Raw genomic sequence first — 144,179 nt, forward strand, 5'->3', positions numbered from 1 at the left:
AAAAAATTCTTTTTATATCAACTGATATGACTGAGGATAGAGAAATTTTTTTTTCATATTATAACTATATACTACCGAAAATACATAAAATAAAAAAATTAAAAAGACACAACTTACATCTTTTTAAAGCATAAATAATTTTTCCATGATAATAATATCAACCTACTCTATTACTTAAAAGTTGAGGCTAATAAGGAAAATTGATATATATATCTTGTCTCGTATTTTTCGAATATTTTAATATTTTCTTTTAAATCATTTATCAAAACTCATCGTTTTCATATGTATGGTGGTCAATGGCAGACCTGTTTGCAGTGACGGAGCTAACAAGGCATTTTAGTCAGTACTAAAAAATTTAGCCGGTATCAAAATAGCTACGGTTATATAGCTACGACCAAAATGTGGTCAATTTTCAAAAAACTTCAAACATGATTTGCTACATTTCAAGCGTAACTAAATTAGCCAGTATCAAAGTACCTGTTGGCACCAACGTAGCTCTGCCACTGCCTGTTTGGGCGCCTCTGTCCACAAGCACGGACATAAACTCCTTAAAAAAAAAATTAAGCGTAATAGTAAAGCATGATGTTGATTAGATTAGGCTTTACTTAGATATATAATAAGGGGTGGAATGAAAATAAATACAATACAGTGGTATGGAATGGATGCCATATATTTTATTGGATATTTATGATGTCATACAACAAATAAGTTTGATTAAAAAAAAATTAAAAAAAGAATGTTGAGAATAATTTTTTACGTTAAGTTGAAGTTTTTTTTTTTTTTTTCTTATTTATATTTTTTAGTTTTTAATGCATTTAAAATTTTAAAAAAAAAAAAATCACGGCCAACACCTCCGTCACTAAATATACGAATATAAATAATATTTTTTGAATCCGTTACTTTTTAACTCATGTCTCGTAGTATGTGAAAATTATAAAAAAAAAAATGGAAATAACTAAAATCACACAAGAAAGTGTGTTGGTCAGGTGGTACGTTGGTGCTGATGAACCTGGTCAGGCATCAATGAGGGTGCCCTTCATGTGCCAGAGTAAAAGGACAGTAACCCACCTTCCCAAATTTAATCTTTGTACTATTAAGTTATCTGTATTGTTTCTTCTCCTATGGTGGGGTTGGCATATTCGGACTCCTATCACAAAGTTTGCATAAATTTGTGAGGGACAAATCCGAGTTAAATCTGCAGGTTTTTTTTTATAAGGGTAAGACAATACAACCAACTCTACTTAGATTGCTCAAAAAACCCTGAAGACCTTGTTTCTTTTTTACATAATTTTATGTATGAACACCATGTTTGCTTCTTTTGATCGATCAATTTAACCAGTATCCACCATGCTATTTGCAGAGAGAATCCTCCCACAATATATTTGTTCAGAAATTAAGTAATTAATTAATTAGAAATATACTGTATAGAATTAGAGTTGTGAATAATCTGCACTCCGGATTAGTCTCATAGCCGGTTCAAAGAGTCGAAGCTCGTGGGGATACCGGAGGGAGCCAACTCGTCTCAAAGAGATAATTAGGATTGGGTAACTCCAAAAAAAAGAGTTGTGAATAATCATGTAATTTATTATTCATCTTTCGGACTTAGCCTAATCTAAAAAAAAAAGGTTTTTTTTAGTTATATTTATAAATTTTTTATTTACAAATTAAACTAGGATTTTATTAGTGTTATGTTACATGATTTAAGTGTTGTTTTCAACACACACAAAACAATGGAGAGAGAAAGTGAAATGATGAAAGAGAAAAAAAAAACATGTGGACCCCACCTCTTTAATGTGTGTGTAGGAAAGTGATGTTATATCATGTTACATGATAAACATAAAATCCATTAAACTATGTACCGAAAATAATACATGAGTTGATTTATGTACTACCTTTAGTACATGGTTAAATTTGTAAATAAAAAAATTATAAATATAATTTTTTTCTTGTGAAAAAAATGGTGGGAAGCCTATATGGTCACGATTGCAACGTCTACACGTTCAAAGTTAGCAATCATGTGCAACCATCTCAATGTACGGTCATCGACAGCATGTCAGCATCTCTTCTTTTATTTGTTGGTTACGCAAAAAGATAAACAGATATATAGAAATATTAATTGAAGTTGAGGAGAATTATACTTATATGGGATAAGATCAACTTACACCGGTGTAAGAATAATAAATCTTACATCAAATCTTAACCGTTGATTTTCGCGCATCCAATAGTTGAGATTTATTGGGAATTAAAAATTAATTAATGAGTGAGACCTAATAAATCTTAACTGTTAGATGTAGAAAATCAATGATTAAGATTTGGTGTAAGATTTATTATTCTTACACCGGTGTAAGATGATCCTGCCCCTACTTATATTATTATTATTAAAATCAAAATCAACAATTCTAAATTATAAGAGATTACAAAAATAAATAGATTATAAGTATAACCTGCGTAGTTAAAGTTACATAAATTTTGTTAATCTCATAAGTTCTATCCTGTTTAACATTTCTGTATCTTTTTCACTTCACGTTCCTGTAAAAAATTTAGATCAGAAGATCAAATTATTCCCTTTTCTAGCTCTAATCATTGGCTGAGGGTAGTTTATCTGTACAAACTCAATGCCCAATCATGGATACCGAAAAAAATGAGAGTAAGACTAGAGAGAAGAAAGTAACTTGGGGCTGTTTGAATAAAATAGAATAAAATATGTCTTAAAAAAACTTGTTTATTAAACTGTTTTGTAAAAATAATTCTAAAAATTATAATTATTTTATAATTTTTATAATCAAATTTAAAGAATATAACTGAGTTGTTTTTAGGGAAAAGTATTTCTCTGGTCACTTGAGATAAAGTTATTTTCAGTGAGTTCAAAACGACGTCATTTTGGGTTATGAGATTAAAAAATTATAATGATAAAGACTAAAATAATCTTACAATATATTATAATTATAAAAACACCTTAATTTTTGCCTCAAAACAACGTCATTTTAGATTCATCATAGATAACTTATCTCCATTGACTGAAGAAATCTTTTACCTTTCTTTTAATTATATGTTTTGATTTTTAACTTTTAAAATAATATAAACAAAAAACATCAATTTATAAAACAGTTTAAAAAAAAAGTACTTGGATTTTGTAAGTCAACCTTCTTTTTATAGGGCACAAGAGAATATTTCCAATAGGAGAAAGCCAAGTGTCCCATATTATAAGATAAATGATATTGAGAATCTTTATGCTGACGTGGATCGGGTATTGGTCCATATCCTAACCGGACTCCTTATGGGTCAAGTTTTTGCCCTTTAGCCGTTGCCCTTGCCCCTTGACCCGGAAGCCCGGTATAATGCAAATATATTACTACAATCAGTAACAGCGTTGAGACTTAAAAAAAATGCTTAGAACTTGAAAAACACGTACAAGTTCACTGGCAAATTTCCTTTCAGATGATAAGTATGTGTTTGGATTAAGTGTGTAAAAAATAATATTTTAATAATTGATTATATTTATAATTAATTTTTAAAATCAATTATGTTAAAGTTAATTTGATATTTGGATATGACAAATAAAGATTGTTTTTAAAACGATATGTTTTGTTTAGATTGTGTAAAAAAAATAATTTTACATAATAAATTGTAAAAAAAAGGTTATGAATTGATTTATTTAGATATATAATAAATCAGGTCTACTAATTAATCAATTTAATCAAAATGTTGAAAAAGAAGCATTTCAAATAAGCACTTTTTCACCGAATAATAATGTTAGTTCAGTTGGTACATGAAAGCTAAACAGGTGGAGATGATTCTTCTCATTATTATTTTTTAGAGGAGTTTAAAGTTTTAATCCTTAACCCGTCCAAAAAGATTGTCTCCTGCGAAAGTGTGGAGGATATCTGTTATCTATCCAAAAAAATAAATATTTTTTTTATATACAGTAAATAATCTATTATTATAATCAATTTTACACACTTTTACGAAATACTCCATAATTTACACAGAACTGTTTTTTTTTTTTTTTGTGTACGGAGGAAAAATCTTTCGCAAACATGCAATAATTCAAAGGATTTAATTTCTTACATGAAAACTCTTGAGAAAAAGCTTTAGTTTGAGGGGAAGAATATACTTGTCACCACAAAAGTTTATCACCCTTACAATCAATCTAATTATCGTTGATTTTTGTCATTCAAGTAGTTATAATTTATTGAGTTTATTGAGAATTAATTAATAAGAGCGACCCAATAATTCTCAATAAATTATAACTGATTGACGGAAATATAATTAAATTAGTTGTAAGAATGATAAATTTTTGCGGGGTAAGTATATCCTTGCTGAAAGTGATTTAAATTCTCTTTGACTTCTTTCTGTATATTGCTATGGTTCATCAACTCCTACTATCGAATTTGCATGGAACTGAGCCACTCATGTGGTGCATAATGTATTCACGCCTGAGGTAGTTCAACTGATTGAGTGCAGATGAACCAGTGTGCAGGCATTTTGGGAATCTTTCATATGATACCTGTCCAGACTGGCTATCAAGTTGCTTTTGATTTTTTGTTGCCCTATTGGAGACTCTGCTGAGGTTAATCATTTAGATTTATAGCTAAGGGGGGTAATATAATTCTATTTTACTCATTAAAAGTACCAAGTACGATTGAGGTGTTCATTTATAAGTTTTTACAAGCAGTTAACAAAATATTACTTTTTGATTTATATAAGAGGAGGTTATATTGGGAATTATAATTAGTTAGTAATTAGTTTGTTAGTTAATTCTGATATCAATAACTGATATAAATATATCAGTATTCATTGTAAATTGATTAATTCATTCAGTAATCAATTTGATAAAGTCTTCTTTTATGAGTCTTGTTTCTTCGCAACTGATATGGTATCAGAGCTCTTCTTGAGTTCTGGTATTCTATAGCTGATTCCTTCTTTTCAATTTCATTCTTTCTTTTTTTTTCAAGATTCTCATCATGGATTCAGCAAACCAGAGCTCACGTCAATTACCAGAATATTTGACAAATCCATCTCATTCATATTACTTTCATCCCAATGAAAATACATAATTGGTTCTTGTATTATTCATATCTTAACCGTTGATTTCCGTCAATCAACGGTTATCATTTATTGCGAATTAATAATTAACTAATAAATTTTATTTGTGAAAATCTTAACCGTTGATTGACAGAAATCAACAGTTAAGATATGTGTTGTAAGAGGTTGTAAACGAAAATAGGTTGTAAGTATAACCTTATCTTTTATATAATAGCAAAAGAGGAAGACTATAGTTACAACTTATTTTCGTTTACAACCATATCTTAACCGTTGATTTTTCTCAATCAATGATTATTATTTATTGCGAATTAATAATTAATTAATGAATTTGATTTGCGAAAATAATAACCGTTGATTGGCGGAAATCAACAGCTAAAAAATGATTGTAAGAGATTATAAATGAAAATAAGTTGTAAGTATAACCTCCACAATTTAAGATACATTATTATGCAACAAAGTATCATTTTTTATAATTAATATATGAGTGTATTTAAATTTATTAATGCCCGCGAGCTTGAATATTATAGTAAATAACATCACTCTTTTTCGTAGCAATAACATAACTCATTCATCAAAATTGAACTTTAGTGATTTAAATTTACTTTTTTCGGGTAAATAAATTTTCTTTTTTTCTATCTTTATCCTGCCTTGTTGCGCAAAATCGGCAAGTGCACCGATCGTTCCAAGTAATAAAATAATGAGTAGAGTATCGTCTCCACGAGGATTGAGGCACCGAAGTTATTATAATTATTCCTCTCTTGTTGGATTAATAAAAATGGTTTGAGAACAATTGTGGATTGTGAAATAATTGAGAACTATTCAAGAAATTGTAAATAATTTCAAAGGTTCTTTTAAAGCTCAAGAACAAAGGAATAAAGGTTCAGAAAATAATTGAGAAAATATTGCGGTAAAGAGAATCAAACACATTTATGATCCCCACCTTGCAACTTGAATTACATTTACGTTTACTTATTCAATTGATCAAACGATTCATCATCTTTTATATGATTAGTTAAACCATAATTCTTTAGTGACTTTAACCTTCTTAACTCTATTAGAATCCTAATCCCTTAGAAATTCCCTTTCAAGTTAAACATTAGAATCAATGAATCTTTAACGTTTGCTATTCATGTAGCCTATCCCTAGTGCATACATGAACAGTTATCTTACCCTCTGTCAGTAATTAAAATTCCAATATTCCTATTGAAAACCCTAACTCTCGCAATCCTAATAGAGTGATCAGTTTCAAAAGAATTATGGAATGAAGAACAAGGCAAAATAAATTCAATATAAATAAATAAACATAAATCAACCAAACTACAAGGGGTTCACATCAAGGGTTGTGACCCTTACCACAATAATAAAAAGACTAGACAGGCATATTCATGTCTGACAAAATCAATACAAAAGAAAATAAAATTCAGAACCTAAAGAAGAGAAAGAAGATGAAGATCTTCCGTTTTGATCGTTCGATTCTCTGAAACTCCAAGAAGCTCCCAAGAATTCTCCCTCCCTTTGTTGTCCTTCTTCTCCGTCTTGTCAAAAAGTGCCTTCTCCTTGTGTTTCTGATCCTTTTATTAGGTTTTAGGAAAACCTCCTTTCAATTGCTCTCCAATTGGGCCTCCTTTTTGAGTAATTCGCATCATATTAAAATTAAAAAGTATCGCTCGCGCACTTTGCACCAGCTCCCGCGCAATTTGCACGGAAAAACAGACCTGAAGCTGTCAAATGGCGCGATTTGCACCAAGTCCCGGCAAATTGCGCCAACCTCGCGCAAAATGCGCCTCCTCCCGCGCACTTTGCGCCAAGAAACAGAGATCATATAGACCAAATGGCGCGATTTGCGCCAGACTCCGCGCAAATTGCGCCAGCTGAAAAACTGCACTTCTCTCATTCACTTCTTTTTGGTGTTTCCTGCTATTAAAACACATAAAATTGAGTGAGAGAATGATTGAAAAGGAATAATCAATATTTCTTGCATTTATGACTTATTTTTACACATTTATGATTAATTTCTTGCTTCTTTTAAGTTAGAAAGCATCATATGCTAGACGCATATCATGCCTCTCTCTAATTAAACGTTAACAACTTAATAAAAATCTGTTAATGAGAAGTTACTACTAATTAAGAAATAGAAGGATTACAAAAAAAAAATAAAAAAATAGAAGGATTACCAAAAAAAATAAAAAATAAATAGAAAAATAAATTATTTTAAAAAAATATTTGATTTCTTAATCTTGATGACCACATATATATATATATATATATATATATATATATATATATATATATATATATATATTGTTTGGACAGGCTTTTGGAAAGAAAATCTTTTTATGCATTTTTTTTAAAGACTTTTAAGTAAAAAATAATATTTATTTTTATTTAAATTTTATTTCTTTACATAGTTTTATCCAGACAAACATAAAGTGAAAGGCAACTTCTTGAAGAAAAAAATTCATCCAAACATTTCTAAATAAGTTAAAGTAAGATTTAAATTCAGAATCAGAAAATAATCTTCGAAAAAGAATGTTAATGTTAATTGAGTTAAAACTCTTGACCATCTCAGTAATAGTATTTTATTATCTTTTGGCCACATGTCATCATATATATCGAAACTTTTAATATACTACCGTTGTACCTATACTTTTTTAATAAAAAAAAAAAATCTGTACTGATATATTTTCCAGGACAGGAAAAAATTATACTTATATATTTCATAAAACAATTTATAATTTTATTTTAAACGGAAAGGGTAAGTTAATAATAAAGATGTTCTCCATATATACATTAATAGATTGTCTTATTCGCTGGCAAACCGTTGAGAAGATGACACGTGTCTTGCATGTTACGTTACTTTTCAAATAACTTGTTCAGTGGTTCAGCAATTGCATGATTATATAAGTGTCACTTCTCACATATTTTAAAAAGAAAAACTTTTTGTCTTTTTATAAAGGACACAAGTGTGCCTTTTTAGTTACTTATAATTATATATTTTAGAGAATATATAATTATAATATTAAAATTATATTTTTTATACTCTTTATATTAGTTGACAGTTTTTGAAGAGAGAAAAAAAAGTAAAATTTTAATATTATAATTATATATTCTTGTAAGCAAGTAAAATGACATAACTTACATATTTTAAAATGATAAACTATTTCCCCATTTTAAAAAGGCATAAAAGGCACAGCAGTGAGACCGCCCCATATGGCCTAAATATAATGGCATGGTAATGGTATTGAATAGAACTAAAGAATCAACAAAAGAAGAAACCATAAAGTAGAGTATAAACAAGGATTAGAAGAATCAGAAGGAGAGTATAAACAAGGATTAAAGAATCACATAACAATGTCTTACGGGAAATTTTTAATGCATTCCCAAAGACTCAACCAGAGAATAACCTTAATCTGGCACTGAGTATATATGCACCTTTCCCTCAAATGTCTTATCACACACCAACCCATTCTTCAGAGGGAGCAGTGAATGAGTGGCCTAAGCCCTTTCGGGAGTGAATGGAGTAGGCTGTGGTCTGTGGCCATTGTGGCCACTTGCCATGCATGCTTTTAGCCTTTTTCCATAAGAAGGTGGAAATGTTTTGGTGTCAAAACCTCAAGCCCTATATATGGAGATTTTATTATTATTCTTCAATGCCGAAAGACACTTTCTTTCCTTTTATCTTTCTTTGGTATCTCTCTATGTTATAAAACAATACTATATATATAATAATATTTTTTTAAAAGGATGATAAAATAGACACATTTACGTGTAAAGATGATAAATAACACGTGACTTTATCTAAGAATATTAATATAATTCTATACACGTTTGGGGTTAATTAGTAATTTCTTTTTTTTTATTGAAATACATACGTACGGTACAAATGTTATGCATACATTTAACTAGTTTTATACTCAAAATTATAAATTTTTTTCTTTGAAAGAAAAAAGAAAAGGTAGATATTAGAAATTTTGTTAATATTTTTTCCCCTTAAAAAAAAAAGGAATGGAAATTCGATGTAAAATAATAAAAAGCAAATTCATGTGTGTTAACTTGCACATGAGGTGTTAGTGACAATGTCTGACATGGCCCTCACTAAAGCAAGTCCAACATTCACGCCAATGTGCGGCAAAGCTCCCAACCCAAAGTCTTCGTTTCCGGCCCTAAGATTCGTAGGAGGCTAGTGAATGCATGTTATCGTACAGCACAGAGATACATTCATGCATCATTCCTTCTTGCCTTCCATTTTTTCCGCACATTCTATAGGGATTTGACTTGCTAATTGCTAGGTGTCTTGTCTAGCTAGGAGAACTCGAAGATATAGAGCATTCATTGCCCAATGTTCACCGCCAATGGAGAACTACACTAAATCATTATGAATAGATTCACATTAATTAACATAACATTCTACTACTACGAGTCCTACTATTTTATTGTTCGAATGGCACTTTTATGCGATGTAATGAATCTCTTGTTTACAAATGTTAAATGTTGTTTTAATTTAAATGTATTTGTAAGGTCTTGTGCGCACGATGATTAGAAGTATTTATTAATGACATTATATGTACACGTGGCTTTTGGGGGAATGAATGAGAGTATGACCAGGCTAGTGTGCCGTGTTGACCAGTAAAATGAATGAAATGTTCAAGTCAATGACGAAGAAAGACGAGCACACTGACAATAGAATAGAATAGGTTATGTGCTAGTCCTATTCAACTTTGAAGAGATGTCAATCGCGTGGTATTGCATAGTTGCTCTTGCGTAGCATAGATCACTAGATGTGTTAATTAAAGATGGTCCTGATTACCAAAAAAAAAAGATGGTCCACTGAGGCCTAAGTAAATTTCGGGCCAAATTTTTGTAGTCCAACTCTACGTAAGTTACCGATCGATAGGTTAGCCCATGACCCGAATCATTTATTTTATTTTCATTTTTTAACATGTCAAAAAAATGATAGGTTATTCTAATCTACCTTTTTTCTGCCCACCTATGTTTACCTAGAGGTGGCAATATGAGTTGAACCTAACAGGTCAACCCGCCAAAACGAAGCAAGTTGGGTTATAACTACCAACCCGCCTGAACCCGTCCCGTTTAGTTGTGGGTCAAAATGGATTGGTGGCGGGTTGAGGCGGGTTAACCCGCATGTCAGCTTTTTTTTCTTAACTATTAGGTAGTATTTTATTTGTTATCAAGCTTTTGTGATAATTTTTTTTTATTTTAGTACTTCCCTAGAAAAATAAAGAAGAAAAACTTTATTTAAGACAAAGGTTATCCATATAAAGAGGCAAAAATAAGTTCATAAAAAATATCTGACTGAATATTAGCTTATATTTAGGTTTGAGATTGAAAAAAAATTAAGGGGGTGTGAAATAAAAATAAGTAATATTATAAAATTAATAAAATATAATTTATTATTATTTTTTGTTTTTTACGCGGGTTGACCCGCCAACCCACCTCAAAACAGGGTGGGTTGTTATTTCCAACTCACCATCAAATGGCGGGTCAACCCGCCCCACCCCGCTTTTGGCGGGTTGAAGGCGGGTCGGGATGGTTCGTTTTGTCAGCTCTATGTCTACCATTTTTCAATATCCTTAAATCAGAATATCAATAGGAGAGAGAAATGATAAAAATAGTTGAGATTCTAATCTAATGATGTTGAATAATAGGCAAAAAAATAGGTAAGTAGAATAACCTATCTCGTTAAAAGAATTCTTAAATTTGTGTAAAGAACCATTTCAAGTGGGCCAACATGCCAACACCATAAATGAGGATGTATTAGAGAGATATAAAATTATTAATATAATCTCACCCAACTAAGGGTGTAAATGAGCTGAGCGGCTTGTCAAGGGCCAAAGGCTTGGCTTACTTTAAGCTTGACTTGGTTTGACTTGTTTAATAAATAGAAAGGGCTCAAGCTTTAAAAAAAGTTTGTTTAGCAAAAACAAGGCCAAACCTAATTTAATGAGACTTGGCTTGAAAGCTCGTGAACTGACTCGATATATTATTATAACAAAATAATATATGTTTATATCACTAAATTATTAACCTTATTTTTTATATCAAATTGCTCATATAAAGGCGCTGATGGACTTTGGGGTAAGTGTTAAGTTTCCCTGGTATAGCATGTGTTCTAGTAATAGTGCTAATAGGTATTTTTTTTCTTTGGTTAGGTGTTGTCAGTAAATATTAATTGTTAACCTCTTTATTTCAATTTGAGGATGAGAATGATGGTGACATGAGATAAGATTCAATTGTTTGTTGGGTTTGTTTGGTTATTTTAATAAAGGTCATAGTAACTATAATTTTTTTTAATATTACAAACTATTATCACTAAAAAAATTTAAAAGTTAGTGTATATTACACACTTTTCTTAAAATATTCTTCCCCCATATTCTCTATTTCATGAGCTGGATCAATGTTTAAGAAGAAATTACGGAACTCATTATTCGATCTTAAAATATACGTGAGCTGTGTGGGTTCTATGATTGTTTTTTCTCTAACGAAGAAATACAAAATTTGATGCATTTATAGTCTCAACATTTGGATGTATGTGAATTTGAAAAAAAATACATTTTATAATTATAAATGAGCCAAGCCAAACCAAACTTTTAATTTTTTATAAACAAGCCAAGACAAGCCTAGAATTTAGCTCGTATTAAGCTAATAAGCCAAGCCAAGCTTAATATATTTTTCATAGGCTTGACTCGGCTCAACTCATTTACACCCCTACAGCCAACGTCATGAGATTTTGGGTTGAATTTGTTCTTTATATGGTATCATAATTTCGATGACCATGAGGTCACGAGTTCGATACTCATTTCCCCTTACACTCTAGTAAAATTAAGTAAAGCACGTGCTAAATAAAAAATTGGGTCTCTACAATATTCATGTTTAAAGCTCAAAGGGTTCTTGCATGATGAGATGTGTTAGAGAATAATATAAATCATAAAAACAGTCCTAGAAAATAATATAAATCATTAAAAAAATTCTACCTAATAACTTAAATTTATGGGTTAAATTGGTTATTTACAAGTTCATCACTTTCTTTTTCATTTATGTAATTTAAATTTAATTTTTGTGCTATAAATATTAATTTAGATTAAAGAACTTAAACTTTCACATATTATATAAATAATTGATAGAGAAAATGTTTACTGTATCTCTGGCAGAAATTTTTTATTTGCCACAGAAAAAAAAGGAGAAAAATAAACATATTAAGAGAGAGAACATGATAACTAATGGACTCCGTCCCTTTTTTTTCTTTCTCTGTTGCAAATAAAAAATTTATGCCACATACGGAGAAAACATTTTCCCTAATTGATAATGCTATAATAAAAAGGGATTGCAAATTCTCATGTTACATGAGAAGATAAAACTTTCCTACTAAAAGAGAAATGAGTGGGGCTTATCTTAAAAAAAATAAAAATAAAAATAGTTAACATAGACATCAAAATAAAAATGGTAAAAAAATAGACTTCTCATATAATATGAGAAGTTTTTTCCATAATAAGAAACATCGAATCATCAAGTGACTGGATTAACAACCTCCATCAAGCCAAATCCAAATATTTTCGGATGACATTCAATATCACACGATGAGTTGTGGCAGTGCCACGATGGCTTTCGATCCAATGAGATTTCTTTCCATGGTCCGGAACTACTTGATCCTCGTTTTATATAGGGGTAAAATAAGGATTTTAATAAAAAAGCAAGGATAAAATAATTATCTGGTGCGGGAGAGACCATGATTTATTTAAAAAATTCCACGGTCGAAAATGAGTTCCCTTTACTCTTTTTTATTTTTTTTGGTGGCTGTCGAGTTCCCTTTAGTTACTTGAATGGGTGTGGTGCTGTTGGACCATTTTCATGACAATTTTTTTTTATGTTACCAATGCATTGAATTTTTTATATATCTTTTACTAATAATATGACACATATTTTATTTTTTGTCAAATTATTCTCTCACTTATTATTAAAATAAATTATTTATCAATAATTTGACAAAAATAAAATACATATTATATTATAAGTAAAAGATATATCGTAAACTTAATATATATTTAAGGGGTTTGTTTTTTCTATAGTCTATGTAGATAAGTTATTTATATTGAGCTCAAAATAATGTTATTTTGGGACAGAAATCAATGTATTTTTGTAATTATAATTTATTTCAGGGTTATAATAATATTTCTCATAATAATTTTTTAATTTTTCAATCCAAAACAACTTCATTTCGAAGTAAATGAAAATAACTTATCTGCATTCACTATAAAAACTTTAAAGCCATATTTAAGACTAAATTTTTTCTCATTTTCATCGGTTCTGACACAAGAATATAGGAATGGTTTGGTAGGAGATTATTTTAGAAATCTTGGAAAAGTGGGGTCAGACAAATTTTTTTTCAACGTTTGGTATAAAAAAAACTGAAAACATTTTCGGAAACTTTTTTTTTCATCATTTCAGTTTTAATTACAAAATCTCAAATGAAAATATCATTTAATATATGGTATTTTTATTTTTTTTATAGTATCAGTATAATTAATCCAGTATTTTTTAAAAAAGATTGGACTTATCACTGCAACACAAATTGCGACACATAGATTAATTTTCCTTCTGACACATCCACTAACATAGCTATAGGGAAATGTAACTTTGAGGGAGAATTGCTAATTGCTATAGGGGAATGTAACTTTGAGGGAGAATTGCTCTGACTACCGTGTATATTTTATCGGGAGCAGTGGTCATTTGTCTGGTATAGGATGTGAGCTTTTAGGTTATGTTTGGTAGAGAAGAAATTTTTTTTATCCGAAAATCTCAATTTTTAAAAATATATTTTTTACATTCAGTTTATGATAATATCTGAAAATGTAAAATTTAAAAAAATTCAGTTTCTCGAAAATCCTAAAAAAATTTGCATACCAAACACCCCTAAGGCTTTGTAAAACATAGCTGTGTAGAATAAAGATGATTTTTTATTTTAAAATAATAATGACATTCAAATTTGAACCTATAACCCAAATATAAACCATCAAATTACATTCTCAGTTTTAATTTTGATTGTTTTGCAATGATGGTTTCTCACTATGTTTTCATTTCACTCGAATAATGAAAGCTGGCCCTCCGTTTGATTTTGGCATATCCTCTAGAGGAACCTCCAAGCTATTGTTTATTAAGAATAAGGGATTATTCTAGTTTTAAGCCACTACTTCGAGCCACCTCCTCCTTTGTTTTTTTGGTTTTCTTTTTCAGTTATTTGCCTATTAAAACTTTTTTTTTAATTAAAAAATAGCTAGAATCGCATAGTCAAAATTCAAAGCCGTGATAGGAACAAATCATGACACACGAAATCATGACACACGATAGTATAAATCACACACTTGAGCCACTACCTTAGGACAAGAGAGAAAAAGGGGCCGGGGCTGCTATACTTTGTTTACTAGTTTTACACAAATCTTTTTATTCTCATTTAAGTTTTGGATAACAACTTGGTATAATGACACAAGTAAGTCTATTTTAAAATCTGTTCAGAATTTGTGAGAATAAACCTTTATCTAAGTATTATATTAGTTTATTGGGAGATGGATCAGCAGCACACAAATTTTATGCAAAACACATGGATATATATAAAAAGGGCTATAAAATTAGGGTTTAATGTTTTTCATGTTATAAAAGATAAAATTATCTCCTACACATATATAAAAATATGTAAATCTATATGAAGTCATATGAAGAGAAAAGAGAATGAAAAAAAATATGTCCCACATATTTTTATGTGTGTATCAGATAATTTAATCTTTTACAACTCATATTCCATAAAATTATGTGGGGGCGGGAGAAGACTAAGTTCTAAAACGTGCATGATTGCTTTGCTGATATAATTTTGTTTTAATTGAAGTGAAAGAAACCAAAGCTAAGAGAATATGCCAATTAATTGGCACCGCCTCCCCAACTTGGTCGTGGTCGTTTGAGATTTCATATGTTTTTGTGGCATTTGAACAGTTTCCATTTGTTGACTATCTGTCTGGCTTGGGTCGGATGGTCACCTTTTGAAGCATGAGCATAATTAATTCCTTCATTTCATATTGGATAACCGATTAACAATGAGTGCGCAACAATGAAAAGGAAATCCAACAAGCTATTAACACCAGTCAATTTAATGCTAAAGATACTCAAACTAGACAATTGTCTTAATGAGTGGGGTTTGCAAAGTGCAAAAGGCCAAGTCATCAGACTAACTATACTAAAATAATTCATTTCATTTTTTATTTTTTTTTGGTACATTGCCAGGAGGTATCCCCATTCAACCTTCTCCGGGCAACATGCCTTCGGGGTACGGCCCGTTTGGGCTAGCCTCTCATTGTAACAGTGAGTGCACTAAACTTCGCAACCGGAGAAAGGACGAGACTAATCCCCCAACCGAAGATTTTTTGGCTTATCCTCTGGCCTCCAAAGATTTTCCAAGAAACTGCTTGAGGCAGGGTTTGATCCCTGCACCAACAATTTTCAGCTACACATATGAATGATAATGACCTCGAAGCTTTGATAGTCAAACGAGCAATGCTTATATATTTTTGAAACGCTAACAAGAAAAGTGATATTCTTGAGACTGAAATACCTACAATTGAATTGCCCCAGAAGAGATTACATGTTTTTTTGTGTCCTGTCCTATTTGAACGCTCTGCACGCCTAAAAAATTGGGATACGGAAGCTCAATATATCGTTGCCAATTGCCATGCCATCACTAGGCATTGCAAGACAACCAAAATTCAAGCTCGAATGGTAAAAGCCAAAGAGCATAGAAGTTATCCGGTTGAATGTCCAACAACAACACAAAATAACTGAAATGGATAATTCTCAGCTACAGAAAGAGATCGATATATCTTTTTGTGACTTATAAGTAATACATTTTGACTTGGATTTCGGCTAAGTTATGCGGTTCATGCGTAATGTGCATTATTCTTGGCATTGAGTAATACGGAAGCATACATAACTATGGTCATAAATACCACCATTACCTACTCCATGCGCATCAACTAGTCAAACTTGTATCTTAGAAGCCAAGACAACATTCAAGAGTAAGACAAGAACTAACCGTAAAATTAAAAGGCAAACAATTTATTTACTTTCCATAGGTAATTAGATTGTAGGTTTAAACAAACTGATAACGACCAACAAATTCCAGCACAGTTGATAGATAGTTGGGTTCTTTAAGCATGCTGACAGGGTTCGAACCATACCCACGATCGCGTGATCTCTCTGCCTTGAAAGAATTAGTCCTTGACTTTCGGCTAGAGAATACTCTTGGAACAATTTCAAAAAAAAAAAACAAAAACTGATAACATACAGTTGCAAAAGGCTATTAACTATATTACTAATATGTACACTACAGACTATTATTTATTTTTACGAAGGTTTAGAATCTAAAAGATAGCTCACCTTTGGCTACAATTATTGCAAGAATATAAATCCAATTATATATAGAGATATAGGTTATTTTTACATCGGTATAATAATAAAAAAGTGTTACATTAAATCTTAACAATTGATTTACTTACATTTTCCATGTATGTTAGGTTTTAGAGTTGATTGAATTGAGTAAGTTGCCCTGTTTATTCATTTTGCGAAGCAGTAAAAGAAACTAGTCTTGCCTATTACCACAAATTTCAACATTGAGATAATAAAAGTTATTTTAAGTATTCAACAGTTAAATAAGAAATTTATCTAAAATGGGGGGGAAAATTATAACACTAACAATGTAATAAACTGTAAATTAACGTTTTTCTTATTAGGCCTGCTATCCTGGTCCATGGACTATCTTGGTTGGGCTAAAAAAGTTACTTACAAAATGGACTATCCACGTTTAAATTCAATATATGAGTAGGCCCATCACTTTTTTTTCTCTCAGGAAAAAACAATAGTAAATATTTTCATACTTTTTTTATTTATTTTTTAATTCTTTTCAAGACACTGCAGTCGGTGAAAATTGGATGAATATAATTCAAACGGAAGAAGATAAATTAAAGTATAAAAAAATAACATAATCTGTTTAATTGTCACGTATTGAAATCTTTAAGACTCTGGGTGTGATTTTAATTTAAAATTTCATTCTCCACAAAGTAGTAATATTCTCGAAGCTTTCACTTCCAATATTTAAAAAAAGAAATGCAAAGAACATGGAGGAACATTAGAAAACTACAAGAACCTGCAGACACTGGAGCGGAACATGGAGTATATGCAGAGATATTTAGAAGAGCACGTGACGAATAGGATCCAAGCCATTCTCCCATCGGATAGAAATGATGAAGCTGACAAGTTGAGATAGAAGAAGGACATAGGCCAACACTACTCAATAGTCAAAACAGCGTTCCACATGATTAGGGGAGTAGATGATATACTTAAAGACCCCGGAAATATTTAATATGTTCCAGGATCACTTAATGATTTGTTGTTTTCTCTCACAACATTAATTTTTCTTTTCCATTTTACTCCTGTTATTTTTTCTTTTTTTTCAATTTTACTCTTCCATTTACACTAAGAACATGGAGGAATGGTCCATTTTACTCTTCCATTTTACCACCTACAAAATGGTGTTCTCGGATCACAATAAATTCTCTCCCATTTGGCATTGGAATGGTCCTCAGCAGATAAAAACTCACATGTGGATGATGGGAGTGGATCCTCTCATGTGTTAATTAACATGATCATGTCATGTGAGACAATCATAACCACACACGAGTGAGTTAATGGTGATAAAGGAGGAGAGAAAAAAAATATAAAGATAAAAAGTTACACACTCATCACTGTTGATTTAATTATTAATGGTTAAGATCTTCCCACATGATATGATCATGTTAAATTACACGAGAGAATCTATTTCCGTGGATGATAGTCCATGACCGATTGCCAACCAAATATCGCACGAGTAGGTGGTACGTTGCAAGAGGACCCATTGTGTGACAAATGCAGAACGAAAGAAGAGACACAATTGCAACATAGCCAAAGGTGGAAAATAAACACGGATGGGGCTTGCTCCATTAGATGTCGAGCATTCCAAACTTGATGTCTCTTGGTGTAATATTTCAAGCTTAAGAAACCCTATATATAATGCAAGTTATTGAGCTCCAACTCATATAAATTCAAATAATTATGCTTTCACCTATTGAGCTTATAAGTAAACATACTATTGAATTATATTATTAATATACTTAACACTAGAGACAGATCCGCAACCTGTGGTGGCTTGATTCGAGATAGTAATCGTTGAATGAAGGTATGTATGAGAATATAATTATTCATAAATTTCATCCAACATTCACCACCCAAATCTTTTATCTTCCTTATACTAGTTCTAACTGAAGTTGAATGAAGGCATGGCTCAAAGTGGAAGACAAACATGATTTAATACCCCCTTAAGGAAATACGTAGCTCCTATAGACTAAAAATCATAATGAAAAATCAACAAAGCGTAGACTAACTTAGTTGATAAAATTTTTTATAGTAAGTGTAATGGTTTCCTTCTATTATTGTAATTTTGTTGTTGTGGTCAATTAATGTATGAGTCAGATTCTTTACATCTCAACTAATAACAGTTAGTATCATTAAGATTTAAACTTGTGATCGTGTGCAACGGGGCATGTGCTTATTCATACATTGCATTCCCCTCGATTACTTAAGTAACCCTTGAAATTGTTAACTTCCATTATGTAATTTTTATCAATAAGCGAGAAAAAAGGCAGAGTGTTTCAGTGACATAAAACATGAGGTTTGAACCAAACTAGGAAACCCTTTAATTTTTGTGGTACACAACTTGGAGCATCCTGGCTATTTAATATTGATAATTGAATGATAGGCTGGGTATTTGTTTGAGGTAAATCTTATACATGGATTTCGAATTGAAGCTTTCATTTTTGTACAGAGAACAATTAACAAAGATTCAAAAATCTTGTTAAAAGGTTGGGGGGCCCAGCCTCATTATATTTGGACATGTCTTTCAGTTGAGATGGAGAGAGGTTGGGCTAAATGGCCCATATATGGTTAATGCATAGTTTTGTATCTTCTAAGGAAAATTCAAAATTCGAGGACGAGGCCCCTACTTCAATTGTTAATCTCATGCCTCAGGAAAAATGGGAAGAATTTGATCCAAAAAACAAATTCAAATGCTTGGTTAAAAATACATTAACAATTACCAGAAACACAGTCATCACCCAAAACCGGCCACGAATTCTGAGAACATGTTAAGCTTTCCAAATCTGAATGCATTCTTAATAAGATAATAATGGCTTTCGAATGCATTTATAGTAGAATAATGACTTGCTTTTTATGTAAATAATGTAATTTATAAATTTAATTCATATTCTTCGGTACTTGCAAGATTAATTTATAAAGTATACTTACTGTTTCTATATCAGAAAGACAAATTCCCACAGCCAAAAAAAAAAATACAAATTCGGTGTAAACCGACTTTTAAACGGGGAATTCTATATTATTTCGACATAATGTCATGAGAAGTCGGTTTTTTATAAATTGACTTCTAAAAATTATGGATATTTAAAAAAAAAACTGTTAAAAAGAAAGATTTTTAAAGGGAAAAGGGGATGTCTTTAAAGTTTAAAGGATACAAACTTATATTTTTTTAACAATTTTTAATTATAAAAATTATACTTTTTTTTTTCTCTTTTAAGAAGTTGTCCGTTAGAAAGTGAAAAAAATAAAATTTTATATTATATTTATACATTCCTGAAAATGCGTAATTAAAACTGTTAAAATGAGATAAATTGCGTTCTTTAAAAAGATAATCACTGAACCCATTTTTTAAAATTGGCTCCTAAAAAATTAATTTACTTTTTTTTTCTTAGTTTTATAATAAGCTGTTGAGAAGTCTATTCATGAGACAACGACTTTTCGAGGGGTTAAAAAAAAAACCTGATTGATTTATTTATTTTTTTGAATAAATAACTTTTAAACATTCTGTCAAAATTGAAATACAAAATTTTGTTTTGAGAAGTGGGTTTACATCAAACCGATTTTTTAGTGTTAAAAAAATTATTACATTTTGAAAATTAATTTTGTAGTTATTAAAGTTTGAAACCGTATTATTCAAGTAAAAAAAGTCATAATGCCTTTCGGATGTGTCTTTAATAGAATAATAACGAAAGAATTGATTATAATTTCTTATGATGCACTACTGAAGAAAAAGCATAGATATACTCATTTATAATGATATTTTGTTTAAAAAATTGAAACTTGAATTTTATTGCTTAACTAGGTTAGCGCTTGTGCATCCGACGTAGTTATAGAATAAAATAAAAAATAATATTATTATAAGAAAATTTGAGATTATTTGTATTACTTTTTTATCTGGGGATTATTTTTAACCTTATTGGGATAATTATTAGCAGAAAAATATTTGAAGTGGAAGAAAAATACAAGACATGGATTTTAAATTTCAAAACAAATAAACACGTGTTCATATGAAGAGAGATATTAAATGTGATATAACTTACGACCGAAACTAATATTTTGGAGAAAAAAATTGATTTTAAAGATGACACGTGTACTCATGGTGGTACATAGATGTGTCCCATGAATAGTGAAGTATGTTGATATAGAGGCTGCTCATAGTGGCAATGATAAAAACCAAAGCACTAGTGAAGCTTCCCATGGTGTGCACAAAGGGGGAGTGTGAGAGTGGCTAAGATGTCTCTCCATAGTCACAGCAGTTGAAGCTGAGTGGAGGAGAAGAAGTCTCTTCCTCAACGTGAGAGGGGGTATTTAGAGTTGAAGTCTGATCAACTTAGCCAGCCTAACCTTTTCAGGCTAGGCTGGCTGAACCCCTGCCAGTGTGCAGGGGCAGCAAGGTGCATGGGGATGAAGGGGCATCCTATGATATCTTCTAGAAGTGGGTCTTTTAAATTGGACCCAGTACTGAGTCTAAGCATATGGGTTATCTAGAACAGAAACCCCCCAGCTTAGTAGCTTTGCGAAGCAAGGGTGCCAAGATGTATGGCAGCTTAGGCCAGTTATTCGTAGTGTGCGGTGTTCCAAGCAGGATATAATGTAACCGATAGATAATACGTCGGCCTTCATGTCTTGTTTATTTGTTGTTACTGAGTATGAATTGTCTGATACGAGTTATGTATGCAAAACATTACTTTATACATTAATATTAAATTAGATTAGATTAGAAGTTTAAAAGTTCATAACTTCTGTACACAAGATAAACTTTTATCAAAGAGTAAGGTTGAATAATTTTCATAAGTTTCTTGTTTAAAAAATATATTAAACTATAAGCAGTAAGAATATTAAAAAAAAAAATCAAAATTGTTTAATAAATACTGTAAATGAATTATTCTGTATATTCTCATTATTTAAAATAAATAAACGGTTCAATACGTCTAGAATTCAATATGAATTTGACTTTTTAACAACATTAATTCATTTTTAAATTATGTTTATCTGCATTTTCTTATTAGGCCAACAGTAGTGCATTGTGATAGAGGTGAGCGAAAAAATGAGTAAAATTATAGATTTTGAGTTATACTAATAATTTTTTATTATAAAAATCTTTTAATAGCTGTGAAAAATACTTGGTTTATTTAGATAAATTAGAAAATATCTTTCCAAATAATTGATCTCAATATGTATCACCTACTCGTGATGACATAATAACATTGATAAGAAAGAGTCAATGAAGGTGGGTGAATCACCCGGAGCTATTTTATCTTGCTATGCATTGTATTCCTTCGTTAATGTTGGCATGCACTCTAATTTATTGTGTACAGGGCTCTAGATAGCCTAACTACCTCAACCACCTCATCATTGAAGAACATTCTCGAAAAAGGTGGAGGATTTCCCTCACTTTATATAAATCTCTTGAATTCATTTGTAATAAGTTACCAGAAATTTGGATACCTTTAGAGAAAAATTTGAGTGAGACATATTTAGGGAAGTTCGAATACCACAATTATTGGTGAAGTTTGATTGTACCTCTAGGGAAACTTGACTCTTGTAATCTTTCTTTGAAATAGTTAAAGATTTTATGGACTAGTGTCTCGTGATTTTTACTTCTTCACATTGAAGAAGGTTTTCCACGATAAAAATCGGATTGTGTTCTTCTCTATCTCTCTCCTCTTCACATTTTTCATTTTCGTTGCACAAGGTCGACCTGGTGACTTAGGTCGACCTCCTTTGACTGCCGAGCTTCGATTTGTAAACGCTTTCGTGCCGACTTTGAGGGACCGACTTGTCCCAACAGTGGTAACAAAGCTCAAGTTTAAAGGGTTCTGAGGAGATGAGATGAAGATCAGTGGCGTTACTCACAACGGAGATATGTTCATGCTGACTGCAGACAACTTCACTTACTGAAGACCGACAATGGAAGTCCATTTGTACTGCAAAGACATGTATGAGCCCATCGTTCATGAAGAGATGCCTGAAGGCAAAACCGAGAAGGAGTGAGAAATCTTGAATTGAAAGGCGGTGGCCATGATCAGCATAGATAAAAGCCTCTTTGAGCACGTTGCTGAGTTCACGAATGCGTACGAGTTATCGACGAAGCTGGAGTTTATGATTCAGAAGAAGAATCCCAGGAACAAGGCATACCTAGTTCGCCGACTTGTTAAGCTTGAATACAAGGACGACGTGAGCATGATTGAACATCTCAACACTTACAAAGGTATTGTGAATCAGCTTTCCAAAGCCAGGATGAAGGTCAATGACGAGATGCAGGTTTTGCTGCTATTGAGTTTGCTTCCATAAAGCTGGGATACTATGGTAGCGACTTTGAGTAACTCGGCTCTTGATGGAAAATTAATGATGGACGCTGTGACCGACAGCCTCCTAAATGAAGAATCTAGGAGAAGAGTGTTAATATATGGATGTCCTAGAGACAATCTTTTGATTAGATTAGGACATATGTGGACCTTTTTATATTGTCGCAAATAAATAATAAGCTCTCTTTATCCTGTTTCATATTTTGTCTCAATATTATTGTTAATATATTATATGAGTAACTGGATAAACCCCTTGGAATAAAATAGGTATCTCTTAAGTATCTGTGATGAGATCACGATCATGAGGATTTAAGGATACCAGATGTTTATTCCTAATTTTATGTTCCTAGTCTAGAGACACTGAGAATGGGGATCAGTAATCTCGGGTAAGACTAGCACGACTTATCTACTTGTATTCGGATACAAGGTAAAAACCTCATGAGCTACAGATATGGAGATGTCTTAGCTAAAGTCATGGGTGGACCTATAAGGGTATAGCTCGCACTGAACAGACCCACAAAGAGACTCTATGAGGAAATCCTACAAAAATATCATTAGAGCAGTCTCTTAATATTTAGGTATGTCTTTCTTTAGACCATAAGTTGTCACCTGGACTGTGTTCTAGAAGGCATGTTTTGATTGTATACCTCGTCTGCGTGAAACATGGAGACTCATAGGTATACTTTTGGACATGTCCTGAAAGAGCACAGGCCTAGGGTGATAAGCTGAAGGAATTCGTCAAATCTCTGTAAGGGATTAGGTTATCTGTAAACCGGAGAAATCGGGATGAGATTTACAGGACTCGGGAATCTATGCATAGTAAAAGAGATCATGAGATGATCTGCCTTTAGAGTCAGTAAATTGAAGATTCCCTATTTCGAATTAAAGCTTACCCTAAACTGCAAGGGTTGATACATTTCCTCACCCTAGGTTTAAATGGAAGGTAACCGAGACGAAAGGAAATATATACGGTAACCAAATATATGTAATAGGATGATCATGTCATTAACCTAACTAGCTCTGGGGCAACAAAGGATTGCTAGGGGTGTGCAAAAAAACTGGTTCACTTGCCCTGCCCTTGATCCGACCTTGACCCGACCCATAAATACCCATATTTTTTGAACTGGTTTAAATACTGACCCACTTTTATTTAGGTCAGTTTTAGACCTGTCTCGTTTTAATATTGACACACTGACCCAAAACTTGACCCATACCGATTATGTGAAAAAAAAATCACAATTACATTAAAAGAAAAATTTTAACGTAAAACAATTACGTCAAAATTTTTTATGGAAAATATTTTCATAAAAATTTTCGCAAACATTTTTGACGAAAAATATTTTCATCAAAATTTGTGACTAAAAACATATCGGTAAAAAAATTTGACGAAATATTTTTTTTGTCAATTTTTTTTACGGAATCTAAATTTCGTCAAAATATTTCACAAAAAATATATTCATAAAAACTTTCGACGAAACACATTTTCATCGAAATTCTTTGACGGAAAAAAATTTCATCAAAATTCTTTACAGATTTCAAATTTCGGCGAAAGTTTTCGACGGAAACATTTTCGTTAAACTTTTTGAAAAAAAAAAATTTCGTCGAAATTTTTAGCGAAACACATTTCTATCAAAAAATTTCGACTAAATATTTTCGTCAAGTTTTTTGATAAAGAATATATCCATCAAAATTTTCAACGGAACACATTTCTGTAAAAAAAATTCGTAAAATTTTTTGACAAAAATATTTCGATAAGAAATTTTGACAGAAAAAATATTTTGTCTAAATTCTTTAGAAAATCTAAATTTCAACGAAAGTTTCAAATGAAACATTTTCCTCAAAACAATTTCCATTGAAAATTTCGACGGCAAAAAATTTCATTGAAATTCTTTACACATTTCAAATTTCGGCGAAATTTTTCGACGGAAATATTTTCGTCATCAAAATATTTTCACGGCAAAAAATTTCGACAAAATTCTTTACAGATTTCAAATTTTGGCGAAAGTTTTCGACGGAAACATTTTTGTGATCAAAAAATTTTGACGGCAAAAAATATCGACGGCAAAAAATTTCATCAAAATTCTTTACAGATTTCAAATTTTGGCGAAAGTTTTCGACGGAAACATTTTCGTCATCAAAAAAATTTGACGGCAAAAAATTTCATCAAAATTCTTTACATATTTCAAATTTTGGCGAAAGTTTTCGACGGAAATGTTTTCGTCATCAAAAAATTTTTACAGCAAAAAAATTTCATTAAAATTCTTTACAGATTTCAAATTTTGGCGAAAGTTTTCGACGGAAACATTTTCGTCATCAAAAAATTTTGACGGCAAAAAATTTAGACGGCAAAAAAATTCATCAAAATTCTTTACAGATTTCAAATTTCGGCGAAAGTTTCGGAATTTTTAGCGAAACAAATTTCCATCGAAAATTTTAAACTAAATATTTTCGTCAAGTTTGTCAAAACATTTTGACGAAAAAAATATTCTGTCAAAATTTTTTAGAGAATCTAAATTTCGTCGAAAGTTTCAAATGAAACATTTCACTCGAAATAATTTTCGTCAAAATTTTCGTCAGAACACATTCCCATCGAAATTTTGAATGAAAAACATTCCGTCAAATTTTTTGACAAAATTCTTTTTTCGTGTAAAACATTTGATGGAAGAAATCATTTTCGTCAAAACTGTTGACAGAAACTAAATTTCAATAGAAATTTTTTTTTTGTAAAAATTTCGACGAAAAAATAATTTTGTAACGAAATTTTCGTCTTTTGCAACGTAAAAATTTCGACAAAATTTTGTGAGAAAACCAAGTCAAAAACGGGTCAAGTCAGATTTGACCCAGTTCAGAAACCAAGTCGGACCCACTTCAGAAACCAAGTCAGGTCAGATCCAAACTGGTTCTGAACTAGTTCAACAAAATCCAATTCAAGTCAGACCTGACTTGGATCAAATTAAAGCGGGTCGGGTCAAAATACCTGACCTATAAAAACCAAGTTGGGTCGAGTCGGACAAAAACCTGACCCGACCTGACCCATGCACAGCCCTAAGGATTGCTAGTGCTCTGTGTTGTCATTAAATGGGTTGTGGGCTTGTTGGGCCCAAGCACATTTATGTCAGTGGCTATGTTGGGCCTAATGGGTCACTCACTAACACCTTATTATCTTGATGAATATAGCATTAAAGGTATTGGGCCTAATAAAGGTTGTTAGCCCAAGAAGAAGTTTGGAAGCCCACCTAAGAGGGAAAGGGCGCATGGTACATGTAATGGGCTTGGATGGTCCAAGACATTATTAATTAATTTAATTAGTTAAATTAATTATTAAATATTTAAATTTAGAATTTTAATTTAGAATTTTAATTTTGAATTTAAATGTATGAATTCGAATTTGAATTGGCTATGAAAAGTTGTTTTATAACAAAAGGATAAGATAAGATTTTGTTGGAATAAATCCCAAGTATCAAGAGAAGATATTTGGGCATCATCCAAGGCTGATTTGGGGCGCTAATTTTGGGGTCTTATGATGGTCATATGATCAACCAAATAAGCTCCAATCAGATTTGGTTGGTTGAGAGAATAAGTGAGTGAGTTGGTTCAAATTTGAATGCAACTACTCAATGTATTTGGACTCTTTTTGGGCTGAATAAGGGCGCACCATATGGCTGGCCATATGATGGTTATTAAGTCAGATTTTTGACTAGGTATAGACTTAGTCTCATAAGGATATGATAGGAGGTTGTTGGCTAGATTTGAATTGCAACAACTCCACTTATTCCTCCATCATTGGGCGCTACATAGGTCAGATTTTTGGGAGAAAAATCTGATTCAATTCAATCATTCTCTCATCTCCAAGTGTGCTTCCTTTTGTGAGGTTCTCTTTAGGGTTTTTCGAAAATTACCTAGCCTTTTCTCATAGAATCCATGCGCCACTTTGTGAGTTTTTCATGCTGAAAATTCACTCATCTAAATACATTAACCTTGCCTCCTTCTTCTCCTATTGGGACGCCTAAAGTGCCTTCCTTGTGGTGTTCGTTTGGTGGCTTTTCAAAAAGGGTTCTTGCATCTTGACGTAGGGTGGTGTGGATCAACGTTAGAGGGTTTGAACCTTCAAACCTAACACTGATCATCTTGGAGTTTTGAATCACGAACAAGGTATATCATACTGTCTTAAAGCATGTATCTTGATTAACATGTGTGATTCCGCTTTGAAAAAATGTTGTTTTCATCCTCACACGCCATCGGCCTTCAAGGACATTTTCTTTCAAAGAGAACGAGGTGTAACCAGCATGTCAAAGGCAAACATGGCTGAGAATAGAGGAAGGTCTGACGCCCAGGGTTGTGGCAAGAGCCGGGGTCATGTCAGACGAGATAAGTCCAGAGGCCGATCTAGGCCAAGATATGAACTGAAATGTTTCTATTATGGGAAGCCTAGCCACAAGAAGCCAGACTGCGGGACTCTATATAAAGACAAAACCAAACGGTACTGTGAAGTCATATCAGATTGTGCCAAAGAAGAAAGAAGATAAGAGCACCACTGCGGTGGTTGCCAATGCTGATGTCGAGATCTTCCTTGGTATAATAGTCCATCTTAATCAATTAGTAAATCTAGTGTAATTAATTAATTAAGCATGTTTTGCTGAGTAAAATTAAGTATAATGCTTAATTAAATGAATCTGAGTCACTTTGGAGTTAAAAAGTGTACTCAATGAAAATTAAGGGGTATAAATGGGTACTGGCGAAAGTGCCCAAAATATAAAAATAAAAATAGTAATATTCCTAGAATAATATTCCAGACTTTTGGGTAAAGTTTGGTAATTAATGGAGTTGAATAGATAGATGAACCAATACCCGCTTAAAGCCACTTAACCTATGTTAAGTGACTAAAAGCCAAAAGAGAACCCATTTCCCACCCATCCCTCGTCGACGCCAGAAGAGAAGAAAAGAAGAAGAAGGAGAAGGAGGAGAAAGGGAGAGAGAAGAAGAGAGAGAGAGAGAGCAAATCTCAACCAAATCCATCCGTTCAAAAGCCTAAATCGCTTAGAATCTCGCCCTCTTTCATAATCCTTGCTTAGTTCTTAGTGGGGAGCTTTGTGGAGAGAGATTTTGGCTCTCAAAAATTCGGCCTTTGATGAAAGTTGGGGTTTTGAGGGCTTCAACCTCCATGGGAGCTTGAGGAACACTCCATGCTTGGTTGTGTGACCATTGGTGGTAAGATTCTAACCCTTGAACCTCATGATTCCTTGAAAATTGCATGAGTTAGGGTTTATGAATAGTGTTTTAGGGATTTTGATGAAATGTTGTTAAATTAGCTATGTTCTAGGAAGAATGGAGCTTAGAGCATGTTGTGAAAAATGCTAGGAGCGACATTTAATCGGTGATAATGAGCTTAGATAGCTAAATGCTTATATTTGGAAAATTGCAAGAATATGACACTTGGTTATGAGTTTTCTTGCATTGTTGAACCATTGTTTGGTTGGTCATTGATTGTATCCTTGTGTTATATAGGATTGAGGCAATTGGATCAACCTTAATTGACCAACCTTTGGAGCAAGCAATGGAGATGGATTAGTCCTTGAAATAGGTAAGTTCATCCTTGTGTTGTGGTATGAATAGGATAGCTTGGATTGATGATGATGAGTTATCCTTGAATGCAATATGTTAATTGCATTACCCTTGTATAGGTGTATGTTTGTAAAAGTTGATTACTGAAACTGTTGGTGAAGAACAAAGGTCGACTGAAGCATTGAGGTAAGCCTTCGGACCTTGGGTGTAATTCCCTTGACTGTTCCACCAAGCCCTGAAAGGGTAGAGGTTGTGATTGTGTATATAAATGCAATGAAATAGTGTAATGCTTTGTTATACATATGTGTATGCATTTGGTGTGGCATAGGATGGTGTTTCCCTATGTTGGTATGTTGCATGACGATGCGTAAATCATACTTGGTAGTTAGCTGGCCAGTAGGACTATTTGCATCTGAGTTTCCTTAGGACAGCTTGAGAGCTCGAGGGACTTCTCCTGGAGATGTATTGCACTTTGCATAGATATGTATTTACTGCATTATTATTGTTATTGCTATTACACTGATATGGAACTGTGGGGTGGAGAGATGCTCCAAGGACCCCTGGTTTACTGGATATATCCGTATATCTCACCCCGTGTTGTGGGGACCCCCTTTCAGGTAAGGATGCTGCAGGAGCCACCAGTGGCAAGTGGCCATATCTGGATTGTGCATGAAATGTGGCATTTCTTTTGAGATTGTACATGTTGTTTTATAGCTCACATGTATAGGATTGTAATTCATAGACCATTGATAGATGTATGAATTGTATATTGGAATGGACTTAGCCTATGCTCATGCCTTTGGTCATCTCTTTTGTTGATGAGAGCCAAGGGAATGATCATAGTGTTTTGTAAGCTAAGTTCCATGAATTGTAATGAACATGATGTGTAATTGATGAGTACTTTGAGTTTAATATATGTATGTTCATTAAGTATTGGATTGTTGAACTGGAAACTAAATTAGGTACCTAGTGCTAAATTGGGAAATGTTGAGAAAACAAATACATCCTGTCCGTTTGACCAATTTTCATACCCAATGTGATGGAATTGGACTTTGATGTCTCTATTTACTCACTTGAAATTGAGTATCCGCCCCCCCCAATCCTGCTAGGATTGGAAATCCTGTATTTTACATATCCATACGATTGAGTCCTTGGGTTTCTGAAATAGTGTAAAGTGCTTCAAACGGAACGAACAGAGATAGAATCAGAGCGATTCCCTAAATGCCGTTCTGGATATTCCTCAATGTGCCGACTATTCATGGAACGTGAGAAGCAGATGATTAGAAGTGGTAGACATTCCTCTTAGCTTTCCATAGAGACCAAAATGGTGTAATTTGAGTGAGTATAGCTCAAATTATGAGTGGAAAACCATAGGTAGGCTAAATGACCTTGTTTTGGGTCACCCAGCCCTGTGGATGGCGCCTGGGGCGCCAAATTCACGCTTGGGGCGCCAAATTACGAGATCAGACAGTAGCATCCACGCTTGGGGCGCCAGATTCACGCTTGGGGCGCCAACTTTCTGTTTTCCCACGCTCTGAGCGTGGATCTCACGCTGCGGGCGCGGGGGTTCTGGAGGTTTCGCACCCTTTTCTTAAAAAGTGCATAACTTTGGGTACGGTGCTCCGATTTGAGCGCGGTTTGAACCCACGCGTAGCTAATGAAAAATAATATAAAATAGTAGAAGATGGGAATCATAAAGGAGTTTAGAATTAATTTGATAATTAAAGTGATGAAGACATTTCACGACGTATTGTCAAGTATAATGGGAATATAATCTTAAGTTTTGTCCCACTATTCCGCGAAGTATATATAGTTATGATCACGCACTTGGTTATTTGAATCCGGCTTGTATAAAAAGGAAAAATTTATCCGGTTTTCTAATTGAACCAATGTGATTGTAACTGCGCTTAATGCCGTACGCAATGATAACAATCCGGTTCTAGAACGGGGTGTTACACTTGGTGAGGATAATTTTTTTAATGTAGCTTATGGTGATTGCACCTGTATTATGGATTTTGGTGCCTCGTTCTATGTCACCCCACACAAAGGCTTATTCTCTTCTTACAGTGGCAGTGAGTTCAGAGTGATGAAAAAGGAAAATCAAGTGATAAGCAAAATTGTTGGAGTCAGTGATGTAACTCTGACCACCGATGTCGAGTGCCTACTTGTACTGAAAGAAGTAAGTCGTATTCCAGACATACGTCTGAACCTAACCTCGGTAGGCAAGCTTGATGACGTCGGGTTAGTGAATTGCTTTGGAGGAAATAGATGAAAATTGACCAAGGAAAACTTAGTGGTGGCTCGAGGTAAAAAGGAAGGCCTTTTGTACGCGATGCAAGGAAAGATAAATGGTGGATAAGTCAACTTTGTCCGAGGTGGACCTAGCATGGAGTTATGACACAAACGCCTCTGCCACATGAGCAAAAAAGGAATTCAAGTGCTGGAAAGTTGCACTCATTGCCTAGCTGGAAAGTAACAACAGGTTTCGTTTGTGAGACCGGATCAACCTAGACAAAGTAAGTATATTCTTGACCTCGTCCATACTGATGTATGCTTCATATCGGAGAAATCTCTTGGAGGAGCTCAATATTTTGTTTCTTTAATTGATGATCATTCTCACAAAGTGTGGGTATATTTGTTGAATTTAAAGACCAGATACACCAAGCCTTCAAAGAATTTCATGCTATAGTGGAGAGGGAGACTGACAAAAAGCTGAAAGTGATCCGATATGACAATGGTGGTGAGTTATGTGGCTCGTTTGATGCCTATCACACAGAGGTCGGGATACGACTCGAGAAGACGCCCACTAAAACTTCTCAGCTGAATGGAGTTGCTGAAATAATAAACCGGACTATTAAGGAAATGGTCTGAAGCATGCTATCCCATGCCGAATTGCCTAAATTATTTTGGGGAGAGTGGCTCAAACTGCAGTTGACTTGACAAATCTCTCACCATCACGGCCGTTTGAAGGAGAAATTCCAGAAAAAGTTTGGACAGGCTGGAAATCGACCTATGATCACTTAAAGGTATTTGGATGCAGAGCCCTAAAGATGAAAGGGAGAAGCTCAATGTGAAGACTAAATAATGTATTTACCTATGTTTGTCGATATGTGAGTTCAAATTTCAACTTTGGGATCCAATTTACAAGAAAATAGTAAGAAGCCGAGATGTGGTCTTTCATGAAGATGAGGCCATCAAAGACATCTCGAAGCCCAAAGTTTGGGTTGCTGTCTGAAGTGAAGAACCTCTCCCTCCTGTCCGAGCTGAAGCAAAGTGAGAAAACAACCAAGAAAATGATGACTAGCAACAAGAACCGACTGTAGAAGAACATGAAGAAAGAGAAACTGATACTGAGGTCCGAGATGAAAATGTTGAGCTGAACTCTCAACCTGAACCACAAACTAGACACTCTACACGAGTGAGACTACCTTTCACAAGGTACCCACCTGACGAGTACACTGTCGTTACTGAAGATAGAAAACCCCAAATCTATAATAAGGCCATGACGAGCTCAAACAAAAAAGAACAGGGTAAGGCCATGCAAGATGAGATGAAGTCCTTACATAAAAATCAAACTTATGAATTGATCGAGCTGCCTTAAAGAATACGAGCTCTGAAAAATAAGTGGATTTACAAAATCAAGCATGAGGAAAGGTACAAGACCATAATTGTTGTAAAAGGCTGTAATCAGAAGAAATGAGTATCCTTTGAAGAAATATTATCTCTTTTTGTGAAAATGACTTCAGTCCGAACCGTGTTATCCATGACGACATCAATAGACCTTGAAGTAGAGCAGATGTATGTGAAGACGTCATTCCTTCATGAAGACCTTGATGAGGAGATCTATATGGAGCAACCTGAAGGGTTCAGAGCCCTGGGACAATAAGACTTGGTCTGCCGTTTGAAGAAAAACTTGTACGGCTTGAAGCAAGCACCTCGGCAGTGGTACAAGAAGTTTGAATCTTTTATGACTGATCACAAGTTTATGAAGACAGAGGCCAACCACTGCTTATTTGTTAAGAGGTATAATGTCAGGGACTTTCTGGTTCTTCTTTTATATGTTGATTACATGCTTATTGTAGGGCAAGGAAAGACGAGGATAGATGCCCTAAATAAGGCGTTAAGCTCGTCCTTCGCAATGAATGACCTCCGGCCTTACAAAGTAAATACTTGGAATCAAAATTACCAGAAATCGACCTAGAAAGCTACTGTGGCTGAGTCAAGATAAATATATTGAGAAGATTTTGAAGAAATTTAGAACAAAGCCAAAACAGTGAGCACCCCTTTAGCTAGACACATAAAGCTGAGCCAAAAGCAATGTCCGAGATTTGATGAAGAAAAGGATGAGATGCTGAAGATCTCGTACCAGTACGCCGTCAAAAGTTTGATGTATGCAATGATTTATATGAGACCCGACTTGCATATACTGTAGGAATTGTAAGCCGATATCTGTCTAACCTAGTCAAAGAGCATTAGGAATCCGTCAAGTGGATCTTCAAGTATCTCAGATGAGCAAATAATTTATGCCTCTTCTTTGGAGAAGGTAAAGTCGAGCTTCAAGGCTACACAAATGCTGATTTAGGGGGAATACTGACTCTAGGAAGTCGACTATTGGATACTTGATGACTTTTGCAGGATAAGTTGTCTCTTGGCAATCAAAATTGCAAAAATGTGTGCTTTTGATGACTGAAGCCGAGTATATAACCATGACCGAGGCTTGCAAAGAATTGTTGTGGATAAAGAAGTTTTTCTCTGAACTCGGCAATGAACAAGACAAGTACGAGCTGAAGTGTGACAACCAAAATGTTATTCATATGGCAAAGAAATTGACCTATCACTCCTGCACGAAACACATTGATGTAATGTATCATTGGATCTGAGATGTGGTGGAGGATGGACAATTTGAATCACCAAAGTGCACACCGACCTGAATTGGTCCGACATAATGACTAAGTCGGTACCAGTAAGAAAATTTGAAGACTACTGTGAAGGTGCATGGTTGATGCTGAACCCGATGCATTAAAGTCCGAAAGGGGAGATTTGTTGGGTAATGTTCCTTCATTAATGTTGGCATGCACTCTCATTTATTGGGTACAGGGCTTTAGACAACCCAACCACCTCATCATCGAAGAACATTCTAGAAGAAGGTAGAGGGTTTCCTCACCTTATTTAAATCCCTTGAATTCATTTGTAATGGGTTATCAAAAATTTGAATACCTCTAGAGAGAAGTTTGAGTGAGACCTCTTTAAGAAATTTCAAGTACCATCATTGTTGGTGAAGTTTGATTATATCTCTAGTGAAAGACTAGGCAAACTTGACTTTTGTAATCTTTCTTTGACATATTGAAAGATTTTCTAGACTAGTGTCCCGTAGTTTTTACTTCTTCATATTGAATAAGGTTTTCCACGTTAAAATTATTCTGTGTTCTTCTCTGTCTCTCTCCTCTGCACATTTTTCATTTTCGTTACGCAAGGTCGACTTGGTGACTTAGGCTGACCTCCTCTGATTGCCGAGCTTCGCGCTTCGATTTACAAACGCTTTCGCACCAACTTTGAGGGATCGACTTGTCCTAACACACCATAACTCCAACCCAGGATAAGATAAATGGACAATCGTTTTAATTATAAATTGGATTTTACTCTGTATAATTGTTCATGTTTTAAAAATCCTTAATTTCTTCAAGCCTCGAGGATATGCATAGGCTATCATCTACGACCACGAATATGCTGCTATTAAAACAAAGTAGCAATTCCGACACACATTGAAAAGAGAGATTTAATATCAACTCAACTTGACTTGATGTGAGGATTTACTCTTGGTACAATTTTAATTAAATAACTAATTTCACCACTTGAGCATGTTAGGGGTGAGAACTATGTGTAATCCTTGAGGGGCCATGGCCCAAAGCTAACACGTTGTTCACAGTTTGATATCAACAAAGATAAATGCTTACATCTTTATTATAAAAGCACTGACTGTATGACATCCTGAATTTTTTAATTTCCATTTGTCTTTGTTGGAATAAGATGAGTCGGTCCATAACAAAGCAATAACTACATCTAATAAAACACCACACAAAAAACTAAATCTAATAAAAGGTTGAATGCATTGTTCAAAAAAAGGAATTACGAAAAAACATAATTTATTTTTTTAGATAAACCACATGTATCCTTCACATGAGGCAATCTTGTTCGGGGCGGTCCAATATTAAGACTTTAAACCCCTCCCAAAGATGGTACTGGGAAGGATCAAATACATGCTCTCACCCTTGCCTGCTCAGAAAAAACATACGTTATACTAATTCACAATGTTCCATTTATCAGCAATAATGAACTTAAATTATTCTTCTACATTCTTCCATGTTCAAATATGACATTGCTCTTAAAATAGGTGGCAATTCGAACCTAATATTAAAGAAGCCCAAAAATGATAGAGTTGATGAATAATAAAAGGGTTTTATATTTATTACGTTACATGACCTAATTTCATTTTTCTACACACACAACAAAAAGGAGAGAGAAAGTAGAATGATGAAAGAGAGAAAAAATATGTGGACCCCACCTCTTTGATGTGTGTATAGGAAAGTGAAATTGGATCATGTAACATAACAAATATATAACCCATAATAAAAAAAGAAATTTATATCTTCCTTCAACAACTTACATTTTAATAGTATATCCTACTCATCACCCCCTTAAAATAAAAGCAACACAGAGAAAGAAAAATTATAAATTAATGTTCAATAGAAATGACTCCATAGACATAAATTTAAGCAAGAGATGTGTTATATATATACAGTGTTAGGAGAATTAATGAAGGGTATTTTGGTATTTTTGTTTGTTTATTTATTATATAAATTTTATCAAAACACTCTTCATTAATTCTCCTAACACCCAAAGCGTCGTAGTTTTGGGGTGACTAAAGATAAGGTTATCTCAAATGACTTGAAAATGATAAACCCTATATATATATATATATATATATATATATATATATATATATATATATATATATATATATATATATATATCATAAAATTTGTTATACTTTTATGTTTTTAAGATATAAAAAAATATTAAATATACTTTTTTTCAAAAATTCTTTCAAAGAATAAAATAAATAGAATTATTTTTCTTTAAAAACAATATCAGAGAACTTGAATAATTTTCAAAGACTTGTGCGGATCTATCCACTGTTCAAAGAAATAACTAGAACTTCTAGCATGGCTGATGTTCCAAGACTTTGCTCTCATGGCTAATGACTTGAAGTTTGTTGCTTCCCAATTTCGACGTCTTCACAGTAAACGGCTCCACCACACTTTCAGGTAAGGCTTAATATCAATGCTAGTTTCTTCTTCTTATTTTTTATCTTTGATGATGCATCATTACATTTTGTGGAAACAAGGTGCAGATATAATTCAAAACCATAAATTTTGTTTAGGTTCTTATTCTGAGAGTAACTTGCTTATATAGTCCCATCAAACTCATTTTAATTATAAACTTATATTAGCAAATAAAAGCATTATAAAAACTATATGAGGACCAATCTTATAGTAATAGTCATTGTTCATAAAAGCAGTATAGAGCGTGTCACAAATACATGGGGTTATGATAAAGATCTTAAAATCAATTGTCTCTTAAAATTAGAAGAAAAAAAAAGTTTATTCATAACATCATTCGACAATTTGTTTATTCAAGTTCTATTCCTCTCAATGGGAGACATAGGCTGCATGTTTCATACAAGCAGCTTGGCGTCGATACTGGAAAAAGAAGATTGAGAGATCGTTACGTGAAGCAGAAGACAAGATAGCTTGCGCCAGAATGATTACTAGAATGCGCAGCAGAGCTTGAGCTTTGGAATACCTAGCTTAAAAATTGCATTGATTTACTCTCCTTACATTTTAAATTTAAGTGATTGTTTTAGTGATGTACAACTCAAATTGTGGTAGGAGAGATGAACAAATATTTGATTTTTCGCCTCCCACAAGAAAAAATTCTTGGTCCGCCAATGATTAAGTATCTTTTATATTTTAAATGTATTTTTTATTTACTATTTTTTATTAAAATAAAATGCTCTATTAAAAGAATATATATATATATATGTGAGAATAACATCTGTCATTTTAAAGGATATAAGCTTATATCATTTTAGATCCTAACCGTTGATTTTCGTCCATCAACGGTTATAATTTATTGGATCAAAATTATTAATTAATTAATAATAAATTTGGCCAATTAAGTTTGACCCAATAGATTATAACCGTTGATGGACGGAAATCAACGGTTAAGATCTAAAATAATATAAGTTTATATCCTTTAAAAATATAGATGTTTTTCCGAATATATATATATATATATATATATATATATATATATATTAAAAGAATATTTTAAGAAAGATATATATTGTACTACCTATTAAATTTGGGTTGAGTTAGCGTATGGAAATTAAGAAGATAGCTTTATTTATACCCAGCATCATACCCGACAAATTAAGAAATCATTTACGACATATTTGACCGACCTGAATTAATTATGCAAACAACAATATCATGAAGCTCCTTTTATACCCTTATAATTTATGCATTTGATCATGTTTATCTTCTTTCATTACTTTTTAACTATTTTGATTCGAGTCATATAATAAGAAATAAGTTGTCTATTTTTTTTTTTCATAACCTTAAAAATACATGACACTGGGTTTCCTTATAAAATATCAAACACTAAATTTGATTCGTAGAATCTCAATAATAATACTTCATCAATTCTTAGTTTCTTACCCATTTTTTAATACTTTTAAAATAAAAACTACAAAAATCTTGAGATATTCCTCACTTTAAAGCGTGAAACTGTTTTTCATTGTACATGTTGTTTTCATTAGTTTTTAAATACTTGGGTTATAAGTAAAGTTCGCACAGTTGGAATTTAACTCGACGATTAAGTTACACTACTAGAAAATATTTTTTTTTCGACGGAAAAATTCCGTCGAAAATGATGTTTTCGACGGAAATGAAGCCGTCGAAAATATCTTCGTGGATAACATTTTTTCGACGTAGTTACAGATTCCGTCGAAAAATTTCGACGGAAATTTCGACAAAATAATTTCTGTGGAAAGTTTCGACGGAAAAATAATTCCGTCGAAAATTTTTGACGGAAAATAAATAAAATTCTGTCGAAAAATCTTGTATTAATTTTCGACAGAAAATGAATTCCGTTGAAAAATTTTATATTAATATTTGACGAAAAATAAATTCCGTCGAAGATTTTCGACAGAAAATGAATAAAATTCCGTAAAAAAATACTGTAATAATTTTCAACGGAAAATAAATTCCGTCAAAAATTTTCAACGGAAAAAGAATAAAATTTTGTCGAAAAAATTTGTAATAAATAAATTTATTTTTATAATTTGAATTTAAATTTTTTATATAAATCTTTATTTTCAAATACGATAAATATTTAATCATATAATTTAAATATTAAAAATCTTTCATATGTAATTTTCATTTGCAAATTTGATTCCTTAATTTAAATATTAATATATTTATTTAAAACTTTCATTTGCTAATCTCTTTCAATTATTTCAGAGATCAAAACACAGGTTATAATTGACATATATTTAACCATAAGAATATGACCAAAATTTTGCATTATATATCAAAAGCATAAATAAAATTCATAGAATGAAGGCCATGAACATGAACGCATTCACAAAGCAAGCAGTAGTTGCCTTAGGCTGCTAACATATAATAAACGAAGGAAATAGGTCGGTACATGGAATATATAATTAAGCTAGTTGTAGTTACAGAGAATGAAATTTTGTGATTTTAAGGCCCTATGATGTCAGTCCAAACTGTACACAGCTTCCTGCTTGCTACAGAGGATAGGAAACAAAACAAGGCAAACTGAGATAGAGGCAGCAATAAAGGTTGGCCGGACAGTCACTTCCTTCTACTAATTTCTGATTCTTAATCACAATATTGAGCAGGCATTTTGTGCTTTGGTGGTTGAAGAACCTATCTGATGGCAGCATCAAAGACAACTTTCACATTCTGTCAGATAAAAAACAGCTAGTTGTTTTGCTTTCCTAAACAACTGAACATTTCGTCATGAAATATAAAATGTTCACAAACTATAATTTCTTTTTCTTTTATTTTTTTTCAAAAGTTTTCGACGAAATTCTTTTTCCGTCAAAAATCTTCGACGGATTCGAAATTCCATCGAAAAGTCCACAAAATATAATCTTTTTTTTTTTTTCAAAAATTTTCGACGGAATTCCTTTTCCGTCCAAAAATTTCGACGGAATTGAAATTCTGTCGATAAGTCCACAAAATATAATTTCTTTTTCTTTTATTTTTTCTCAAAAGTTTTCGACGGAATTTCTTTTCCGTCGAAAATCTTCGACGGAATCGAAATTCCGTCGAAAAGTCCACAAAATATAATTCTTTTTCCTTTTATTTTTTTCAAAAGTTTTCGATGGAATTCCTTTTCCGTCAAAAATCTTCGATGGAATCGAAATTCTGTCGAAAAGTCCACAAAATATAATTTTTTTTCTTTTATTTTTTCAAAAATTTTCTACGGAATTCCTTTTCCGTCGAAAATCTTCGACGGAATCGAAATTCTGTCGAAAGTCCACAAATTATAATTTGTTTTTCTTTTATTGTTTTTCAAAAGTTTTCAACGGAATTCTTTTTCCGTCGAAAATCTTCGACGGAATCGAATTTTTGTCGAAAAATCCACAAAATATAATTTATTTTTCTTTTATTTTTTTCAAAAGTTTTCGACGGAATTCCTTTTCCGTCGAAAATCTTCGACGGAATCGAAATTTCGTCGAAAGTCCACAAAATATAATTTCTTTTTCTTTTATTTTTTTCAAAAGTTTTCTACGAAATTCCTTTTCCGTCGAAAATCTTCGACTGAATCGAAATTCCGTCGAAAAGTCCACAAAATATAATTCCTTTTTCTTTTATTTTTTTCAAAAGTTTTCGACGGAATTTCTTTTCTATCGAAAATCTTCGTTGGAAAAGAAATTCCGTCGAAATTTTAGACGAAAAATAGATTCCGTGGAAAATTCCGTCAATAATTTCAACGGAATTTTTTTCCGTCGAAAAATTCCGTCGATAATAATGACTTTTCTAGTAGTGTTAGATTTCGTGGTCAAAAATTATAAACCTTAATATTTAACCTAAAGGTAGTCATATATAATCATATCGGGTTGATTTAAACATAAAAATGAAAATTAAATAGATAAAAATTAATTGATCGAATTTAAAGAATTTTTTAATCAACTTTAACTAACCTAATTTAATCATAACGCAAAAAGGTTTGCATTGGATGGTAGGATTGGCATTTTTAATTAAGAAGGATTACTAAAACAATGTTGTGTCATATTACAAATTTAAATTAATGAAAGAATATATATATATATATATATATATATATATATATATATATATATATATATATATAGATGTTAAAATATTTCAAAAATATGTAAAATTAAGGTAATTTGGTTAGTTTAGATTTTAATACTAACCATTGAAGTCATATTAAGTCAAGTTTAACTAAAACCAAATCAAATGCACAGCTTCACACTTTATGAATTAGTTTAAGTTATATTAACTGGATTATTGAATGAAACAAGACATATATTTACTATATTTTTGAGGCATGAAATGCACGAGTATTATTATTATTATTCTTGACAGTTGTTAAATGGCTTGATGTTGAATCTAATGTTTTTGGTTTGGATTTCATTTGCGAAATAGGATATTTAAGTTGAATCACATGCATACAACTTCAGCTTTATTTATTTTGTCAATCAATTTTGTTATTTTAAAAGAAAAGATTGTTAGTGCACATTATTTTTATATCTACTATTTACATGGGCTTGAGATGAAAATAAGCTGTGAATATAAATAGAAGTATTTTAAAGAAAGGAACAGTAACCCAGCTCTTCTACTACCAACTCACTACCTATCTAATTACCATTGAATCAACATTTTCTCTTTTTTCAAAAACTTTTTAGCATTCTCTCTTTTTGATTCAATAGTAATTAGATAGATAGTAAATTAGTAGTAAAAAATTGTAATAGTAAGAATATCATTCCTTTTTAAGTTAATAGTGTAATAATAGGCACATGTGCTTAATGAAGAGGTCCCAATAGAATGGAGGGAGAAAATTTATAAAGATTGACCTCTTCATTTCTTAGTTGCCCATGTGCTTTTCCTTGGAGGCGAAGCGGATCTTACACCCGTACCCGAACCCGACCCATACCAGACCCACAGATAGCACTCTTTAGTCTTTAGTTTACTTTCTCTCATGAATGCTGAATGCGGGAAATAGGAAGTAACGCACTCCAGGAATAGATCTCTCTCATCTTTCTTCCTTCTTTGATTCCAATTTCTACAAATTCTCTCTCTCTCATTTTTGATTTTCAAACTTTCTCTACTTTTATTGAGTTTTGGATCTTGTTTTTCAATCTATTGTTGTTCTTTTCCCACTCTCGCATGTGGTAAATTAATGGCGTCATTCCGACGGACTCTGTCGCCGGCGTATCACGATCGCCAATACCTAAACGGCGCGTTTTCAGTTTCTTCTCCTTCTCACAAGCTTCCAACCTCAAACGCCAAGTACTCGTCGCCGCTGCCGGCGCTCGCCTCGGCGTTAAGGAGGTTGGTTGGCGGCGTTTTCTTGCGGCGGTACGGTCGGAAGGGGCAGTGGAGAAGGGCGGTGTACAGGTGCGTGATTTGTTTCTTCGTAGGGTTCTTGTTAGGCATGTTCCCTTTCGATCACGTGGTGGACGACATGCGCCCCAACGATATCTCTTTCGAGGTCAAGCAGCCGCCGCACGCGAACGCGCAATTGCTTCCCGAGAATCGCGTTCTGAAGAATCGCAGCGGCGAAGACAACGACGAGGGTTTCATGATCGATCCCGTTAGTTTGAGTGGCGAGAAGCGGAGTCTGGTGGATTTTGTGCCGAGGAAGCAGCTGATTGTGGTGACTCCCACCTACAATCGCGATTTTCAGTCGTATTTCTTGAATAGGTTGGGTCAGGTGCTGCGTTTGGTGCCTCCTCCGATTCTGTGGGTTGTGGTGGAAATGAATTCGGCTTCCATGGAGACTGCTGAGATGCTGAGGAAAACGGGTGTGATGTATAGGCATTTAGTGTGCACTAAGAACTCCACGGATGTTAAGGACAGAGGGGTTCATCAGAGGAATACGGCGTTGGAGCACATTGAGCACCATAGACTTGATGGCATTGTTTACTTTGCGGACGATGATAATATATATTCTCTCGAGTTGTTTGAGACCTTGAGAGACATAAGGTATTGTTATTACTATTATTATTAATATTACCATTATTTTTATTTGGAGTTTCTATTCTTTTTTTTCCTTGATAGAAGGTTTTTTTTAACTTTAGTCTCTACTTATTTCCTTCCTTCAAATTTCTTGTGTGAATTTCATAATGACATGTTTGTAGCTAATTTGTAAAGCAAACCCCCAAATTCACCCATGATAAATTTGGCGGTGGACATATTAGTCTTTAAGAAAGCAAAATAACACCACCCTTGTCGCTAAGGAATGACACATGGTTGTCATATTAGTCCTTAGGCATTGGACACATTAGTGCCTGAGAAAGACTAATATGGTTGACATTTGTGGTTCCTTAGCGACCAAAGTGGGGTTTTTGCATTCTCAGGACTAATTTGTTTTCCGTCAAACTTCTCAAGAATAAATTTGGGAGTAAATCTGTATATTTTCATTTTGGGTATTATTTAGCATCTTCTCTTGGTAATAAAGTAGTTGCATCTCTTGTACTAAAAAAAAAAAAAAGTAGTTGCATCTGTCCTTTTGCTACATTAGCTTGTTGATTGCTAGTTCCTTTTACCTTTGAAAATATATAGTTGACATATTTTGATTATATTTGTATGTGTTGAAATTATAGGATTTAGGTATTGAGGAAGAAAAAAGAATAAAGACTATAATGTGATATGCTGTGGTACAAAACACAAAACACTAATCCCCATTTATACTAATAGTAAACTCCTAAAATAAGGAATAAAAAACCATGAAATATAAGGAAATATGGTAATTAGTCGTAAGTGATTTTCATAATATTATATGATATCTTCTAACACTTCCCCTCAAGCTAACGTTGACTAAGCTTTAAGCTTTACAAATAAACCCTTTAAAAAGGAAAAACAACCAAATGCATTTGGGACCAGGACCGGCGAGGCCAGATTGCATCTGGGACAAAGACTGACAGGGATAGTTTGCATCTGGGAGACTGGGACATAGACTGGTGGGGCCAGACTACACAAAGAAGCTGCGGACGATGGGCAGAAGATGCTGGACTGCTGCCGTAATGACTGCACGCTAGTAGGCAATAGCGGACAACTAAGAGAATGTTGTTGAAACGACATGACAAAGAGACGGCAACCAGAAGATGTCGGATTGTTGCTAGGATGAAAACACATCAGTGGACAAAGACCACTGGGCCAGACTTCATGGAGAAGCTGCAGACGGCGTCCGGAAGACACTAGAATGCTATCGTAATGATGGCACAATACTGGGCAATAGCGCATGATCAAGAGAAGGTTATCGGAAAGACAACATGACAAGGAGTCGGCAGCCAAAAGACGTTGGACTGCTGTCAGAGTGACAACATGGCAGTGGATAGTAATGGATGGTAGAGAGAAAGTTGCTGGAAAAGAGGAGACTGAAAAAGTTGACGTAGAGCTCTGGATTTTAGGGAACTTAGTAGTAAAATAGTGACGGGACATGTCGCAAAGCATGGTACTGCCCTTATACCATGTTGAAATTATAGAGGTTTAGGTATAGAGGGAAAAAAGGGAATAAAGACTATAATGTGATATGATGTCGTTACAAAAGACAAACCACTAATCCCTAACCTATTTATAATAGTAGTAGACATTTAAAAATAAGGAAACAAATAATGAAATACGAAGAAATTTGGAAACTAATCCTAAGAGATCCTCTAAAGTACTCTAAACTATTTTAAGATATAATCATATAATATATATGATACCTTCTAGATACTAACTATATGTTTTTCCCTTTATATAATTGCGCAGTTTTTAATATACTTCTTAAGTTGTTTGATTGTATTCTTGCACAGATTCCTCTATGTCCCAGTTTTTCAATAGAGCAGAAAACAATTTGAAATTCTATTTGGTTTGTGGTTTCTAGAAGGCATGAGCTATATATTTGTTAGCTTTTACAGTTTTACTAGCATTTTGAAGCACGTTCTCAAGAGTTCTGGCTTCTACTTGTGCTAAGACTATGAAAAGATTCTTTATAATTTTGTTTGTGCTTCCTTTTGGTTATGAAGAATTACATTTTCCCTTTTTTGTTTTGGGTAAATTAAAGTTTAGGGGGAGGGGAGGTCAATCCATTCAAGGTCAAGGCATGCCAAAAGCCTCGACAAGGGCTTACAATGGTACTGATAGATGGCGTACCAATAAAGGATCATCAATATGAATTAAACCTAAGACCTTTTTGTCAATGCTATTTGATTTTACTAGTTGAGCCAACCATCCTTGGCAATTACATTTTCCATTTGATTGTTATGTCATGACTATGTTTTTTAAAAAACTTACATAATCATTTCCACTAAATAAATATGGCTCTGTTTAGTTGCTGACAGCCTTTGGTTCAGTAATAAGATATGATCAAAATTGACTTGGCAAATACCTCTTTCATGATGTTTTCATGTCAACCACACAGTTTGTCTGCAATTCTGTACATCATCAAACTTTTGATAAATTTTGGATTTATGAATTTTGTCTTTACACTTTTATATTTATATTCCTATGTTCTAATGTTGAACTGGTTTTATAGTCGCTTTGGCACTTGGCCTGTTGCCATGCTTGCACCAAGCAAGAATAAAGCTGTTTTGGAGGGTCCAGTTTGCAATGCAAGCCAAGTGATTGGATGGCATACAAATGAGAAAAGTAAAAGACTTCGTAGGTTTCATGTTGATATGTCTGGATTTGCATTTAACAGCACAATATTGTGGGATCCAAAGCGATGGCGACGGCCTACTTCAAATCCTATTCGACAGTTAGACACAGTGAAGGAGGGTTTTCAAGTATGCCTCCTATCATTACTCTTTAATCTTCCCTGCCCTATTAATATGCTCGGATGTCCTTCCCATTTCATATTATTTTGTTGCTTAATATCATCTGCAATTCTTATAATCAGTAAACTGATATTATCTTGGGTTTGACAGGAGACCACCTTTATAGAACAATTGGTAGAAGATGAGAGTCAAATGGAAGGTTCACCTCCTGGTTGTTCGAAAATAATGAATTGGCATCTCCATTTAGATCCTCATAATATAGTTTATCCCAAGGGTTGGATGCTTCAGAAAAACCTAGATGCTGTCATACCCGTCAAGTAATCGTCTACCAATTCTATTGTGAGTGTGTGATAGGTATGAATTGATCTGATTGTAACGTGGTATATAGAATCTTGTAATTCTCAAGCAACTGCAGAATGCCGTTCACTACTAAATTCTCATCTGTTTAAGTAATACTTTAGAATATAGAATGTTGTTAACTTTAGAAAGTTTGTCTCATTTTAGGCTGTCATGATTGTAAGAGCATCTCCTCATCCCTCCCTCCAAAAAAAAAAAAATTCCCCCCTTTGTTTTGGGCCTTGCAAAAACTTGAAATTTATGTAGTTTAAGAAAATTTTAATGGATTTATAGCTTTAACTTCATTGGAAGCCAACTGAACTTAGCTTTTGTTCATGACAGTTTGCCCATATTTGGTATTGGTTCATCACTGAATAGATGGGTGCATCAGTTAGCCACCATTAGCACTAATGCATTATGTCGCCCGGCAAGACAGGAACAGGTTACTGATTTTGTTTCCAAAATTCTCTTGCACAAAATTATTTGCAGGGGAAAATTTTTGCTGTTGTAAAGTATGTTGCCTTATATCTTTGAGGGAGAAATATATCCTCCAAGAAGATGAAAAAAATGTTTTAATCAACTTGTTTGATTTTCAACGGTATACACAGCTATGTATTCGGTGGATGTTTCATCTGGGGGCTGTTTCTGATTTAGGCCTTGCATCAAAATCCGCAGAGGGTAATTTCTTAAATGTACTCCACTCTTCCCATTCCTATGTATTCTTTAATTGATGGTATTCTTGCAATACTTGCTTAATTTTGATGAACTTCTACATAAATTGACCTGTACCATAAAGTATGCAAGCATTTGAAAGCCCCTAAATCTGGATATTTATCGCAATTAAAGACCATGTGATAGTAGACAATTATTTGTTTTACTTGTTAAAAGGACAAATGGCAAAGGAAAAATTAAGACTGGTGAAGTCAGTAGATGCTCATGAAGGTTAAGTAGGGTCAAACTTGATGCTGATATATGAGTAAATGAGCTTTGTTTGTGTAATAGGCAAATTTTATAGTACTATTAAGCCAATCCGATTGGACCATTTGATTTTCTTTATTTTAATTAGATTTAGGTTCAATCTAATGTGTATCCAAAAAAAAGATTCAATCTAATGTTTCGAAAATCATCTTTGGTGATTATATCAATGAATCATGTTTACATGAGCTACTAGTCCTTTATTTCAACTCAATAGTCGGTACAATGTGTTATTCTGGTGGCACTGTCCAACGAAGCATTTGCCATGGCTTGTGCTTTAATAATTTGGGTGTATAGAGGTCGACATTTTTTCATACCATCGTCCTAAAAATTTGTGCAATTAATTTATATGATGTCACAGGAACTTTTAGTCACACTCAGGGAGCGTTTGGTAGAGGAGAAATTTTTTTTTACTAGGAAAATACGATTACTGGGGAAATGGTAAAAAAGTAAGTTTGATAGAAAAATTTAAGAAAAGATGTTTGGTTGATCAAAATATTACCGAAGAAATATTTGCATCAGTGTTATTGTGGAATATTTTTTATTACACCTTTTTTCACTTCTCCATCCATACCACATTTCCCATCTTTTCAAGTTGCTTAGTATTTTTTTTCAATAGCTTGTACCAAACGTGGTATACACCAATATCCACCCACACTTCCCCATCAAACCAAAAATAAAACTTATACCAAACACACCCTTAAAGCATGGTGCTTCTAGCTTGCAATACCTGAAAATCATAAGGCAAAATCCAAAATATTTTGATAATACATTTGTGAACTACTTATTTTTAAAGTCTGTACAAGCCTGTAAATTTCCCAATTTTACAAAATTTTAAGATCAGGTTGCGAAGGAAAAAAATTCCTAATTAAGTATAATGTTTTGTTTCAGTTTTGACAAAAAAAAAAAAAGATAAGCAATTCAAATTGAGAATCAAGTTAGATCATGAAATTGACATTAATAATTTGTTTTATCAAATTTCATAAAAATAACCAATAAACTTAAAAATACCATGGACAACAAGCGAGGGAAAAGAAGTCACCAGTTAAAATGGCAAAACGGATTACGACTACCGGAAAGATAAAATAACAAACTTAGGGACTTTGGGTCTTTTCTATTGCTACAAAGAGAAGTAAATGTTTTAACCATCAGGCACGATACGAAAATACGATTGATGTTTTGAGCTTTTGAAGGCTTTATTTGAGTGAGAAATCATGAAAAAAATAGCAATCTAAAGAAGTATTTAGGAAAACTAAAGTCAGGTTAATAAACCTAATTTGTTCGGTCACGGGTCAGATCATGCGAGTTCAAGCGTCTACCTAGACCCACGAATACCCCTACGAAACATCCAACTGTAATAGAGTTAGAATTTTCAGAATATCTAATTACTCCATGATTTAAATTAATTCATTTTTATAGTCAATCCCCAGGGGTTAGAAAAAGTAAAGATGTGACAATCCGAGTCGAGACCTTAGGAGCTTTTAGAGACTCAATTGCATTTTGGCATTATCAACATTATGGCATCCTTTGGGGAATGAGGGCTATGCAACCACACCAACAGGAGGATAGTCCATATTTCACGCCCATTAAAATGCAGGAATAGAACATCAAAATTGGATGAATAATATTACAATGGAAAATTAAAATAAATAAATAAAAAAACTATGATACATTCCTCGAGGCAGGCTGGGTGGATATCCTGGAGCACTAGAATGAGCCTTCTATTCATGCAAACTTCGTACTTGTGGATGCATGCCCCTGCAATGACAAGGTCCAATAGATTCTGAAAAAGCTGCATTCTGGTTCAAATAATTAGTCAATTTATAAACTGTTTGCGTGTGTATCTTCTTCTCCTGGGATGCCTGAAAACCCTGGGAAATTGACCAATCTCCACAACATTTTCAATTGGGCCAGTTACAAAATTCCTGTCAGTTACTTAACTATCATGTCAGAGTTGCCCCGTTAACTGATGAACTGTCAGAAGGGTGCAATGAAGTTGACAAATGTTGCTGCATATGTGTTTCATTTGCAAGACCAAGAACGGCAAAAGTTGATCTGCAAAGAACGGCTAAAGGTCATGTGCTGCATATATGTAATTTTAGTTAATCACAGAAATTCAGACCAAGCTTCTCTAACACAGAATGCAAAGGAGAATATAAAACTAGAAAAGTACAGGATATTGTATATCAATTTTTTCCTCCTAGAATTTATAAAATAATCATCCTTAAAAAAAGTTGTTCATTGATGTGAGATAGAATTTGATTTCCTCATGCGTCTTCTGAATTATTTATTGCTATGTTTTCATTTTTAATGTTATTTAGTTTTCTGAATTTTTTTTTTCTTCAATTTTTTGGTACTTTTTATTTGGGTTCATATGCCACTGACTCCAACTAGTTTGGAATGTAGGTGATGTTGATGTGTCAACAGACCAAAAAAAAAAAAAAAGGACCCTAGCATTACAAAGGTCCCACTATGTGCAGGTCTGGGGAAGCTCTATAGTAGGGGCTTTACCTTGCAATTGTATAAGATTGGTAAAGTCAATCAAACCTATGATCTCTCTGTCATATGGCCACAACATCAGCCATTGGGCCAAGATTCCCCTTCATAATGGACCACGTGAACTAAAAAAATAAATCAAATCTAATATCTTATCCACTATGACCTTCAAACCTAAATTTACATTTTAAAATATATGAAAAATAAACCCAAGCTCTATAGTACAGGATTATGTCTTGATTGTATCTCTAAGGAAAAATTTGCTTATTTTTTTATATTTCTTAATTTATTTCCTATTTAAAAAGTTTTGGAATTTAATATTAGTATAAACAGGGATTAATGCTTTGTAATTTGTATGGTATCATAACACATCAAATCAATACCAATTTCAAAGAATTTAGTCATTATTTTCTCTTTTCTTCCTTCTCTACCAAAATCTCTATAATTCCAACATATTCACTGCTTCGGGAATAAAAGCAAACTATTGTATCATTCATGGAATCCGTAGACAATACAAAAAACAATATTGTATCATTCAACTTAAGTACTCTTGAACAGTTTCCCGCCTTCGATTAATGGCCCAAAAAGTTCAGAAAAAAGTCCTTATTTTCTTTTTTATATTTGCTTAATAAATTAACTTGTTTCCTAGGATCAAATTACAAGCTTAAATTTCAGATTTTAAGACAGAATTTTTTCCTTGAACAGGAACATGAACAATATAAAGCTCCTAACACTTCATATTAAACTACAAACTGAAGGGGACAAAAGTGTACCCTGATGAGGCACTCAAAGTTCACTGGAAAAGAAGTTGATGGATGCCTTGCATACCCCCCACCCCTTGTATTTTTCTCACTCTTTTGATAAGCATATCTAGAGAAAGCTTACCTAGGAAGCGAAGATTTTACAGCTATTTGGTTGGATAAAAAAGCAAGGAGCGTCTGAGATTGATTTTAAGACAAAGTATGTTCTATCTTACGTAGGAATATAAACAACATACAGCTCCAACAGTTAAGGGATTCATATATGTACCCTGATGAGGCACTCTAAATTCATTGCAAAGAAGTTGATGGATGCCTCTTTTTTCAAATAATCATATCTATAAAAGCTTACCTAGTAAGTGAAGATTTTACAGTTGGTTGGTTAGCATAAGCAGCAAGAGGACCTCTGAGATTAGCATGCCTGTTGAGTGCGCTTTCCAGTTGCTGAGGTGGCAACTGCGCAAGGCGAATACAAAGGTTATGATTCAAGATTACAAAATAAAAAATGTTACGAATGTTGAGAAAGCAGTACCTGCAATAATACATGAAAAGAACGTGGCTGAGTTTGATATACACATTTTAAGAAACCAACCCAAAGTTTTGGCATACGCCACACCTGCACTCAGTATAAAGCACAACATCAGCTGTCAAAAGCCCTGATCAGAATAAGCTGAATTACTGATTAAGCAAGCATACCTGTTTAGTGACAAGTTTTGAAAGTATCTCCATAACAAAATCAACCTAAAAACAGAACATTGATATTAGAAGTATAAGTTCATGTTTCTACATGTCATCGTACAAGACTCCTAAACACCAAAAAGTAAAAAACAAAGTTTTAAAAACACTAAACTGATAGAGTTTTCAAGGGTCAATGGAGTTGAATATAAGTATATATTTATTTATCAATATATACTAATATATAAACGCCAGAACTTGTTGGTTTATTTAGTGTCTTAAACACAGAAACCACCACCTCAAAAAGATTTGACATTCATGTTAGTGCGTGTCAAGACGCTTTTTAAAGCATGAGACTATATATCTAAAAATAGCATACTATGGACACACAAATAAGCACATTGTCAAACAAACTAAAATTGTGAATGCAGATATTTTTAGCATCATTTAATAGTTCAATGACATTGTTAAATTAAAGGAGGAAAACCTCAGTTTGAAAACATAAGTTAATCTCACATTGTTTAGATCCCGCTGAAATTATAGGGATTTAGCTATAGCAGGAGGAAGGATAGAAAGAATAAAGACTGAATATTATGTGTTATGATGTAATGTGATGCAATATGATATTCTAACGGATCCATAGGACCGATATCAAACAAAATCCCTCCAATTTTTATTTTATTTTATTATTTTTTGGGTGGAGTGGGGTAGGGAGTGGGCTCCAAGTTTTTGAGATTATAAGTATTGTTCCTCTATCGGATCAGTTCAGAAATAAGACTCTACGATTAAGCTTTGGAATGTACCAATGACTCAATGGAAACCATTTTATACTATCACTATCTCACAGAACAACCCCTCTACCCGTAACCTTTTATTCCCTAAGTATGTACTTCCTGTCTTTTTCGGAGGAACCTTGCAGGTGAATTGGGAGGGATGATAAAAGAAAATCCCATTTTCTGGCTTCTATTTCATACCTGGCTAAAAATATAAGCTACTCCATGGTCCAGAAAGTATTTCTTATCGTCTACATTTTGGTAAAGAAGGCCGTCATCCAAGAAGGTACATAAAAAAACCAGAAAAGAATTTTGCTTATCTCCCCCAACCCCCACCATTTTTTTTTTGCCACCCTAAGGAGAATGCTGGACATATTGATGTTACAACTTAACAAGTCTTAGCTCAAAGTATCTATATGCAAAGTTTTAATATAATATTCATCATGATAACCGGTAACAACCTGCAAACTCTAATGTCCATGTCACAAAGGTATAAGCAAAGATGAGAAATTGAGGACACATCACCAAAAGCACCTCCGTTCACCTTATATTTATTATTACAGCTGTATTTTCAACTTTGGAATTTTTTTATTATCCACAAATTTTCATACTCTAATTAGCCCGAAAATAAAGGATTAAGTAAAGACATTGGTTGAAGCAATTTCTCAAAAATAAAATGACAAATTGAAAATATACCTCCATCAGTCAAATCTCATAAACTAATGTATTCATAATCCATTCCCCATTATACCGGTATACCACATATCATAAAAAGAGAATTCAGCTTCACCATAATATCTTAGCACTCACGAAATGCATTAACAAAGCAGGAATGCATGGACACCAAAAATTGAAAAAGAAATTTACCAATGCAGGAAAAGCATCAATTGCCTGAATAACTGTTCTCATGAAAAGCAGAGGCAATGGAGTTTGATCAACCTGAAAATTTTAAGAATAAGGCAAAAAAGAATTGATGTATATCCAGTATTATTAGCGAACATATTGAATCTCCTTACCATCTGGTTCAATGCCTTTGCCAGAACCTGCTGTGTGAAAACAGTACGTTGCTCAAAACAAGCCGAGCAAGCATCTGTTATCTGATAGCACAAAACAATAATTCACAAGTCACCTCTTGGGCTTTAAAATTTTTCAACAGTTGAGACAATATAACTTATGCAACTAGCATTAATGAATAGGATCATACAACCAATCGGACTCTGGTTAGGTAAATGGTAATGGGCTAATGGAAAAATACTACGATTATATTTGCAACAAAGTTTGATTCCTAATAATAACCAAAGTATCAAACCACAGTTGCATTCCAGATTGCAGACAATCATACAGACAATCACAATCAGGCCAGAGCTTTTCACGCAAAAGACAAGAATAACGATTGCATTATTTCTAAACAATGCTTTCCTAGAGCTTTTCAAGCATAAGATGAATCATGATTGCATTGTTTCTAAAATATGCTACCATTACAAATAGAAGGCAGCTAAAGAGTGGCAAAAGGTATATTAAAATTCTGAGGGTAATAATCATGTATTAAAATTCAGAAAATCTTTCATGAGAAAATGAACCAGTATTAGGGGGGGGAATAACCAGACAACTGGAAAAGCAGTGAACAATTAACTGCACCAAGACACAACAGTTGCACTCGTTGGGCTTGATAAAAGTACGCAAAGTGTCCCCATTGCCCCAGAACAGAAACATGATGAAAACAGGAAGGTCAGAAGTAGATCAGCGGCAATTACAAAATCACTCCAAATAGCCAAAAAGACCATATACCAAAACATTTTGATTTACAACATATATTCTTAAAGAAATACGTCAACTAGAACTACAAAGTCATACAACTACACAAATACAACCTACCTGATCTGATTCCACTATAATAATTTATCAGTTTAAGCAAATATCAGCTTGATTCTTTAATAGCAAGGGTCATGTTTAAATCTTGAGTATGATCCAATTAACATGTTTTTATTTGCACTCACAAACTTAAGCATGTGACCTCAAACAAAAGCTTAATACAATCACTTTTTCATAGATCATCAATAGTCTGCCATAATAACAAAAACTGAGTATATCTTAATAACTTCTGCCCCCAGATGTGAAGGAGGAGGAGGGAAAGGGGACTCATAGCACAAGTTTAGCTATATAAAATGATAAAAGACATGCCTTCTTAAGTGCAAGGCCATCTTTCTCTGGAACAATTCCATGGATTGCAACCAACACTTCAACAGGTGTTAAAGCTGGACCTGTATGAGCTGAACCCTGCCACAAACAGCTTCAAATACTTATAGCCTATATTAAAGGGGAAAGATACAGTATATGTGAAGTTATAGTTGGAAAACATTTGCATTTAAAATTTCAGTTTTTTACTGAGGCTAACCTAAATATAGGTTCCTGGGTACCCAAAAGAAAACTGATGAATGGAAGAGTGGAGTGTGAACTAAACTGCAGTAAATGCCCCAGACTCCAGGTAACCCAGAACATTAAGCGTAAGAGACATACAACATGAAATTCAGCTTGAGAATTCACATATACCTGTAGTATGTGAGCAAGTGCCCTTTGAAACTTTTCCAATGGAAGGTCGACAAGCCGAGGGAATATTGGTAAAACCTGCTACCATAAAATAATGGGTTTTATAATTATCATGTTGAATGAGAATTGAAATCTTATGTTGTAGAGACAAAAAGCATGTGGATCCCATATGCTAGAAAAAATTATATGTAGGACCCATGTCAGCACGAAAATCAAAGGGTGTGTAGGAAAATTTCAATTCTCATGTTGAATGAGAATTATAAAACCCATAAATAATTGATGTTCAAGCCTATTAAAATATATCCACCACTCATACAGCAAAAACATGACAACTAATATCATTATTATCATTGCATCATATGCTTAAAGTTAACGATATAATGTTTAAGGAGAAAATGCTGTGCCAGATTTCCTCCTGCTACAAAGATGCTAGTTTGCAAACCAATCAGAGAGAATCGAAGAAAAGACGAGAAGAGCAGAGAGAGAAAGCTGAAATATTATATTCTTGACCTAATTAAAAGGAGGCACTGTACAATACATATATAGGGCTGTAGATGGACAGCTTAGCAAGAAAAGAAATGTTCTAGAATATGTACAGCTCATCCTATTCTAACAGATAAAATTGCAAAGAATATAATTACAATAATATCCCTAATATGCCCCTGCAAACTCATGTGTGTGGAGAGAGCTGTGTGGAATCCAGAACCATGAGTTTGGTTCTAATATCAGCAAAGCGGGTAGTAGAGAGAGGCTTGGTGAAGGTGTCAGCAATTTGGTCATAGGCTGGAACATGAGATACTTGAAGTTGTTTAGCAAGGACCTTTTCACGGAGGAAGAAAATATCTAATTCCATATGTTTAGTTCTAGCGTGTAGGACAGGGTTATGAGAAAGTGCAACTGTACTTAGATTATCACAGAAAACAAGAGGCACTTGAGTAGGGACTTGTAGTTCACACAACAATGATTGAATCCAAATTAATTCAGCGGCTGTTAAGGCAAGACTTCTGTATTCTGCTTCGGTACTTGAACGAGCTACAAGAGTTTGTTTCTTTGACCACCAAGAAATCAAATTAGGACCCAGAAAAATACAAGCACCGGATGTTGATCTACGGTCATCTGGATCGCTTCCCCAATCTGCATCACAGAATGCAGTTAGAGGCATGGCAGTGGCTGGATCAGCAGACTGAAGGAGAAGACCAAAAGAAATGGTTCCATTGAGATATCTAAGAATTCTTTTAACAAGCTTCCAATGCTCCTCAAGAGGCTGACTCATGAATTGACAAGCTTTGTTTACAGCAAAGCTAATTTCTGGTCTTGTTAAAGTTGCATATTGCAAAGCACCAACAACAGACCTATATTGATAAGAATCTGGGTGGTAATCAGCACCATAACGAGACAGTTTACAGCCACCAATCATGGGAGTGGATATCCCTTTTGCATCAGCCATATCAGTCTTGACCAAAAGATCTTTAATATATTTTGATTGAGAAAGAAAAAGAGCACCTGAAGAAAGTCGTTTAACTTCAATCCCAAGAAAATAATCAAGCTCACCAAGATCCTTAAGAGCAAACCGAGAATGAAGATGGGAGATAATTTGTTCAATAAATTTGGCATCATTACCGGTGACAATGACATCATCCACATAAACCAGAATATAAATGCAGTGAGATGTGGTGCGAAGAATAAATAGAGAAGGATCACACCGGCTGGTCTTGAACCCCAATTGGAAAAGTGTCTCCTTAAGTTTGTCAAACCAGGTTCGTGGTGCTTGTTTAAGGCCATAGAGAGCTTTGTGAAGTCTACAAACAGCAGTCTTGTCATGTGATTCAAAGCCAGGTGGTTGTTGCATATACACCTCTTCCTCTAAAACACCATTGAGAAAAGCATTATTTACATCAAGTTGCCTAAGAGTCCAGCCAAAGGAAAGAGCAAGAGTTAGTATGATGCGGACAGTTATGGGTTTTATAACAGGAGAAAATGTTTCACCATAATCAAATCCAGGCTGTTGATGAAAGCCCTTTGCTACTAAACGAGCTTTGTATTTATTTACAGAACCATCTGGGTTTTCTTTAATACGAAAAACCCATTTACATCCTATTGCTTTTCTGCCAGGGGGTAGAGACACTAGGGACCAAGTAGCATTGGCATGTAAGGCAGTAAGCTCATTTTGCATAGCCTCAAGCCACTTAGGACTGGCCAAAGCTTGTTTAACAGATGTAGGCTCCATAGAAGTAACAAGAACAGAGGGTTGAGCTGCTGTTTTGGACCGTGTTGTGATGGATCTGGCTGGTGAAGGAGTGCCAAGAGATGATGAAGGTAAGTACTCTGATGGAGAGGATGATGTTGGAGAAGATGGAGAAGAAAGTGATTCTGGAGTAGATGGTGCAGAAGAAATAGGAGAAGGAACCATGGTAACAGGTAAAGAATTATTGTTATCAGAGGATGAAGTGGGATTAGGAGAAATGTTTTGAGTGAGTGGAGAAGAAGGTGTAACATGCTGACTGGCAACCAAAGAAGAAGTGCTATTAGAAGATGATGCAATAGAAGGAAGGCTATGAGATGGTGCCTGTTCAGCAAGTGTTTTTGGTATTGGAATGGTGAGACTGAATCCAGGAACTGGATTTTGAGAGGAATTATCCTTGGAGAACAAAGAAAGATAAGGAAATCTAGTTTCATGAAAAAGCACATCTTTAGAAACATACAATCTGCCATCAGCACTTAAGCATTTATAACCTTTATGACTGGATGAATAACCAAGAAACAAACACTCTAGAGATCTGAATTGGAGTTTATGCTGATTATAAGGTCTCATGTGAGGATAACAAGCACAGCCAAATACCTTGAGAAAGGTGTAATCAGGGATTGTTTTGTATAACTTAGTAAACGGAACTTCAAAGTTCAAGGCTGTAGTGGGTAATCTATTAATGAGATAAACAGCAGAAAGAAAAGCATGATCCCAAAACTTTAGAGGCAAAGAAGCATGAGATAACATTGTTAATCCCATATCAACAATTTGTCTATGTTTTCGCTCAACAAGACCATTTTGATGGTGTGTGTGGGGACAAATAAGTCTGTGAATGATACCAAGAGTGGCAAGATACTTTGTGAAAGGTCTAAATTCACCCCCCCAATCTGTTTGGACAGCTTTAATGGAAGCTTTAAACTGGGTTTGAATTAATGAATGAAATTGTTTGAACACATCTATTGCTTCAGATTTTTGTTTGATAAGAAAAATCCATGTAAAGCGTGTGTGAGCATCTACAAAGGTTATGTAATAGGAATATCCCATGGTGGACAACATAGGAGCAGGACCCCAAAGATCACTAAACACCAAGTCAAATGGTTCGGCATAAACAGTAGTTGAGGGAGAAGAAGGTAGTCTGTGAGACTTGCCCATACAACATGCTGGACAGAAATTAAAAGAACTTTTATTACTGAACTGAATGTTACAAGATTTCAAGACAGTTTTTAAAGCCTCATGATGAGGATGCCCTAGTCTATAGTGCCAAAGGGCATAAGATGTGTCTATATCTTGAACACCATTTGTGAAATAAGCTGAGGATGAGTCACTTGAATCAGAGAGAGTTGCTGGAAGAACAGTAGAGAAACAAGATGGAGCACACGATGATGATGGATGAAGAGAAATGTCTTTGAACCGATATAATCCATCACTACCAAGAACACCTTCAAGAAGAATTTGGTGAGAATCCTGTGATTTCACAAAGCAAGAGTGAGGATGAAATTCAAAATAAACAAAATTATCTTTGGCAAATTGACTCACACTGACCAGATTCTTTGTTATAGATGGAACCAAAAGAAGATTATTGAGAAATAGAGTAGTGTGTGGTTTTAAAGGAGATGAAAATTGTGAAGAGCCTACTGCTGTTATAGCCAAACCTTGACCATTTCCAAGCATGACTTGATCAGCTCCATTCAGTTGTGTACTTTGAAGAACATTTTGTGGGTCTGAGGTGACATGATGGGACGCCCCAGAATCTGGAAACCACTCCAAACCTAGCTGAGATGATGGAGGAGTAGGAAGAAGGCCTTGCTGGTTATATGGAAAGGTGTGAGTGGTCAATAAAGCATGGGATGGAGGCTGATTTTGTTGAATGCCCTGTTGTTGTGATTGTTGGAGGGTGTTTTGGAATGTGTTTATGCCAGAGAAAGATGGAATTTGGGACTGATTAACACCTTGTTGTGCTTGAGATGTTTTGGTGAAAAATGGCTGATATAGTTGAGGAGGCAAGATGCTTTGATGTGGTGAAAAAGGTGGTGTTTGTGAGGTTAAATATTGAGAATTAGAAGATGGTAGTTGTGTGGGTACAAAGGCAGATGGTGGCTGTGTGGGTACAAAAGTGGGGTCAAAACGATGCCAGCATGAGTGAACCTCATGTCCAATTTTATAACATAGTTGGCACTGCAAATTACTTCTTCCACGTCCTCTGCCTCTGTTTCCCCTTCCATTAGAGCGGCCTCTACCATGTCCAGCTAAATCAGATGCCCCCCTAAATATTGGGAGGCGTTGCTGCATGCTCTGTTCTGAAGACTGAAAAACAGGGGCAAACAGAGACTGGTTTGGGGCTGTGTTAGAGGGTTTAGAAGGAACAGATGCAGTAGGGTGTATATTTGGGTAATGAGTTGCATTAACAGATACTGAATCACTAAGCAAGGACTCTTGATGTTTAAGGAACCTAGACTCTTGAGACAGCAGCTCAATTTCAAGGTCATCAATAGAAAGTGGGCTCTCACGGGCATGGACAGTGGTAATAAAAGAGTCATACTCTTGAGGAAGTCCTTCGAGTATAAGCTCAACTTGTTCTTCATCAGATATTGGAGATCCGATGGCCATGAGTCCGTCTGTGAGTGTTTTAATTCGAGCAAGGTACTCTGAAATATTTCTTCCTCCCTTTTTAATGCTTCGTAACTCTGTGCGCAGCTGTCTGGCCTTTGATTTCAGAAGCCCATTAAAGTATTTGTGTGTTTTCTCCCATACTTGCCATGAATGAACAAGACCCAACACTTTATTCAAGATGGGTTCTGATAGAGTGGTCATAAGCCATGAGAGAAGGGTCTGATCTTGAGTTTCCCAAGCTGTATATGCTGGATTAACTTGATCTGCAGCACGATCTTCCTCAGTAAGGTATCTATGAGGAATTTGTGGGTTGATTAGATAACCTTGAAGCTGGTGAGACTTTATCACTGGTTCAACCAGCTGCTTCCAGACAAGGAAGTTACTCTCTGTGAGTTTTACTGTTATATGATGGGCAACGAGCCCAGATTTGGATTCGGCGGAAGCCATTTGGTAGGGAAGGGTTTGGTTCAGGCCCTCAAAGAGAGCTCTGATACCATCAGAGAGAATCGAAGAAAAGACGAGAAGAGCAGAGAGAGAAAGCTGAAATATTATATTCTTGACCTAATTAAAAGGAGGCACTGTACAATACATATATAGGGCTGTAGATGGACAGCTCAGCAAGAAAAGAAATGTTCTAGAATATGTACAGCTCATCCTATTCTAACAGATAAAATTGCAAAGAATATATTTACAATAATATCCCTAATAACCAAGCATGCTTAATATAAGTTTTAGAATAAATTTCACCAACTGGATCTAGATTTGACTTTGGACAGATTCTTTCAATTAACTAAACACCAACTGAAAGGAAGCTTATTAATGAGAATCTTGTCATCTAACAAGTGTTATAGATAGGATACTGAATTTATTATCTGATAAGTTATGAATGTTCTGGATAGGACCCTGAATCATGCTACCTTATTCATAATATTTCTAGCCATAAATACTTTATCAAGGGTGTGGATAGAAATTTAGTGATTGCAAGCATTCTGTTAGGAGGTCAGGGGGAGCCCAAAACAGTGAAGACCTCCACCAATAGGTTAAGCAGCAAACCCAAACTATAATAGTGGGCTTCACAAGATATCTTGACCCAAAACCTTAATGTAATGAATCTATTGGTCTTTTCATTTATATGGTCTTCACTTAGTCTATTACCAATCAATACAGGACTCCATCACTCACACTTTAATAGAGTAACTACAACAGTTACAACGTATATAATAGTATGTATGTTAGTGCAGCAATAGATAGCTGCTGCTCTTAGAGTAACTGATTTACTCCTATTCTGTTGAGAATTAGTTAGTTTGGTGAACTTCTGTCTGCTGAGCTGGCAAGTCAGATCAGCCACAGTTGTAACAGCTTCAGAACAGTTAAGCTTGCTTTGCAAGCTGCCTTGTCACTCTATAAATACAGCCTCTGTTACACAGATAGCTCATCATCAATAGAATCAAAATCTCTGACGCAACTCTCTCTCTCTCTCCAATCTCTCCTCTCCTTTTTCGATTCTATCTAAATCTTTTACACTTGAATTCCACACATTCTCATCCTCAAGTGTGATTCCTAACATCAAAATGCTCCTCTTAAGCATAAGCCTCTTCAAGTATTAATGGGTTTACAACATGAGTTTGGCAAGCAAAACCCAAGCATCAACCACCATATCTAAATACTCAGAACCTAGCCAAACCATTGTTTGTGATACCATTGTTAGGTGGTCGGAGGAAGACCTCCATCAATGGGCTAAGTAGCAAACCCAAACCAATATAGTGGGTTTGACACCACATCTTGACCCAAAAACTTAAAGGCAATAAATATGGATCTTTTAATTTATGTGATCCTTACTTAGTCTATTCCTAACCAATGTGGCATTTCATCACTCACTTAAATTCCCAACACATTCTTATGAGAATTTACTGATCCAACAATTTCAGACCTGAGAAGCAAGCAGCAGATTGCCTATACTGATAAATAATTAAAAGATGGGAAGTAAAACACCCTTAACATTAATATAAAATGGAGTGCTTTCTGCTTGCACTCTCATACAATGGCTTTGTCAAAAAAAAATTTCCGAAAATATTTTATATGCCAAAATGAGAGACCCACAAACAATTAGACTGGAAATTTTATTTTAAAGGAAAATTTCACAAGAATATACATGGAAAAGTAAAAGAAGAAGGAAGTTATCAATATGACCTCCTTTTTGGAAAGCGATGGCAGTAACGGTACAAGAATTGTAACATCCTGCCATGGAGAACCAGCCTCAATAAGAAAACAAGCCAAAAATCTAAGCATTGGCAGAAAATTTTACAATGCTTTTAGTTGTGAGACATACTCTAAATTTAGTTTCATATAAACTTTTAACGGTAGATATCAAATCAGAAGATGGTGTTGTGTCTTGAGTCAATATTTGCAGTACCTTCCAGAAAACAATATCAACATTAATATCATCATTCATATAGTAATCTACCTTCATTGACATAACAAAATAAGCTATAGGAAGCTACCAGTGTGAGAAGATTTTCACTTCCTTGTGGAGGATCAGATATGACATGGAGCAATTCAGAATAAGATTGCCCTAATGCCCTCACAACAATAGGAATATGGCGATGAAAGGCCTGCATAATCATACGTAGAAAGGTCAGAAACAACCACTAGCGCCCAATGTTGAAATTATAGGATTTAAGCGGAAAAGAATGGCAATCTGGTGCTATAAAGCTCCCACTATATGCAAGGTTCAGGAAAGGGTCCTAGTAGGCTGGTGTAGAAAAAAAGAAAATGAAAAAATAGAAACTGAATAATCTAAAAGTGACATTGATCTGATGTAAAGATGTTATAAAAAGATATAATGAACCACTCTCGAGATGATCTAAGATATTCTATTATTCTAAGATATAATAATGAAACTATGAGATATTTTCTAGATATTCTAGCAATCCCCTCAAGCTAAAGACTAAGCTTTAAGTTTGTTCCAAAAGAATCCTTTAAAAAATAAAATAACATAAAACAATCATTATCATCATCTAGGCTTCACAAAACATGACTGGGAAGGTAATTCAAGGATGCTGGAGATGTCAGAGAGAAGAGCATTGGTCAAAATGACTGGAATGATCATCAGACCGAAGAGCTAGTATGAATATTGCATGACCAAGGAAGAAGAGAATTTGTTTGAATGATCATCAGTGGAAATTTCCTAGGACGAAGAAGAGCTACACTGCATTTGAAACTCGAGACGGAGTCAAACTGTACTTGGGACAGGAGACAAGGCCAAAACATCTGGAGCAAAAGATGGGGTCAGAGCATTTGAGACTAGAGATAGAGAAAATGGGGCCAAACTACATCCGGAACAAAGACATAGGCCAGAATGCATGCATCTAAGACAAGGGCACAAACATTTCCAACTTTCTCCTCTCAATGCTATGCTAGCATTGGAAAAGAGCCACATAGTAACCAAAGTAATGACATAGTACAAACCATAAATAACCACTACAAAGAATACCAAGCAACATCCCAAACATGTCAAACCTATGAGAGAGAGAGAGAGGGAGAACATGTCAGATTTAAGTGTTCAGCCTGAGGGAGCCAAACAACCACATGAAGGTGGCGAACAAAAACAATGGTAGTTGGGCTTGACTCGAGATGGTGCGACAAAGCAAACAACAGTGGATGTTAAAGCAATCAGGATGGTGACCAGTTGGTGAGGTGAGGTCAAATCTGGAAAGAGGATGTAAGGCGAGTCAAATGACATTGGCAGCAACCAGAATGGTGGCTGATTACGCTTTCAGTTGCCAAAAAAACGACTTGACAGGTTGTGGCAATGCATGACTACTTTGGTGGTGGCACAACTTGGTGCTTTGGATGACCGAAGGCCATTGAAGACGATGCTGGGGTTTGCCGATGAGTTGACGCTTGGACAATGACAGATCTAAACCAGCAGTGGCGTGGAAGAGAGGAAAAAAGGCAGTCTGTGTGTGTGATGGCATCTGGAAGGGCTTTAGGGGCAGGACCTTTGGTAGATGACTGAGCAAACGAAGATAGGCCTAGTGACTAGGTCACAGGAAATGTGAATGGCAGCAACAGATGACAACCAATAGAGTGGTCTACGGAAAAGTGACGCAGCAGAGGTGACAAACCAATCTCGGGATTCCGAAGAAGATGGCGGCTCAACAGGCAGAAGAGCCCACTAACAAAGATGAACTGGAGAGAGAAAAGGTGATAAGAATTTGTCACGAATAACAGGAAGGCAAAAGCTGGTTGCTGAAAATTTAGATATGGTGAAATAGTATACACCAAAGAAAAATTTTCCAAACTTTAGAAAACTTGGAGACTAAATAATCTGCAATTGATATTGATTTGATATGAAGATGTGTTACAAAAGACAAAGTAATAACCTTTATTTATGCTAATACTAGACTCCTAATTCAAAAGGAAACAAATCATGGAATAAAATGAAATACGTAGGCCACTCTTATGAGATCATCTAAGATATTTTATTTATTCTAAGATATTATGAGATATTTTCCAGATATTCTAACACCCAATTATAGCTAACAAGAAGAACCACAATGCAAAAGGTGAAAAAATAAAAACTCCTTCGCAGCACAAGGCCATGATTCATAGCGATGACCATGTGTGAAAATTTCATTTTTTTCATTGTGAAGCAAATAGTTGCATTGGTATTCCATCCCACATAATCACGAGCAAACCTAAATTGAGATTGAATATGCTAACAAATGTGTAATTGACTTGGAGAGAGGACAATTCAAGAATATATTCTCAATCTCAAACCACAATTTTTTGTCAAAGCCAATTATTATGCTACAAAGACCAGGGCAAAGTTCATCAGTCATGTGTTTTAGGTTGAGAAAGACTCTAGTTCCCCTATTGTATGCTAAAACAATAGTGCTGGTACACTAACATAATCAACAAAATAAGACCTGCTTTACAGTTCTCGGGGCTTGCCCATAGACATTAAATACAATTTGAAGAAGACTTGGTTTCTGCACGGATATGAAAATTGTGTTAGTATTACCAAAACAGATGAAAAGTAATCATCATTATAGTCATTGTCAAAATCTTATACATAAAACTAACCTTTGTACATAAAGCAAAAAACAAAGAAATGAAGCGTTGAGCTTCAGAAAATGATATAGACGGAGCACTTTGAACCATTGGTTTAGCAACTCTTGCAGAGTCATTTTCCAAAATTGTAGACTCTGAAACCTGTAATGTACCACTTATTTCCTGACTTTCAACCTGTGAAATCAAGTATGCAACTACCAATAATCAACTTATCAAGCACAACAACGACCAAGCCTTATCCCTCTAAAAGGGGCAGCTTTTACGCACAGAAATCACTAAATAAGAAGCCAAGGCAAGATTTCCACCTAATTTTCAAGCCATATTACATGCACTTTCATTTAGAATTAATATAAACTATTCTATACAGTCTTACAAAACACGTGATAACCAAAATGATATACAGAAAAAATAACAGAACTTAATTTCTTGATATTTTATTTACAGTAATGAATCTGAAAAAAGTCTATTTTACTAAGTAAGAAACAAGATCGCTTTGAAATGGAATAGTTACAGGATCAGAATCAAATAACTCAATAAGATATTTTAAAATTATAAGAATTTAAGCAGAGTAGGAGAAGAGAGAATTAACTCTAAGTAATAAAGTATAATATTGATCTACGGTCAATCTTTCAAAGGACAAAGCAACAACTCCTATATTTATTAATAGTATATTCCTAATCCTAATTAGATAAGGAAATATAGAAACCAATCCTAAAGGATTATCTAAGAACTCTAAACTATTCTAAGATATAATGATGATATTATGAGATACCCTCTAGATATTCTAACAAGATATATTATGGAATTCTCCACAGCAATCACTAAAAGGAATATAACTTAGAGAAAAGGCAATAGAAGGGGGATAATAGGAAATAGCATAAGTATAATACCTCTGCTTCGGCTCTTGGTTCAGTAGGTCCAGATTGTAAAAGACCCGTATCTGAAACTTTATGATCTACAGCAGAAAGAAGCATTTTTGTTGCGAATTTCTCAACATCTTCTGATATGTAACTAAGCTGAAAGAGCTTGTTTGTCACCTTTCCAACAAAAGCAAAGAATTTGGTTACATTATTAATTAATAGTCTGTCTGCTTTCAACAACCAAAAGTTTTAATAATTTATACCAGCCGAATAGCCTTTGCTCGAATCTCATCCTGATGGTGGACAGCACACTGCCATATTAAACCAATAAATTAGACATTGGAAAGACATTTCTATGAACAGTTTACATAACAGGAAAAGAAAGCCAAGGTTAATAAAACAGGCAAAACAAACTATGAAACACCGATACTTCAAAAACCCCGACGTGTCGTATCCGACACTCCCCGACACTTCAACGCGCGTTGTAGAGACTCAAAAAAAGGTTCAAAGGTTGCATTGCGTTACGTTTTTAGTTCTAACTATTAGATTCGTTGGATTACTATTACCATTTTATTGAATTTAATATAAATATTTGTGATATCTTATGTTTCTTTGCAAAATTAATAGGTATTATAAATTTAGCTTTAATTTTTTGTTAAATTATTGAATATTAAATATAATATACGCAATATAAATTAAAAATATTATTCAATATCAAAACGTGTCCTAACGTGTCAAAATCTAACATTTTTTAGAATTAACGTGTCGAAGTGTCATGTCGTATCGTGTCCCGTGTCGGTATCGGTGCTACATAGAAAACAAATAACAGTGCAACAACTACGTTGCAATTTCTGAAAATAAGTTTGGCAGAAGAATTATTTTGTTTTATGGGGTCAAACAAGATCAGATTTGATCCGGTGGTTCAGAAACTGCTACATATTTAGTTGTACCAGTAAACCCAAATGTAACATACTGGTGCCATCAAGAATTGACATATTAATAGAAAGCTCAACAAGTAATCCCCTTCCAAAGAACACCCCTGAAAATCCAAGACATTTAACCTATTTGTCTAACTTATATAAAATGTCATGGATTTGAACATCGGGCAGAAATATGCTAGCAACTACATGTGCTCAAACAGAATGCAAGGAGCAAAATAGACATCAAAGTTAATGTGATTTGACCAACAGCGAACTATAGCCCTGGCCATAAGCAAAAATGCAAAATAGCAATCAAATTCACTGTGAAAACAAAGAGTACAAGGAATAGTTTCTCAACATCAAATCGTAAGTCGTAACCCAATACACCCAAATCTTCGTTGTTGCAGAGACTTGAGCAAACTTTACAACCTAACAACCGGTTTACCATATATATCTCAAATAAATTTTAAGCTTGAAGATACAGTGTATATATGGCACATCTAGACTGATGAAGATACCAATACAATCATAACTCTATTGAAAACATATTTAAAACCCATAGGCAGCAGATAGTTTTAATACTTAATTATTCAGTCTTTTCTGCACATCTTTTTGGTCATTTTGTGTGCAACTCAAGTCCTTGCAACAAAGTGTGAGACTCCAATATGCCAGAGATGCATGACCATAAATAAATAGCCATGAAGATGACATACACTGTCCAAATGACAAATATTCTGCTCCTAGAGACTCATGACAACATACCTGCAATGCTATTCCTAAGCAAGCTTGACGATTTTGTGGACGCCCCAAAATTAAACTCCAGATAGCACCAAGGCCTTGAGTTACACGTTCAATATCACGGATAACTTTTCCATCATGATCAATAACATCAGAGTAGCAGAGATCGTTCAAAATCTTCAAGGCGGATTCAGGCAAAAGTGGGACTTCGCCAAGAAGTCTACTAAAAGACTTATCTGAAGCTGGAAAAGAATCCAATAAAGTTTTTGCCTACAAGGAAACAGCAAACTCAAGTTTTGTAAGAAAGAAATTAATATTGAAAGATACAAAAATACTATTAAATAAGACCAAACAACCAATTATGAGCCTACCACTCCCAAGAGAAAATTTTCATACAAAACAGCGGGAGATGAGGAGTTTCCAACTGAATCCAATATCATGAGCGAGCACAGATGGTACGAAATATGCAGAACAAGTTCATGTCCCTGCAAAATCCATATGTAAGTAATATGTCAGAATTACTTAAAAGAATTTAATGAACTGAAACAAATTTTGGATCATATCTGAAAACAGAATCATGATCTATTGATCTCCAACCATAACCATTAAAAAATTACTCCAGAATCCAGACAATTTTTGTATCCAAGGAATATTTTTATGAGCAATACTTGTAAAAAATAACAGGTGATAAAACAAAACTCTTCTTTGCCAACATGGCACCAGACGCACTTCTGAAATTCTTCATTCTTATGGATGAACAATTATTTTGATACTTTACCACCCCCATCATATGCACATTTGCAGAATTTTCAATCCTTTATGCTAATATTATTTGAACACACCCTTGATCATCCAGATTGCTCTATGTGGGTTTCTTATGTTCTCACAAATCATACTTATGGTTCATTGTACAAGAAGTAATAAATTATAAATGAGCTTGGTACACTACAATCTTCAGTGTTATATGTTTAGATTAAAAGCAAAAACTTGCAATGGCAGATGCACTAACAATTGTTTGATTGCAAATCTATATGATCAATCTACAAATGTCAGGATTCACCAAAAACAAACTTTATTAAAAAAAAAAATCTGCTTTGCTGGTGGAAATTTACCACAACGATTTTAATATATAAATCACTACATTCATATAAATGCTTTTAGTAACACTTAATATCATCTGATAGAAAAAAAAATATCTGAACCATAATGTAAAATACCATCATATGCATTTTAAGCATCCTTCAATGAATGTGTGTAGATCTAGTACATTTTTGGATTCATAATGCAAAAATAATGTGCAAGTCTGACTTTGATGCAAGAATATCAAAGGATGATGCCTTGCTTGCAATAGCAAGTACAACTTTTCATGACACTAAGATGTATAACAACATATTGGAAAAATCATGGCAACAAATGCATTTGAAATATATTCGTCAAATTTCCATTACTCCATGACAGGGAAAAAAAGTAGAAATAAATTTATTTAAAAATTAGAACAGATTTTAAATTGCAGAAGGGCACCTTTCTCCAGTGGTCTTCCAGGATGAGTTTTTGCAGCATCACAATAAACTCATTATCATCATCAATCTGCAAGGGATGGCCAATAAAGTATTTGGTAATGCTATCAGAATTTATGAAGACAAGAAATTGTTAAAGCAGATACATGCTCCAAAGTTCTTTATGTTGTACACAATTTTTGCATAGAGCTTGTATTGCAGCTGATTATTTTATCTCATGTGAAAAGCTCCAGTTTAATGTTTCATTTTAGTAAAACATATTCGTCCCATTTTTCATCCTTTAAGTAGCAAAAAAATGTGTTTGCTAAACTTTTGTAAACATAATTTATGAGACACACAACCACATTTATTCAATAAATTTTTTTATTAAGAAAACAGCCAGTTCAGCATACAGCCAATTCCTTGTCCTATAAAATATTACAACCAAAATTTGGTTAGTTGTACCTCTGAATTTCTTATATTTAAGGGATTAACTTTATATACTAGCATATAAATGCTTAATAACTAAACATTACGAGACAAAAACATTTGAATACTGATCTTAGACCACATCTAAAAGAAATAAAATAAAAAACAAAAATCGTATTTATTTTTTTGGTACATAAAACTGGTATTTTTATATCTTTAATAGAATTAAAATCATGAAACACGAGGAAAAACATTTTTCTACCTGAGCTACTAGTCGAGCAAGTAGTGTCATGCAAAACTGCTGACAATCTGTCCCATGCCAATGTTTGTATGACTCAATTATATGCCTAATAGCCGCATGTTTCAACCTACTTTCCTGCTCTTCGGATAGATCAACATATGGTGGAAGCGGTGGTAATTCCAGCAAGGTATCTTCTGATGAAGATGCAACTTGAACATCAAAGGAATACTGATCAAACTCTAAATTAGATGATGAATCCGTCCCATTTGTTTCAGTACCATCCGACTGCTTCACTGTACTCAAATCCTCATCTCTTAAATCAGCCAAAGAGAGAGAGGGATCTAAAGAAGTATCTGTTTCCATGATCCGGTGAATATCCCCAGGCCTTTCTAGAGCCTCTGTTTTGGGATTTACCCGATCAGGTCCTGAAACTGAGGGGGCTTCAGAGATGATATCATCATTTTCTATTAGATCTGTTGGAGTATTGTCATCAGTGTTTGCGACAGGATGCGAAACAGGCTTAATCAAAGACACGGAATCATCAAACTCAAATTTTGTGTCCCCAGTATCATCTGTGATTGATACAGCTGCTCCTCCAGGAGTAATTGCTACTCGTCGTGGATCCAGGCGACGGGGATCCTGAAAATTTGAACCAGATGGTTCAAGGTAATACAAGCTGTGTTTTAAGATAATAGATATAGAAATATGAGCTGGATGATGTCAATTCTTACAAAGAAAATCAACCAAATTTTACCCGGCGTGGATCACGTTTAGAATCAGCAGGAAGATTACTGAAACTAGAGGTGTCAGATGGTGACGAACTAGTGGCAGTGGCTGTAGTTGAAGGGAAAGGTGCTTGGGAAATAACACCCAAAGATTGGACAGAACTTATTGGAGCAGATGCTGCTATAACCTGCAGTTGACTGACTTGGGAACCTACTTGTCGAGTTACTGGTGAATTCCCAAGCCTTGCTAGAGGAGGGGTTGTCTTAGGCAAGTGTTTCATATTAGTTATGACAATATCAGCCAACAGATCAGGATGAATCTTAGAAATAAGGATTTCAAGAGATTCGGCACCTCTTTCACCTTCAGCAAGCAATGCACCAATTACGGCAATCATTTGCTCCACAGCAGTTAGTTCACTATCCAGGACAGGAACATTAGGTGATACTCCGTTAACAAAGCTAAGATCCTCCCCGGAATCATTTATTTGAGCTGGTAAAGTAAAGTGAGGGTCAGGACCAGATCGAATCCTCTTAGAGATGGTCTCGTGACCATTGGCCAGTTGTTCATTATCTGAAGGACCAGATCTTTTTCTAAATAATTCCCCTGAAACAGGTGACTGAGTTGATGGTTGATCATCCTGAGAATTAAAAAACAATTTGAATGTGATATAAATGGAGGGGAAAAATTGTAACTGGTGCTTAATGTCAGCAGCTTACTTTACAGCAAAAGGTAGCAACTCACTATTTACCTTGCTAACTCGAGCATCACGGGCAAAACGATCACCATTTTTAATCATTTTGTCAACTTGCCGAATGACCTGATCAGCAGCATCCCCAGCATTCATAGCTCGTAGGCTCCTTATCAGTCTTTCTCTTGACTGCAAAAAATCAGAAAATGAGATTTTGAGATAATGTATCTACTCATGGTTAGCCACATAAACACCACTCCTTATCTTTTAAACTATGAGCAAAGGATCCTAATAAGAAAACTACTTTCATATTATTGTTCTCTTGCTGCCCATGCAAGCTAGAATGGACTTTGTTCTTCACAATAAAATGCTTAACTGTGTACTAAAACTGAAAATAAAATGGCACAATAGGAAGGATAGGTAGTAACTGAGTATAGAGAAATTTGGAGTCAATTCCTAGATGACATTCTAGGATTCCATGCGCAAGCCAACGTGAAATTAGAACACTACCTGGTAGGGTAGGAGATGGTTAGTTAGAACCGTTAAGCAATTAAAGTTTTAGAGATAGGGAATTTGCTTATATAGGAGAAGGTAGAAGAGTGAGCATTCTGATTTGTTATCATTTGGAAATTGAGAATTAGCTCTGTTGTAGAAAGGGAAAACCCTTTGTGAAGGGGGAACCCTTGGAAGGAGAATTCTCTCCTAAGGTCTCACTTTGTAATTCAATAAACACAACAGAAGATTCCTTTTCTTTTCATTTCTTTGTTTTTCTCAATTCTCTCTCTCTGTGAAAACTCAGAATCCGGGTTCCTAACACTATCCATTAACAAGGCATAGCATCTCCAGAGTAGAATAAGTTCGATTTGAGATATTTATGAGAAGATTCTTTAAAGAGTAGGACCTCAAATTTTATGCTTAATACTGATATGTAGTTTGGGGGTATGATGTATAAATATGAAATTTTTGGCTTTTTTGTAGAATACAATAAGTCAATAACATAATGATTCCATTTGGCAAAATTTTGACAGATACAAAGTAAATCTCCAAGACCCAACATTTTTTGCCATACAATTAGGAGAAAATGTGTGTAAGACAATTTAAGTTAGAGGCTGAAATGTAAAATAAAAGCACTTTACCTCTAGAATTGGTGAATAAGTGCACCTTAGAAACCCCAAAAAAGCTGTCCTTAAGGAGTACTGAATACTAGCAACATGACATGCTTTCACTGTTTGAAAATTTGGATCAAAATCAAGCAAAGCTGAGAGAATAGTATCATAGTGTTGAGGCCTTTTCCTTGCAATCGATGCTAAACTGTCAAAACAAACACTTTACAGCATTAGATTTGAAATGACAGTGACAGAATGCAAGAGAAAGGAACTAGCATCTTAACCACAGAACTACGTGTAATTGCCATAGAATTTTATACAAACATTTTTAAGGAAAAAATAAGTCTCAATGCTGGACTATCTTCTTATCCAAATAAATGCCCCAATTAGATATTGAAAACGGAAAGAATTAAAAACTTTTCAATGCAGACAGGAATGTACTTGATTGCAGAAATAACATTGCTATAAGTTGGACACGATGTCATATATTGATTATGAGCACATTGTATTTTTCTTATATTTCTTTAATTATTTTATTTTTTGTGTTGTTGGGGGGGACTTTATTAAAATTCTGCAGTGACATAAAATAAACTGTCATGAAAAGATGGCGAAAATAAACACAAGCCTTTTGCACCAGGAAAGAGCCACAGTGGCTATGATTTGAGACTTTAAAAAACAAAAACATAAAACTCCATTTCCTGTATATATAAATTCATGTATCCTTTAAAAACAGTTTGCATGCACAAGCCAGAAGAACACATGTCAAGCCCTTTCCAGTGGTTGAATACAAAATAATACATTGCCAAATGGAAGGCAAAGATGAAGAAAATAAGAGATGACAGAATAATCCAGTATGACCAGCTTGTTATAAAATTCAAACTAATCAATCAGTACAGAAAACATTATCTATTACTAATCCATTCCAGGTTGAGAGACAGAGATAGAGAGAAACAATAAAAAGAAAGATGAACACAGATTGTCCAAGGTAAGGATTAGACAAAGCAGTTTCACAGGAAAACTTTCATTGAAACAAATATTTCATAAAATATGGAAGTGTAATTAAACAGAGAACACCACCTTTCCTCAAGGCAACATATTGCAATTTTTCACAATTCGATTGGATACATAGCCCAGGTTTCAAAGATGAAGAATAAAAAGGGACTCTCAAGAAGCCAAAAGACAGAACAAGAAGAAAGGGGAAAAGAAATAGCGGTATGTAATTTTTTCGTAGACATGAGCTGGAAGTTGTAAGATAGAGCCCTTAGATTTCTATCTCGGAGAGTAATAAAAGTATCAAACTACACATCTAATTAACACACATATAGGTTTCAATAATTTATGCTTCTCTTTCCGTAAGATTCTTCTAATTTTAACATGCAACAGACTAACAACCGCATCTCATCCAACTAAACATTCAACATCTGGCATGAGTCAACATTAAGGAAAATACAAAACTGCAATAAGATCATCCATAATTTTGAGATAACTAATCACAAAATGCTCAAATAATGCAGTGAGCCTATGTGGCATACAACTACAAAAAAAATCTCCATAGAATGTGAATAGCAGGTACAAACACGGCCTAAACCTTTATAGACTATGATGTTATTTATAAAAAAAATATATAAAAAGTTATATGTATCTTATATAAATATAACTCCATAGCCTTCATTCAACTTTGAACAATAAAGTTATAAAAATAAAACAACAAAACGCCATGAACACCATGAGCGAGAAATCTCATAGCAATGGTTAAAATAAAACACAAAACATAGCAAAAAAAGGAAGAGAGTTTACAAGGGCAAGATGCACCTGGGCATCAAATAAAGAGAAAATGCAGTACAAAAGTACAAGAATACTGAGATCAAACTAAATCATATTACACAACATCCTCATCAGTGGAGCTACAAAGCTCCAACACCATTATAGCACCACCACAGCCACTATCCCTAGCCTACTTGGTAACAATAATATACTAAAATTTCCAATAACAAAATCATTTTTTACTGCAAAACCTTCATTGCAGCAACATCATAACCATAATGCAACTAAAGTCACCTTGCACAAAATGACAAAAAGAGGCATCAAATGGTTGGAGGTGGGGAGAATGCATTTTTTCCACTGGTTTTGCCAATTAGAAAATTTGGGCAGAATAAGTCTAGTTCTAGGATAAAGACAACCAAATGTCAGCAGAAATTCTTAAATTGAACTTGTCTAAGCTAAAAGGTCAAAGCAATTGTCCACGCATAAAAATTCTAATAGATTATATATTGCATACGAAGAAGTTATAAGATTCAAATTACCAAACACTTATCCCATTTCAATTTCAGGTATTTTAGTTCCAAAGTCCAACATTATTCTCCAAAATTTTAATTTGTAAAGATAAGCCGGAAACTTTCAAGCTGGTCTATATGAATTATTCATTGAAGAAGAGAAGTGATGTGAGAAAAGAAGAAAGAGAGAGAGAGAGAGAGAGAGAGAGCATTGCCCAGAAATATTGTGAAGAGTTAAAGCCGCATCAGCAAAGGGATATTTATAGGTTCACATGGAAACCAACAGATCTAACCAATCTTAACAGAACCCAAACAGATATGCAACAAATCTCAACAAACTGACACCTCGGCAACTAACAGAGACAGATTTCAATTGACCGACACATCAGCAACAAACAGAGACATAGTTACAACTGTAATGATAACCGCCGAAATAGCTACTAAAGGAACAGAGGTAATCTGAGATCAGCTACAGTATATTGCTGCGTAACCTATGTTACTTCTCCAATACACCCCCCCCCCCCCCCAACAAACTCAAGGTCGATGGAGCAGCTACTGATGGTTCAAGACATTCCATTTGTCCCTGAGTTCACATAATCTTGGGGCTAAGAGTGGTTAGGTGAAAGTGTCTGCAATCTGAGCAGCAGCAGGAACATGCTGAACAATTAGATTCTCGGCTATGACCTTTCACAAACAAAGAACAAGTCAAGCTCCATGTGCTTGGTCTTGGAATAAAGAACCGGGATGTAGGGGAGAGAAACAGTGCTGAGACTGTCACAGAACATCATTAGAATCTTCACAAGCACTTGTACTTGCCTCTGTACCGGATCTATCAACAAGGGTCTGCTTCTTGGACCACCAAGAGATGAGGTTTGGCCCAAGGAATAAGCATGCACCAGATGTGGACCTCTGGTTATCGGGATCTGTGGCCCAATCTGCATTAGAAAAGGCAACTAGGGGAAGAGGCTGACCAGAAACAGCAAGGTGCAGCAGCAAAGCATGGGAGATAGTACCCTTTAGCCACCTAAGTATGTGTTTCACAATCTTCCAATGCTCTTCAAGAGGTTAGGAAAGCAATTGCAACACCTTGTTGACACTAAAAGCAATCTCAGATCTAGTTAGAATAGCATACTGCAGAGCCCCAACAATAGACCTGTACAAGTGGGGATCAGAGACACAATCAGCCCCAATTTTAGATTGTTTGCATCCTCCAAGCATAGGTGTAAAAATTCCTTTAGCCTCAGCCATGCTAACCCTAGAGAGCAAGTCTTGAATGTAATTGACTTTAGATAAGAGAATGGAACCACCAAGGAGAGGTTTGACCTCAAAGCCAAGGAAATAGTCAAGGTTTCCAAACTGCTTCAGGGCAAAGCCAGCATTAAGTTTAAAAATGAGTTGAGGTATCATCTGAGAATCGGAACTATTAATTGTTATATCATCAACATAGACTAAGATGTGGATGCAATAAGTAGCCACACAAAGAACGACGAGTGAGGGATCACACTTGCTAGATTTGAACCCAAGACGTAAGGTGTGTTTGCCCAAATTTCTCAAACCAAGCTCTAGAGGGCTGCTTGAGCCCATACAAAGCTTTCTTAACCTTTCAAACATAGGATTTATCAAAAGAAGCAAAACCAGGAGGTTGAGACATATAAACCTCTTCATGAAGCATTCCATTTACAAGGCATTATTGACATCAAGTGGCTGCGAAGGCCACTGATTAGTGAAAGCCAAAGTGATCTGATGGTAATGGGCTTGACTACCAGTGAAAATGTCTAATTGTATGTAAAATCATGCTGCTGATAAAATCCCTTAGCTACCAATCTAGCTTTGTATTTGCGGATGGAACAATATAGATTTTCTTTGATTCGAAAAAACCCACTTGCAACCAATGGTTTGTCTAGTGGGAGACAAGGGGACAAGTCCAGTTGACTTGAATAAATTCCACTTGCATAGCCTTGAAACAGTTGGGACCAAAAAAGGGTTGTTTAACCAAAGTCAGTTCCATATGAGTCAGCATAGCAGTACGGGTAAGGGCCTTAGATCTGGTAACAATAGAATGAATGGGGGAAGGAATGCCAATAGAAGAGGGAAGATATTCAGATTGAGAAGAACAAGGAGAGGAGGAAGGAGAAGTTAAATGAAAGAAAGATGTGAAGGTGACAAAAGGAGAATCAGGATTCTGAACAGCAAGAGTGACAGAAATTGGAGAAGAATTTGAAGGAGATACAGAGGCAGTAGAAGAAGTGGGAACGGAAACAGAAGGAGAGAATGCAGAGAAGGAGGGAACAATAGCTGGAATAGTGCCATAATAGACAAAGGAGATGAAGTAAATGAAGGAACATGAGAAGAAATATGAGAGAAATGAAAGAGAGAACAGGGAGCCTTAGGAGAAGCTACAAGAGGAATTTGGCAAGAGAGGGGAACAGCAAAAGCCTTGGCAATGAGAACCTATGCTCGTTGAAAAGCACATGTTTGGATTCAAAATGTCTCCCTTCTGCACTAAGACACTTGTAGACCTTGTGGCTAGAAGAAAAACCAAGAAACAAGCACTCCTTAGATCTAAAGTCAAGCTTATGATGATCAAAGAACTGAAGGAAGGAAACATATGCACATCCAAATACTCCAAGGAATTTATAAGGAGTAGAGAACATGAAAATTCAGAGCTGCAATTGGAAGTCTATTAATGAGATAGCCAGCAGCAAGGAAGACATGGTCCCAAAACTTCAATGGCAAAGATTCATGAGCAAGTAATGTCAACCCCATCTAAAAAAGTATACTTTAATATACTTTTAAAAAGTGTGCTTCCTTTAAACCATTCCATTTTTATGGTCAGTTTGAGGGCAAATGACTCTATGAACTATCCCAATATTAGCTAGGAGTTGTGTGAAAGGCCTAACAGAAACTAACAGAACTCAACAAACTGATACTTCAGCAATTAACAGAAACAGATCTCAAGAGACTGACACACCAGCAACAAACTAAAACAGAGTTACAACTATAATGATAAATGAAATAGCTGCTTGAGCGGCAGAGATGATCTCTGCAGAACATTGATGCGCAAGTAACTTGTGTTACTTCTCTAATAATCATCAAACTCCCTGTAAAAATATTTTTATTGAAGAAAAGGATTTTCTATTCATATCTTTCATACTTAATGTGTTGTAGGTTTATATTTTCTTTATATAATGATAGTTATTTAATCACTCATTTACTGTTATTATCATTTATCATCTTTGATAAAATGCTAATAAAAATGGAACATTCCAGCTGAAAATAAAATTTTAATTAATATACTAACGAATAGAATGAAAATTAAAATCCAGAAAAAAGGGAGCCAAAACAAATATATAATAACAAGCCCACTAAAATATAACTTGAATTGTTGAGACATTAACCGTGCATCAGCTGTTATAAAATTATAAATACATTAACTGTGTATGCGCTTACAGCATAAAATTTTAAATAGTAAATGGTCTCTTAACAGTTTACAATAATAAACTGCATCACTTGACGACCATGTTTCCTCAGTTCACGAGATGACCATTTTAGTGCATCACTTCCGATTTCTATCACCCAGCCAACTGGCACTTCATAGTATAAATAATGAACCATCTTAGACAATCTTATCACTGTAACATCCATTATATGAACCACCAATGCAGAAGTATCCAAGGCCATTAACTCCTCATAAAGAACTGGTCAGCATGCTGCAGTGTTATTTTAAAAAAAGCAGTTGAACTTGTTCTATCCACGAATCCCTGCTTCAGTGATCACTCCATAATTTCGAACAAAGTAAAACCAGGGGGAAAATGCAGTCATGTGCTAAATTTTTAAAGCTTTCATTGATCTTAAGACATTAAATGGCATCAGTAATGATTAAGGCAAGAAAGTATCTTGTAGTAAAACTGACATTAAATCACAGAGCAAAAAATACACTAAATCTTAGGAGATACACTTGTCACCTCCCTGCAAAGAAATGAGTAAGGAAGAATAGAAACACTTTCGATATTTCAAATTTGTTAATATAGTTATTACAGAGAATATATTGCAGCTGCAACAAAGGTTTCCATGTAAACAACTAAACAATTTTGAACTATTGAACTTTAGAACCACTGTGTGCTTCGAAACAAGGCATCCATACTTATTATTTGACGGGCTGCTAAACACAAACAATGAGTTCATTCACATGCAGTGTAAGCACACAAATAGACATCAATTAAAGAAGGGAAAGCGAAAAAATAGTTATCTGAAATGCATAGAATTGGATGCATATGTACTTCTTTGTGGCAATTGGATTTGAGCTGACATTTTTTCCCCTTACATCTCTGCAGTACATTGGTAGCCATCTTGTTTTGTACTCTTTTTTTGGTCTTAATGAATTCTCCTTTTATCCAAAAAAATATATGTTCAAACATTCATGATTCCCCTCCAATTTTAGTTTCATTTTTATTGTTATGTTTGGGAATTCACTTATAGTCCATAATCTGTATTATTTGTAGTTTTACTGCCCCTTTTCTCACCCTCTGTAGAAAAGAAAAGAAAAAATCCGCAATTCCTCTAACCTAGCAGCGACCCTCTAACAACTTGACACCGCACCAAACTACCAATATTTATAATCCACAAACTGTGGTACACAAAGACAGTTGTTCAGACTTGTATCTTCAATACCTTCTCAATTTGCTGGACCAGATAACAAACTCATAGTATTGTATCAGAATATAAATTAAAAAATTATCCACATGGATACAAAAGCAATCTTTATGTACCAAAAAAAAAAAGTAATCTTTATTTCATAAAGTAATCAATTGCAAGAACTATATCTCGTAGTTTCTAGAAACAAAAGCAATCTGAAGGACTTTACAGTAGAGACCTAATAGACTTGAAAGTTTGCCCCAGTACTAAGGCTTGCACGAGCTTTTTGTTGAGAAAAATGATGAGCGAAACAGAGACATACTGAGCAGTCACATAAATATTAATTTCTCTCAGCTGATGGTGGAATTCATGTCTCCACAAGATACACACAAATCAATTCATAACCTCAAGATGAAAAAAATGTCGAGCAATACCATACCCCAAGGACAACTGATAAGTTGTTAAAAAATTTAAAGGAAAACAGAATAAATACAAAGTTCATCACAATATATATAAACATGCTGCACAAACTACGAGACCACCAAGACATTGGATGTGATACGAACTTTAGGATCAAACATCATCAACATCAACATCAACATCAACAACACCTTTATCCCAAATTAATTGGGGTCGGTGGTAGATGAACCCACATGAAAGATACAAAACGGTTGAAAAAAAGTAAAAAAAAATAAAAAATAAAAAATAAATAAATAAATAAAAATACACAAATAAAATAATAAAATAAAATAAAATGAAATAAAAATATATGTATATATAAATAAATAAAAGTAAAAAAGAAAGGGACAAGAAGAAGTGGGGGAAAATGAAGGGGAAAAGGACTAAAAAAGGACCATCTGGAACATAGGAGTAACAGCGAGTCTAACCCTCCACCATACTTATAGCTTTTCTCCATTCCTTTCTAAGACATACTGTCCGCCAATCTATATCCCACTCCATTAAATCTTGTTTTACTACTTTCCCCCAAGTAAGCTTCGGCCTACCTCTGCCTCTTTTTGTGTTTAGCTCTTGGTAACAAACTTCTGTTCTTACAGGAGCATCCATGGGTCTTCTCATCACGTGCCCAAACCACCTCAATCTATGTTCTCTCATCTTCTCGGCTACCGGTACTACTCCGACCTTTCGTCGAATATCTTCATTTCTTATCTTATCCATCCTTGTGTACCCACACATCCACCTTAACATCCTCATCTCTGCTACTCCCATCTTATGCTCATGTTGCCTATGTGCTGGCCAGCATTCCGCTCCATATAGCATTGCCGGTCGTACTGCCGTTTTATAGAATTTTCCTTTTAACTTCAGGGGAATTTTGCGGTCACACAAAAATGCAGATGCACTACGCCATTTCATCCACCCTGCTCTGATTCTGTGATTTACATCCTCATCAATCTCTCCACCATTTTGTAAAATGGAGCCCAAGTATTTAAAAGCATTTTTTTTGGGTACCTCTTGACCATTTAGATGCACAGGTTCTTGGTCCTCATCTTGTACCAGAGAAAACTCACACTTCAGATACTCAGTCTTGCTTCGACTTAATGTGAATCCTCTGGATTCCAATGTGCTTCTTTTAGGATCAAACATCCTTAGAAATAATTTCACATATACGTATATGCTTACCGGCATGCATGCCATTTATTTTATATATATATATATATAAGGAGTAAATTATTCTTCACCGGAATAAGACTGAAAAGTTTTACACTCAATCTTGACCATTATTCCACTTGTATCAAATGGCACACATAACTAAAAAATTAGAGCCGTTAGATATAAGTGGGATCAACGGTCAAGATTAATAGTGTAACTTACATTAGTGTAAAATGATACACACACACACACACACATATATATATATATATATGAACCGATACAGGGGGAAAGACAAAAAAGACCTTGAAGGTTCATTATGAGTCATGGAACTCCAAAACAACAGCATTGCCCTAACGAAAGGTTAAAAATAGACCAAATACCAAAATGCTATCCAACTCAGCCTGTATGACATTAGAAAGGAAAGAAACAAATATTTTAAGCATGCCGTATGTTTAAGTTAGACTGTTACGATACTAAGCTAAAAACTACGCCCAAGTTCCAGAATACACACACAACTAAACAGACAGTTCTTTTAAAAACAGACAAGAAAATGATCAGGAAAATTATTTATACTAGTTTATGAGGTGAAGGAAAAAATGGTCAACCAACAACACAAATTCATGAATTTATTCAAAGCACACGCCTAGGAGAGGCACAATCCAAGTAGAAATAGAAAACAAAATGTTGAAAAGGAGATTCAAAAACAAAACATAAAAATAATAAATAAATTAACCATTAGTCTGCCTACTTTTATCTAACTAATGGTCTGCCAACAGCAGTTACTAGGCAATAAAGGAGAATAAGCCATTACTTGCAACCATATAACTCTTAGAAGTGGCCTACCACACAATTTTCATAGGATCTACAACCATCAGGAAACGAAGAATGCACAAAATGCTAATAATATGCAAACACAGGTTATTGGTTGCTACTACATTGAAACTCACCAATTTACAACAGTAACTGTCAAGCATCCGGGGAGACTGCCAGCAGGCTGCAAAAAATTTAACAGAATGCCAATAGTCCTATTTGCCTCTGACATGAGCACAACTGGATCAAGAATAGGGTGACCGCCCGCCAACCATGAGATATTAACAGCTTGCCTAACTCCTATATTTTGACCAATGTGAACATTGAAATGAATAAGCAGATGAAAATTACCCAAACAAATCAATTTCCTAGACTGGAACTGGAACATGAGATAAAAAATTTGTACTAATAAGCTATGTCATCTACATGAAACCATTAAAGTCATGTCTATTGAAAAAAATTAAACTCGTCAAACTTGAAGAGCAATACCTTCTGTGGCTGATTTCTCAGGATCACTGATGTCAGATGTAAAAAGTAATACAAATGTTTCCAAGAATTTCAGGGCCAGCAACTTTATTCCAACAGAACCAGGCTACAATATCAAGCAAATTAACTCTCCAATCAGAAAATTGCATAAAGTCCATTGCCACCATCACCACAAGTTAAAGTTGAAATTAATGACATTCAGATTCCAAAAAAAAAAAAAAATGCAAAATTTGTACCATGGAATCATAAAAGCTTAGGACTTGATTAGCTACAACATTATAAGTACTGTGCAACCTAAAACCTCAGCAGACAACTTTTGGAAACACTAAAAACATATTTCATGTTTACAAACTGGTAAACAGAAAAATATATATTCCAGAAAAAAAGTGGAAAGTGACATTGACTGCCAACAAAGACACAGGAACGCCAAATATTATCTAGCATGTAGACATGCACAAATGCCCCTTTGCTTGGCCGAAATTGCAAGAAATTATTACCCTATTTCATACATAGCCATGTGCCTCATATAGGGATACACCATCACTTATATGCATCGGGGTCCTTGACCCCCCATTGGAGAAACCTTTACAAAAAGCCCTCTACAGCTGTCAAATAATAATCATAATTTGATTGCTTACTGCACAGGCCCCCATCCAAGGAAAAGCACCACAGAAAATAAAATATTTAAAACCAAACTCAATATCATAAACCACATAGACCTGACAACAACCTTACGCATAAGGAAAGAAAACAAGAGAATAGTGATGTCTTTCAATGGTTGCCCATGTTCGTCAAGCTGATAAAGCATTTAAAACCACAGGCTTCTTTGACTAAACTTGGATTAAATTTCAAATATTATACAATTGCATGGTTCAATAAGTTGGACATGGGGAATTAGTATATTTCACATTAATAAATCGCCTTCCAAAAAGTAACAATTTCTAAAGCTAGTAAAACCTAACAGCTATAAGACATCCCATATATGTGCAGAATTCCCCAAGCAATTATGGCGGACTGGATTTAAAAGCAAAAGCTGATTACCTCCAGGGCAATCCCAAAAACAGCATCCTTGAATTTAAGCATCCACATCCAAATCTCTTCTAGCCACCTCTCAACTTTACCATATTGTTGAAACTGTTCAGTTTTTCAAATTAGTATAACTTGTCAGTGGCATACTAAATACCAAAGTCAGGAAAACAAGGGGAAAGAAAATGGGCAGAGAGGCTCTTCTTCAGTGAATTCCTTCTTTCATTAAAAACAAATGGGCAAAAAGGAAAAAGAAAGAAGATACAAAATCCATCAAACAACTAATGAAGCCTTTATATAATTCATGAATTAATAATCAGTGATTAGATGAAACATTGGAAATAATCAAAGGTGGTAAACATATCATGAATCTGGTCTAACATGAAGGCATAATACGACCATAGAAACCACAGAAATACATAACCTCATATCACTTGCCATAGTTATTAGATATAGATCATGCCAGTTCTAGATTATCCAAACCCCAAACCCAAAGAAAGTTATAGGTGAAGAAGGGAGAGAGCCACCATGATCAAGATGTAGACAAAGCAATCAGATACTAAGCTTATAAATAATCTAATCTACATAAAACATTAAAGAAAAAAAAAACTAAGGCCCTGTTCGAATATTGTCTCTAAAAACAATTTTTGGTTTTCAGAATAAAAAAACAAAGAAACCTGTTTGATAAGGCCTGTTTTGTAAAAAATAAAATTAAAAAACTGTAGCTGTTTTTTTGTTTTTAGAATCAAATTTAGAGAACATGTCTGAGTTGTTTTTGTTTTGTGTTTTGACTTTTAACTTTCAAGACAAAAAAAACAAAGAAAACACATGTTTTCATAACTATTCTACAAAACAGTTTTAAGAACAAAAAAATCATAACATAATCAAACAGACCCTAAAATGAATCTGTTTGTCTATCTGTGTGCAGTCATGAAGGATGGTCAGAGGGGTCAAGAGAAAGTACCTGCACAATCATCTCCTCGAAAACACTACGGAAGATATTTGTGCCACTAACAATAGATTGCTTTATAACCATTACATCGCTGTCTCGTAAAAATGTTAATAGTACAGATATAAGTGTGGGAGAATGCTCAACTGCTTTAAAACCAATCTCCTCAATTATCCTGGAATACAGTGAGTGAATCATATTAAATATATGTATAATATATCAATTACACAAACAAACCAGTAGTTGCTAAATATGGAGAGTGAAACACAAATGTAGCACAAGTTATTGATAGGCATAGGCAAGCTATTAAATTCAACTGAGAAAACTTGCACCCAACAAACAAACTTTCGCAGTTTGCAATGGGGAATAAACAGAGGCGTATACTTCAGAAGACATCAAATGAGCCAAAAAGAAACAAAATGCACATCAAGAAAAGCACTGAACAGAAACGTAGCCCACAGCATTCCCCTAAAATACTAATTCCATCACAAAACGTGAAAGAACACATTGCCAATTCAAGAATAAAAGCTTAAACAACCAAAGAGACTCAAACAAAACACTAACTCAAACAAAACACTAAGAGAAAAGTTAAGAAATCCAAAAATTGAAAGAAATTAGGGTTAGGAACTGACTGGATAAGCAATTTGCGAACGAGGCTTTCGGGAGAAGACTGAAGCTCGAGCAAGTAAGGGAAGAGGTCCGCGGCCAAAGAGGGTTCGATGGATAGAAGAAGGTCTTTGGCTTGTTTAAGGGATGAGATTTTGACGGAGATATCGCCATGGTTGTTAGCAGCGGCGAGGAGAGAGAGAGCTTGGTCCCTGGTAGGAGGAGCGGCCATGAGTGTTAGGGTTTTGAAGGAACGAGTGGGAGGTAAAGGGAGGGGAACGAGGTTTTGTAATGTTACGACGAACGAACGATTTGAATTGCAATTGAAGCAACAAAATTGGATGATGATTCTTGATTCCAGACACTCCCGGATTGAGACGATGCGCAATTGCGCATTAGGATTTGTAGTGGGAAATTTGTCTACCTAATGTGTGGAACCAAAATATTATTATTATTAGAATTTCTCTAAGTTGAACTCAAAATGATAAAATCAAAAAAAAATTATAATTAAAATTTATTTTATAACTATATTAATCTTTCTTATTATAATTTTTTAATCGAAAATGATATCATTTTAAGAGTGAATATAAATAATTTAATAGAAACATTCAATCCTTATTATTATTATTATTACTACTTTGAATACAAATTTGTATAGTTGTCTACACAATTTCCTTTATATTTATAATGACTTTTTAAATCAATAATAATAATTTTTCCCATGATTTATATATCTAACAATACAAGTTAGAAAAAAAGCTACTATGATTAATATAGTGGCGAGGAATTTAGACATTTTGTATTAGGTTATGTGTTTAATTTTTACTATTTAAAAAAATTAGAAAAAAATAACAATTATTTCATCATTTATACGGTAAACTGATCATGTTTTCAATTTCACCATTATATAGTTCAATCATGACTTAATCCCAATTCAACTATAATGCACCGATACTTTTAAAAAACTTGACGTGTCGTGTTCGACACTCTTTTATACTTCAACATTTCCCGACAACGCGATGCAGAGACTCAAAAGAGAGTTTCAAAGGTTGCATTATGTTATGTTTTTAGTTCCATTTATTAGATTCGTTAGATTACGATTACTATTTTATTGAATTTAATATAAATATTTAGGATATCTTATGTTTCTTTGTAAAATTGATGGCTGTTATAAGTTTAGTTTATTTTTTTGTTAAATTATTGAATATTAAATATAATATACACTATCTAAATTTAAAATATTATTTAATATCAAAATGTGTCTTAACGTGTCAAGGTATCGTATCGTGTCCCGTGTTGGTGCAACATAAATTCAACCGATTGAACAGTGACTCATAGCTCTTGCTGGATTATTCTCCAATTAGGTTTTTGAAACATTTTCATCTTATGTAGCATCCATTAAGACAGTTCAACTCCATAGAATAATGGTACTACTGCTGTACCATTCACTCAGTATATTTGTCCAATAAAAAATGAGAAATGACTCTCATGCTTGTATGGAAAAGAGAGAAAAATATTTTTTTTATCCAAATGTCACTTGATCAATGACAGATGTATCTACTACAGATATACAAAAGATGATCCCCCATAGAATATCTACATATGCATCTTTATAGATTCATCAAAGTCCCATACAATGCTTAAAATCATCATTCAAAATAAATTACTCAAATTAATAAAGGATAGTCCAAGTTCTCAAGCTGCCTGCTTGTACTGCCAACATATGTGTGTGGAATACGAGCTATTTTTGGCCAATCTCTCGACCTTTACTTTTCCTGCATCTCTCCTCAAGCGCTGAACACTCTCGAATTGAAAGATGTTGAAAACCTTATGGAAATAATTTATGTTATGACAATCTGATATAATCAAACACCATGAACAAGATTATCGATCCATTCAGGTAGATTTTTCAAACCAGGACAGCTATGAATTTCAAGAGTTTGCAACGTAGGTGACATGCTGTAGACTTTCTGGAAGATATGCATGCTAGATTTGGACAACTCAGGATGTACAAACTCTTCAGCTTGGAAAGATTCGTTAGGCAATACATTATTGCTAGATGCTCCAAAGCTGACAGATTTTGCTTTGTCGTTGGCAAAGTTAGCATGCAGTGGCAATTCTCAATAGACAATGACTTAAGAACACTGAGATTTTCAATATTTTCAGCCAAAGCAGTAACTTTATGGCATTCTTCAATCTCCAAGGAGGAGAGATGTTCTAATTCTTCAGGCATGGAGTGGAGTTCCGGACACCATCGAATTATTAATAACTTCAAAGCAGCGAGGCCTCCCAAGACAGGGATTGCTCTCAAGCAAGTTTCCCAAGAGAAGTAGTTGTTCTTATTCCTAATAAAAATAATAAATCTTATGTCTAATATTAATCATTAATTAACTTTATATCTAATGACTCTAATTTATTTAATTTATTGCTCATATGTTTTGTTAGACGCAAATGAGACCAACAATTAAGATTAAGGATGTTACACTTCATCTTAACAAGTTAAATTTTATATATTTTACGATTACAATCTATTGAGAATTAATAATTAACTAATGAGAATAATCTAATTAATTACGGTCGTTTGATGGATATAAATCAACAGTTAAATATTAGTATAAGATTTACTATTCTTACATTGATATAAATTGATCATGTTCATATATATATATATATATATATATATATATATATATATATATATATATGAGGAGAGATTATTTGACTCTAGAGTAAGATTTAAAAATCTTACTCTTTATTTTAGCCGTTAATTTTCATTCATCTCACGATTATCATTTAATAAGTTATAATAATTATATATATATATATATATATATATATATAAAAGATCACATTATACTGATATAAGAATAAAATAAATTATATTCAATTTTAACTATTAATCCATTCGCATTCAACGTCTCATAAGCGATTAAAATTAAAAATTTAATAATAATTTGGGTAAAGAATTTTTTCAATTAATGGAGATAAATTATTTCCAATGAGTTTAAAATGACTTTGTTTTGAGACGGGAATTAAAGTATTTTGTAATTCTAATATATTACAGAGTTATATTAGTCTTTATCATTAATTCATTATAATTTTTTAATTTTATAATCCAAAATAATATAGTTATGGTTATGAGCTCACTAAAAATAATTTTATACTTGAAGAAATAATTTTCCCTAATAATCTGTATATAATAAAGGGATAGGATATTCTGACAACTAAATAATGTTACTACCAATGTTACTACTACATCTTAATCGTTGATTTCCGCCAATCAACAGTTATTATTTTTCAAATTAAATTCATTAATTAATTATTAATTCACAATAAATAATAACCATTAATTGACGAAAATCAACGGTTAAGATGTGATAGTAACGTTGTTAGTAACATTATTTGGTTATAATATCCTATCACTCTAATAAATTAAACTTTGTTGCAAAAGGAGAAGTTATTGCAAAAGAATAAAAAACCGAACTTTATTGGGTTCTAGGCAGAAAAGACCGAACTTTGTAAGGGAGGAGGGGAAGGGGAAAAGGAAAGGGAAAGGGAAAGTAATTGGAAGCGCGAAGAGAGGAGAAGGAGATGGAAGGTTGGGACCCGAATACGAAGTCGACGCTGACACAAATCCCATTGCTGACGACAAAGGCAGGACCTCGAGATGGAGCGGCATGGACTCAGAGGCTGAAGGAAGAGTACAAGTCTCTGATAGCCTATACGCAGATGAATAAGTCTAACGACAACGATTGGTTTCGGATCTCCGCCGCAAATCCCGAAGGAACCCGTTGGACCGGTAAATGCTGGTACGTCTACAACCTCCTCAAGTACGAATTTGACCTCCAATTTGATATCCCTATCACCTACCCTTCCACCGCACCGGAGCTCGAGCTCCCTCAATTGGATGGCAAGACCCAGAAGGTCAACTTCTCTCTCTTTTTCAATTACATATTTATTTTTCCCTTCTTCTTCTTCTCTGTTTTTAACATTTCAATTGATCTTTTTTTTTTCAGATGTATCGGGGAGGAAAGATATGTTTGACTGTGCACTTCAAGCCTCTTTGGGCCAAAAACTGGTACTTTCTTTTCGGTGCATCATGGTTCTTTTTATTGGATTTTTTTCCTGAAGAAGATGATTTTATAATTGTACCCCTCTGTTGCCCTAAACAGAAAATAATTGAGCTCATGCCAATAAACACACTTGTTTGTGGATAAGAGATTGAGGACTTGGTACCCTTTCATTGGTTAATGGATGTGTAAAAATCGAAGAACGGGAGATACACTAGACTAGCTTTAGAAAGGATAAGCATCGTCATTTAGTACATTTTTGTTAGATTGTTAGGGGTTATTATGTTTTTTTTTTTTTTTTTTAATAATTCAAGGATTCTGATTAGGATTTGGCTAGGTTTGACCAACAGCTACAAGAACTAGGAGCTATCTGGATTTCAATAATTAGAATTCTTCTTGAGATTCCAACAAAATCCTCAAATAATCTTATTAATCAATCGATGTCAGAAGCTGAATAATATATATAGCGCACCTAAAAATATCCGTTCTGCATCACTAAGCTGAACATGTCGAAATAATTGCAAGGGCACACTAAGATAGCTTAATGTGACGCTTGACTATTCTTGCAGCATATTGAAGTGGAGATTACAATATCAATTTCAACAGCGGTGTTCCAATAGCGATAGGAAATTGTCTCATTTCCTGTTGCAATCTCCTTGTTGTTGTTTTTTTTATATTGGCATGGCAAAGTTTTAAAACTGCAAAATCCCTTAAGATAAATGAGACATGCTTTTGGTGAACAAATGGAGTTAATTTTGTGATAAAAGATTTTATTTGAGCACCCTTTCACTGTTTTACCGAATTCTAAATAATGACATATTTCTATGCTTGGCTTTCTTTTACAGCCCTAGATTTGGTATAGCACATGCACTTTGCCTTGGCCTTGCCCCATGGCTTGCAGCAGAGGTTCCTATTCTTGTGGATTCTGGTATGATCAAACACAAAGATGACGCAACCACATCAACTGAATCTTAGTTATTCTATGTCTCATTGAAGCTGTAAAACTAGAACTCAAGTTTTGTTGTCACCGGATTTGTCAAAGGAAATAAAATTAGCTGTATGATCACAAATTTACAGGATCTTCCTTATTTAGTACATACTTGTATCTGCAGATGTTGAAGACTTGAGATCCTTACATTCTCTGGCAAATTATTATGTATAGCAGATGCAACATGGCTAGTGAATTAGTGACTTTCATCTAAACTTGACTTACAATCGATTAATCGGTTGAAAAGGGTTCTTTTTTTTATTGATAATGAACTTAATGGTTAATGATAATTAAATTTTTTTACCTGAAAGTGATGACATTTGTTTAGAGTATAGACTTTAGACATGCAGGCAATTCCAAAGTAAATGAAGTTTGGATCAACCTGGTCCAAGTTTCACCCTTCTCACTTTTATGATTAATATTCTATTCTACTTTCTAAATGTTATTCCCTTGGTGTGCTCTTCTTGCAACTGTCTTTGTTGGAAAAAATTTATTGTTCTATTGCCTGCCAAGATCAATATACTTAAGTTTGGCATGTATCATTTCGGATTTTTTTGTCTTTATTATTTATTGGCTTTTTAATAACCAAATTTTATTTTGGTAATGAAGTTGTAGAGAATTGTCTTAATGATCTGATTTGTAGACAAGAAATCCGATACAGCATGAGATTAACCTTCTCTCTCTGATTAAAATATATATATATATATCCTAAGAAGCACCGATACTGCTTAAATTTTTTTTCCAACGTATCGGATACGCGTATCGGAAACGTATTGTTTGGTAATCGACATCCTGTATCATCGAATAACGTATCGAAAACGCGTATCGGTGCTTCATAGTATATATCAACTGAGTTTGACTTCTTTCCTGTTCCTCTTCCCTTTTTCTATTCTAGTTCTTTCGAAGAAAAGGTTTTGAGATTTCACGTTCTCCTTTGTTCAAAATTACAATGATTGTTGATGATTTTGTTTTCTGATACTTGTCACTCAGCTTATGGGTATCCCTCATATTGTTCTGATGAAATGTATGCAATGAGGACATCTGTTGGCCGTGAATATATAAATTGATTTTTTCTTCCCTCCCCCTTTGATAAATTATTTTGAAGATCTATGAACCTGATGTTTCTTTTGCATTCTCACCTATTCTACCACTGGGTTTTACTCGGAACTAGTTGTTACTGCTTGTATGAGTGTTTGGTTTTAAAAGAGTTTGGTTTAACAGTTATAAGTTTGTTCTGCTGCCAACAAACTTATACGATCGTGCTGTGTTTTTTTATACATTTTTGTTCTGTTTCTTCTGCCTTTTTTTTTTGGTAGTTTGTTTCTTCTGCCTTATTGTAATTTGAAGTTTGCCTTCAATCGTATATCAGTTTATGACAGGTAAGACTGCCGTTATGTGGGATACCCATTCTTTTTTTTTCTTTTTTCTTTTTTGATAACATAGGATACCCATTCTTAAATGATAATGTTTTCTTCTCAAGCCGAGTTAGTGACAGTTGAAAACTAGGAAGTACCCTTTTTAAGAGGGGGGAACTATTCTAAGGAAACAAAAAGAAGGGGCCGTAGCCTGACAAAGCCAAAGTTCCAATCATTAAACTTGCAAAAATTAACAACGGTAAATAACATAGAAGGGATCGTCTTATGGTCAAGCTAGCTTAAACATAGCGAAAACCTTGAAGTGGAAACTATTAGCTAGATGCTTTTAAACTTGATTTTCGAATCATGCATCTGAGTTGCAGATTTTTGGGTCCATTATTTTTTATTAAACTGGAACTGCTCTCATCAGAATATAGGCCCAGCAGAGACAATCTCTTCAGTCAACTTCTCATCTTTCCCTATCTTGTAGGTCATGAATCCATCAAAATTCTTCTTGAATAGACTGGCTAATTTCAAGAGCGTATCTTGGTAGACCTTCTTGTCAGACCACTGCAATTAAGTCAAATTTAACGTTAGTGCAGTTCTTACCTTCACAATTTTAACTCTTGATAAGAGAAAAAAATAGTAGCTAGAAAACAAGGTATTGAATATCAACTAACAGTATTCATGGGATGCAAGATTTCAGAAGGGACACCCTCTATTGCATCTGGGATCTCAAACCCAAACACTTCGGTCTTGGTGTACTTTGCATTCAAAAGGCTCCCTGAGTGAATGGCATCGATGATTTTCCTGGTGTACGCTAACTTGATCCGATTGCCTAATCCATATCTGCCAATTTATGGGGAAGAAAAATTAGTTTTAGCAAGTAGAAAACTGCCATGCAGATGCAGTATTAGAGTACATACCTTCCTCCTGACCAGCCAGTATTGACAAGCCATCCAGTAGCCCCATGCTTCTGCATCTTTTCAGCCAGCATTGCCGCATATTTGGTAGGATGCATCATTATAAATGCTGCCCCAAAACAAGCTGAGAATGTGGCCTGTGGCTCTTTTATACCATCTTCTGTCCCAGCAACCTGTTTCATGCAATAAATTAACCGATAAAACTTGTACCTCCAGGGTAGCATCGCGCAGGCCCTCTCAACAACTAGAGGATGCCAATGAAGGTATGAAAAGAAATGAAAGGTATTGCAAGTACCAGGGCTGTGTAGCCACTGATGAAATGGTACATTGTTTGGGCCAAGCTCAGCTTGCTCACTGGGGGGAGCACCCCAAATGCATCACAAGCTAAAAGGATGACATTCTTTGCATGGGGAGCAACACATGGTATCCTAGCATTGGGTATGTACTCAATAGGATATGCTGCACGAGTGTTCTCTGCAAAACCAAAAGTTCCAAACTACTATTCAGCATGAATCGCATATTATGGAATCATTTAAGTAATAATGTAACTAAAGGTTTCAATCTTTCATAATTCATAGTTATCCTGTCAGTGTTATTTTGTGCAATTTTAATGCATAAAGTTTTACACCAACAATAAACAGCAGACTTGCTCAAGATATGATTCACACTGACAACTTAACTTCGTTATCGGTTAATACATGTGTGATTTTACAAAGCATTAGTTCAAGTCCATCCATAATCTCACTTCCTATGCATTCAGTTTTGCCATTTTTACTTCCTTTAGCGTACCCTACTTGAACACATTTAATTTATTATACTTACCGGTTACAGATTTGTCCGAGTAATCTACGTCTCGAGTATGCTCATCAAAAACAACATTTTCAAGCACTGCAAAGAGAGGCAGTTAAAATAATTGTGTCAGTCTCAGAGGTGGGGTGGCTCCATAGAGAGTCTATGCGTAATGAAGGGTAACTGTTTTGTCAGGTATAAGATTGTTACCTGTACCAAATTTGATAGCATTCCAGATGTCTGGTTCCTTATCCTTTGAAAGATCAACACACTTTGCATAGCAACCACCTTCAATATTTGACACCCCATTCTCACTCCAGCAATGCTCATCATCTCCAATTAAATACCGGTTATGATCGGTAGAAAGAGTTGTCTTTCCAGTACCTATTGAGAATCACAACAATAAACGGATTAATGAAAATTCAACAGAGTACAACATTAATAGGCAAGTGATGGCTCATGGCTCCATTATTAAAAAGGTACTCATCTAACTGCACCTGATAATCCGAAAAAGAATGCAACATCTCCATTTTTGCCCATATTGCACCCAGAATGCAGGGAGAGAATATTACGCTTGGGCATGAGGTAGTGCATTACACTAAATAGACCTTTCTTCATTTCCCCAGCATATTGTGTGCCAAGGATGACCATTTCTTTCCTTGCTAGGTTGATGTCTACGCTAGTTGATGAAGTCATGTAGTGTGTGTAACGGTTACAAGGGAACTGTCCTGCATTGTATATAGTGAAGTCTGGAGTTCCAAAATCCTCTAGCTCTTCAGGAGTGGGTCGAATGCACCTGTCAAAATTTTCTCTTTATATTATGAGAAATCATTATCTCCTTCTACATGAGATAAGAACTTTTTCCTACACAAATTCGTTTTCCGTGCCAATTAATTTTTCTTTTCTTTTTTAATTTAAAATGTGGGACCCACATTTAATTTATCTCTACTTTTTTTCTCTCCTACTATCCTACAACATAAGAAAATATGCACCCTTATATTATACATTGTTGTGCATCTGACTATTCTAGTGCCTCCTACTAAGCCTTTATCTGAAGATTGTAAAGAATTATCTAGTAATGCACAAAGATTTGTGTGAGTGTAGAAGGTAGGTAATCTGCTTCATTACTCACATATTGTGCATAAATAGGGAATGATAAGCTCTTGCAGATACAATTCGGACTTTGATTTGGTGTTCTGGATCCCAATTCAGAAATTGATCATTCACAAAAACCTGAACTCAGATCAATTTACAAGGTCAGAAGAACTAGTCATTGATATTTGATAATCATTAGTTGCGTATCAATATTTCAAAAATTAACTGTACGAAAGACACATCTGATTCTGATGATTAAATATTGGGTGCTTCTTGGAAATGGTAAATACTGAAGAAAGTTCTATTAATAATGTCTGCACTCTGTTATTATTAGGCAGAAGAGTTGTGAAGCAGTCAAGAATCAAGTTCAACTTTCCTCATGAACCCGGCATGGACTATTTGGAAGCAATTATTGGCTAAGTGTACACGAGACAACTCATCATACCCAAAAAATCTGTAGGTAAAAAGTCCTATCAACGAACACATTCCTAATAACGGTGGAAATAGCAGAAAAGCAGGGATAAGTTAGAGGAAACTGCAAAACTTGTTGTAAATTACGTAAAGACAGTGGTTCTCGACTCCTTATTCCTCAAGCAACCTTAGTTTTCTTATTTCTGAGGTGAGTTGACGAAGTAAAATTTAGCCAACCAGATATATTTCGTCATATGATATTGTAATAATACATGTCTCTCTGAATGATTCTCAATTGATATGGACACATTGACAACTTGTTAATGAATTTTTTATTTCGTTATTCTTCTTGGTGACTCTCATCCACATCAGCGGGCTAGTGAGTCATTATATCGTGGTTTTTTTCTATATATTTTGGGTGTTTGGAACTATTGCATGTTGATGTCATTGAAGACTACGCGGGCTTTTGTTTCTAAAGTATATGATAACATTCTCAAAAGTAAAATTCTCATAAATACTACGACGAGAAATGTTATTTTCAAATAAATTTAAAAATATATTTGGTCAACATTCAATATATTTAAAAAATATTTTTTAAAATTCAAATAATTAAATGTTATAAAAAAAAATGAATAGAAGTTAACAATTAGATTACAAAATAAATTTTAACCCATAAAAAAGGGTTTTTTCACCCTTTTGCCCCTCATTAATTATTTAATAACCATTTTGTCCCTTATTGCAAACTATTTACCAATCTGCCCCACTTTAATCGATTAAGCCAAAAATTTAATCGATTAAATGGTCAAATGAAGATTTAATCGATTAAATCTTCCTCTTTATCAGAAAAACAACCTTATGCATGGGAGATTTAGTCGATTAAATAGGGAGATTTAGTCGATTAAATAAGGAGATTTAATCGACTAAATCTTCAAGTCAACGATTTTTGTCTATTTTGACCATTTAATCGATTAAATTTTTGACTTAATCGATTAAAGAGGGGCAGATTGGTAGATAGTTCTGAATAAGGGACAAAATAATTATTAAATAATTAATGAGGGGCAAAAGGGTGAAAAAGACCATAAAAAAACAACATACTCATCTCTTATTATGGGGAACCAAAAATGAGAATGACACTTTCATTGAAAAATCTACAATACTCAACAATATATTTTTAAAACTAGTACCAAAAATAAAAATGCCATATTCTGAAGTTCACTTACAAAAAAAAAAAATAAGTTAACAATTCTTGAAATATACACAACTTAGAAGTCACTAGTTATAAACTTATAATTTCATAATTTGAAGATTAACCTTAAATTATTATGTACATAAAAGTAGTTTATTTTCAATTTCTGACTACGACTGCAAGGCGCAACTATTTTGGGGCTAGAAGTGGATTTTTATTTTATTTTTCGTTGCTTTGACGTTTGGTTAGGCACAAGCGCATTTAGAGTGTGATGAGATTATTTTGGAAAAATATATATTATAATTTTCTAATTTTTTTAAAAAATTATTCTTTTTATTTTATAAGAAAAGTATTAACAATTTTAAGTGTTTTTTTTTCTTTCAAAAAAGTAATCGTATTTTTTATTTAAAAATACTTAAAAAGAAAAAGATCAAATGGCCTTAATACTAAAGGAAGTTATTTTTTGTTTCTGGTTGTTTGTTTGTTTTTGTTTGGGGCTTCGCCCCTTAACGTTATAAAAAAAAAAAAAAAAAAAAAAAAAAGGAAGTGTCAAAGTAGATAATGTCTAAGCTAGAGAGAGAGAGGTTATCTATGGGGGAGCTCATACAGTCAGACGCAACGAAAGGCCACTCAAACGCACATGCACTGCTGAGTTGGGTAGATATTGTGATTTCCTTCTTATCTCAAGCTATCTGATTACTCATTGACACGTTGTTCAGTAAAGTCAACATAATGGAAAAGGTCAATAGTCATGGAAATATAGGAATGGTACCATCATGTTCCCATGACCACCATAAATAAAAGTGGACAAAACTGTTAGGCCACAGTTTCGCTTTCATAGATTTGTTATTATTATAACATAATTTTACTCATCTTAATTATTCGAGTTATGTTCAAGCAAATTGAGGTGTTAACCTATTGTTTTTCTTAAAAAAATAAAATAAAATATCACTATCTATTGTTTTACCAAATTACATAAAGAAAAAAAAAGAAAAAGAAAAAGAAAAAGCTACCAATCCCTAAGATTTAGGCGTGGATCAAGTATCTATCGTGTCTGTCTATTTTATTTCCCTTAATTTCCGGTTGTGATGTGCTGTGTGTCTGTTTGAAACTTTGAGCACAATTATTGATAAAACAAAATCAAATATTCCACATAAAGAAATATCAATAAACTTTGAGAGGTTGATCTGAAAATACATGAGTAATGTATATTGCGCACCATTTCGAGGGAGTTCAAGTAATCAACTGCTCTTTCTCTGTTGAGTAAGAAGGTATGTTCGTCCATTTCAATATTGGGAGAGCCCCTGGATTAACATATACAGCAATTGGCTTTTCAGAAGAGAAATTAAAAAAAAATAAAAAATAAAATAAAATTGTTATTGAATATTTTTATTTCGTTTTTAAAGAAAGGATGGGTAAGTTAGAATGAAGAAGACCAATTAATAAGCCTTAAACTTAAATTAATTTATATCAGATTATGTATTCAATTTATGGTTGTATAAAAAAGAAGGATTCATTTTTTCTACGGTCAATATAGATAACTTATTTATATTGAGTTTAAAATAATGTCGTTTGGAGGCGGAAATCAAAGTATTTTTATAATTATAATTTATTTCAGCGTCATAATAATCTTTTTCATTATAATTTTTTAATTTTTTAACAAACAACGTCATTTTAACAGCAAAACAGCAAATATAAATGGAAAAAATATTTCTGCAATTACGGCAGATAAGTATGCATTTATTCCCAAAACGATGTCATTTTGGTATTAAAATCTTAAAAAATTATAAATATAAAAACTATTATAACTCTAAAATAAATTAAAATTACAAAAACATATAATTTCTGTCCCAAAACAACGTCGTATTGAATTTACTGCAGAAAAAATCAAACTTAATATAAATAACTCATAAATAATTTATCTACCTTCACTTCACCAACATTAAAGCCAAAAAGAATTAGCAATTAGCACTCACTTTCCCCACCAAAGCTCATGCTCGGTGGTCTCGTCCTTCACAACACGTTTGTCTCGGGGAGAGCGTCCCGTCTTTGCTCCCGAAAGAGTGGCTAACGCACCCGTTGCCGTTATGAATGAACCTTTCTCATACTTAATCGCTTGCTCATACAACTCTGTAACAAACCAAAAAAACAAAAATTCATATTTTCATAAAGTGGACATAGAATATGCCCATTTATTCCAAAACAATAGAAAGAGAAATTTAAAAGTGCTTCTAATCTAATATCCACTAACTAAATATTATTATTATTATATATATAAAGATCAGATCGAATTATGTATATGATATTATATTATATTAATTAATTACCGGCAGGGGAGAGGTTGTAGAGAACGTGGGTGAATTTAAGCGCACTGTCACTAACATCAAACGTTGTTGAAACATAATTATGCGGATGAGCGTGGTGATCAACGTGTGTCACCTTAGCCTTTGTGGCTGGGTCTCCTTTCACAACCTTAGGCCCTGTCTCCCTCGTCAACGAAGCCAACGATGCGCTAAAAAATCAAAAGACAAAAAATTAATTATATCATGTCACATGTGTGCATCGCATGATTATTGTAATTAAAAACATTACCTGATGGATTGAAGTTGCTGCCTCTGGCGTTCCTCTTCAGAAATATTTGCAAAGGGACCTTGTGTTGTTCTGATGGGAGTGTTAGGGGTTGACCTTTTCTTCTGCAGAGAATGGAGCTCGTGAATTGTTTGAGCTCTCACCGGTGGGGTGCTGTCGTCGTGGCAAACCTCCATCGTGTCCGAATCTGTTGGCTTCTTGTGAGTTTGAATCGTGGGTAGCCCACGACGGCCAGTGTTGGTGGTGGTGTTGTTGCCACCACCACTGCTCGTGAAACTGAAACTTGATCCATTCTCTGTTGTTTCCTTGTTCGCCATTTCCGCCATTTGTGAGTAGTGGTGAAAAGAAAAAAAAGATGGTAAAGTCTTTAATAACAGTTCAATGCCGACGCGTTGTGAATATGCTATGCAAATTGCAAGTGATCGATTGTGTTGCCTCGCTTTAATAGTAAGCTTCAGTTTACCACCCTCTGTGGTTCGCCTTACCCTGGTTAAGGTGACCATGGTTTCATTATTTTATAAATAAATAAATTTGAAATGATATTTTGGTACTTATTTATTGAGGTATCTCAGTTCTAATTTAATTCTTAATATAAATAACATGAACAATATCCAAACGCATTCTGACATGTTTCAAAAGATAGAGCCACTTCCAATAAGCTGTTTCTTTTCAAAATAAAAAATGTTTTATTTTATATGTGCAATTGAATGCAGTTCTTTCAAATTAAAAAGAAAAGCCAAAGTGAAAAAAATAATCAAAAAGATGTTTTTATTTCGAAGTTAAATTCTTTAAAAAAAATTAAAATATTATTTTTTACTTTATTTTTAAAAAAAATATTGATCCGAATACAAAATAATTCTAACTTAAGAAAGTAATGCATAAAAATTATCAAAGATGGCAAGATGACTAACTTAAAATGAGATGTGATAATTTAAGAATTGCATTAATAATTATATTTGCTTTTATATAACGGAATTGAATTCTTATTATTGAGAATAAGATTTTTTTTTTTTACCTTTAACACACGTGAATTCATTACTATTTAGTATTTAGTAAATTCATTCTTTTTTCTTAAATAACGGTTCCTCTTATATAATAAAATATAACATGTCATCACAATAGTAACTTAATTTTATAGTAATATATGTTATCTTTAACCTTTCTTCTTTTCAATTTAATTTTTTTTTGGAATCAATTATGCATATTTTTGTGATTTTGAAATTTTTTAGTGTAATATGTATTTGTAGATTCCACCTAAATTAATTATGTAGATACATCTATTATAATTTTAAATATTTTTTTAAAATTTTCTTTTAAATTCTATTTAAATTTAAAATGCATGTGAACTCAATGCTTTTTAATTTTTATTTATATATTCTTAAATCAATATTCAACTTAGTCTTTAAAAGGATATAGACTTAATTATGTCAGTGCTTAAATAATAGAAAATGCATCTAAAGTCCCTAATTATGTACATTTTTAGTCAAATTAATCCTGCATTTATCGAAATTAGTTAAAATTGAAAAAGACGGGTGGGTCCTCACCAAGGTGGTGATGATAACTCATTCATGATTGGAACAATTTTTTTATTTTTTTAACAAAAGGAAAAAAAATGAATAATATAACATAATATAAAATCAAATTAAATATAACATAATTGTTGATAATTAAAGAGCGAAATGATGTACATGAAATTATTTAAGTTTAGTATAAAATCAAATTATTGTTATAGTATACTCTAAATAGGTATATTGAACTTGAAGTGTCTATAATTTTTTTTTATATATTTCTCTTTTTCGTCGTCCTTAATTTCCTTTCCAACAACAACAACTATATTGGAAAAGAAGAGAAAATAAAGAAGAATAGAGGAAAATTTATGATTTTCATAATCATAACATTTTTCATACAAATAACGTTTTTATATAATACTATAAATACAAATACGGAAATCAATACTCCATTAATGTAACAGATACAGAATATAAATGAGGAGGTAATTACATTTCAATCAACTATTATGATGGAAAATCAAAAGTCATCCATACATATAAAATAGGCATTATACAACAAATACGAAGTGATAAGTATAATGGGATAGGATATTGTGACAAACAAATAATGTTACTACCACATCTTAACCGTTGACTTCCGTCAATCAACGGTTATCATTTATTGTGAATTAATAATTAATTAATGAGTTTGTTTTGAAAAATAATAACCGTTGGCGGAAATCAACGGTTAAGATGTGGTAGTAACATTGGTAGTAACATTATTTGGTTGTCACAATATCCTATCCCAAGTATAATATGATAATAAGTATAACCGACTTATTATAAAAAAAAATAAAAAAAAAATAAGTATAACCGACTTTTATTATTATTATTACTGTGTTGGAATTTTATTATAATACATTAATCATGCATGTATTGATTTATTTAAAGATTTATTCCTATTAATTCTTTAAAGAATATGTTTATTAGTCTATTAAAAGACACATTGTAAAGTAAATTTTACACAAACTTTCAGAGATTAAGTCTTAGAAAATAGGAAAGATACAAAAAAAAAAATTAGAAAATAGGCTTATAATATATAAATAAATTAAATTTAAATAATATATTTAAAAAATAAAATTAATTTGTTCATGTTAAAGTCTCTCTGATCTTAGTGTTGTCTTCAAGTCCAAGAACAACGGTCTTCCTCGGTTACTTTATAGCGAAGTCTTCTTGTCTAGTTCTTTTCACACCCCATTTATTGTGAAGATCATATATTAAATTCTTTTTAAATGTGCATAGAACATAGTTGTCGGCCTACATGCATGATAATTACGATAATCAATTTAACGTTTGTAAAACCGAACAAGATCAAGATTTCTTAAAAGAGAACACGAAAAATTTGAAAACCCTAAATCCTAAAGATTAAATGACAAAGTAGAGTACTTACAGATGCATTGTCTAACCATGAAGAATCAATTCTATATTCATGCAAGATCCAAGCACCATCATGGTTGGTGTCACTCTTCTCAAATCGTAAACGTCTCCTTATCCCAATACATTGCATCGTGCCATTGGCCAAAACTTTTTTTCCGTTGTTTTTCGCTTCCCAAAAACCACACCCAAAGGTGCGAGCCGAGTGTGTGCCAGTGGAAAACTTGTTCTTTAAGGTGGTGAAGAAGTAAAGGTCAGTTCCAACGTAAGAGTTAGAACCTCCAAAGGCTTCCCAAATCTCTCAAGGGTTCTTTTCACCATATAAGTCATATTCAAGAATCGTAACATCTTTAGGCAATGGTTTCCCCGTTGACCTTATTGTAAAGAAACAACTGGATGAGTCCATCATCGGTGGGTTTGAACTCTTTCCTTGAACACGAAATAGGAGCCATCGAATCTTTGATAATTTGCAAATAGAATTAGAAAGAATGTAAGAGAAATAGAGTGCAGTCGATGAACGATGTTGAATATTGTTCAATGTAGAAAAAAAAGGTCTTAGAAAATAGGCTTAAATTAAAAAAATAATTTAAATTTAAATAATATATTTAAAAAATAAAATTAACTCGTTCATGTTAAAGTCTCACTGATCTTAGTGATGTCTTCAAGTCCAAGAACAACAGTCTTCCTCGGTTGATTCTTAGTGATGTCTTCAAGTCAAAGAACAACGGTCTTCCTGGGTAGCTTCACAATGAAGTCTTCTTGTCTAGTTCTTTTCACACCATGTTTTTTGTGAAGATCATGTATTAAATTATTTCTAAATCTGCATAGAACATAGTTGTCGGCCTACATGCATGATAGATATGTTAAATAATTTAAAGTTTCTAAAACCGAACAAGATCAAGATTTCTTAAAAGAGAACACGAAAAATTTGAAAACCCTAAACCCTAAAGATAAAATAACAAAGTAGAGTACTTACAGATGCATTGTCTAAAACGAAAAATAGTTGGTGCCACTTTTCTCTAATCGTAAACGTCTCCTTATCCCAATACATTGAATCGTGCCATTGGCCATAACTTTTTTCCCCTTGTCTTTCGCTTCCCAAGACCCGCACCCAATGGTGCGAACCGAGCATGTGCCAGTGAAGAACTTTTTCTTTAAGGTGGTGAAGAAGTAAAGGCCCGTTCCACCGTAAGAGTTAGAACCTCCGAAGTCTTCCCAAATCTTCCCAGGGTTCTTTTCACCATATAAGTCATATTCAAGAATCGTAACATCTTTAGGCAATGGTTTCCCGTTGACCTTATTTAAAGAAACAACTGGGTGAGTTCATCTTCGGTGGGTTTGAACTCTTTCCTTGAACACGAAATAGGAGCCATCGAATCTTTGATAATTTGCAAATAGAAATAGAAAGAATGTAAGAGAAACAGAGTGCAGTCGATGAACAATGTTGAATATTTTTCAATTAGAAAAAAAAAGGTCATAGAAAATAGGCTTATATTAAATAAATAATTTAAATTTAAATTTAAATAATATATTTAAAAAAGAAAATTAACCCGTTGATGTTAAAGTCTCACTGATCTCAGTGGTGTCTTCAAGTCCAAGAACAACGGTCTTCCTCGGCTAGGTCTTAGTGATGTCTTCAAGTCAAAGAACAACGGTCTTTCTCGGTTGCTTCATGGTGAAGTCTTCTTGTCTACTTCTCTTCACACCTAGTTTTTTGTGAAGATCATGTATTAAATTCTTTCTAAATCTGCAGAGAACATAGTTGTCGGCCTACATGCATGATAGATACGTTAATCAATTTAACGTTTGTAAAACCGAACAAGATCAAGATTTCTTAAAAGAGAACACGAAAAATTTGAAAACCCTAAACCCTAAAGATTGAATAACAAAGTAGAGTACTTACAGATGCATTGTCTAACAACGAAGAATAAATTCTATATTCATGCAAGATCCAAGCACCATCATGGTTGGTGCCACTCTTCTCTAATCGTAAACGTCTCTTTATCCCAATACATTGAATCGTGCCATTGGCCATACATTTTTTCCCCTTGTCTTTTGCTTCCCAAGACCCGCACCCAATGGTGCGAACCGAGCGTGTGCCAGTGAAGAACTTTTTCTTTAAGGTGGTGAAGAAGTAAAGGCCCGTTCCACCGCAAGAGTTAGAACCTTCGAAGTCTTCCCAAATCTTCCAAGGGTTCTTTTCACCATATAAGTCATATTCAAGAATCGTAACATCTTTAGGCAATGGTTTCCCGTTGACCTTATTGTAAAGAAACAACTGGATGAGTTCATCATCGGTGGGTTTGAACTCTTTCCTTGAACACGAAATAGGAGCCATCGAATTTTTGATAATTTGCAAATAGAATTAGAAAGAATGTAAGAGAAACAGAGTGCAGTCGATGAACAATGTTGAATATTGTTCAATTAGAAAAAAAAAGGTCTTAGAAAATAGGCTTATATTAAATAAATAATTTAAATTTAAATTTAAATAATATATTTAAAAAATAAAATTAACCCGTTGATGTTAAAGTCTCACTGATCTCAGTGGTGTCTTCAAGTCCAAGAACAACGGTTTTCCTCGGCTAGGTCTTAGTGATGTCTTCAAGTCAAAGAACAACGGTCTTTCTCGGTTGCTTCATGGTGAAGTCTTCTTGTCTAGTTCTCTTCACACCTAGTTTTTTGTGAAGATCATGTATTAAATTCTTTCTAAATCTGCAGAGAACATAGTTGTCGGCCTACATGCATGATAGATACGTTAATCAATTTAACGTTTGTAAAACCGAACAAGATCAAGATTTCTTAAAAGAGAACACGAAAAATTTGAAAACCCTAAAGATTAAATAACAAAGTAGAGTACTTACAGATGCATTGTCTAACAACGAAGAATAAATTCTATATTCATGCAAGATCCAAGCACCATCATGGTTGGTGCCACTTTTCTCTAATCATAAACGTTTCCTTATCTCAATACATTGCATCGAGCCATTGGCCATAACTTTTTCCCCCTTGTATTCCGCTTCCCAAGAACTGCACCCAATGGTGCGAACCGGGCGTGTGCCAGTGGAGAACGTTTTCTTTAAGGTGGTGAAGAAGTAAAGGCCAGTTCCACCGTAAGCGTTAGAACCTCCAAAGGCTTCCCAAATCTCCCAAGAGTTCTTTTCACCATATAAGTCATATTTAAGAATCTTAACATTTTTAGGCAATGGTTTCCCGTTGACCTTATTGTAAAGAAACAACTGGATGAGTTCATCATCGGTGGGTTTGAACTCTTTTCTTGAACACGAAATAGGAGTCATCGAATCTTTGATAATTTACAAATAGAATTAGAAAGAATGTAAGAGAAACAGAGTGCAGTCGATGAACAATGTTGAATATTGTTCAATTAGAAAAAAAAGGTCTTATAAAATAGGCTTATATTAAATAAATAATTTAAATTTAAATAATATATTTAAAAAATAAAATTAACCCGTTAATGTTAAAGTCTCACTGATCTTAGTGGTGTCTTCAAGTCCAAGAACAACGGTCTTCCTCGACTGGGTCTTAGTGATGTCTTCAAGTCAAAGAACAACAGTCTTTCTCGGTTGCTTCATGGTGAAGTCTTCTTGTCTAGTTCTCTTCAAACCCAGTTTTTTGTGAAGATCTTCTTTCTAAATCTACAGAGAACATAGTTGTCCGCCTACATGCATGATAGATACGTTAATCAATTTAATGTTTGTTAAACCGAACAAGATCAAGATTTCATAAAAGAGAACACGAAAAATTTGAAAACCCTATACCCTAAAGATTAAATAACAAAGTAGAGTACTTACAGATGCATTGTCTAACAACGAAGAATAAATTCTATATTCATGCAAGATCCAAACACCATCATGGTTGGTGCCACTCTTCTCTAATCGTAAACGTCTCCTTATCCCAATACATTCCATCGTGCCATTGGCCATAACTTTTTTCCCCTTGTCTTCCGCTTCCCAAAAACCGCACCCAATGGTGCGAACCGAGCATGTGCCAGTGGAGAACGTTTTCTTTAAGGTGGTGAAGAAGTAAAGGCCCGTTCCACCGTAAGAGTTTGAACCTCCGAAGGCTTCCCAAATCTCCCAAGGGTTCTTTTCACCATATAAGTCATATTCAAGAATCGTAAGATCTTTAGGCAATGGTTTCCGTTGACCTTATTGTAAAGAAACAACTGGATGAGTTCATCATCAGTGGGTTTGAACTCTTTCCTTGAACACGAAATAGGAGCCATCGAATCTTTGATAATTTGCAAATTGAATTAGAAAGAATGTAAGAGAAACAGAGTGCAGTCGATGAATATTGTTCAATGTAGAAAAAAAAAGTATTAGAAAATTGGCTTATATTAAATAAATAATTTAAATTTAAATATTATATTTAAAAAATAAAATTAACTTGTTCATGTTAAAGTCTCACTGATGTGTCCGATTCCAGCCCTAATGTGGAATCGATATTTATCTTTCGGTCATTTTGATGGATCATGATCATTAGAGTTGGTGTGGGCTGGTTTTTTTGTTTATTGGGATGAAAAGTCACATGACCCATTTTCCACTGTTTCTTTTTCATTTTGATTTTGGGGTTTTCCATGGCCCATTACAAAAACTAGGAGTAGGTGCTTCAAAATCTGATTATGTGTAAAGTACAACTAGTCCAAAGTTTAGAACTGCCTCGTTCCAACCCAATACTTAGTCAGCTTGGTCTAGTGTTTCGTCTCAAGATTTCACAATATACGTCGACACATACCTAAAAGATACTAAAGTCTATCTCTCTTTCTTTTTGAATTGTGACCCCCATAAAGAGATTAAATTGAATAAACTGCAGTGTTTAAGAACATTATTGCCAAAACTGCAGCTAATTTCATTGAAAAGGACTACATCTAATGTATAACCAAGGGCGGAGGGAGGGGTTAGGATAACAATCACTCCTCGTCAAATTTATACAAATCTTTATGGAACAAGTTATATTTACTAATTCTTTATTTATAAATTTGTCTATATATTTCGAAGAATGCATTCCTCTATTTTTGTACTCCTAGGAATAAATAAGCAAGTTTGTAAGAATTTATAAATATTGTTTATGTTGTTATTAATCTTATAAACAGTGATTGTTCCCTTCAAGTTCATACAAATTTTTAATTATAAATACAATCTAAAGTATATATTTTTTATCATATTGATAATTATAACTTATAAAAAATATTATACTTACAATTTCACCCCTTCACAAAACTTTCTAGCTCCACGATGGCGCTTAACTATATGTACGCTTACAAGATGCAAAAATAATTTTGCAAAACCAGTTAATTTATTTTGTCTCTAAAATCTCCCACTATTGAATTATGTATTAATATTCGTATCACGAAGCATCTGAAAATGGGCAACATTAACGCTTGACACTTAATAATGCTTCCAGAATTGAATAAAATCATGGGCAGATGTCTCTATTCATTTGGCAGCTAGTTATCGTCATTTCATGGTTTTTTATTTTATTTTCTAGCACAAGACAAATGTGATAATTATAAACCAGGTAAAGATCTCAATATTAACTTGAAGAAGCTCAACAGCTGTTATTTATTTTATATTATCTTAAAAGGTTATTTATTCCAGATCGTGTATGGTTGGAAAGTAGCTGGCTACACAGTGCAGACTCTAAAATCAACATTTTTTTGGGATACTATGAGTAACATATGGAGAAGAATAATAAGAGCCCGAGAAGTAGGCTAAAAGGTGAACAATTATCTTGGGACGCACCCCATTGTACGTACACAAATAGAAAGGAGGTTATTTTAAGTTAAAGACTTCTCAATGGAAATCATAATTTCGAATCAACTCGTTGATTGTGCTTGAAACAAATTTGAGAAGCACAGAGCATTAGTCAGGTCCTCAACAAGACATCTGTTCAGGCATGTCATCTGCTTGTGTAAATCCGACGTAAATGCTTGAACCATAAAGATTGAACGAGAAAAAAAATTGCAAGTTGAAAATTATTGTGTGCATCAAGGCAAGACTGTCGGTACTATATTACAGATGTTAGGCATAGATAACCTACAGCAGGCGTTGGACTTATATTTCTGAAACAACTTTGCTTGGGTTTGGTAGTGAGACTCTGCCATTCTACGGTTGCATCTTCTTTTCTGATGTATGATCCTTATTCTATGCTCTCTTTTGTCCTATAAAAGGAAATTGGTTCCAGATTTTGATCAATTGATGATGATCCCTCTAAGCAATATATTGTTATGTACTTCTTACCAAACATTCTTGCTGGCTTCAAATCAAAATTAAAGTTGGTCATGGCTATTTTATGTATTTAAACCGGAATATATATATATATATATATATATAGCGGAGGTCAATTAAATCAAAATAAACATATTTATTGGAGGTCATTTAACGCCATTTTTATTTCTTCATTTCAGTAATTTTATTGTTGGGAATTGCTTTTCTTATGTTACATAAATTTTTTTTTTATCTCCTACACTCACATTTTTCAAATGGGTCTCACAATATTTTTTTTCTCTCACCTCCAACTTTTTTCTTTATCCTAACTATTATTTGAGCATGAGATAGTGCTTCTCTTATGCAACATAAGAGAAGTATTACCCTTTATTGTTATACTCTTTTGTAGAGGTGACAATTTCAACGTGACATGGATTACACACAAACAAATGTGTTCCGATTTATCCATTTTTAAATTTGTATTGTATTTATGTTGGTAAAATCTGACATAAAAAGTTTACAAGTTGTTGATATCATGTCATTTCGTATTGTTTCGTATGTATCAACCTCCATAACAAGCGATATGCTTTAAGATTGACATAGAATTTGTATTGTGTCGTGGTTAACTCGCATAAAAAGTAACACTTTTTGAGGTTCGCGAGTTGTTCCTAGTATGTCGTGTTATGTTTATAACCCGCAAAATAAGTGGGTAGTATTCATTTCCAAGATTTTGATCTCTTCTCAAGTGTATTTATATTTTTGTCACATTCGTGTTGTGTCAATCTGAATTATTATCACCTAATACTTTGCTAAAAATAAGAAAAGTGAAATTTTACTGGCATTAACCCTAAATGGATGGATAGAATAAGTAAAATCAATTATATTATTTTTAAAATTTTAATAAATAATATACAGTCTTTAGTACTAATACTAGAGTAGTGGAGATATTTTCTTCCTCGCATTACACAAGCCTAGAAGTTATCTCCCTTGTTTCAGAATTTAGCCTCGCTTTTCTTTTGTTTCAGAATTTAGTCTTAATCATGCATGCATATTCAAATTGATAATGTTAATAAGAAAAATAGAGAGCATAGATGTATGAACCCAATATATGTTGTATCCATTCAAGAGTAATTTAATTGAGTAAAACGCAATGTCTTGTTTTTATCCGCATCAAATTGATAACAATAAGACCTCGATGTTGAACATTTGCAAGTTTGGCTACAATCCAGGACTTTAATTTCTCATGGAAATTGTGGTAAACAAAGATCCTGAAATCTCAGGGAGCAATCCTGATCACATATCCTCACACCCACCCTATTATCGCCTTATCATTTTTTCTCAATAACTGTCTCTAAGATTTTTCCAAAGATTGTTTATATTTAATTTATTTATTTATTTATTTTCAGCATATCCGATTTTTAACAATAACAATTTACTTTTTTTTTTTTGATATCATAACAATTTACTTTATGTGCAGCCTTCCCATACAAAACAAATTAATAATTAATTTAAGAGTTTAATATTTCTTTATAAATAATAGATAATTTTTTCTCTCAATAATTTTTTTTTTTTTTTTTTTTGATAACATCTCTCAATAAATTTTACTTTCTCTCTATTCGTACCATCCACCCACTCTAACATTCTTCACGAGTCGCGACATAATATTACATGTTATTTTTTATTTACTTTTTACAAATCACATGTATTTTTTATGGAAGAGAAAATCATGTTTAAGCCATAATATTCACATTTTTGTGGAGTTAACTGTTTCAAAGAATTTTTTTTTGCATTCACAGATACTTAAATACAAAATTTTACTTAAACGGAAAAAATATGTAACACTTAAACAAACCATTTTTATCATAAAATTACATGTTGGTAGAAAACATTAGCCCCTTAAATTAAAGGCAAATGTATTTATCTTTTCAAGTAAGAAAATTTTTGTTGAGCAATCAATTTTTAACAACTGATTAGTAAAATTTTGTTATATTAATAAAGAGAAAAACAAGTATTATGTTATAGGAAAATTTCTAGGTCATGTCATAGAGACAATCAATTGTGGATGTCACTATTTTTAAATAAAAAAAAAGTAAAAGAATTGATAGGTCTATTTTTAAGTGTCTGTAAAAAAAATTAATTGTATCATATAAAAGGAGAAAAACATTACCCATTAATAAAACTGCTTCATTTTTCTCTATCTTTAATATATTATTGAATGTTGGATTGAGAAAAATAATTTTAAAATCTTCCTGGTTAAACTTTATTAAAAAATCCGCTGCTCCATAAAAATTTTATTACGTGAAAAAAGAAAATAGGACCCTAAATTAAATGCATCCAACGTCCCAAGTTTGGAAGGGTGAAACCCAAAATCTTTTTTTTGCAGGTGAGTATGGTCCTTATAAGATCAGAGAGGGGAGAGAGAGAGAGAGTGTGTGGATAAAACGCTCCACTCGCCAATCAGAACTCAGAGAAAGAAATCACAATCTCTAAAACTCATACAAAGCCACAAGGCCCAGACCAAAGTGAGAGGAGGAGGGTCAACACTTCAATTTTCCCTTCATTTTGCCACTGCCCCTCCTCTGTCTCCCTCTCTTTGAATTCTCCCATTAATATTCAATACAATTCCCCGCTAAACGTTTTCCGTTTCCTTCCCGCTTCAATTGAATTCTCAAATCTAAGGTTAGGGTTCTGACGCTGCCACAATGGCTGTTTCAACCACTTTCTCCGGTTCCAAATTGGAGGCTTTGTTGCTCAAGTGTTCTTCCTCTTCTTCAGCGTCGTCTTCAAGGGCATCATCCACTGCTACCCATTTATCAGTTGTTGGCAAAAACAGAAGAACCCTCATTCATAGAGGAGTTATTCGCTGCGGTGCTGAGGCTTCTGATGTATTGATTAAGACCGATGATACAAGCAATGCTAGCACCCTCTCCGCTCTTGAGCAGCTCAAAACTTCTGCAGCTGATAGTAAGTTGTCTTCTTTGCTCAATTTTCTGTTAATATTTTTATTTCATGGTTAATTGGGTATGAAAGGAAAATTTTATTATTCCCATAATTGCATCGAAGTTTTTTTTTTTTTTTTTTTGAATTAAAGTGAATTTGCTCCTAATTTATTATAATCTCTAAACATCTGGATTAAGTTAGTGAAACAAAGAATGAAGGCCTAGTCACTTAGGAAGAGAGTAGTGTTTCTTCAGCAAAATGTTGCTGGTGAAAGCTGAAAACTCTCACGCATTAAACTTATCTTTTCTTCATTCATGGTTCCGGTCTTGTATTTACTATTTAGAGTAATGCTAAGCATGTTCATTAGTTTATGACTGCACAGAATTCCTTCACATACTGCCCTTTCGGTCTCTCACCCCTGAAATTCTATCGTTTGTTTGACGATTCTACCGTTGATCTGGATGTTGAATAGTATTCAATGCTTGAAATTTTAAAACTTAGCAGCTCCCGATGATGTACCAGAGAAATATAGCATTATTATTTGACTAGTGTTCAAGGTATTCGCTTCGTATTTTGAGGATGAAGTTCTTATGCACGTTAATATTTTCTTTACTTTTTTTTTTTTTTTTTGTTACTGGTGATTTTGAATCTGTTTACTTCACTCAAGGAGATCTGTTTCTGTTCGTTATATTTCTCTTGTCTATTTTAAATTTATTTTGCATTGTTGTCATTTACTGGTCCTTTCTGTTTGTGTAGTTTAAAAAAATATCGAATGGGTTTTGAACGTTCAACTGGTTGGGCTTTTATGCTCCAAACCTATATAGCTTTCAGGACTTGTGGCAAGGTCCAGAGGGTTATTCCATCCAAAAGAAAAAAGAAAGACAGGATTGCATGCCTTTCATTGGTTGATTTGTACTGGTTAATTATATTCTTTTAAATGATTTATACAATTAACTTTAACAGGGTATACAAAGGAAAGGAGCAGCATTGTTGTCATTGGGCTCAGTGTGCACACTGCACCTGTGGAAATGCGCGAAAAACTTGCCATTCCGGAAGCAGAATGGCCTAGAGCTATCGCAGAGCTGTGTAGTCTCAATCATATTGAAGAAGCTGCTGTTCTGAGCACCTGCAACCGAATGGAGATATATGTTGTTGCTCTGTCCCAGCACCGTGGTGTCAAAGAAGTCATGGAATGGATGTCAAAAGTAAGTGGCAAGTGTATTTCACTGATGGTATTTGTATTGCATTACTAAATATTTAACACCCTTGTTCTTTTTTGTAGACAAGTTCCATCCCTGTTTCAGAGCTTTGCCAGCACAGGTTTTTACTTTACAACAAAGATGCCACACAGCATCTTTTTGAAGTATCAGCAGGTCTTGACTCTCTTGTATTGGGAGAAGGTCAAATCCTTGCTCAGGTTAAGCAAGTTGTCAAAGTTGGACAAGGAGTTAATGGCTTTGGGAGAAACATTAGTGGGCTATTCAAGCATGCAATTACTGTCGGGAAAAGGGTTAGAACTGAGACTAATATTGCTGCTGGGGCCGTTTCTGTAAGCTCAGCTGCTGTTGAATTGGCCTTTATGAAGCTACCTGAAGCCTCGCATGATAATGCCAGGATGTTGGTTATCGGTGCTGGCAAGATGGGAAAGCTTGTGATCAAACATTTGGTGGCAAAAGGTTGCACAAAGATGGTTGTTGTCAATAGGACTGAGGAGAGAGTTGCTGCAATACGTGAAGAACTGAAGGATGTTGAGATAATCTACAAACCCCTTTCAGAAATGTTCATCTGTGCCAGTGAAGCAGATGTAGTTTTCACCAGTACAGCGTCGGAAAACCCGTTGTTCTTGGAAGATCATGTCAAGGACCTTCCTCCTGCAAGTCAAGATGTTGGAGGCCATCGCTTTTTCATTGATATTTCTGTTCCTCGGAATGTGGGTTCATGTGTCTCAAATCTTGAGTCTGTGCGAGTTTACAATGTTGATGACCTTAAAGAGGTTGTGGCTGCCAATAAAGAGGATCGGCTAAGAAAAGCAATGGAAGCACAGGCAATCATTGCCGAAGAATCAAAACAATTTGAAGCTTGGAGGGACTCCCTGGAAACTGTTCCTACTATTAAGAAATTAAGGGCTTATGCTGAGAGAATCAGGGTTGCTGAGCTTGAGAAATGCTTAGGTAAGATGGGTGATGATATCTCAAAGAAGACCCGGAGAGCTGTGGATGATCTTAGCCGGGGTATAGTGAACAGGTTGCTTCATGGTCCAATGCAACACTTGAGGTGTGATGGAAGTGACAGCCGAACTCTAACTGAGACACTTGAGAACATGCATGCTTTGAATAGAATGTTCAGCCTGGAAACTGAAATATCTGTTTTGGAGCAGAAGATTCGAGCGAAGGTGGAACAAAACCAGAAGTGAGATTTTCTTTAATGATACTCATTTATTTCCACCATTAGAATAAGAGGAAACATCCTCATCATTTTAGAATTAAAAATCGTGTAATATTTAGTTGCATAGTTGAACCAATAGAAGTTTCCTTGGGGGAGCTTCAATTGATTGTTGTGTCTCTGCCTCTGCTTGGCCTACTCGTTTGGGGTTTTTGGGTCATGTGTTTACACCGTGGCTGGCTTTGTATTATAAAAAACGAAGCAGTTGTGGTGGGCTTTGTATTTACCACGAATAATGTTTGCCTAAATTGTGTACCCTGTATCCGGAATATTAATTGTATCTGTATGAGAGTATTAACTTTCTATGCTAAAGACAACTGGTTTATACGAAATGGAGTTATGATGTCCTTCTTGGTACTGGTTTATTCACAGCCGCGGTTGCTCAATTTTTTTTATTTTTTTTTAAATGGTTCTTTAGATTTTATAAACAATATTTGGAACCAATCACTATTTTTTTTTTTATCTACAAGCATGGTTTTTAGAGGGTTTCTTCTTATATTGTACAAGTTCAGAATAGCTGCCACCATTGCACCTTTAACAAGGAATTATGAAGTTGAGCTATGTGGTTATTTTACCTCAAATAATCCATGGAAGGGCAGCCCTGAATCCAATGGCTAGTTAAAGTGGTGAATGGTGATTGGTGAAAATAGAAAAGTGGGTTAAATTGAGAGGAGACACGTTTAAAAAGAAATATAAGTGAGAACAGAATAAAATAATTAATGTTCCTTTATTTTTTTTAAGGGCTTGTTTAGGAGGGAAAGGAAAGAAAGAGAAGGATTTATTAATCCCTTCTTTTATTTGTGAGTCTAAAAAAATGAGGAGAAAGATTTAAAATTTTTCACAAAACCCTTCTTATTCTTAAAATTAAAGTTCCACCAATTTAAGGAGTTTTTAACTCTCAAATAAGGAAAGAGAATATTCTTTATTTCTCTTCCTTTCCTTCCTTCCCCTCCCTCTCCCTTGAATTCCTTTCCTTCTCTTTCCATCCAAAATCCCAAACAAAACCTAAAAGTGACTACAAAATGAAATAAAATAAAACAAACCCGATATTTTAAATTAGAGAAGGCAATGTTTTCCACCTCAAACTGTTGCACACTGGTAGCCATGGAATTTTCCTTTACCATCACTCCAACTTGGTATCCTGGCCCAAGCCCACCAAGCCACCACTATGATTTCCCTTACCAGCCCAACATCCCATGAACTAGCTGTTTTTATTTCATACAAAATTTAGATAAATGACAGTTTGGTCAAAAATAACCTAAATTTTAAATGATTATGTTAGATAAATTTATAAAGAGCTAAAAAAGGATATTCTTATTCCACTTGCTTTCTCGGACGCCTTTCTCTATTCAGAATAAGATCTAATATTTTTTAATTTTTTTTATTTGGTTTCATTAATTGGGATAAAAGTCATTCAAATAATAATTATTTAGGTGTATTGATTATTAAAAAGTATAATTAAATTTACTATATTGTTTATGACATTTTATAATTTTATATAAATATTTTAAATTATTAAAAAAATCATGATACAGGATGTCAAATTTCATACACTTATGTTTTTTTTGTGAGTTTTTAACATTTTATTACAAATTACAAAATATTAGCTGGATACTCATATAGAGTCACGGTCAGGGATATGGAAATGACTGGAGTATTCTCCTTTCCTTTTGTTTTCAGGGTGAAGAGTTTAAGGGTTTGAATTGTGAAACGTGGGCTTATAACTCCCCGCAAGAAGAATTCCGAAGCAATGCAAATGCAATCTCCATCGAGTACTGTACGAAGAAAACAATGGTCCCCCTGCAATATAACGAGCATTCGGCCACCAAATACACCTATCTGTTTTATCCTTTTATGCTAACAAAATTAATTCTTTTTTGCATATTAATATATCTTAGTATAAGATAGAATTATCGTTAGCACAAACTCACGTATAACTTAATTACTCTATACACAATTTATTTTTTATTGAAAATCATTCATATAACATTTTATTTTTTTTAATGACTTAAAAGGGGTATAATTTGTTTAGTTTATAATGTCTAAAATCCTCGTCTCTAGCTCATGCTCGTTCATAGCACAAATACAACAGTAACTGACATCCTAAGAAAGCTCACTCTATTAGGCGTGGACCACACCAAGTTAAAATGCATGCAGCGTTGTTGTTTCAACGGCAGCATCTTTAACTGGGACTCCTAGTAACCCTACCAAGAATAAACCATAACAACGCTGCGCAAAGGAACACGTAGGGCAGATAACGATGGATTGGACAACTGAGACACTTATTGATCTCAACACCTCTGACATCTCTGCTTAAGATATACTCCGAACCTTTTATGCTAACTAAGTTAAATTGCTCTCTTTCCATTTATGATCAAAGACTATCTTATAATGCCAGTACATAGTTCCGTGGCAACGAAGTAGCTGGAAATTTGTTGTCAAACAGGGGATGCTAAGCATGCTGACAGAGATATTGGATTTATGAACAGTCTCTAGCCTCGTCTTAAGCTCTATGCGTATCCATCTAAACCGCATGTAAATTGACACTTTGAAGCTATCACTCTTTTGTGGCAGATGACAACAGAATCATATTATTATGTCAATTTATTTTAAAGTCACAAACATTATAAAATTTCATCTATACATACACATTCTCAAGTATAAAAATTCACATCATATTCGAGTATTTATAACAAAAGTCTATAAAATTTGCCTAATGATTTGTCGAAAAGAAATTACCATCCAATCCAAAGCCTATTTTGTCTAACAAGTTATTAAATAATAATAAAAATTTATTGTTATTACTCAAATTATAATGTTGTTATTATCATTAAGTTTTTAGGAGGGGTGATAAATTCTCAGTGCGTTCCATGTGGGAACTCATAAATATGATTTGGAAAGGCAATTAGTGACACGTATGATAATTCATAAATAGTAACCTAAATTGCATCATCATTATTTCTTTGTTTCTTTTATGTAAACAGTACAATTCAAGTTAAAACAAAATGCATTGGGAATTTCTTATGTTTCATAAAATTTTAACAATAATGAGGGCGTCATTTTTTATTTTTTTTTGGATAACAACTTATTATTATCTTTTTCAAAAACTATTGTTAAATGAAATAATGAGTCTATCCTATCCTAAATTGCGCTAGTATGACCCACTTTTTTTTATTTTGCAGAGGACATCAAAAAGCCTATCATCCGCACCGGATGTCTGTGTAGCTAAGACACAAATATGGACCGAGTTTCTTTTATCCCATGCATTGCAAAGCACAATACTTCTCTTATGATTGCGTTTTAATAATTCGGGCCACTTTGAAATTTTAATTCTAAATTAAGGTGCGGTACTCGAATAAAAGATAGAAAAAGGCATCATGTTGCCATGAAATGTAATCATTTGTTCATCATTAAGTTCTGTCCTCAGCCATGTTTTTCATCCAAAAGATCATTTTAGTCCCGTTCCGAGTCCGCTCCTTAATTATTAGCCCCGCAAATCCACTACGTTTTAGAACGACAACCATAATCTTAAATAGGACAGTATCCATTTCGAAAAAAGCCAAGCATAAAAAGAGGGGAGAGAGTGAGAGGTAAAGAAAGTGATTTATAATTGCATTTACAACTTTCTGCCCTTCAAATGATAAAACCCCATCCCAACACTGAAGCAGTACGAGTTTTTGATCCTGAAAAGCGAATGATTAAAATTCAAAACATTATAAAAGGCATGAAACAAAAAGACATGACCTAGCAACCAACCAATCAATTCCTCCCATATTACGGTGGGGCATACCCCACATTATATAATCCCCCACCCTTTCTCTGTACTGTAGTTATCTTCCAATGCAGAAAGGGCCGCGCCGTCTGCTACTAGATTGTCCCCATTCCCTTCTACTCTCAAGCCCCATCCCTAATTGTCCTCTTCTCTCTCTAATACGCCTCTACAATTTTTTTTTTACTTTTTTTCTTTTTTTTTTATTTAAATAAAAGAAACAATTAAAGGAAAAATAAATAAATTAAAACCTAGCGTTTTCGAAGCCGTGCAAGTCGCTGACTCTATTCAAAGACTTCTTCATCATGGCCATCTTAGCCAGCTTCTCAGCTGCTCTCCAAGCCGATGTTGGCGTGAGCGGCTCACCATTTTCATCCACGAGGGCCAACTCTCTCTCACTCCCTCTCCTCCGTTGCATCATCATCATCATTTGTTGCTGCTGCTGTTGCTGAAGATGAAGCTGTTCATGCTGTCTCCGCCAATGAAGCTCTGCAAGCTCAGCCTCCAAGCCGCGAACATATTCCTCAGCCGAAACCGAACTGGACTGCATCAGAAGCGCACGAGCCGAAGAAAGCAAATGCTGAGCGCTTGAAAAGTCATTGTTGTGTTCGATCAGCTTTCTTGACTCAGCTATGGCTCGGGTGGTTATGAACAGATTCCTGAGCCTCTCGATTCTGGTACCTGAAGAACGACCACTCTGGGGTGGCGGCACTATAAGACCCTGTTCCCTACCGTATACTATCTCCTGGCTAGCAGGGTCCTTGTAAAGGCACCGTACCGTAATCACGTGGTGGGTCCCTATCCTTAAAGCTGACGTGGGAACCCTTAGCTCCACCAACAGCTCCCTCTCTTCTTCGGCGTACAAATCGCCAAGCCGCACAGCCCCTGAGCTCAGCGCTGTGGGCCTTCCACTGCACGAATAAATGGCGCTGATCTCAGCCGGCGCCGAATCAGACTGAAAGCCAAGCTGAATCCTCAAGTCCTGAACCACCACGCTCAGAAGCCCACCAACGCACTTGGCAAACGCATCCTCAGTCGGTTCGTTGCTGTAACCGCTTTTGGTTCCGAAACCAAACGCATGAACCGGAATTTCGATGTGGGCGAACCGGGTAGAAGACACGTGGCTCGATGACTTCCGCTGATTGGTTTTCTTACTGGTTTGAACGTTCTCATCTTGACCGTCGGATAAGAGCATGACGCTGGCTACGGGGTTTCTCTCCCTGCGGTCCTCGAGCACTTTGGTGGCTTTCCTCAATGCATCACCGACGCTTGTGCCTTGACTGGTGACGAGCCGGTCAACGATGCGCCGAGCCACACGCTGACCTTGAGCCGTCATTCTCCGCAAAGGAAAAAGCCGTTTGGGTGTAGCAGAGAAAGCCACGATGGAGAGTCTGTCAGAGGGGCCAAGAGATGAGATAACTAAACGCATAGCGCGCTTTAGCATGTGAAGCTTCGCGCCGGTCATGCTTCCACCCACATCCAGCACCGTAACAAGATCTATTGGAGCACGCTGCAACGGGTCCAGAAGTGGCGTGGTGTTGCTTCGCGGTGGAGGTGGAGCCTTCACCTTTAAAACCAAAGCGTACGTCTCGTGGCTTCGGCAGACTGACACGACAGCACACTCCGGCATCAATTTCACCTGAACAGTTCTGGAATCTCCGTCGTTGGTTTGCAAGTCATCGGAGTAGGACTTGGTTGAGGATGTGGGTTTTGGATTGACGAAAAAACCCTGGAACTCGCCGGCGTCTTCGTCGTCGTCTTCTGCACTCTCGTCGGCTTCGGGAATGGGGATGATCCGGCCACCGGTGGTGGGAGAAAGAAGAGGCTCATCGTCATTGTAGGACCTGACTGAATCCGAGGGCTTTGGTTGGTGTTGGTGTTGCTGTTGATGATGAGGTTGCTCCGCATGCTTGGTTATGAAAACAGGGGAAGGGTTTCCTGTTCGGTTTATCTCGCTGGCATTGGGCTTTTCGGTGCTCCTCTCGGCGACGTCGTTTTGCGAGGCGGATTCTGGGCCGAGGTTCTTGTGTGCCGCGAGTAGAGGCACGTCTTTCCAGGTAGCGTTGCAGACGGGGCATACAAGGCTACCATGCTTGCGTACATGTGCAGCAATACACGGGAAATGAAAAGCGTGAGCACATTCTGCAGTGTATATGGCCGTGCCCTGTCCCGTCTTCACGCTGTTCAAGCAGATTCCACAACTACTCTGTTAAACGGAAAAAAAAACATAACAAAATCAGTATCGTCTAGTCAATAATCAATAGCAATACCATGGTTGGGATCTCAAAAAGAATAAATAAAATTGGGATTTTGGAATTTTACTTGGATGAAAAATCATACCCTGAATTTGAAGCTGTTCTTGAAGAGGGACAACTTGAGAGGGGAGCGTGGAGAAGTTGGATTTGAGGTTGAGAGCGTTTTGGGGGACTTGGTTGCTCTCGGAGTTCCTTTTCTTTGAAGTCTGGGGCTGTCATTAACGGTAACTGTAACTGTTTGAGGAGCTGCTTCCGCGATTGTTCGGCAACGCAAGCTTGGACTAGACACAGGTTGAGATTGTTGGTGGTGCAATCGGGGAGTGGATGGGTTGCTGCTACCACCGGAAAGAAAACCCAATCGAGCACAGCTTCTGGGGCTGGGGCTTGGACTCGGGCTTCTATGTTGCTTATCCGATAAGGTGGATTCTGGGTCGCGAGTACAAAAGGCTCTTCTCCAACCTGTACCCATTCTCATACACGAGGAGATGACAACTAGTCTCTCTCTCTCTCTCTCTCTCTCTCTCTGTGCTTTTTCTATCCCTTTCTATCGCTTTTATTTATGTTTTGCTAAAAGGAAGAAGGAGAAGAAGAAGAAGAAGATAGGAAAAAAGAAGTTTTGTTTGTTTTGATCGATCTGAAGGTGGCACAGAAGACAAACGAATTCTGCAAGGAGGACATGGGATCAGACGAAAATAAAGCAAACAGACGAACTTAAAAGCGATTCAGATAAAAAAAGAAAAGATATTCAACTATCCAGCCTCAGCTCTTTTGTTCTTCTCTCTCTCTCCTCTTTCGCTTGTATTGAGAAACGCAAAAAGATCTGTGGAATTAAACGCCTTGAGAGAGATCTGTCCTTTCCCCCCTTCTCTCTCTCTCTCTCTCTCTCTCACTACCTGCCTGTCTGTATTTGCATAATTTGTACAAAAAGGGAAGGCTTTCTTACTCTGCATATTTATATACATATATCGTCGTGCTTTTGGAGTGACAATAAATATCTAACAACTTAAACCATAGCTTAATCAAATATTTACCAGAATTAGTCATGTTTTACCGCGATAACCGCTACGTGTTGGTTGGATTTTTTCAATTAACCGGTCAACGCCCACACTGTTATTTTATCATCTCATTTTTCTATTCTGTCACCAAACACTCATCATCATCATCATCATCATCATCATTCATCATTCATCAGAGACCTCTGATCGATGCTGCAACTTGATAACCGAACATATAATATAACGCCTGCTCTATGCAGCCCCCATGCACACCACCTAGTGAGTTGTGTTGTGTTGTGAAACCTTCATGAAGACACGTGCCTAATTATAATTCTGAATGTGTGATTTTGATTTGATTCCCCCAGCGCACCGAGTGGATTTATCAATTCCACAGTAAAATTCATGGGTCACAGCCTAACTGAAAATACACTGTATACTCGAATGTACTATAAGTCCCACTGCTGATCCATTGTTGGCCGTTCGATTCGTCACATCTTGGTGGCGACCATGATGAATTTCCTACATTCATGTGTGAGCAACAATGTGGGACCACTGGGGGAGGGACAGTCCCAGTCTGTGCCAATTCCAATTTTTACTACTGACTGTGACTATACATGTCTTGTATTACACTGCAAACTCGTGGACTTTGCTCTAAGGGCATGTACAACCCCAAAATTTACCCTGACATTAACCTCGGATTACAGTATAGTAACTTTCATAAACAGTAAAAAAAGGTAAACCAGTAAAACCTAGATGTCAGTGACCCAGCTTTGGACTAGACTAGAACTATTCCATGCATGTCTCACTGTGTTTGCCGGTGTATTAAATACCGTAGATTGGAGTATAGAAAGGTAAAAACATTAAATGCCATAAAAAGAGTCAGAATCAAATATATAAAACACTCACTGATCAGACCCCCACATGACCCGTCCTTACTTGGTCTGTCAGTAGTTTGGAGACCTACGCACGAAGGCCCCCCTCCCAAACAGACCCCTACACACACCCTTGCCCTTTGCACAACCATTATCCAAATGAAATTTACCCAAAGCCAAATAAGGAGGGTCCTCTTTTTTTCTTTTTCTTTTATTTCCCAAATTTCAAAAGTTCTCATTATTATTTTAATAACCATATATTCATATATTAATAAAACTAGAAATGTGGAATAAAAAACTGATTAGAGTGTTCTTGACAAGTGCAAAGCCACCAAATTCAACCACTAGGAGTAGATTTCTTAAAACTAGCAAACTGAGGCGGAGAGGTCACGGGTTGGTACCTTCCCAAAAGCACATAACAGAGAAAAAGAGATTCAACTGGTAGTGTCATCAAAGAGTCAATAATTTCGACACGCACGGTCTGAACGCCGTTTGGCATCTAAAGGTGATGACGTTTTTAGAGAGGTCATACTCATGCTCGGGCAATGCACAGGGGAATCAGAGAGTGGATTATCACATGTAAAAATTTCACATAATTTAATCATATGTATATTTTTCTTTTCACATTCATTAAATAATTAAAATTCAATTATTATTAATAAAGACAGAAATAACACCAAAATTTTATATAATCAGATTATGTAAAATTTTAATATAAAAGAATCAATTCCCGAAAAATGACATTGAAACTAGTGAAACTGCGTTTGTCAAATGTCAATCGTCAACTCATCCGGGAATATAGTATATTTATTCCTTTAACCTAATCTGTAATTATTAGTTTATTATTTCTGATGCTTTGTTTATCTTCTGAATTTTGATATATTCTCTTGAAATATTTTCCTATTATTTGATAAAAAATATCAAAAAATAATAATACATCAATGTAAATAATTTATTTAAATTGAACCTAAAATAATATTATATTGAGATGAAAATCAAATTATTCTTATAATTATAATTTATTTCAAAAAAATTTCAATCCGAAACGACATCGTTTTTAAAGTAAATATAAATAACTTATCTACATTCACTAAACATAATAGAAAATAATAATATGCATTTATTATTTTGCATTTAATAATTAAGGGAATTATTAGAATAAATAGTAATATCGATAACTTAAAATTGTTCTTAAGTTTAACCCACCCACCCCCTCACCCAAAAAAAAAAAAAAATATTGTTCTTACCATATATTTTAGATAAAAGTAACGGGTTGAGTTTAATTTTTTTTTTCCCCTTCTTTGGATGATGGGAAAGAAAATGAAAATAAAAGAATTTTCCTTATCGATCTCAGCAAATATTTTAAATGTATTATCAATCATTATAAATAGGGATTTTTTTTATATAAGAGAAAACATATCCTTCCTACATATATCATAAAAAGATGTGTCACTCTTTTTTTATTTTAGTTTTTTAAATAAATAAATTCCACACTTACTATATCTATGACGTGGGATTTTTAATCTTATATAACATGACACTTCTTTTTCACTTATATATATATATATATATATGGTTTTATAAGAGTTATGTTGTAAGAAAAGTGATTGTGTAATGTTATAGAGATTCGTTTTAGTTTTTCTTTTTCTTTTTTCTTCAAAAAGTGTGGCCCCACAAAATGTTGTGTTTGTATGAAACTTTGTTGTGTCATATTAAATGACAAATGCAAACCCCAAATATATATATACATATATATATATATATGAAAAAATATTTCTGCAGCCACTTTAGATAAGGTTGTTTTCAGCTACCATTTTTTCACTAAGTACAACTGGTCGTACATTAAAAGTGCATTTTCTCTCTTCGTCACGTCAGCCGACAGTGTCTGAGGAGAGAGGAAAAAAGAGCAGCTTTATTGCTATAACTAAGTACGACCGGTCGTACTTAGTTAAAAAGGAATAGCTGTAGATAACCTTATCTAAAGTGGTTGTAAAAATACTTTTCTCATATATATATATATATATATATATATATATATATATATATATATATTTCATGAAACCTAACCAAACAAGGGTAGCACGGGAGGAACAAGTCCTCAACTTGTTTTTCCTTCTCTTTTTCTTTTCTCTTTATGATATCAGATAGGCACTAAAAGCCTCTTCCACGTGAGATATTAGAAAGGAAAGAAAATTGAAAGCCTCTCAAAATACCTTGTTTTGAGAGATTTTAGTTTCTTTTCTTTCATTCAAAAATTTATATGAACCCCACAGTTTTCCATCCTTTCCTCAATCTAGTTGAAAGCAATGGAAAAGAAGGGACAAGAAGTGTTTTTTGTGAGTTCCATCGTGTATTTACATACATTTTTCATTCTTTTTAGCACTCTTTATATTGATGAAACCAAACCAAATAAATGAATGAAAACCATATTTTCTTTTCCATCATCTAATAACAAAAAGGGCAAATGATTTCTACTTAAAATACAGAATAAATTCTCTTAGCCGCTGAAACAAAATGATAAAAGAGAGAAAGCAAAAGAAATGAGAGAAAAAAGAAAGAAAGAGAAAGCATAAATTTTATGTCTAGGTATCAAAGAATTTTTTTTTTTTAAGCAGAAATCATTTGCCCTAACAAAAAGGGGAAGGATAATTATATCTATTTTTCATTGCAAACTAATAGATAAAATAAAATATTAAATATACTACGAATTTGAAATAATATTATTTTACTTTACAACAATAAAAATATTCAATATAAAATGTTAAAGGAAGATGTTATACTTACTATCTCTTTTTCTCACTACATCTTACTACCAAATCTTAACCGTTGATTTCCGTTAATCTAAAGGTTATAATTTATTGAAAATTAATAATTAATTAATAAGTATGACCCAATAAATTACAACCATTAAATTGACGAAAATCAACAATTAAGATTTAGTAGTAAGAGATAGTAAGAAAAAGAGATAATAACTATAACTTTCGAAATGTTAAAGTCAATACTTTTGAAAACCCAACAACAAAATCATTGTTTAAGTTAGGCAGCATATATATAAAGCCACTTTGGCTGTTTTGAATACCCATTAACAAGATAATTGTTTAAGTTAGGATAAAGCAACTTTGGCTGTTTAAAAGAAATATTAAGGTTAGTTTTTGGTTTCTATAATTATTCCTGATTTTGATTTTGATTCTTATAATGTTTTCCGCAAGAATCATTTATAATTTTGTACAATTAAGATTTTTATCCATTATAAATTAATATCAAATTAAAGGAACCAAAACTTTATGAAAAAAAAACTTACAGAAATTTATACAATAACTAAAAAATATATTTAATATATATAACGGATAGCGGCCAAATATTAAATAAACAAATAGAGAAAGGTTATATTTACAATTTTTTTTTCAACCTTTTACAATCATATCTTAACACTGTGGATTTTCATCAACTAACGGTTATTATTTTAGCAAATTAAACTCATTAATTAATTATTAATTCATAATAAATGATAACTGTTATTTAACAGAAATCAACGGAATTAAAATATAATTGTAAGAGATTGTAAAAAAAAATTATAAGTATAACTTTCCTCAAATAAAAATATAATAACTAAAAAAAATACAGGAATCCAAACTCAATCTCAGAAAAATCATATGAAATAAATATTTTAAAAAATATCAAAAGTTGTTCCGATTTCTTCTGGATAATAAACGATTCCGTGCAGAATGAGAATTTCACTTTCTGTTCCCTTTGCTGTTTTGAAGGATGGCTGCGTGGCTACCTAGGTTTAGCTAGTTTTAAACCATTCCTTTGCCCGTTGCCGCTGTATAGGGAGACAACACTCAACCCCTCTGTAAAAATTTATCTTCACCCTTTTCAAAATTCTATTTACTTTTTGGAATTGCAGTAAAACAGTGTATAACAATAGTAATTTATGCGTGCACCGACATCACGAGTAGAGGTGAAATTGAGCTGGGCCGGTCCACAGCGGCTTAAGGCTCGACCTACGTCAAGTTAGATATGACAGTATATTTTATAAAATAGGTCGAGTTTGGATATTGAAAAAACTTGTTCAATAAAAAGACCGTAGGCCTACTTTCATAAGGTCTGGCCTCTTAGCCTACAGGCTGATCTATATTATACCATTTATTTTAAATAAAATAAAATAGAATAAATATGTCTTGAAGAAAAAATAAAAGATATAAATTTAATCAATTGCAATTATTCATAACTTAATTATATTCAATTATATTTTAATATAAATCTGACTTTATTTCTTATGTAGGAGGAACCAACATCTCACCATATTAGATTATTTTGTGAAGTTGATTCATGGTTCTGCTTGAAAGTTAAAAATTAACAGACTAATGAGCTAAGCCAGACCATTTGTTTTTTTATAAACGGGTCAAGCCAGACTAACAGTTAGACTCGTACTAGGCTTGAGTCAGACCAAACTGAAATTTTTTGGCATAGGCTTGGACTTTTCGAGGCAAAACTTGGCCCAGCCCAGCCCACTTTTACCCCTAATCACGAGCATCAACACTAATATGGGAATACAGTATGACATGATAGAATGATATGTATATTTTAAAAATAATAAATTTTGATACGTTAGGATTTTTTTGATATTAAATAATAATTTTGTTTTTTATAATATATATTATATTTAATAATTTAATAATAAATGAAACTAAATTTGTAATATCAATTATTTTGTAAAGAAACATAACATATCTCAAATATTTATATTAATCTTCAAACTTTTTTTTGAATCCATACAACACATGTTGAAGTAGTGGATACAACATATCAGATTTTTTGAAATGCCGGTGCATCGTAAATCGTAAGTCTTGTAAGTATTTTAAAGTCCTAAGTGATAAATATTATCTTTGTAAAAACCGGACATGGCTAAATACATAATTCTTTTATCACAATAAATACACAATTTTACATATATCTATTTATATGAATAAATTTCTTATTAAGTTGAAAATATATTAAAATTAATTTTTTATAAAATAATAAAAAACTAGATAATACAAATTATGATAGTAACAATGAGATATTAAATGTGTAAGTTATTATTATTATTACGGATAAGTATTTTTTTTTTTGCAATAAAATTATTTCTTACAATTTTAAAATAATGTTATTTTGGATTTAGAAATAAATACTGTATATTTTTTTGTCAAACATCAAACGAAAATAGCCTCAATGCTTTTATTATTATAGAACATTATTTACTCTATAACATCTGCATGTTTTATTTACTAAAAAAAATAAAAAAATCTGCATGCTTTGACAGAAATGGTAGTAGCAGTCTAGCAGATCAACTTAGCCAGCAAAAGCAGTGTGGCATTAATTTGAAATGAAAGATATGCATATCATCAAAGGGCCCGTGGTGGGCACGTACATATTATACGGTCAACAAAATTAATGCATGCACATCACTCATCACTGTGTGATTGTGAGTACCGAGGTAGTTATGTGTCTTTCCACGTATATATATTTGAATAATTAATAAAAATTAAATAGATAACCTAATAAGCGGCAAAAATTCTGTACTATTGCTATTTTTTCAAAAGTATTTCCATGCTGAAACACATTTGTAAAGATTGACGAGAGTAGAGAAGTCAAACGTGTAGGTTGGACTAACGTGATCAGTCCCGCCACTTACAACGACGAGACCAGCAGCCACGTAGGATACCATACTAATCCTCGTCAGTCCAAGTCACGTGCTGTGACTCATTTCAGTCCCGCCATGTAAGTGTTGGGAAAACTCGGTTCCCTCAAGCTCGGCTCAGGGGCCTTTGTGCGGAAGTCAATCAACAAGATCCTGATCTCGGATCTCGGCAATACCTCAGCCTGAACTTCACCAGGTCAGGCAGCGCAGCGGAAAAATCAAAACGTAAACACAGGAGAGAGAGAGAGAGAATAAGAACACACCCAGATTTAACGTGGGAAAATCTTCTTGAATGAAGAAGTAAAAATCCACGGGACCTAGTCCAGATCAAAAATCCACTATGAAAACAATGGTTACAAATAATCAAATACACCAATGTGGTGGTTAACTCAACCTCTCCAACAATGGTGATAATCAAACTACCCTAGAGATGTTTCACTCAAACTCTCTCTAGAGATCTCTCAGATGCAAAGCATAAAGCTTTACTCAAACAATCAAATAATTTTTCTCTCAAATTTGTTCTCTCAAATTTGACCTAGCCTCCACCCTAAACTAATGAGTATATATAGAGGAGGTGGAAATTAGGGTTAGGATTTTTAGGAAACCCCTCAAATGGGCTTGGGCTTAGCATTGAAGGAGGAAGCCCAACAAATCTCCCCATCCGACTTCAATGCGTCGGCTTCAGCATCAACCCGGCTCCTTCACAGCAGTCTTCAAATTTCCTTGCTGGAACCGGCTTTGTCATCATGTCGGACCAATTTTGGTCAGTGTGCACCTTGACGAGTTCGAGCTCTCCACCTTCCACCACATCCTGGATCCAGTGATACCTCACATCAATATGCTTAGTGCGGGAGTGATAGGTCGAATTCTTCGCAAGATGGATTGCGCTTTGATTGTCACAACCCAGCTCGTACTTGTCTTGATCATGGTCGAGTTCCATGAGGAACTTCTTCATCCACAACATCTCTTTGCTTGCCTCAGTAGCGGCAATGTACTCAGCCTCAGTTGTCGGTAGTGCGACACATTCTGAAGTCTTGATTGCCAAGAGACAGCTCCTCCGGCAAATCTCATCAAATATCTTGTAGTCGACTTCCTCGAGTCGGCGTCTCCCCCTAAATCAGAATCCGAGTAGCCTTGCAACTCGGCTTTTCCTTCTCCAAATCGGAGACATAAGTCGGTCGTACCTCGGAGGTACTAGAAGATCCACTTCACTGATTCCCAGTGCTCTTTGTCGGGGTTTGACAAATACCGGCTTACCATTCCAACAGCATACGCCAAGTCGGGTCTAGTGCAAACCATTGCATACATCAAGCTTCCGACGGCGGATTGGTACGGGACCTTCATCATCTCATCTTTGTCTTCATCAGATCTCGGACATTGCTTCTGGTTCAGCTTTATGTGTCCAGGAAGGGGGGTGCTCACTGTTTTGGCTTTGTCCATGCTGAATCTTTTCAGTATCTTCTTAATATATTTCTCTTGACTCAGCCACAGTAGTTTCTTCTGTCTATCTCGGATAATCTTGATTCCGAGAATCTGCTTTGCAGGGCCGAGGTCCTTCATTGCGAAGGACGAGCTCAACGCCTTTTTCAGGGCGGCTATCCTCGATTTATCTTTCCCTACAATAAGCATGTCGTCAACATATAACAACAAAATCAGAAAATCTCCGGCCTCATACCTCTTCACAAATACGCAGTGGTCGGCATCTGTCGTTTCAAACTTATGATCAGTCATGAATGATTCAAACTTCTTGTACCACTGCCGAGGTGCTTACTTCAAGCCATAGAGGCTCTTCTTCAACCGACATACCAAGTCTTCTTGGTATGGGGCTTGGAACCCTTCAGGTTGCTCCATATATATTTCTTCTTCTAAGTCACCGTGAAGAAATGTCGTCTTCACGTCCATTTGTTCTACCTCGAGGTCCATCGAAGCCGCCGTGGCTAACACGATTCGGACCGAGGTCATTTTCACAACAGGAGGAAAAATCTCCTCAAAATCAACTCCTTTCTTCTGATTGCAGCCTTTCACCACAATCCGGGCTTTGTATCTCGGCTTTTTCCCGTTCTCTTCATTCTTAATCTTGTAGACCCATTTATTCTTCAGAACTCGTCTTCCTTTAGGCAACTCGGTCAGCTCATAAGTCTGATTCTCGTGCAGAGACTTCATCTCGTCCTGCATTGCCTTTTTCCATTCTTCTTTCTCTGAGCTCGTCACAGCCTCATCATAACTCTGAGGCTCACCGTCTTCAGCAACAACGGTGTATTCATCAGATGGGTACCTTGTAGAGGGTCTTCTTTCTCGAGTTGGATATCTCGGCTGTTCTTCATCTTGAGAACCCGGTTCATCATTTTCATCCCGGATCTCATCATCAACTCGGACCTCAGTGTCTTGGTCATCATCAGCTTGTTGCTGATCATCAATTTCTTCATTCTCTTGATTTTCTCCCCCTGCTTCAGCTCGGACAGGAGGGACGAGTTCTTTATGTCTGACAGTAACCCGGACTTTGGGGTTCGAGATGTCATGAATGTTCTCATGCTCATGAAAGATCACATCTCGGCTTCTCACTATTTTCTTATTGATTGGATCCCAAAGTCGGAACCCGAACTCACATGTCGGCGAACCAAGATAGATGCATTCTTTTGTCTTTGCATCAAGTTTTGCCCTTTCATCTTTAGGGATATGCACGAAAGCTCGACATCCAAACACCTTCAATTGATTATAGGCCGCTTTCCGACCTGTCCAGACTTCTTCTGGAATTTGTCCTTCAAGTGGCCGTGATGGTGAGAGGTTGATTAAATCAACAGCAGTTTTGACGGCTTTTCCCCGTAATGATTTCGGCAATCCGGCATTGGATAACATGCTTCAGACCTTCTCTTCAATAGTTCTGATCATCCTCTCAGCAAGTCCATTCAACTGTGGAGTCTTGGGGGGCGTCTTCTCAAGTTGGATCTCGGCCGCTCTGCAGTATGCATCAAACGGGCCGCAATACTCACCACTATTGTCAGATCGGACCACCTTCAATTTCTTGCCAGTCTCCCTTTCAACCATCGCATGGAATTCTTTAAAGGATTGGAGTACCTGGTCTTTAGTCTTCAACAAACATACCCACACTTTGCGGGAATGGTCATCAATAAATGAAACAAAGTACTGAGCTCCTCCAGGAGATTTCTCCGACATGGAGCAAACATCAGTATGGACGAGGTCAAGAATATTCCTTCGTCTTCTTGGTTGATCCGGTCTCACAAAAGAAAGCCGGTGCTGCTTTCCAGCTAGGCAGTGCGTGCAACTCTCCAATGCTTGGCCTGTCAACCCGGTCAGTAATCCTTTCTTGTTCAGGATCTGTAGCCCTTTCTCGCTCATGTGGCCGAGGCGCTTGTGCCATAGCTCCAAGCTAGGTTCATCTCGAACAGAATTGGCTTCTCCGCCATTGATTTTTCCTTGCATCACGTACAAGGAGCCTTCCTTCTTACCTCGGGCCACAACCAAGTTTCCCTTGGCCAGCTTCCATCTCACACTACCGAAGTAGTTCACTAACCCGACATCGTCAAATTTTCCTACCGAGATTAGGTTCAAACGCATGTCAGGTACATGCCTCACATCCTTCAACACAAGTCGGCACCCGACATCCGTGGTCAGAGTTACATCGCCGACACCAGCAATCTTGCTGGTCACCTGATTTCCCATCTTCACGACTCCAAAATCACCACCTCGATAAGAGGAGACAAAACCTTTGTGTGGAGTAACGTGGAAGGAGGCACCAGAGTCAACAATCCAGGTGCAGTCATCATATGCAACATTCAAATAATTATCCTCACCAAGGAGGAATATCTCGGCATCCGGGTTGGCAGCCACCGCAGTGGTGCTCTTGTCTTCCCTCTTCTTGGGAATAATCTGATCCGGTTTCACAGAGCCGTTCTTCTCATCATTTTGTAGGGTCCAGCAGTCTGGCTTCTTATGGCCTGTATTTTCACAGTAAAAGCACTTCAACTCATATTTCGACTTTGACTGACCTCTGGACTCTTTTCGTCTGTCACGACCTCTACCTCGGCTTTTGCTTCTACCGCGGGAGTCAGATTTCCCTTTGTTCTCAGCAACGTTGGCCTCAGACGTACTCAAAGTACCTCGTTCTCTTCTCCTGGATTCTTCGCCTAGGAGGCTGTCTGTCACGACATCCATCTTCAATTTTCCATCTGGAGTCGAGTTATTCAGGGTCACCACCAGAGTATCCCAGCTTTCTGGCAGCGAGCTCAACAGCAGCAATGCCTGCAGTTCTTCATCAATTTTCATATCAGCCTTTGACAGCTGATTCACAATACCTTTGTAGGTGTTCTGGTGTTCAATCATGCTCATGCCGTCCTTGTATTCAAGCTTAACAAGTCGGCGAACCAGGTGTGCTTTGTTCCTGGGAGTCTTCTTCTGAATCACGGACTCTAATTTCGTCCACAACTCATACACGTTCGTGAATTCGGACACGTGTTCAAAGAGGCTTTTATCAATATATTTCCTGATCGTGGCTACCGCCTTCCGACTCAGGATCTCCCACTCCTTATCTGTCTTGCCTGTTGGTCTCTCATCAAGGATAATGGGCTCATGCAAATCTTTGCAGTAGAGATGATCTTCCATCATCGGTCTCCAATAAGTGAAGTTGTCTGCGGTCAACTTGAACATATCTCTATCATGAGTTATGTCACTGGTCTCCATCTCGTCTCCCTCAGAACCCGTCGAACTCGGGCTCTGATACCACTGTTGGGAAAACTCGGTTCCCTCAAGCTCGGCTCAGGGGCCTTTGTGCGGAAGTCAATCAACAAGATCCTGATCTCAGATCTCGGCAATACCTCAGCCTGAACTTCACCAGGTCAGGCAGCGCAGCGGAAAAATCAAAACGTAAACACAAGAGAGAGAGAAGAAGAACACAACCAGATTTAACGTGGGAAAACCTTCTTGAATGAAGAAGTAAAAACCCACGGGACCTAGTCCAGATCAAAAATCCACTATGAAAATAATGGTTACAAATAATCAAATACACCAATGCGGTGGTTAACTCAACCTCTCCATCAATGGTGATAATCAAACTACCCTAGAGGTGTTTCACTCAAACTCTCTCTAGAGATCTCTCAAATGCAAAGCATAAAGCTTTACTCAAACAATCAAATAATTTTTCTCTCAAATTTTTTCTCTCAAATCTGACCTAGCTTCCACCCTCAACTAATGAGTATATATAGAGGAGGTGGAAATTAGGGTTAGGGTTTTTAGGAAACCCCTCAAATGGGCTTGGGCTTAGCATTGAAGGAGGAAGCCCAACAGTAAGTTGGCGAGACAAACATGGATCTCGTCACTCCAATTAACATATTCTATGAGTCATCTGCCACATGCCTTGACGAAACTCTCTCATTCATTTGCAGCCATATTTTATTAAATAGTAATTGTAATAGTAGCTTAATTATGTAGTCCCTATATTTATTGATAAATTTTGTAAGGGGATGCTGCAAATGAATGAGAGAGTCTCGTCAAGCTACGTGGCGGATGACTCATAGAATATGTCAATTGAAGTGTCGGGATCCATGTTTGTCTCGCCAAGTTACATGGCGGGACTGAAATGAGTCACAACAGGTGGCGGGAAACATCCTCACACGTGACTTGGACTAACGAGGATTGGTATGGTACCTACGTGGCTGCTGGTCTCGTCGTTGTAAGTAGCGGGACTGATCACGTCAGTCCAACCTCCACGTTTGACTGCTCTACTCTCGTCAATCTTTACAAATGTGTTTCAGCATGGAGATACTTTTGGAAAATAACAGTAGTATGGAATTTTTGCCCTCATAAGGCTAATAAAAATTACATAAATTCTTCACCACTTGACCAATCTTAATAATTTATTTTCTCATATATATATATATATATATATATATATATATATATATATATAAATAGGAAAAAATATTTCTCAAACAGTTTGAGATAAGTTTATCTCCGGCTACTCCAAAACTACGTCATTTTATTTATTTATTTCCTTATATTAATTGATTAATCTTTGAATGGTTATGATTTCCTTTTTCTCTCTCTTCCTTTACCACCATTGATCCATCTTTGTACGATTATGATTTACTAGCCGGAGATAAGATTATTTCAAGCAGCTTGATAAACGATAAACCCATATATATATATAAGTATTTTCGAACGCGTGATTTCTCATTTATCAAATTTTAAATCCAAATATATATATATATATATATATATATACATATACATATACATATACATATACATATACATATGGGGCAGGTTATATTTACAAATTTTTTTGTTTACAAACTCTTACAAACTACACTAAGTACGATAGGTCATATTTTAATCATGCAGTGTACGACCGGTCGTACTTAGTGTAATTTGCAAAAAAAGTTTATAAACGAATCCTATTCATATATATATATATATATATATATATATATATATATATATCGAAAAAGAATTCTCATATTTTTGGAAAGTTTTTTCTCTTACTAACAAAAATCATATTATGTGTACCAATTTTTTTTATTTTTAATAAGTGGTGGAGCCACCACATCTTGTATATTGTTATGGAATATTTTCATATTCTAACCACCTACTCAAGGATCCCTTAAAGGATAATTACACAATTATCCTAACAATATAAAGCATTAAGACTGCTAAGGATCATAGAGTCCCAATCCCATCAGAAAAGAAGTTGAATCTTACTACAACTGGGGGATCTACACAAGCCCAAGAGGTAACCTTTATAAATAAGAGGTTAAAGATCCCAGATTACACTTTTGACCTATTTACTATTACTGCCAACATATATATATATATATATATATATATATATATATATATATATATATAGGTTTGGTGTTTGTCATTTTAAATGACATAAGTTATGTCATTTTAGGAGAGAGATAGACACAGAAAAATAGAAATCATGGGAGAGAGAAAATGGATGGTTTTTTTTAATTTAAAATTTAAATAAAAAAATTTATATGTTTGTCTCTCTCTTAAAATGACGTAACTTTATGTCATTTAAAAAGACAAACACTTTTCCCTATATATATATAAGATATGATCAACTTACACTGGTGTAAGAATAATCAATCTTACACCAAATCTTAACCGTTGATTTCCGTGCATCTAACGGTTGAGATTTATTGAGAATTAAAAATTAATTAATGAGTGAGACCTAATAAATCTTAACCGTTAGATGCAAAAAATCAATAGTTAAGATTTGATGTAAGACTTATTATTCTTACACTGGTGTAAGATGATCCTGCCCCTATACTTACCACCAAAAAAGTTTACAACCTTTACAACTAACCTAATCACCGTTGATTTCCGTCAGTCTAACGGTTATAATTTATTGGAAATTATTGGTCACATTTATTAATTAATTATTAATTCTCAATAAATTATAATCGTTAGATTGACAGAAATCAATGGTGATTAAGTTGGTTGTAAATGTGATAAACTTTTTTGGTGGTAAGTATATCCTGCCCTAAATATATATATATATATATATATATATATATATATATATATATATGTGGCAAATCACTTTTTATGTTGCATGTGGAGAGAATTGATTGCAGCTAAGAGTTCGAAAATTGTGCTAAGAGATTTTTTTTTATTTTGTTTAAAAATAATGAGGTCCATATTTTCTATTTTGTTTAAAAACAGTAAGGTCCATAATCTTGTCTCTATTGTACAAGGATAAATATATATTTTCAAACTTTTCCTGTAGATGGAGTTTTGATTTTCTTGCAAATAGTACAAATGGGTCCTATATTTTTATAAAAAAAGTGAAGTATGAATTTTGATGTGAAACAAATATGAGAAGACACTTCTATTGTAACAGGAGAAGTGTTATATATATATATATATATATATATATATATATATATATATATATATATATAATCAATATTAATTATCAGCAAGTATAATGTATAGATGTATAGAACCAGGGTTACATCTACATAATTTATTCAAATTTATTGAATCTCGAGCTTGATTGTTTGTATTTACTTTCTCTCTTAACATAAATTTTATGATTTTATAGTTTTTTTTAATATATTGATGGAAATTAAACATATAACTGAATATAAATTATTCAAACTCCTCACTATTATATTAATACTAATGACTTATATAATCTCCTTTATATGTGGATATTCCGGACTTATCTTTGGCTCACTCGGACTCAGCATTCACTTCCCACCACAAGATAAACAGTAAATATTTTCCATATGATGTCAAATAATATTTTTTGACAGAACATTCCTCATGCTCTATGCACCATACTCAATTACACACTATTGCGGGACCCACCTTCCACCACATATCTTCTGGAATATACAATTTCCAAGAGTTTATAAAAACCACCCTCTCACACGTTTGGGGGACTTTTGACTATCACATAATATTAGTCTGCCCAATTTTCTCTAGGTTCTCCTTCGAGCACTCCCATCCCTATAGAATATTTACTAGAGCCAACCCTTATGGGATTACACATTTATTAGCCAACCCTTCTAATTGTTCGTGTATAATGATACTATTAGTAGAGAAGAATTTCAAATATACTTTGAGGGAAACATAATATACTCTGTTAAGTTGCAACACTTTATTGTTGGATTTAGTATACTCTTTTCACTTAAGTCCAATAGTTTTAGTGAGAGTGAATCCAAAGTTTAATTTTAACCCATGAAGCTTAGGGTTAGTTTTGGATTGGACAGGGTATATAAACACTCTTTTCTCCCATGTGCCTCCTAAGGTTATAGACATCAAAAAAACACTAAAGAGGCATACGTTCATCATCTGAACGGTTACCCACACGATCCCGTTGAGTCATAGCCTGGAAGACCAAACGTAAAGCGGAATTGTGACCGTTCATGGTGCGTTGTTGCAGATTGTGAGGCTTGAGAAGGAGAACTGAACGTGACAGATTATCACGCTCGCTACTTCACCCTAGTAATTAAAGCGGTGTCTTTATTCTTCATCGTATTGGTACGATGCGCTTCCGCGTTTCTGATGATATACCTTCATTTATGTAACATTATTAGTTTGATTCTACGTTATATTTATTTTTCTTTTTCCAGATCTGATTTTTTTCTTAATTTACAAGTACGGTTTTATTTATTTATTTTTTAAACCCCTTTTATTTCTACTTATATATATATATATTATTTTTATCCCTTCGTATCTTTTATTTGAATTCATCTACTGCCGACCCTAATTAATTTCGGATAAAAATATTATTGATATTGATTTTGATTTGAAATACAGTCGAGTTTCATTTATAATCAATATTTTTCTCCTAAAAAATTATAATATAGAATTACCTTCGGGCTCCAATAAAATAAGTCACTCTTACGACTAAGGCAAAAGAATAGTAGATAATATTTAAAGTATATTTGTATTGTGAACCCAACCAATGGATTAATAACATCTACTATAGTAATAACCTAATAACATACTAGGATAAATAAGCAGACAAGATATCAAGGGATAAAATCTATCATTCTCAGTAGTTTTGACTCACACTCAGACTCTCATACCTACGTGTAATTTTATTTATAAATACTGAATTAAGGTCTTTTGGGTAATATTTTCTGAATTATACTCTTTTTCTGAATTAAGATCTTTTTGTGCATAGTAATTGACCACCCTTTACAGCATTTCTCCCGCACATGATTGTTAAAATTTTGATTTATCACTATAATTTTATGTTTTTATGATTTTTTTCATTAAAATAATTTTATTAATATTTCAAACGCTTTTATATTTTTATAATTTTTTAGCCCCTTCAAATTTTATTTAAAATATCGATTTTAACAACATTACTCCCACATATTCCCACGAGCCTATAGATCCCATATTAACTGAGATCATAAAATATACTTTCACGATTCTCATCTATCGATTAATTCGTATAAACATATATATCAAATCAAATATTTGATATTACTATATATGACGATGTATTAGTGAATTACAACAAATCAGGTGTTGGAGTCCCAAAAGATAATAATAAGCCCAAAATCTTCCCCTGGTTGTGATTTAGTTATATTTATATTGTGTGAAATTAAACAAACTCATCCTGACTAGGTCCTAGTCTTCAAAATTGTACCCATGTTTGTTCCCCGCATCATCTGGGTTATGCACGACTGTGGCATAAGTACCATGTGGCACCACTGATACTGTTTCGTCAAATTTGTTGACTTACGTTCAAACACAGTTTTTTTTTTTTTTTTTTTTTGATAACAACACAGTTTTAAGTAATGAGGGGAATGGACGGTTCTGTTTGTCTTCAATCTTACAGAAAGTTTTGAGACCCTTTCCTTCTAAGCTGATTTCTACTTTCTCGAGATCCAAACAAAAGCCAAAAAGGCTCCACCAAAAGAAACGTTTCACGCAATGGCTTACAAGGCTTAAAAAATTGCGAATCTTTTATTTTTGGATAATACTAGAAAATAGAATTTTAATTCCTCTAGCGATTATTAGAGTTATTACAAGCATCAAACACAAATACCAATATCGAGGACTGAAATTTGGGAACAAATCTTTTGTGCAGTGGATGTAGATACATCCTATCCAAAAATTTTGGGACCTAAATTTAGGACCTAAATTTAGGAACAATTTTTTTAGGATTTAAATAAAAATACAAATTAAATACTGAATTGAAATGGGAAAAAACTTTTCACGTCTGAAAAAAAGAAGTACTCACTTGAATATTCCTACTGCACCAAAGATTTGTTCGAAATATGGACAAAAAATATCAAATGGCTTCTTTTAATGAGTATCGAGTTGACATGTGTAGGGGTCTTGACTCCGAATATCTGATGATTCCCCAAACCAAAATTCCTTTTCTTTTTAATTATATAATAATTTAAATGCATTTTTTTTTTGGGTGGACAAATGCATGTTTATTATATCGTTACATCTGCTATATAGTAAGTTCATAACATTTTGTGTGTGTGTGGTTATAACTTATAACATAACATCTTGTTTTATCCCAAAGAGATAAAAAATTTTTTTAATAAAAAGTAAACAAATCTTACAAATTAATTATCATCAGTTCACCTAGAGTCCCCACTCCCCATACATACCTGCATGTCTAAGTCCTGTTTGGCTATCAACCATTATATATAGGTAGAATTTGAATTTCACAAAAAAACAAAAAACAAAAAAACAGCACTTCACCTAGAGTTCCATAGCGTACTGTATATGTTAATTTTAAAACCTATTTGGCTCTCAAGCATTCTAAAAATGTGTTTAGCAATTATTCCAGATCATGTTACGGGAAATTATATTCTATTGCTTGCGTGTATATCTGCATAATACTTTATCTTTAATAACTGTTTTGAGTTATATACATTTAGACAAATGCATCTGCTTACCAAATGATATTATAGTTGAATGGGACTCTTTCTGAGATATAAATATACAATAATCCACAATAATTAATGGAATATTTTATTTCCGTGGTATCAACTTAACAAGAATAACCAATACTAAATGATAGAGTAACGTGACCAAACAGCATGTACCTTTTTGACTAACAGGGGACTATGTAAAATTTTTATATATCACAGGATCCAGAATATCTACTTCTTTAGATTTACTGTCAATTTTTTTTCCAACCCAAATCAGAAATAAGAGATGCTACTCCAATTAAAGAGGGTATGATTCCGTGCCAATGATTGACATGTGGCACGATAGTCAAGATTTGCAGGTTGAACACTACATAAAAGCCAAAAATGTTGCAAAATTAATTAATGGTTGCATTATGGTAATTGGACCCACTTACAGGTGTTTAGCAGAGAAAGCAAGGCGCAGTCTAGTAGCCCCTACATTGAGAATGCATATAAATAATGTGATTGTTAAAGGTTGTGGTACTTTTAATGAACTGGATTTGGAGTTCTTGATGCACATGACGCAAATTGGACAAACCCATATGGAAGTGATCCCATCCATTTTCAAATTCCAAGTTTGCCTCCCTAGTGTGGTTATTAAATAATTTACCAGCAAATTAAAATTGTATAATAATTAATGAGATCCTTTTAGCTTACTCCATCAGTAAATTTATGTGATTTTATTTCATTAAGCTGCTTCATCATTGTAATATAAAATTCATCACGTGTATCACGTAGTAGTTTTGACCAATCTGTGAATCTTTGAAAGAAAATAATTACCAGACACGGTGTAAAGAATATATAATAATTGTATAGGGAAAATTAAATTTAACAAGGTGAAGAGAAAGTCTAAATTAAAATTGTAAAACACTGATAATTCTTGAACCTTTTCCAAAATCTTTACATCTCTTTTTATTTTGAGTTCTGTAATTTAGTAGAATAGGCAGCTTCATAGGATCCTTACATATTGTTTAAGTAATCATGTCACTGCCAATGACTTGGATTTGATTGTTTGTTTTTTTCGATGAATTAAGACGAAAACCAATCAAATACTTGCTATTACATTATATCAGACAATGGTTTTTCCTTCAACATATCCATTTTTCTTAAACTATGTCTGAAACTGTTGGGAATCGAAGGTGTGAATAGTGAAGACCGCATTGGTCAAAAAATGAGGAACGAATAAGTAGAAAGATGAATAAATCTAATTGTCTTGAGATTTTTGTTGGGGAAAAATCGATTCCCTCATATCGGCTCAGGGGCCTTTGTGCGGAAGTCAATCAACAAGATCCTGATCTCGGATCTCGGCAATACCTCGGCCTGAACTTTACCAGGTCGGGTAGCGCAGCGGAAAAATCAAAACGAAAACAGGAGAGAGAGAAGAAGAACACAACCAGATTTAACGTGGGAAAACCTTCTCCAATGAAGAAGTAAAAACCCACGGGACCTAGTCCAGATCAAAAATCCACTATGAAAATAATGGTTACTAATAATCAAATACACCAATGTGGTGGTTAACTCAACCTCTCCAACAATGGTGATGATCAAACTACCCTAGAGATGTTTCACTCAAACTCTCTCTAGAGATCTCTCAAATGCAAAGCATAAAGCCTTGCTCAAACAATCAAATAATTCTCTCAAATTTGTTCTCTCAAATCTGACCTTTTTAAAATCTAACCTTGCCTCCACCCACAACAATGAGTATATATAGAGGAGGTGGAAATTAGGGTTAGGGTTTTTAGGAAACCCTTCAAATGGGCTTGGGCTTAGCATTGAAGGAGGAAGCCCAACAAATCTCCCCCTCCGACTTCAATGCGTCGGCCTCAGCATCAATCCGGCTCCTTCACAGCAGTCTTCAAATTTTCTTGCTGGAACCGGCTTTGTCATCATGTCGGACCAATTTTGGTCAGTGTGCACCTTGACGAGTTCGAGCTCACCACCTTCCACCACATCTCGGATCCAGTGATACCTCACATCAATATGCTTAGTGCGGGAGTGATAGGTTGAATTCTTCGCAAGATGGATTGCGCTTTGATTGTCACAACCCAGCTCGTACTTGTCTTGATCATGGCCGAGTTCCATGAGGAACTTCTTCATCCACAGCATCTCTTTGCTTGCCTCAGTAGCGGCAATGTACTCAGCCTCAGTTGTAGATAGTGCAACACATTTCTGAAGTCTTGATTGCCAAGAGACAGCTCCTCCGGCAAATCTCATCAAATATCCTGTAGTCGACTTCCTGTTGGGTTTGCTCTTTTACTAAAGCCCAAATGGGTTATTAGTATGAGAAGAGCCCAAGGAACCTAGAGCCCAATGAGCTAGGGTTTCTTGGAACCCATATAAATAGTACCTCTTAAGTCATCAGCCTAAAAAAAAAAAAAAAAAAGGTCTTTTTAGTGAGAAAGAGGCAAGCTCAGAATCTAATCAGTGCCCACACACTTCCCCTTCCTCCTCGAGAGATAGTTTGGAAGATCTGCAACAGTCCAGCTTCAAGGAGGTTGTTCGTGCTGCGGCACTGAGGTGAGCTGTTCGTGAAGAGGAATCCTACAAGGGAAGATTCTACACGAGACCTGCGCGCCGAGAGGTAATTGTGAAACAAGGATGATTCGGTAAGCATACCAATGTACTAGGTCCTAAACCGCTTCCGCATAAATCTAAGATTTCCTACAATTGGTATCAGAGCCTTGGCTGTACATTGGTATGTGAATCTAGTTTCACTGTTCATGTAATTAGTTTTGCTTCTTGAAATGTGGCACCTAGGGTTCTAGGATTATGGTATGAATCTAGCATGTGTATTTTATAATTCATTTTCATAAAAGTTTAAATTTTAATAGGTAAAAATGCTTTAATCCATGGTTAGCGTCTCTCGTGTATTTCTCGATTTGTAACAAGGAGACTAATCCCATATGATTAGGTTTCCTCCTTGCTGTTTTTATTTATTTTCGGAATTTCTGTGTATTTTTCCAATATTTTGTAAAAGTTCAAGATCGAGAAACCGCGAGTAAGATGCGCAGTCAGTACTGTTAGAGACTTTTCGAGGTCTTCCCGATCTCGGAATGAGGCGATCTATATATGGTTGGAAAGAGAACGGAAAGACGAACACAAAGGTGGGTGGATCACCGCCATCGGAAACTACACGCTCCACCACGCGCCTCCACAAGAGGCTGAGAGTGGCCGCCACTCTCCGGCAAAGAATGGGAGAGTGAGGGAGCGTCCAGCCACCTTTTTGGGTGGTTCCGGCGGTTGTGCACTCGTCTCTACGTGGCGGTCCTTCCTATGGAGTTTCAACCTGATTTGACTTCGGGTGACGGCGCGGCAGACCTGACGGCTAGGGTTCCTCTTTCGCGTCCTAGGGTTTCTCGCCAAAGGATTGGGTCTTTGGGCTTTTGGGCCTATGAAACCCTAAAGGGGCTTGAGACAGATACTATGGGCTAGGCGAAAGTCGAATTCCAAAGTTGTATTATTTTATTTTATTTTATTTTCTTTAAAATAGGAAGACCATGGATTAAAGTAATTATGATTTATTATTTAATGCTTTTATTGATTGGTATAAATTATATGATTGATAACATGCTTTATTGCGATAACATGCCATATAGAATGGGTGGTGCCATATTGTTGCATAACTTGTATGATTGCATGAGCATAATAGTTATTATGTCTTCAGCGACTAGCATTATAGTTATTATGAGATTATTTTGATTTTAAATTATCCTAAGAAATTAATTAATAATTATTATGATTTTTATTAAAAATCTAGATTAATAATTGAATTAATTAATTTTGGATAATTAACATCAAGACAAATAATCGTTATGGAAATTATTTTGATTTCAAATTATCCTCATAAATGATAATTATTATGATTGTTGCAATCTAGATTAATAATTAAGTCAGCTATTTGGATGATTTAAATCTAGAAAAATAATTAGAGAAAATTTCTTAAGAGAATTCTTTTATTTTGCGAGTAATTTGTGGGTTTTCTGTAATGGTCATGGAATAACACACGCTGCATACAACCTTCATGTATCATGATTGTTTGGTGCACACGCTGACGTAAAGTGACCGGATTTCAGGACCTTAATGCTTTCAAAATTATGTTAAGCTTAGTGCACGTTTATCGTCGCTCTTACTTATATAGTTTTTGAAATCGAACAAAGGATACTCTCAATTAAATAATTCTTGGAAATTAGAAAATGTTGCTTATGTTGAATGGAAGGAGATTTAAATTAAGAGATTAATTTAACCTTCAAGCGCATTATAGAACCATTAATAAAATAATCATGTGAAGTCTCATCGAATAAGCATGATTGGATTTTATTAGATTGGACTTAAATATCTATGGGAGGAGATTTAAATTAAGAAATTAATTTAACCTCCAGGCGCATTGTGGGCCTATCAATAAAATAATCATGTGAGGCCCCAACGGATAAGCATGATTGGATTTTATTGGGCCTTAATAATTTCAAAATTTTAATAAAGTATTGTACGGCCCATCGTCGATAATACTAAGTTATTAAAGATAATTTTGAAATTAAACAATGAATTCGACTGGGCTTATGAAAATTCTCAAACAAAAATGTTGAATGGTGAAGGTTTTAAAAATTAATTAATTTTAAAACCTGCGGGCTCCATTTGTGGGTTTATTAGTGAAATGGTTATCGCTGAAGCCCCATCGGATAAGGATAATCAGATTTCACTAGATTAAATCTTAATAATTTCAAAATTTTAGTAAAGTATTGTACGGCCCATCGTCGGCAATGCTTAGACACTAAGGATAATTTTTAAATTAAACAATGGTTAATTACATTCAACTTTGGTAAAATTGTTAACCCTCCCATCGAGGCTCTGGCAATGGTACTGAAGGCCCAAATAACAATTTTGGTTTTTACAAGTGACTTTCCCATCGTAAGCCTTGTAAAGATAAACTGAAGGATTGTTAACAATAAACAAGAGTGGTTATGAGAATCTACTTGCACTTCGTTTGTTTATTGAATTATTTGTTTGTAATTGTGTGCTTTATATGTTTTTCAGAAAATATCTTATAAATGATTTTGAGTCGAAAACCTCTAGATGGTACCAACTATGAATAAGTGAAAAACAAATTTTTGATATTGTTCTAAAACATGGAAGCTAAAATTTGTCCTGACAATGCGAGGGCCTTAGCAACCTGCAGAGGATGCGTCTAAGGAAACTAAGATGCATTTCTCAGATTAGGAAAGGGCAGATATGGTAGTTCGCTGCTATATTATTGTCAGTCTTTCCAAATACTTGCAGAAGCAAGTGTACATGATTAAGAGTGGAGTAGAAATGCTTCAGACTCTTAATGACATGTTTGCTGCGTCTAGCAGCTCTGCTAGACAGAATGCAGTCGGTGCAGGTTTTGTTAAGAGTCTCGTTAAATCCAAAGGAAAACCCAAGGGTGGTAACAAGAACAAAATGACTTGGCTATCAGTTGTCAAACCAGTTGCTATGAAGAAGCCGTAAGGCAAGTTCTTCAAGTGCAGACTAAAGGGACACTGAAAGAAAAATTGCCCAGAGGTGATGAAAAGAACCATACATGGGCATATCAAGGCCTGATCAGTGAATGAATTATTGATTCAGGAATCACTGATTATGTTTGTTACTCTTTGTAGTAGTTCAAACATGGCATACCTGTCAGCAATGGACATAGATATTTTAAGCTTGAAAATGGAAACTTGTGTCTGCATTTGCAGTAGGACAAGTTATTTATACGACTATGGTTTTGAGTGACTGTTTATTTGTTCCGAATTTCAAGAGGAATTCAATTTTTGTTAGTTGTTTTGGTTAAAACATGGTTTGACAATGCAATTGATTCCTCAGGTACAATGAAAAGGATGATGAACAAGAACTTTCACCAAAGAAATAAAAGTTTCAAATGAAACATATCTTTGGCCTTTGTGATTGAGTCATATTATCTCAAGTAGGAAACATATTTTAGTTAAAAGAGGGACTGAAAGTTCAATAATCTTTTAACTAACAGCTACATGTTAGTCCTATTTGGAAGGTAAAGTGGTCAAGCAATCCTACAAGGGCCAAGAAGGTTTGCGCAACTATTCAACTGGAACTGGTACATACTAAAGTATGTGGACCACTTAGCGTTCAGACCAGAAGAGGTGATGAGTACTTCATTATAAGAATGTTTACTCTGGATTTGGACAGATGAACCAAGTGCGTCATAAGTCTAAAGCTTTTGGAAATTTCCAAGAGGTTTAGTCTGAGGCAGAAAAGCATGTAGGTGTTCAAATCAAAAACACTTTGGTCTGACTAAAGTGTTGGCTACCTATCTGGTAATTTCAGGTCTTACCTGATTTAAGAGGGGATAGTTTTCGTAACTGTCAACTCTAAGAACGCATTAGTTGAATGAAGTTGCAGTATGCAAAAATCAAACATTTCTAGACTTGGTGAAGATCATGTTCAGTTATTCATCTTTGCCAATGTTGTTCAAGGGAGATGCCTAAGAGAAGGAAATCTATCTTCTTAACTTGGTTCCGTCAAAGTTTGTTGTAAAGACACCTAAAGAATTATGGAAAGGGTGCAAGCCCAGATCAAACCATATTCGGATTTAGGGTGCTACGGCACACGTCCTACAACAGCAGTCAAATGAGATGGAATCTTGTATGGAAGAGTGCATATCTTTTGGCTACCCTAAGAGAACTAGGGATGATTTTTATTTAGTCTTAAGGACAAGATAATCTAAGTGAGCACTCACATGATTTTCTTAAAGGAGGACTAGATGAGAAATTATAAGCTCTTAAGTTAGGTTATTTTTGATGAGATTTATCTCAGCTCAAGAATTTCCAGAATCTCTAGAAGCTTCATCCACTGTTCCTTTGAATGTTCAAGAGGGGATAGATATATCTCTAAGTGAACAAACAAGAGAACCATGATTGGAAATTCAACATGATAATATATAAGTGAAACTAGTAGAAATATTAGTATTACATGTAAATGAACAATATCAAGTATAAGCGGATCCTCAAGAAATTGAAGATCCATCATTTGACCCACTTTTTGTTTTACTTATAAATACACAAGGTCTAGTGCAGTACATTCGTAGTGGGAGAGAACGTTGTTAACTCTCAAGTTGTCTCTTGTTGAGTGATATTGATCCTACTAGTTACGATAATGCACTAGAAGATGTTGTTGATCAAGTGTTGCTCAGGCTATGAACAATGAGATGAAATACTTGTATTTCAACTCTGTTCGGTCCTAGTAAAGACACCAAGAGGGGTAAAACCCACAAGGTGCATGTGGACATAAAAGGCAAAGAGAGGATGGACAGAAAGGTGAAAACTTTTAAAGCTAGCTTGGAGGCATTTTTTGCCAGACGCCATGCTTGAGTCTATCAAGATTCTCTTAGTTGCTATAAGTCTGAGATTTCATTTTGGGAGTTGAATGTCAGGATATCTACATACAACAACCAAAAAGGTTTATAGCAAATGAGTAGGAACACACGATATTCAAGTTGTGAAAGTCTATTTCATAGACTTAAGCAAGCATCCAGGTCTTGAAACATCAGTTTTGATCAGGTTATCAAAATTTTGATTTTGAGAGAACCTTGATGAATGATGTGTATTTGTATGTAAAGGATACAACAGAAGACAGTAGCTTTTCTGGTACTTTATGTAGATGATATGCTCCTTATTAGAAATAATGTAGAGGTAATATCAAGCATAAAGAGTTGGCTAAGTTAGTGTTTTGGTATGGAAGTACTGGGGAAGCCAATTATATTCTTGGTATAAAACACTTATGAGGTCGGAAGAATAAGTTGTTGGCATCACCTCAGGCTACTTACATTGACAAAACTCTTGCCAAAATTCAACATGAGAATTCTAAGAGAAGAATTATAATTCTCAGATGTGGAATTCATCTTCCTAAGGAGTGACCAAAGACTTCTAAGAAGGAAGAATGCATGAGCAAGATATCTTATGCTTTGGCAAAGGTAGACTCACGCATATCATGTTGGGCGTTAAACCAGACATCTGTCACGTAGTGGGAGTAGTGAGATAGTACCATTTTGAACCTAGAGGAATTCTAGATTATTTTAAGCATGTACTCAAGTATCTTCGGAGAACGAGAGATTATATGCTGGTATATTCTAGTGGGAGTCTTGAAAAGCTGAGTTTTCAAAAATTCAGTTATTTCAAGTGGATATTGACTCAAGAAAATAAACCTCGAGCTATGAGTTTTTCACTAAACTCAGATAGCATTAGAGGTGGATCTTGCAGACCCAGTTACTAAGAGTTTGCCTGAACTTGTGTTCGAGAGGCATATTACTTCTTTGGGTCTTAGGAGGATCCCAGACTTGCATTAAGCAAATGGGAGTTATTGGTTTCATTGTGCTCTTGGAGTAAGACGATGAAACAATAAAATAATTTTCTGAATTTCATAAATAAGGTTTTATTTATTTATTTTGCGCACTATTTACAAACATAAAGGTCCGGATCAAATTGTGGAGTATATGATCATATGGATACGTTCATGGAGGACATGATCATAGGATCTCACAATTGATGAATGGAGTCACAGCCGTTAAATAAAATTGGGCACTTTATTCAGGCTGCAATATTTTATGAAATGATTTTGTCCGAATCATTGTAAAATATTGGTGTGAATTAACATTCACATTGAAAGGATCAAGGAGAGATTTGATTAA

At 34.5% G+C, this 144,179-nt stretch overlaps 9 protein-coding genes across 12 annotated transcripts; 3 read left to right on the forward strand and 6 right to left on the reverse strand.

Annotated features, from left to right (window-relative positions):
• Positions 1-40,745: 40,745 nt before the first annotated feature.
• LOC133296501 (probable beta-1,4-xylosyltransferase IRX9H) lies at positions 40,746-45,649 on the forward strand. Of its 2 annotated transcripts, none has more exons than XM_061495499.1 (4): positions 40,746-41,704; positions 44,241-44,490; positions 44,632-44,835; positions 45,160-45,649. In XM_061495499.1, the coding sequence occupies exons 1-3, from the start codon at positions 40,899-40,901 to the stop codon at positions 44,800-44,802; spliced, it is 1,227 nt and encodes a 408-aa protein (XP_061351483.1). In that variant the 5' UTR covers positions 40,746-40,898; the 3' UTR covers positions 44,803-44,835; positions 45,160-45,649. The 2 variants fall into 2 exon arrangements, with proteins under 2 accessions (XP_061351483.1, XP_061351484.1); XM_061495500.1 differs by having other exon boundaries at positions 44,632-44,820.
• Positions 45,650-47,242: 1,593 nt separating this feature from the next.
• Positions 47,243-76,130, reverse strand: LOC133296494 (uncharacterized). The gene is made up of 30 exons (XM_061495490.1): positions 75,960-76,130; positions 75,102-75,215; positions 74,828-74,900; positions 74,402-74,744; positions 73,536-74,049; positions 73,266-73,415; positions 72,060-72,130; positions 70,329-70,381; positions 70,207-70,247; positions 69,131-69,259; positions 68,411-69,019; positions 67,678-68,295; positions 67,012-67,077; positions 65,862-65,975; positions 65,515-65,760; positions 64,096-64,143; positions 63,863-64,009; positions 62,985-63,146; positions 62,828-62,890; positions 60,398-60,508; positions 60,226-60,309; positions 60,087-60,134; positions 53,045-53,119; positions 52,676-52,771; positions 51,511-51,591; positions 51,362-51,433; positions 49,743-49,787; positions 49,579-49,662; positions 49,399-49,502; positions 47,243-47,847 (listed from the first exon to the last, which is right to left on the reverse strand). The coding sequence occupies exons 1-30, from the start codon at positions 76,128-76,130 to the stop codon at positions 47,736-47,738; spliced, it is 4,644 nt and encodes a 1,547-aa protein (XP_061351474.1). The 3' UTR covers positions 47,243-47,735.
• On the reverse strand, positions 75,816-82,956 carry LOC133296503 (uncharacterized). Of its 3 annotated transcripts, none has more exons than XM_061495502.1 (6): positions 82,599-82,956; positions 81,982-82,141; positions 81,033-81,125; positions 79,995-80,097; positions 79,643-79,805; positions 75,816-76,159 (listed from the first exon to the last, which is right to left on the reverse strand). In XM_061495502.1, the coding sequence occupies exons 1-6, from the start codon at positions 82,802-82,804 to the stop codon at positions 76,138-76,140; spliced, it is 747 nt and encodes a 248-aa protein (XP_061351486.1). In that variant the 5' UTR covers positions 82,805-82,956; the 3' UTR covers positions 75,816-76,137. The 3 variants fall into 3 exon arrangements, with proteins under 3 accessions (XP_061351486.1, XP_061351485.1, XP_061351487.1); XM_061495501.1 differs by having other exon boundaries at positions 75,816-76,210; XM_061495503.1 differs by having other exon boundaries at positions 75,816-79,805.
• A 3,182-nt stretch (positions 82,957-86,138) lies between these two features.
• LOC133296499 (ubiquitin-fold modifier-conjugating enzyme 1) lies at positions 86,139-87,897 on the forward strand. Its single transcript, XM_061495497.1, has 3 exons — positions 86,139-86,496; positions 86,589-86,650; positions 87,488-87,897. Exons 1-3 carry the CDS (start codon positions 86,164-86,166, stop codon positions 87,615-87,617), a joined length of 525 nt encoding a protein of 174 aa, XP_061351481.1. The 5' UTR covers positions 86,139-86,163; the 3' UTR covers positions 87,618-87,897.
• Positions 87,898-89,125: 1,228 nt separating this feature from the next.
• Positions 89,126-96,375, reverse strand: LOC133296493 (phosphoenolpyruvate carboxykinase (ATP)-like). The gene is made up of 12 exons (XM_061495489.1): positions 95,982-96,375; positions 95,717-95,901; positions 95,366-95,519; positions 94,609-94,693; positions 91,830-91,930; positions 91,195-91,493; positions 90,908-91,081; positions 90,731-90,796; positions 90,204-90,382; positions 89,912-90,081; positions 89,666-89,834; positions 89,126-89,555 (listed from the first exon to the last, which is right to left on the reverse strand). Exons 1-12 carry the CDS (start codon positions 96,302-96,304, stop codon positions 89,412-89,414), a joined length of 2,049 nt encoding a protein of 682 aa, XP_061351473.1. The 5' UTR covers positions 96,305-96,375; the 3' UTR covers positions 89,126-89,411.
• A 4,168-nt stretch (positions 96,376-100,543) lies between these two features.
• Positions 100,544-101,240, reverse strand: LOC133296495 (NAC domain-containing protein 83-like). Its single transcript, XM_061495493.1, has 2 exons — positions 100,806-101,240; positions 100,544-100,672 (listed from the first exon to the last, which is right to left on the reverse strand). Exons 1-2 carry the CDS (start codon positions 101,238-101,240, stop codon positions 100,544-100,546), a joined length of 564 nt encoding a protein of 187 aa, XP_061351477.1.
• A 607-nt stretch (positions 101,241-101,847) lies between these two features.
• LOC133296496 (NAC transcription factor NAM-B1-like) lies at positions 101,848-102,198 on the reverse strand. Its single transcript, XM_061495494.1, has one exon. It carries the CDS (start codon positions 102,196-102,198, stop codon positions 101,848-101,850), a length of 351 nt encoding a protein of 116 aa, XP_061351478.1.
• A 5,382-nt stretch (positions 102,199-107,580) lies between these two features.
• Positions 107,581-110,840, forward strand: LOC133296498 (glutamyl-tRNA reductase 1, chloroplastic-like). The gene is made up of 3 exons (XM_061495496.1): positions 107,581-108,090; positions 109,030-109,271; positions 109,349-110,840. Exons 1-3 carry the CDS (start codon positions 107,829-107,831, stop codon positions 110,477-110,479), a joined length of 1,635 nt encoding a protein of 544 aa, XP_061351480.1. The 5' UTR covers positions 107,581-107,828; the 3' UTR covers positions 110,480-110,840.
• Positions 110,841-114,280: 3,440 nt separating this feature from the next.
• LOC133296504 (E3 ubiquitin-protein ligase WAV3) lies at positions 114,281-117,347 on the reverse strand. Its single transcript, XM_061495505.1, has 3 exons — positions 116,618-117,347; positions 116,229-116,483; positions 114,281-116,147 (listed from the first exon to the last, which is right to left on the reverse strand). The coding sequence occupies exons 1-3, from the start codon at positions 117,005-117,007 to the stop codon at positions 114,522-114,524; spliced, it is 2,271 nt and encodes a 756-aa protein (XP_061351489.1). The 5' UTR covers positions 117,008-117,347; the 3' UTR covers positions 114,281-114,521.
• Positions 117,348-144,179: the final 26,832 nt, after the last annotated feature.

The sequence above is a fragment of the Gastrolobium bilobum genome, unplaced genomic scaffold (assembly GCF_033153095.1).
Source record: "Gastrolobium bilobum isolate Gb01-03AN ecotype WA unplaced genomic scaffold, APGP_CSIRO_Gbil_v1 utg4457, whole genome shotgun sequence".
Lineage (NCBI taxonomy): Eukaryota > Viridiplantae > Streptophyta > Magnoliopsida > Fabales > Fabaceae > Gastrolobium > Gastrolobium bilobum.

Bases quoted from the DNA above. Each gene is read 5' to 3' on its own strand.
- LOC133296498 (XM_061495496.1), top strand. From the start codon at position 107,829: ATGGCTGTTTCAACCACTTTCTCCGGTTCCAAATTGGAGGCTTTGTTG. The intron at 108,091-109,029 runs GTAAGTTGTCTT...TAACTTTAACAG, and splicing joins CAAAACTTCTGCAGCTGATA to GGTATACAAAGGAAAGGAGC. The intron at 109,272-109,348 runs GTAAGTGGCAAG...TCTTTTTTGTAG, and splicing joins TCATGGAATGGATGTCAAAA to ACAAGTTCCATCCCTGTTTC.
- LOC133296503 (XM_061495501.1), bottom strand. From the start codon at position 82,804: ATGGCCGCTCCTCCTACCAGGGACCAAGCTCTCTCTCTCCTCGCCGCT. The intron at 80,098-81,032 runs GTAATCAGCTTT...TTGATATTGTAG, and splicing joins TTTTTGGGATTGCCCTGGAG to CCTGGTTCTGTTGGAATAAA. The intron at 79,806-79,994 runs GTATTGCTCTTC...GTCAAAATATAG, and splicing joins TGAGAAATCAGCCACAGAAG to GAGTTAGGCAAGCTGTTAAT.
- LOC133296499 (XM_061495497.1), top strand. From the start codon at position 86,164: ATGGAAGGTTGGGACCCGAATACGAAGTCGACGCTGACACAAATCCCA. The intron at 86,497-86,588 runs GTCAACTTCTCT...TTTTTTTTTCAG, and splicing joins TGGATGGCAAGACCCAGAAG to ATGTATCGGGGAGGAAAGAT. The intron at 86,651-87,487 runs GTACTTTCTTTT...TTTCTTTTACAG, and splicing joins CCTCTTTGGGCCAAAAACTG to CCCTAGATTTGGTATAGCAC.
- LOC133296495 (XM_061495493.1), bottom strand. From the start codon at position 101,240: ATGGCTCCTATTTCGTGTTCAAGGAAAGAGTTCAAACCCACCGATGAT. The intron at 100,673-100,805 runs GTAAGTACTCTA...TCATGCATGTAG, and splicing joins CGTTGTTAGACAATGCATCT to GCCGACAACTATGTTCTCTG.
- LOC133296494 (XM_061495490.1), bottom strand. From the start codon at position 76,130: ATGGCCTTGGATACTTCTGCATTGGTGGTTCATATAATGGATGTTACA. The intron at 73,416-73,535 runs GTGTTGCAATTG...GTTTCTGGTCAG, and splicing joins TTGCTTTTAGTGTCAACAAG to CCTCTTCCCCTAGTTGCCTT. The intron at 63,147-63,862 runs GTATTATACTTA...TTGATTTCACAG, and splicing joins AACCAAGAGCCGAAGCAGAG to GTTGAAAGTCAGGAAATAAG.
- LOC133296496 (XM_061495494.1), bottom strand. From the start codon at position 102,198: ATGACTCCTATTTCGTGTTCAAGAAAAGAGTTCAAACCCACCGATGAT.
- LOC133296493 (XM_061495489.1), bottom strand. From the start codon at position 96,304: ATGGCGGAAATGGCGAACAAGGAAACAACAGAGAATGGATCAAGTTTC. The intron at 91,082-91,194 runs GTGCAGTTAGAT...GATTCTCAATAG, and splicing joins ATTCTTTTTCGGATTATCAG to GTACTGGAAAGACAACTCTT. The intron at 90,383-90,730 runs GTAAGTATAATA...TTGGTTTTGCAG, and splicing joins CTCGGACAAATCTGTAACCG to AGAACACTCGTGCAGCATAT.
- LOC133296504 (XM_061495505.1), bottom strand. From the start codon at position 117,007: ATGAGAATGGGTACAGGTTGGAGAAGAGCCTTTTGTACTCGCGACCCA. The intron at 116,484-116,617 runs GTATGATTTTTC...TCCGTTTAACAG, and splicing joins AGAACAGCTTCAAATTCAGG to AGTAGTTGTGGAATCTGCTT. The intron at 116,148-116,228 runs ATAAACCGAACA...CAACACCAACAC, and splicing joins AAAAGCCCAATGCCAGCGAG to CAACCAAAGCCCTCGGATTC.
- LOC133296501 (XM_061495499.1), top strand. From the start codon at position 40,899: ATGGCGTCATTCCGACGGACTCTGTCGCCGGCGTATCACGATCGCCAA. The intron at 41,705-44,240 runs GTATTGTTATTA...CTGGTTTTATAG, and splicing joins GAGACCTTGAGAGACATAAG to TCGCTTTGGCACTTGGCCTG. The intron at 44,491-44,631 runs GTATGCCTCCTA...TGGGTTTGACAG, and splicing joins CAGTGAAGGAGGGTTTTCAA to GAGACCACCTTTATAGAACA.